The sequence below is a fragment of the Dama dama genome, chromosome 11 (assembly GCF_033118175.1).
Source record: "Dama dama isolate Ldn47 chromosome 11, ASM3311817v1, whole genome shotgun sequence".
NCBI lineage: Eukaryota > Metazoa > Chordata > Mammalia > Artiodactyla > Cervidae > Dama > Dama dama.
In genome coordinates, this window is record NC_083691.1 from 76,193,683 (window position 1) to 76,337,861 (window position 144,179).

Here is a 144,179-nt window from a genome sequence, read left to right on the forward strand (position 1 = left end):
TGTGTGGTGTAAGTGGGGATAGGATATAGTCTGATTCTAGGCAAGTCCTCCATTCTTAGGATCTTGGTTCCTCTCCACATTTATCTTTTTCACCTGAGACTCTCAGGTCTCTCGTGTAGCCCTAGGCAGCCATGTCTCTTTCTACAGCACCCCTTGCTTCCAGTAACCTCAAATTGGCTTCAGCTCTCCAGGAAGGTGGAGCTGCTACTCTTTGGGGTATTACCTTGTTGGTAATAACAAACTAATGATAGTTCATCTTGTTCTGGAACTTTCCACTTAGAAACTGTTTCTCAATAATAAAATTGCTGCCAATGTCAGAGTCACCATGTTGAGCACTTTACATGCCATAAATAAAAGACACACTAAGACAAAAAGTGGCATTGATGAGGAAAGGCAAGGCTTATAATATATAAAGAGCTCTTACAAATCAATATAAGCTAAGTGTTCCAAAAGACAAAGTAGATGGACTTAAAACTTAGCAATTTGCAAAAGAGTAAATACACAAATCTCATGACTCCTCTCCACAGGCCAGTCTCCCTTTTATGGATGAGGAAACTGAGGCCAGGAGAGGTTAAATCAAGTACACAACTAATGGTCCAGAGCAGGACTATGAACCCATAAGGGTTCAGAACCCTAGCGAAGATTATTAGTATTCTCATTTTATAGATGAGAAAGCTAAAGGGCTGTCTGTGTATGTCTGAATCCACATTAATTAAAGGTGTGATTGCCTGCTTTTGATATCCGCTTAGCTAACTTGCTTGCTGACTGAAGAAATGATGGGTATAGGAATCTAGGAACTGGAATCAGGGTTTAGAGTATGTGAGGGTTGAGGGTGCCTGGGCAGGCTAATGTTAAAATGGTCAATTAACAGTGTGGGTCCTGCCTTGCCAGGTCACCCAGCTGCTGGCTGGCCGAGCCAAGCCTCTGACCCAAGGCATCTGAACGTAGAGCTGATGCTGTCCATGCTGCGCCCTGTGACCCAGCCTTCCACCGGCTCTGGTCTCTGCTCACGGCCACAGCTGCACCCACATACGGCACGGAAGACCAAGTGAAAGCTAAGTACAGCCTGATTTTTGCAGCCTGCTGAGCTGTGGTTGATACCTAACCTGGAGAAATCATTGATTCTTTGACTCAGAAATTAGCATGTAAGTTCAGAAACCTGATAGCTAAAAACAGTCTCTAGTCAACCTAGTAAGTTTTCCTTGTTTCTGTTCATAATCCAAAGTGACCTGGCTGGCTGGCTGGTATTGGGGCTGAGACCAGGGCCCCATCTTTATGTAATACATGTTTGCTACCAGTTGCTGAGGGAGCCTTCCTGTCTGTATTGTTAATATGATAGAGGCCTTTGGTTTCCAGTATCATCTCTTTGGAATTTGTCTCAGACCCTGTGCAAATGAACATAATCCCTGGCAGGAAAGGCGTTTCAAAGTCCTGGCATCAGGCTTGGGGCCTCTGATTTTCACGTGAGGAATGCCAGATGCTGCTGGTCTTTCATAGGGCCTGGGTTTTACTCTGGAGGCTTTGGGTGTTCTTGCTGGGAAGGAGGAAGCTGCTGGCTCATGAAGGCTGTCATCCAGGACTTTCCCAAGAGAGAGGATGCAGAACAATTTTCTAAATGTCTCAGGATAACTGGAGACATTTAGGATAACCCACTTTCCAAGTTTTTAATGAGCAGGACACATATTTAGTCTTTTTTTTTTTTTTTTAAAGATATTTATTTATTTGGCTCCATCAAGTCTTAGCTGCAGTGCATGACCTTAGTTGCTCTGTGGCACGTGGGACCTTACTTCCTCGACCAGGGATCAAACACACATCCCCTGCATTGAAAGGCAGATTCGCAACCACTGGGCCGCCAGGGAAGTCCCAACATATCTACTCTTTAAATGATTTGGTGCTGTACTTCCTACACTTTCTCTAACCATACCACATGTAGAACAGAATATTGTTGAACAGAATATTTCTAAGGCAAGTAGACAAGGCTACTTCTAGCCAGAGGAAGCTACTAGTCCAGGGGCTCTGGCTGCCCCAGTACCTGGGGGATTGTGTATCTCAGTCAACCTGTAACCAACCAAGACCTGCCAAAGTGCACCAACCAAGTGGCTGGGAAGCTCTGGTAGGAGTACACAGATTGGGCTCATTGAAGACTGTCAGACTGCCATTCATTTATTTTACATTTGCCCCTTAAACACTACTGATCAACTGTCCTTCATCAGGCACCAGGTCCTGTGGATGGATACTGGGAGGGGCAAAAGCAGATACACGTCATCCCTGGCCTCGTGGAACTGATGAAGACGTGGAGCATACAGGTAAGTGGTCTGTCACTGACTAGCTAAGTGACCTTGGACAAGTCACTTAACCTCTTTGAACTTCACTTTCTTCACCGGTCCAATGAGAATGAGAAGCATGTACCTTGTGGGATTATTGTGAGGATGGAACAAGATCATATTTATTAAACAGCCTTACTGAATGACCAGCTAGCAGGGAGTACTTAATAAGTGGGGATGCACTTGCTACAAGGTGAAAGGTTGGTATAGGATTATTAGATTATTATTCCCCATCTCGTACTCTATACTGCCTGATGATATTTTACAGTGGTTTTCCCAAGGAAGGGAAGTTGAATAGCATCATTTGGGTGGGGTGGGAAAAGGGAGGAGTGTTAAGTGTTAGTAGCTCAGTTGTGTGTGACTCTTTGCAACCCTATGGACTGTAGCCCACCAGGCTCCTCTGTCCATGAGATTCCAGGCAAGAAAAGAAGAGAGGGATATTGCTAAATGTACTGATCATCTTTTCCCCTTCCTAGAAAATTGTGGGGAAAGTAGACTGCTGCTGACACCTAGAAGGTATTGGTCCAAGGTCTCTGAGCTAGACTGGGCCTGCAGAATGTATAATTTTCTTAACTTCCCAGGTGGTTTGGATGCAGAGCAACTTTGAGAAACACTGGTATGGTTGACACTCTAGAAGGGTGATTTTCCTGTCTCTACCCTATCGTCTCGGGTCACAAGGGTACACAGTCATAGGTCCTCTGCCAGTCATGTGGGAGGTACTAACTGACCCCAGACCCAGTCAATAGGATAAGGGGGTACGCATCTGGCTGAAATCTGGACAATCAGAATTCCTTACCCACGAATCTGGAATAAGGACCAAGAGATTTCGTTCTTGGCTAACACTTTCAAATAAAGAAGAAATACAAATTTTGGACCAGCACGGAGGCTTCTCCCCACTATGTGGACTGAGTTAGCTGAGAGATAGTGGAGTCACTGGGAGAGAAAAAAAGGAATAACCCCTGGGTTCCCCATGGATCTTCATTTTCTGATTCCAGTCTGCTCCTTAGGTTTAATTGCTCTTGCCCTCAGGTTCTGTGAACCTATGCTTGTATATTTAACGTAAGGTGGTTTCTGTTTCTTGCAACCAAAATAGTTCTCTTTAATAAAAGAACTATTAATAAAAGGGGGACTTATTTATTTTGCTATGAAGAAAGGAGAGGATTTGGAGAATTTGAAGAGGGTCTGAGCCAGGGGTATAGAATTTATTTAGTCAAATTTAGGGTATGTCTTATGTCATCTCACTTCATGGCATAGTCTCAACCTTAGGGCTTCCTTGGTGGCTCAGATGGTAAGGAATCTGCCTGCAATGCAAGAGACCCAAGTTCAATCCCTGGGTCAGGAAGATCCCCTGAAGAAGGAAATGGCTACCCACTCCAATATTCTTGCCTGGAGATTTCCATGGACAGAGGAGCCAGATGGGCTACTGTCCATGAGGTCACAAAGAGTCGGACATGACTGAGTGACTAACACACACACAGAGTCTTAACCTTGAACCAGAAGCGTTTACCATCTGCACCTTCAGTTCAATTCAGTCGGTCAGTCATGTCCGACTCTTTGCAACCCCATGGACTGTGGCACGCCAGGCCTCCCTGTTTATTGCCAACTCCCAGAATTTACTCAAGCTCATGTCCATTGAGTTGGTGATGCCATCCAACCATTTCATCCTCTGTTGACCCCTTCTCCTCTTGCCCTCAATCTTTCCCAGAATCGGGGTCTTTTCCAGTGAGTCAGTTCTGTGCCTCAGGTGGCCAAAGTATTGGAGTTTTAGCTTCAGCATCCAATGAATATTGGATGCTTCCAATATTCCATTCAGCTTCCAATGAATATTCAGGACTGATTTCCTTTAGGATGGACTGGTTGGATCTCCTTGCAGTTCAAGGGACTCTCAAGAGTCTTCTCCAACACCACAGTTCAAAAGCATCAATTCTTCAGTGCTCAGCCTTCTTTATAGTCCAACTCTCACATCCATATATGACCACTGGAAAAACCATAACTGACTAGACGAACCTTGTATCTGCTCCTTATACCTGAGAAATTGAATATTCTCTCAGTTTCATCTGGTCCTGCAACCTGGAGCATTAATGATGACGATGATTTCCATTTGTATATTTGCCTTATAGTTTACAAAGCCTAGGTCACCTTTGTAGGATACCACAAACACAGTTGTTTAATTTGTTGATTCTATGCATTGACTGTTCTGAGCTATGGGTCACATGCTATTTAAAACTTTATTTTAGTTCACAGAGGGCTCCTGCTAGAAACTTTATAAGCAGTACATTTCTCCTGTGTGGTGATATCACTAAAGAAAATGGTTTAAGTTAGGAAAGTAGGTTGTTCCAATTGGCAGTGGAGGAAGAAGCAATGGATGATGGGGGTAGGAAGTGGGCTTACATACCTGGAAATCATTAAGAACAAAAGTGATATGATCAAGACATATGCTTATCTTATCAGGCTGAAGCCCTGACTTTTGGGTCCTTTTCCAGCCTTGGGTTTTTATGTTACTAAATATGTTATTAATATGTGAAGTCATCAGGTGAGAACACAGAGTCAGTGCCTATCTCTGTGACCAGTTTACACTTCAGTGGCCTGATTTGGGTTCCTATTCTCAATGAAGCTGTTTCCTCATCTGTAAAATGGGGTTGATCATATTTCTGGTGTATTAGTTAAGGTCCTCCAGAGAAACAGAACCAACAGAAATATCTGTATTTCTGAAAGAAGGGAGAGGAGAGAGAGACTGACTTTACAGAATTGGTCCATGTGATTGTAGAGGCTTGGCAAGTCCAAAATCTGCAGGGTAGGCTGGCAGGCTGAAAACTCAGGGAAGAGTTGCTGCCTGAGTCCAGATATGGTCAGCTGGAAGAATCCTTCTTGCTCAGGGATGGTCAGACTTTGTTCTATATTCAGGCCTTTAACTGATTGGATGAGGCCCACCACATTATGGAGAGTAATCTGCTCACTCCAAGTTGACTGATTCAAATATTAATCTCATCCAATTAACTACCTTCACAGAAACATCCAGAATAATGTTTGATCAAATAGCTGGTCACTATAGCCCAGCCAAGTTAATTTGAAAATAAACCCTTGTCACATCTGGTCGCATGGGACAGGACAGAAGGTTTAACTGTGAGAAGTGTTTTATGAGTGACAAATTGCTCTATACTGCCAAGAGAGAGGGAAGCTCTATGGGTTCTGCCCTCCACCCCAAGTGAGAGTGTCCTGGCACGCAGAGGGTTAAGGGGCCCCTGCCTCTGCTGTTCTTCCACCTGCTGTCTGAACTGTCACTATCCCCTCCCTGACCCTCAGGTGAGGAGGGACTGAAATGGGGGCTGAAGTCGTCTGACATCTGATACTTCCTTCCTGCCTGGATTAGAGTCATATTGTCAATATCATGCCAGTGTTTACCAAATTAACAAATGGACTTCAAGTTAAACACTGAACAATTTGTGAGATGGATTTTTAAAAAATGTGACTGGGCTCAGGGGATCACTCACAGGTGATGGGCTGTTTGCCTTATTTGGACTTCTGGCCTTTAACATCATGTCGTTTTAAATTGCTTTTCATGGAAAACGGCCTCCCTGCCATTCTTTAGCCTCTGCAGAGAGCCTCCGGCCAGGCATTTCTGTGCACAGCTGGAGCCTTGCCTTGCTGTGGGGCAAGCTTCTTTCTTCTGGGCCCAACAGAGACAAATATCCTCTGGTCAGTTGGTCCAGAATGGAAAATTAAGTGTGTTGAAACACTTCACTCCCCACCAGGAATTTGTAGCAGTAGAGCAGGACGGAGCAGGGCTTTTAGCCAGTCATTACTGTCTGCTAGTAGCAACAAAGAAATCAGAGGTTTCTCTGTGAAGTGGGCATGACACCAGGGTCCAGACTGGGTGTTCCTTGTGCTTCTAGATGCTGGCATCCTGTCCACAGCAAAATACCCAGCAACGTGACTGCATCCTCTCCTGTCACTTGAGAGGCATCCCCTGAGGGGTGCACTGACTTAAGTGCCTCTCAACGATGGGAGACACCTTGACCCCCACGAGACAGGCTGCTCGGAGAAAGGGGCCTTTGGGTAGACAAAGTGATGAGTGTCTTTTGTAGATTTTCATCTCGTAGCCTATTAATTTTTAAATGCTATTTATTTTGGAAAGACATGAAAAGAAAAGAAAGAGGTGGATTTCAGCACCTTTCCCGTGTGCTGTTCTGCCGTTGTTTCTGTAAGGCAGCAAAGCAACCATTTAAAAAGTGAAAGACTTAGGTCAATTATTTTTCTTTCCTTAGATTACTGGACAGCAAAGAGCTAGTTTAACTGAATTGACCAGTTGTTTGATGAATCAATCAATCAGCAAATATTTGTTCTGTGAGGTCTGTGAGCAAGGCACTCACTGTTTGATTAAATTGTTTGATGAAACAGAACAAATAGACCTGTCTTCTAGGTCTCTTGTAGACACAGTCTAGCTGTGTGCAGCTAATTACCCTACCACCTCTAATTACAGATACACGCTCAAACTGAACTCTTTTCCTTGAACCAAAAGTTAATCCTGGAAATCTGGTAATGCAATTACTGTGCTTGTTTCAACAAGTGGGAGAGCGGGGGAAGGAGGGAGGGAGGGCGAGAGAGAATATGAATATACCCCATTTATGCAGCCCCACAATGAGAGAGAGTTACAAAAAGACTTTTATATCCAAGGAAAAATGAAGGTTTGTAATTGTGTATGATTTGGTGTCCAAGATTGGGCTTGGAAAAAAAGCCGGAATCAACTTTCCTAAGTGACATTTAATGCACTCCCATGGGTTTTGATTTCTCATTAGCTTAGTTTTTAATTGATGTCACAACTCAAAGTCAGGACCGTATTTCAAGAAGGAGGAAAGAATGAAAACACTTGGGAAACACACGAAATGACCAAAAAAACTCTAAACCACAACAGTGAAAAAAACATGTCTTTCTTCTAAACATTGTCTTAGTGTGAAGCAAACTGATCTGTCAGATATGCTTGTCACATCCACATATTTTATAATCCAATATGTTCAGGCAAGAATTTTGGCACAACCTGCCAACAGCAATCTTGAACTTTTCTTGACACTCTAAAGAGCACATAGGGAGGGGAAGGGGGGCAGATTTGGGGGCGGCCTTAACCCTTTTATTCAGCATCTAGGAGCCTTGTGGAGTAAGCATCACCCAAGAACAGCCTCAGGGGAAAACCCACCATGTGCATAGTTGATGACCCAACCTGAGTTCCAACAGCGGCTATTGCTATAGCCCCACCTGTGGCCTCCCTGCCTGTCAGTCACAGAGGGCTTTAAAGCTAACCCCCACTCAGGGATGATCTCTCCTGGACTGCCGTCCAATTCAGTTCAATTCATGGAAGCCCAGAGTGCACAGGACTGGGATGATCTAATCCGGTGGTTCTCAGTTTTGGCTGCAACTTGGAATCATCTGGAATGATTTGTGTGTGTGTGCTCAGTCATATCCTACTCTTTGCAACCCCATGGACTGCAGCCCAACAGGCTCCTCTGTCCATGGAATCTTCCAGGCAAGAATACTGGAGCAGGTTGCCATTTCTTATTTCAGGGGATCTTCCCAATGCAGGGATCTAACTTGCATCTCCCGAGTCTCCTGTACTACAGGTAGATTCTTTACCACTGAACCACCAGGGGATGCTTTTAAAAAGGACAAAAGTTGATGTTTGTTCCCACCCAACACAATTCAAGCAAAAGCCCTGGGCTAGGTCCTGGCTAGTGAGACTTTTTCTAAGTCCCCAGGTGACTGTAATGTGATGCCAGGATTGGGAACCACAGTCCAATCTTTCAGTTTATGGAGGCCCCCAGTCAGGGGTGACTGCCAGTTGTCCAGGCCAGGACTCACATCCAGGCATAGGTCAGTTTGGTGGCTTGATGGTTTTGAACACCAGCAGAGGCTCAGTCCTGCCCTGGACTCCGTGGGGTTGCAAGAGGAAACTGAAGCCTGCTCCATGCCCTCAAGGAGTGTACAGCCTGGGTGGGGCAGCAGAACTTGATGAAGCAGTCAAATGAAATGGTAGGGCAATGCTCACTCAAGGGTGGACCTTCCTATCGCCCAATGCCAAGTCCAGACTAAAGTGTCCTGGAAGAGATACTAACAACACTGGTTGGATTGGAGGGAAGCACTATTGAAGTCAGGAGGCCATAGGCAGAGCTCAGGGCTGGGACATGTGGCCAGGGAAGGGGAGGAGGGGGCACTTTCCAGGGGCAGAGGTTGGAATGAATGATGTGCAGGTCATGTGCTTTAATGGCCTTTGCTGGAGAGAGCCCAGGTCTCGAGAGAAGCTTGAGAGGGAATTCAGGGCAGAGAGGCAGGCACTGCCAACAGGAGAAATCCAAAGAAGCTAAGTTTAAGGGTGACTGCCTTCCCCATATGGGGAGACATCACTGAAAGTTAAAACTAGATGGTAGAAGGGACTTAGCATGTAGTTGTCTGATGGGAACCCTGTTCTGGTCAGTTGGGAGCCGCGCTGTACCAAGAGTTGAATATTTTGAAATCCCCCATGCATCACATCCTTGGCATCATGGTGCCAGTTTCTTTGGGAGCGTTACTTTGAGCCAAGTATTTTGGGGAATTCTCTGGACTGTTTAGGGTGGGGTGGGAGACATTTAGAGACAAATGGGTAAAGAGAGGCTTCCTGTCAGTACTAATAAAAGCTCCATGTTCTCAAATATCAAGCCCATGTCCCCACTGTGGCAGCTGATGGGCCATGAGATTGGTGGGGTCTCTCCTCCCTCACGTACACCTTCTCACTGAGGCTCCTCTCCTCTTGTCTCCTCTTCTGCTGGACCTCTTGCCTGGTTGTCTGCTTCCTCTCTTGACTCAGCGGATTAAGCCTGCCTTTGCTGTGCTTTTTGTAAGAATAATCCCAGAAGGCCTTTTTTTAAAGGGAGGGAAGGTGGGGTATGGGCACTAGATGTCCTTATCCTTCAGAGCTCTGTTGCTGAGACCCTGTAGGAGCCCACAGGCAGACAGGCATTCCCCTTAGGCACTCTATTCAGCCACACTGCTTCCTTTCATATCACACATTTGTCACTTGACGATCGTCTTCTCCATTTACTTTGTCAGCAAGTGCGGCTACTAAGCAGCCACTCCCATTCTACAGATGTTGGCCTGTGCGTGCTTTGGAAAGCCTCTGGGGTCCTTGCTGCGTAAGCCCACTCTAAGGGCTTCCTTCCAGAAGCCGTCTGGATTTCATTTTGCCTGACTTGATTCTGATAGTGAAGCCAGCTCGAAATTCCCACCTACCAAAAGTGAAGGAGACTAACCTAAGGATACCCTGGCCATCTTGGATTTGTCTCTGTAAGATAGGGTTTCTCTTTATTGGATTGTGTTTCTCGTACTTTAGCCCCAGGAATGCAAAGCTGAAAGAGACCTTTGAGATCACTCGATCTAGTCCCTTCGTTTTAAAGCCTGTGTGGATGAATGGCTAAGAAAAGAAGGTCTGGTGTCATACTATATATATACATACACACACACACACACATATAGATATACATATATGTTAGTCGCTCTTTTATATCTGACTCTGTGTATTGACTGGGTTTAAATCTTGGTCCTACCACTTTGAAGTTGCTTGACCTTGGATGTGTCACTTAACCTCTTTGGACAGGTATAACAGTCTTTGTGTCATTGGTTGGTGACCATAGTTAAAGGAGATCATTCACATAAAGTGCTTAGAATAGAGCTTGGCATATAAATACAGTTTTATTATTATTGCTGTAAATGAAGAACTTGAGACAGACATATTCTGTAGACTTGCAGGACAGTGGATACTGGGAACTATTTTGTAATTTGTCATGTTAGTTAAGTGGTTCTTAAACTTTTCACCAAAGAATAGTTAATATCAGAGAAGAGTGGAAACGTAAATCCAAGTAATCCAGGGGCTTAACCCCATCCCATAAGAATCTTAGACTTTTGTGTTATCTGTAAAAATGTATGTAAAATTTGCATTGTATTTCTTAATGTTTGTGTTTGTTCCAATATAGAAACAGTGGTTTCCCCTATAAGCTCCTTATCTTTATGAAAATCAACTCTCCTAAATATGTGTTGCTTATTTATTGTACAGCGAGCATATCTGAGTGTGGAACTCTAGTTTGAGGGTCATGAAATTAGTATATGGAGTATCTTAAGCAGCCAATGACCGTTTTCATGAAAGGTGAGACTTCAGATGTCTTGCAGAAACCAGGAGGGAGAAAGTTACACAGAAGGAGCACCTCCTCCCTGGGAAGGAGGCAGGGTCAGCCATAGGAGATGATGATAACTTCATCCCTGAAAGCTGGCAGCTTTTTGTTCTGGGTAGACCCAGAGGCCCCTCTGTGTGATTCTCTGGGCTCCAGACTGGGGGCTCTAGTCCCACCATGCCCCGGGGAGGCCACAATCTGAAAGACGTAGCGTGACTTGCTGCCTTGAGGCAAGCTATGTGCTGAAACGGAGGCGAGACAGACTGTCAGCGTGGAAACCATGCGGTGACAGCTTCCTTCACCCTCCAGACCTGTCAACTCACAGGGGAACTGACAGGCCTGGACTAATAAGGTAAACAAAGGCTTTAGAGCACGGAGAAGGAATGCCGAAATTCTTTCTTTAATGTTTCCCTATTCATAACATGTCAGAGACTTAACGCCTGGCCCAGTGGAGGCAGCAGTTCCTGGCTTTTAAGATCTCCCAAGGGTAGTGTAGGGCGAGATCGGAAGCCCAGAGGCTGAGTGCAGAGTCAGAGCACCTGACCGCTTCCTTGGGAAGTCCTAAAGTAGCTTGTCTGAAAATAAAGTCTCAACTGTAGCCTGCTGGCTGAGGCCCAGTCACAGCCGTCACAGCCATCACAGCCATTGCCTGACTTTCTCTCTCCCCATTCCAAAGTTCTTCCTGCTCACTTACCTTTCTCATTCCAGAAGCTCAGTTACACTTCTCTTAGACACTGCCAGGGAAAACCACCCCAGCTTTGCCTTCTCAGAGCTCTAGCCAGTGTGCACCCTCCCATTTCATTCTAGAAAAGCCACCAGCTATTCTGGATCACCCACTCCCCTCCCCCCAGTCCCCCTGCCTCACATTAGGTGTTTCTGTCTCCTGGACCCCTTTCCTATCCACCCACTCACACTCCCCCTTACACATCAGAATCTGTTCGCAGGGCTGGGGTGGCAGTAATACAGTATTTTTGTACCATTACTTAAAAAGACAAATGGCCTGTTAGGCTTTTAGGATGTAATTTAAAAGCCATTTGTCTAGTGGTAATAACTGGAAATGGACTTCCGCTATAGGCCAGGATGACTTCCTCCCAGAGCACAGGATTGGCTAATGGTGACCACTTGGCCGTGGCTGTTTTCAGATGTACCTACTGCTTCCACTAGAAGGTTTGGGGAGGGGGGAAATGGTATTTTGAGGGGACTGTGAGCTCATGGAGGCCTTTGGAGAAAGGCCAATGCTGCTGCTCTTGTTCATGTGCTGAGAGGACCAGGAATAAAAATAAGTTCACAAGGGTGGAGATCGTGATGGTTTTAACAGCCAAATCTCACCCACTGGAACCCTTGAAACTTGAAAAGTTTGGGCTTCATCTTTGTTCTGTCTTTAAGAATCAGCAGGTGAATTTGAATTGTCTAGCTTTGGTGTACCTCAGAAGTGACATTTCTCAGACAACTGTGGCTTTTTCCTGCAGAGAGCAGTTTTATTTTAACCATTCATGACAGTTTTCAAGAATATATTACCTGTGCCTCTTCTTCAACAGAATTGTTGCAGAGATGTTAAGTGTTCATTGATGACTCAGGACCATTATTTTGAATGTCAATTTTAAAGATGTTGTCTTCTTTTTGCTATTCTTTTATTCATAATATGTTATTTTATAATTACATCACTTCATCCATCTTGTCATTTAATATACATTTACTCTTTATTTAGTGGGGAAAGATGATGGAAACATCCCAAGTAACAGAATAAATGATGATGTCTTAACTCTATGGATTACTCTGTGATCTTTGAAAAGGATGTAGAAGACTATTGACATGAAAATTAAAATATTGGAAAGAATTTTTCTGTATCACTAAGTTATACAGATGCACATGTTCAAGCTAGATTTAGAAAAGACAGACGAACTAGGGATCAAATTGCCAATATCCACTGGATCATACAAAAAGCAAGAAAATTCCAGGAAAAAACATCTACTTCTGCTTTATTGGTTATGCCAAAGCCTTTGACTGTGTGTATCACAACAAACTGGAAAATTCTTCAAGAGATGGGAATGCCTCCTGAGAAAACTGTATGCAGTTTAAGAAGCAACAGTTAGAATCGGACATGGAACAGCAAACTGATTACAAATTGGGAAAGGAGTATGTCAAAGCTGTACTTGACGTACACCCTGCTTATTTAACTTGTATGCAGAGTACTTGATTGTCACCCTGCTTATTTAACTTGTATGCAGAGTACATCATGCAAAATGCTGGGCTAGATGAAGCACAAGATGGAATCAAGATTGCTGGGAGAATTATCAAAAACCTCAGATATGCAGAAGACACCACCCTTGTGGCAGAAAGCAAAGAAGAACTAAAGAGCCTCTTGATGAAAGTGAAAGAGGAGAGTGAAAAAGCTGGCTTAAAACTCAACATTCAGAAAACTAAGATCGCGGTATCTGATACCATCACTTCATGGCAAATAGATGGGGAAACAATGGAAACAGAGATTTTATTTTCTGGGGCTCCAAAATCACTGCAGATGGTGACTGCAGCCATGAAATTAAAAGGCACTTGCTCCTTGGAAGAAAAGGACCAACCTAGATAGCATATTAAAAAGCAGAGATATTACTTTGCCAACAAAGGTCCATCTAGTAAAAATTATGATTTTTCCAGTAGTCATGTATAGATGTGAGAGTTAGACTATAAAGAAAGTTGAGCACTGAAGAATTGATGCTTTTGAACTGTGGTGTTGGAGAAGACTCTTGAGAGTCCCTTGGACTGCAAGGAGATCCAACCAGTCCATCCTAAAGGAAATCAATCCTGAATATTCATTGAAAGAACTGATGCTGAAGCTGAAACTCCAGTACTTTGGCCACCTGATGTGGAAGAGCTGACTCATTTGAAAAGACCCTAATGCTGGGAAAGACTGAAGGCAGGAGGAGAAGGGGGCAACAGAGGATGAGATGGTTGGACGGCATCAGCAACTCGATGGACATGAGTTTGAGCAAGCTCTGGGAGTTGGTGATGGACAGGGAGGCCTGGCATGCTGCAGTCCATGGGGTCACAAAGAGTCGGACATGACTGAGCGACTGGTCTAAACTGACTGAAGTGATGCAGTGGGCCACTAAACATTATATATGTCAGGGTGACCCCTATGCCTGGGAATCCTGTTGGGTTCTAATTCCAGACAGTTCAAATCAATGCATGAAGATGCCAAAGTACTCAGCCTTAGAGAAAAGTTCTGTGTGTTCAGTTAAAGGATTCCAGACAAAGCAAGCAACATCTACTGATCACCTATCATGTGTCAAACTCTATTTCAGTTGTTTTCGTGTTATCATCACTCTGGTAATGAAGCTCTGTGATTACCTTTGTTTTCATAGACAAGGAAGCTAAGGCTAAGAGATATTGTGTGGCTTGCTCAGATTCACACAGTTGAAAGAGAGTGGGGCAAGGATTTGGATATAAATATTGATATAATTGACTCTAAGTCTGCTGTACTTGCTACTACACTGCACCAATTATCTATTGCTTCAGTAATGCTGCATGATGCATGACAGGCAACCACAAAACCACAGTGGCATGCAACAGTAAGTGCATATTGTTCACCCCTCTGGGGTCAGCTGGGAGTCAGCCAGGCACTTCTGCTGTTCTTGGCTGGGCTCAGCCACATGTCTTGTGGTTGACTGGCTATTGGCTGATCTAGGCTGGCCTTGTCTGGGGCAAATGGGGTGACTCGGCTCTGCTCCACATGTCTTTCATCCTTCAGCAGGCTAGCCCAGGCATGTCCTCGTGGCAGTGACACAGGTGGAACAGAGCAAAAGGAATCATACAGCCCCTTGAATCATACAGGCTGAGAATAGCACACAGTCATTTCTATTGGCCAAACCAAGTCACATGATCCAGTTCAGCATCAAGAGTGAGAAATATACTCCTCCTCTTTTATGGAAGAACTACAAAGTTATGTTGTAAAGGGTGTGGATACAGGGAAGGGTGAAAATTGACGCATTGAAGGCCAGCTTCATCTGGGGGGTAGAGAGGAGGAAGACAGATATCTGTTGAACCAAAATAACATTATTCCATAATATGTTATTAGAAGATTGTCCCATCCCTAGATAAATTTGAGAGATGCTGAATAAATCAAAATGAAGATTTATCTACTGCAATACCTCTTGGTGCCTTCAATATTTCAGCGTGCATTGTGATACTATATGGGGAGAGTATTCAATATTTCCCAAACTAATTTTTTATACAGCCTACCTATTAACATCTCTTAGGAGAAATGTTCTGAGAAACCCCAATTTTGAAAATAGCAGACTAATGACTCTTGAAAGTGAAAGTGAAAGTCGCTCAGTCATGTCCAACTCTTTGCAACCCCATGGACTACACAGTCCATGGAATTCTCTAGGCCAGAATACTGGAGTGGGGAGCCATTCCCTTCTCCAGGGGATCTTCCCAACCCACAGATCAAACCCAGGTCTCCCACATTGCAGGTGGATTCTTTACCAGCTGAGCCACGAGGGAAGCCCAATGACTCTTAGGGTGATTTTTAACACCAAGTCCCACTATTCGATGCTATCCTATAACACGGGGACACACTCTGGGACTATTAAGAGAAGGAGAGAGGTGCTTTTGTTGTGTATCTCCCAATCCCTACATTGAATGAATGCATCTTCATGACCCAGAAAGCAGACACACAGAAAACTGTGTCCACTGCATTTCTTTGGCTCTCAGTGCTTCTTGCTCCTGGGCTCTGGTGCTGAGGTGCCATATCTGGGCAAGAGGCTGAAGGACATGCGTCCTCTAAGCGTACAAAGCATGGGCTTGGTGAAGTAGAAAGCTTTCTGTTCCTCAGCTATTCTTTCCACTTCCCAGGGAGTATCGTAATAGTTCTGTCCTGAGATTCCTGCAAGTATTTCCTTCAGGTAACTGCTGTGGTATATTAAAAAAACAAAAAACAAAAAAACTCCAGGAGCAAAGGTAGCTCAATTAAAAGCACAGTTGTCACACAATTTAGGAACATGTGCTTGAGTATAGTTAAGCATGTGAGTATAAAGGATGATTCTTCTCTACTTGGTAAAATGGGACTAACAAAATTGCTACTTGTTGAACTTTTTTAACCTCCTTCAGAGCCCTCTGTGTGCATGAAAATACCAATGTAACATAAAAAGAAAACAAGTCTGTAAAGCAGACTTTTTCACATGAAAAATGGTGTGATTTTTCTAACCTGGTTTTCCTTGCTGTGCTGAGTAATGCCCTCCTTGCCCTCAGCTGAGCTCTGAGGCCTGGGCTCTGCCTGGTACTGCTTCTGGCTCACCCTGCCAGCTTGCCCAGGAGGACTTTTTGGCCAGAGAATTACACCACTTCTGTTCCCCTCTGCTTGACACCCAGGCAGCTGGAGGACTGATTCCTTGACTCCACTCCTGCCCTCCACCTCCTCCTTTGGAACTGCATCCATTGATCTCTGACTTGGACCCTGCTATTTGGAAGTACCAGCCTCCCTGTGTGCTAGGAGGTCTGGCAAGGAGTGGAGTGGGGGCCTGTAACCATTGCTTCAGACAGACTCTTCCTTTCCTCCAGGGTCTTAACAAAAATGATTGGAGTTGACCTGGCAGGGCTGGAAATGACCCACCATCCCCCTCTTCCAGTGATCTCCATGCACGGGCACAGTGCTTATTGTTCTGGGGTTCACACCCACTGCACATATGATCATGTGTGAACTCGGGCTCTTTGGAACTGTGTTCATTTACATAACACATTTCTCAGGTGCCCATAAGTTATGCATGAGTCTGTGTTAATCATCTGAAATCTCATTTGAACACAATACTTTTTTTCTTACTCTGCAGGTTTCCCTCTCTCTCCCACTCAAGCTCATGCAGTGCTTCAGAAGCAGTTGGGTCTCTTCTGACACTGTGGGGGAGGTGCTCAGAAGCCCAGGTGGAGTGGGGCATCTCACCCGAGGCAACTTGATGGGCTGGCAGAGGATCTGTAAGGGCCAGGAGTCCCTGCCGCACAAACCCTTCCTCCCTCCTCATCCTCCTTTCTCCAGGCTTGTTGGCCTGTCTCTGTCAAGCCATTCCGAACTAGCCCTGGGCTCATGCTTCTGGGAGCCTTTCCCAGAATTCCACTAGGCAAGGCCTCTGTATTGACTAATGTCCAGTGATTATTTCCTCTTGCCAGAATTCTCCAGAGCTGAGAATGGATTTTTCTCAGCCACCGGAAGGTGTGAGCTGAAGCGCTACAGAGGACAGAATTTTAAGTAGTTCTCATCAGGGTTTGCCCCTACGGGAATTCATTCCTCTCCTCTGCCTGGCTCCATCCTGCTCCCCGTGTGTCCTGACCTGAGCAAAAGCCAGGTTCAGTTCCCACAGGTGCACAGACCCCACTCTCCCAAATGAGAGAGATGAGAAAAGTGATGAGAGCTGATATCCCTGCTTCCCAAAACAGGAAGCAGGCGGGATAGATTGACTTGATATGGAGCTATCAGACTGCAACTTGCTCACACTGGGACTTTTATCACTGCCACTCATCAGCATCCGGCAAGCTCATGAATAATGTATTTCCCAGTGATTTCCTTCCTTATTTGCTAGCTCGAGGCAATATTGATTTTTTTAAAAGTCTACATAGCTGAGGTGTTGTGGTAACATTTATTTAAAACAATTGGGAGACAGAACACACATATATTTTTATCTACATATGTGTTAGTGTCTGTTGTCAGTGGATAATGATGTTCGCTTAAGAGGCCACTGTTGGTTATTCAGCAAGTTTTTCCAATCAAAGACTGGTTCAGACTGGAACCCTGAGGCAGGTTGATGGTGTGGTGGTGGTGGACCAGGAAGACAAGGCAGAGTGGACTGGGATGAGGGTGAGGTGGAGTCACAGGTGTGGAAACTGAGCCATGGAATTAGCAGTAAGGTGGGTTTCCCTGGTGGCTCAGACAATAAAGAATCTGCCTGCAATGCAGGAGACCAGGGTTCGATCCCTGGGTTGGGAAGATCCCCTGGAGAAGGGAATGGCCACCCATTCCAGTATTCTTGCTTGGAGAATTCCATGGACTTAGGAGCCTGGTGGGCTACAGTCCATGGGGTTGCAAAGAATTAGACACAACTGAGCGACACAACTAGACACAATTAGACACAACTAGCACACAACACACACACACACACACACACACACACATTCCCTTGTTATTCACCCTCCCTCCACCCTCCCTCCACCCTTTCTTCTCTCTGCATCCCTGTCCTGGATGCGAAACCTCTCCTGGCTGCACCAGTTTCCATATCAAAGGGGCAAATGTGATGGTGACTTATGGGCGATGCTCCTGCAAAGGGGCCAAGAAAGGAAAACAATCTAAAGTGCTAACTAGCATTGGTGACCACGAGGCTGATCTTGGAGAAAGAAGAGGTCCAGTGGGACTGGGGAGGCAGCAATTCCCCTGGGTGGCGCTGTCCTTCTAAAACGTGCCGGTGGGTAACTGGCATCCTTACCTGTGAAAGGCACCTGGCTCAGTGCCTCTGTGTACTTTGTTTATGACTCTCAGCAACTAACAGAGAGGAGTGCATACCTGGGATTACTGCGCTGATGGCAGGCCTGACGCCCCCAGCCCTGCTCACCCACCCACCACCTCGGGCGAGCCAGAGGCATGCTTCGAATTTGACAGGCTGTCCTGGCCTCCTACTTAATTATGTTGTCACACAAGCTTTCAGGGATTCCAAGAAGCGAGCCCTCTTCAGGGAAATTTAATTCTCCTCCCAAGCCATTCACTTAGCCCTCCCCTCACCTCTCTGGTTTTTCTCTCAAAAGTTCAGCAAGTGCTGGACACCAGCTTGGTGTTGAAAGAGGGTCTAATAGGAGGAGGAGGTGACTGGAGTAATCCTCCTTCACACCCTCTGTACCTGGCACTCAAGGCTCAGGCTTCATCTCCTGGGGTGGGTTTAATGGCGGAAGTGGAGAAGCCACAGTCCCTGAAGTTCTGGAGAGAATCCCCGAGAGGCTGTGGAGGGTCAGAGAGGTGGAAGAGGAGAGCATGGTACTGCTGGCCGGCTGAGGCTCCAGTCTCTCCTGCCCTCTGACTCACTACTCCTACAAGCTACTGATTAGAACCCCGAATTCTCACCCATATGGCCCCCTACTGTTTTGAAGGAATTTCACATACAGTGTACTGTGTGAACTTCCCCCATATACTGGAGTTGGTTGCCATTCCCTTCTCCAGGGGATCTTCTTCACCCAGGGATCCAACCCAGGTCTCTTCCATAGCAGACAGATTCTTGACCGTCTGAGCCCCCAGGGAAGCTCCTATAGTCTAGGTTGTGCCCTTAAACCCCCCATTCAGTTGTCTTAATTAGGCTTATCTAGTTGGAGCCCTCTCATCTTTCCTTCCACCTCAACCTTGTGAAAAAGAGAAGGTACCAACACTCTGCCTCAACTTCATAACTTACAGTCCCCCCTCCCACATTGACTGGAGCTGCCTTCTTTAAGGTGACCATCAATGTCCAGGTCTAATCTTAGGGCCCTTTCTGAGTCCTCACTTGCTCTGGTGCATTTTTTTCCTATTACCAATTTCCAATGCCCTTCCACTTCCTCCCAGCACACCTCACACCTCCTCCAGGTTCAACCCCCACCTACTGCCAGTGTACTCACCTACTCTCAATGCACCCCCAGTCCACGCCTACCTGCTTCCAGTATACTAACCTCCTCTCAGGGTACTTCCAGACCACTCCCAGCTGCTCCCAGTGTGCCCTCATGTTATAAGCTGGTAACATGTTCAACCCAAAGAAATAGGTCTGCAGGCATCAGTGCAGATACTATTTGGGGTCAGTCAACAGTGCTAGTGATTTCTCACATCTTTCCATTTGAATAACTACCAACTTGGCCCACATTCAGGAGGTGGCCCAAGGTCCCTATAACTAGTCACCCCGCAGTGATGCTCACCCACTTCCATCTCTTTGGTCCCAGGTGGTCCTGAAGGCCTAAGCGCTCTGCATTTTGGAATTCTGATTCCCCCATTTGCTGAGCAGCATGTGGAACTGAGAGTTCATGTGGGTGAAATGGAAATCACCCTCCTCCCCCCATCTTGTTGAGTCAGAAGCCTGAAGCTGGACCCCCTCTCAGCTTGGCTCTTTACTTCTACTCGCCTAACAAGGAAGTGGCTGAAAGGAGGGCTCGTTTCCTCTGCAGGGCGTGGAGAGAGGGAGCATGCACAGCCGACTCTCGTTTATTTGAAATTGCTCCATGGCGCAAGGCCCGCTAATCGATCATTTCTCTGCAAATGTCAATGAGAGAAATGTGAGTTCCGTATTTATAAAGCCAGAAAAATGGGGGCTTTCCCCCCACCTCCCAGGTGTGTATTTATGCACTGATGAATGACCCCAAAGTGGGTTTGTTATAGAAAATGTTCGTGCCAAAGACAAGAACCTTGCATCTGGAAACACAGTCTGACAATTAGGCCTCTGAGCCCGGAGGCCAGCATTCAGGCTCCGCGCTTGTTTCCTGGCTGTGACGATCACATCCTTATTGCTGGGGTGAATGCAGGATTTTTGGAATTTGGATCCTGTTGGTTTCTACAGCACCGTCCCCTGAGGTTGCTTTGTGTTCTGTTTCAGTTTTGTTTGTTTGTCTGGTTTTTGGCGCTGGGGTTGGAGCTGTAAAAATCTTGGAATCTAATCAGATTCTGTGCAGGAGAACAAAACTGTAACCCCAGTCTTATCACGAGAGGAGAGCTCTGAGGAATAAGGAATTAAGACCCTTTGAAGTAGTTAGATGGGGAGTTCCATGCAGACTTGGGGTGCCCTGATTGGATACGCATTTCCCAGGAGTCTGCACACCCCAGCTCCACCTTGGGGAACAGCACATCTATACCAAGACATGATCCTTGACCCCAATTCCTGCCCCCCACCTCCAGTCTTCTAAACAAGGGCACCCTTTGTTTTAAGAAGGAGACTGAAATAGGAATCACACTTCCAAAATAGCATTTACAAAAAGGGACAGAAGTGAATCGTTAGTACTGGTTAAGTTGAAAACGATGTGTCCTGCCTGGACTCCCAGAGATCTTTCTCCCTGGGTGAGATCTGAGCTGAGTAACGTGTGACCAATCTGAGCCTGTGTTTTATGCACTTTGGGGGAAAAAATCAGCTGCTGTGAAAGGGTTAAAAATTTGAGAGCCTCAAGCGACAGGCACATCCAGTTTCAGTCGGGAAGAAAGACAAGTGTTTTGTTAGTAACTGGATATGGCTGGAGCTGGGTTTTGGCCTCCCGTCCCTCTGCAGGTTGAGCCTGGGCATGGCCCAGTTCTTGTAGTTATTCGGAGGTGGAATTGAGGCAGAGGCTCTGGAAGGCAGGGCCTGGGATGTGCTACCCACCACATCCATGACGCAGGGGGAAACAAAGCCTAGGGAGGGCTGTGGACCTGATCCAGGCCATCCTTAATAGGGGCACAGCAAAGACAAGAATGGAAAAGTCTTGGCACAATCCCAGTGTCCTTTGTGGAAAGACCTGGATTATTTTAGCCCATGGATTCAGGCAGGGCTAGTTCAGCCTCTTCTTGGTGGCGATATCTCCCATTCATCTTCCCCCCTCCCCCCACCCCCACCATCCAGATCCCTTATCTGTGAATTAAGGTTCAAAATAGCTCTTTGGCTGGGTTTTTGTATTAAAATGAGATGGTGCATGTAAAGACCAGAGGCTAACGTGCTCAAAAAATGTTTGTTCTTGGGCTACCAGAAATTCTCCCAGGCTTGGGATCGTGCACGTAGACAGAACAGCCTCTTCAGAATCAGTAAGGATGCAGATAAAGCCTCTGAAAACCAAATATCCTTGTTAAAGTTTGGCATACTCCCAGCCCCATCATGGAGGGACCCCATGTCAACCTAAAAGGCAAATAGGATGGGGAGAATAAAAGGGGGCTTTTCTGAGCAAAGAGGGACTCACCCTGAGAAGCAGCGCCAAGTTAACGATGCCTGAAGAAGGCCTGTGAAGTTAGAGAGGCCTGGAGATGAGAAGGCCAGAGGAAATAATGCTTTTCTTGTCTCAGCTGCGGGGGCAGGAGGAGAGCAACAGCTGGCAGGCATATGCAGCCTGTTAGGGGCACGCTCCCATCAGCAGAAGGAAATCCTGCCCAGCACTGCAGGGCTTCAGCGGCCACTAGGGAGCAGGCCGGCTGGGGGTCTCAGGGAGGCTCTGTGTCCCCCCTAGGCTGCCTGTGCAGAGGCCTCTCTCCCCAGCCCCCCTAGGGCCTTCCGCCTTTGCAGAACTTGTCAGATCCAGTGATGCTATCAACAGAAAGTCCAAGGAAGCCTGGGGTTTATTTTGTATCTACTTCAAAACGCCTATGAATCCCCCAACCCCCCACCTCTGGCTGTGCCTGAATGGGCGACTTTGGTCCACTCTGTAGCCTGGAATCCTTCTCCTCAGCCAGGCTAGACAGTGAGTGGCCTTCTTCTTCCTCCATCTTTTCCTTGGTTTTCCTTTATTGGCCAGGAGATCAGACTCCTAAGAAAGGGACCAGGACTGCCTGCCATTCCCACCTTGGACCCTCAGCCTCTGAGCTGTTGGACCATGTGACAAGATGCCCGGTATTAGCATCTGCTAATTAATTGGAAAACCCTGCTCCCTGTTGGCCTGTAGCTTTTACAGACCTGAATTAAACGAAGTGTTTATGTGACAGATATGTGGGAGGGATTTCAGATATAATCACCATCAATCTGGCTGCAGCCAAAATAAATTCTGTGAAAAGTAAAACAAACTATTGCACAGACAAAGTAGGCCTTAGGGGTCTCCGGCAATAATCTGTGTTTTCTTATTTAGCCGCGTCTAATATTTCTGCTCTCTTTGGTGAAGATAGGATCTCTGCACACAGGGCATTCTTGCTGCAGCTACAGGGGTGGACACACACTCTCTCCCACTGAGTGGAGGGAGATGGGAAGGGATGTTGCATATTTACATTTAAATTCTTAGTTCAAATAAATCTGCTCTCGGCTGGGCACAGGGTTGGGTGAGGGATGCGAAATGGGGTGGAGGGCATGCTGCCACCTCTGCTCCTTCAACCGGCCTGGCTCAGGGCAAGGGTAGAAAAATCAGAGGCCACCGCTCCTTCCAGAGAGGGGCCCTTAGTAAACCTGTGAGCTATACAAGCTGCCTGAGCTCTCTGTCTCCATCAGTTATTTCAGCACTCCTGTGAGGAAAGAGAGTGAGGAAATTGAAGCTCTGACATGGTAACATCTTGCCCAACTCTAAAAATAGTGATGTTGGCATTGACCTTGACTTTGAAAGCCTGTGCTCTCTCTCTCTACAAGATCTGGGCAAATAAAAAGCTGGTCCTCTCTGTTGTTGTTCAGTTGCTAAGTCATGTCCAATTCTTTGTGACCCCATGAACTGTAGCACACCAGGCTTCCCTGGCCTTCACCATCTCCCAGAGTTTGCTCAAACTTGTGTCCATTGAGTCAGTGATGCCATCCAAACATCTCATCCTTTGTCACCCCCTTCTCCTCCTGCCTTCAATCTTTTCCAGGATCAGGGTCTTTTCCAATGAGTTTGCTCTTCACGTCAGATGGCAGACGTATTGGAGTTTCAGCTCCATCATCAGTCCTTCCAATGATTATTCAGAGTTGATTTCCTTTATGATTGACTTGTTTGATCTTCTTGCTGTTCAAAGGACTCTCAAGAGTCTTCTCCAGCACCGCATTTGGAAAGCATCCATTCTGTGGTCCTCTCTGAGATGTAGCCTTATGCATCAGGGTCAACCCTGCTTGGCTCTGCCCTGCCTCCCTGCCTCTCTTGCAGCTAGGGCTGCTCCATACCCCTCCCCAGTTCTCCCCTTTTGGCTCCATTCGACCCCAGTTGCCAGTCAGGCCTGGGGTGAGGTAGGCGATGCCGAAGTCTGCAGACCAGCAGTTGCCCATCCTGCCTGAACACAGCACAGCCTTCTTCCTGTCTCTTCTAGGTCTTGCTCAGGTGACCAGCCTAGGACCCTAGCAAATGCCCCAGCAAAGGCTCTGTATAGGTGTCGGGGTGCTTGAAGCCAGCTCCCTCGCTCGTCCGTGCCTGGGTCTGGCATACCTGGAAATGTCCCAACCTGTAGTCAGTGCTGGCCTGGGCCTGGGTCTGGCATTGAGCCCAATGCCTGCCCATCTGCTGTGAATCCCTGTCTTGATTTGTGTGTTCCAATGTCAGTGGATCTGTTGCCACATTCTGTCCCCCTTCCTCAAATTCTAGAACTGCTCTCTGTAGCCCTTTTGGTGCTATTCTGACTGATTCTGAGATGTGAGAGCCCCTCTGAAAATCTACCATGAAGAATGTGTTTTCCTGCTTGTTTGTTTGTTTTCCATATGCTCCTCTATTCTTTTTTGCAAGAACCCCACCTGAGGTCAAAAGGCCCATACTCAGTGGGATAAGTTTCTAGATCAGTGATTCAGGCCACGACTGCTTGCTCCCTGACCACGCTGCAGTATCAAAGAGTCAATTATACCTCAGTTATGCTTATGTACTCTTGGATAGACCAGAGAAAAAAAGCTTCTCTATTATGCTTGTCACTTTGCAAGTCCATGCATTCAGAAATATTTATTGAGTCTACTGTGTGCCTCACACTGTTTCATGCCCTTAGGATACACATTAGTGAATTAAAAATCCTTGCCCTCCTGGAGTTTATATTCTAGTAGGTATAAGCAGATGACAAATGATAAACAATAAGAAATGTGTACAATAGTGCCAATGAATAAAACAAAACAAGTTAAGAGTGACTAAATGTACTGGAGTCGGAGCGTTCATGTTCAAATAGGTGTTTGGGACAAGCCTTATAGAGAAGGTGATGTTTGAACATAGACCCGAGGAAGGTGAGGAAGTTAGCCATGAGGGTATCTGGGGAAGGGTGTTCTAGGCTGAGGGACCAGCCATTGTGAAGGCCCTGAGGCCAGACTATGTCTGGCATGTGTAAAGACCAGCAAGAAGGCCAAAGTGGCCACAGTGAAGTGACCAATGGGAGAAGTAGAAGGAGATGAGATCAGAGAGATAACAGGCACTAGATTATGTAGGAGCTTGCAGGTACTGTAGTAACTTTGTATTTTTTTATTCCTACTCAAATAAGTTCATAAAGGCCAGTCTCTCTCATTAGTCAAGCTGGAGTTCCAAGATATTCAACAAACGTTTCTTGAATATATATGTCAATCCTGAGGCTTGATGAGTAAGGCATTCTCTGTCTTCAGAAAGTTCAGTTTTTTAAAAAGATTGTATTTATTTTTGGTTGTGCTGGGTCTTCATTGCTGCACGGGCTTTTCTCAAGTTGCTGAGAGCAGGGTCTACTCTCTACTTGCGGTATGCAGGCTTCTCATTGCTGTAGCTTCTCTTGCTGTGGAGCGTGGGCTCTAGGGCTCAAAGGCTTCAGCAGTTGGGGCATCTGGACTCAATAGTTGCAGCTCCCAGGCTCTAGAGCACAGGCTCAATAGTTGTGGCACATGGGCTTAGCTGTTCCAAGGCATGTGGGATCTTCCTGGATCAGGAATCAGACCCATAGCTCCTGCATTGATAGGTGGACTCTTTACCACTGAGCTAGCAAGAAAGCCCCAGGAAGTTCAAGTTTGAATCCCAGTGGTTGTGACAGCTTGGTGCAGAGGAAAGAGCCCTGAACTGGGGTGTTCTGGGTTCTAATCCTGCCTTTCCATTTAACCAAACCTCAGCTCTCTGTCACTGGAGACAATGACCTATGCCATGGTCACTTCCTAGGTGCTATGGCAATCAAATGCATTCAAATGCATAAAGGAATGTAAAGACTCTTTAAAAACCAAGGAGCCCCGCATAAACAGGAGCGATGATCAGAGGGTCAGGTTAGCATGGTCATTGCCCCATGTCCCTTTTCTTGGGCCCAGTAGACTCAATCTGTGTTATAACCTTTGCAGTGCACAGTACTGCTCTCTCCCTGACCTCACTGGCACTCATTTCACCTGGTGAGAACCACCACTGTCGTTCATTCAAGTTGATGCAAATCTCCAGCATGAAAAACACATCCTGGGGTATCTACTTTGCAAAGGAAATTTACCCATTCCTTCTCTATTTCATGCTTCCCTGATCAGATAAAGCTGCATTTGGTGCTAACTTTTAAGTCAAGTATGCACAACTCCAACCAACAATAACAAAAACAGGCCCACAGGTTGCCGATCACGGTGAGCTTTTCAAAATGCATTCAGACAGTGTGAGGATATTAATAGGGAGACACGTATCTCATTTCAGCCTACAAAGCAGATCCCACAGTGGGACATGGAAGTGCTGGGCGCTTCAAGGTTAGCTTGAACTGAAGAGAGGAACTTGGCTGGGATACAGACACGCCTGAGGCTGTGTCCCAGACGCTGTGCTCCTAGCTCTAATGGCACAATCTGTCAACTCAGCTCTGTTTTGAGTGGAACTGGACACTCAGTGATGGCCAAAAACAGCAGTTGACTAAAATAATGAAGCTACGTGTAGACAGTGATGGAGGCAGAGGAAGATATGTCTGGACGGGCCCTTTGGAAATCATCTTGAACACTCTTCCTTTCCTTTACAGGTGAAGACACCAAGATCTGCAGGTCACATTGTGACTGACGAGACTCTAATGCCACTTTCACTGTGAGTGGGTGCATTCACCTCCACTAGAGTCTTAGCGTGCTACATGTCATTAGCACTCTCTTTTATGTGACAGTAGCTCTCTGGACCCAGGTCATCTGAACAGACCCTTGGAGGTTCTGGGGTCCAGTGACAGATGTGGACTGTGTTGGTCACAATGGAAAGGGTATTGAATAAGGAATCCAAAGACCTGGTCTGGTCTGAGGCCTGGCTTTGGGTGAATGTACTGGGTGACACTTATTTCTTCAACTGTTTTTTCAACTGCAAAACATGAAGTTAAGAGAATGTGTGTTGATTCTGAAAATGAAAAGATGCATGTAGATTTTTATGGCCATTATTTCCCACCTCTCTTGGTCAGATTCCAACATGTCATTTGGGAGGACATGGTTCTGAATTAGGGGTGAGGCTCTAAACAGGGGATGTGGGGAAGCTGGCTCCTCCCAAATGGCCCTGGCCTTCGCAGTCACAATACACAGGGCTCATCATCATCAACACCACCCCCTTCCCTACCCTCATCTCCTTACCACACCCCAGCTCCACAGCCTGAACAGCTTTCTCCTCAGTCCTCAAAGTTGTCCTCAAGTTTGTAAGTGTCGCTTCTTCACCTGGGGAAGCCCCTCTATCCTTTAAAATGTTAGCATCACTACCTCCAGAGGACCACCCCCAACTCCCCCAGACCAATTAGTTGCTATCTTCTCTGTGTGATGGTGAAAGGAACAAATCACAGAGCCAGACCATGTGTGCTGAAGTTCCAGCTCCACCACCTCCTAGGGGCTTGTAAAATGGGGATAATAAGAGAATCTAGATTATAGGGTTATTCTGAGGAGTCAATGGATCAGTATATGTTAAAGCATTTAGAACAGTGCTTGGTTCATGGTAAGTGCTTCATATTTTCCATTGTTGTTAGAATACTCAATAGATTGCTTGCAATGTAAGGGATTATATGTCTCCCTCCTCCACTCCAACTATTAGAGCCAGAACAGAGTCCTGTTTTCTGTTTTCTGTGTTTAACACCATGTCAAGAACATAGTAAGTGTCCAATGAACACTTGTTAAGCAAGTGATTGGGCATAGCCTGTGTGGTTCTGTCTATGAAACTATTTACGTATTTTTTCCAGTAAACTTCATGGGACAAGCAGTCTGTGTCAACTATATCTCCATGACTTTCTAATGAATTGTCTTGTGGTTTAAAAAATACCCCAAGTCTCAATTTTGTTTAAATAACAATGAAGTTTGTCTTGGAATTTTAACTAGTAAAACTACAATGTAGAAGCAAGTAAACTCAATTGGTTAATCACTCTTTCTGCTCAGGGTTGTGGTCCCAAGCCACACTGTTCTTGACATGAGTTCAAGAACGGAGCCCAGAGCTGGGGTGTATCTGAAGATTAATTAAAATAAAAGGAGATCTCCTGCAAAGTCTTTGGGATCATATGGTGGGAAGGGGTTCAAAGGACTTCAGTAAGTGAATGCGCATGCATGCTCATGTATGACCCCAAGGACTGTAGCCCGCCAGCCTCCTCTGTCCATGGGATTTTCCAGTCAAGAATACTGGAGTGGGTTACCATTCCCAAACCAAGGATCGAACCTACTTCTCCTGCATCTCCGATATGGGCCAATAGATTCTTTCCCACTGAGCCACCTGGGAAGCCCCAGTAAGTAAACAGTCCCCGAAAGGAGACAGATGATATGCAGCAAAAGGTCAGAGTGGGGTTGGGTTGAATTTCTTAAAAGTAGATTTTAATCCACTGGCTCCACTCCCTACTCTTAGTCTAATTGCTGAGTGTGATATCCTGACACTGATGTCTGAGAGACTGTCTACCTACAAACTGGAATTTGGTGTATTCTTAAATGGGCTACCCTTGTGGCTCAGCTGGTAAAGAATATGCCTGCAATGCAAGAGACCCTGGTTCCTTGATATTCTTAAATACCACAAAATAAATCCTTCCAAGGGATTTTCAGGTTAATATTCAACCACATTATCCCTTTCTGATGGTCACTGTTAAAAATAATAATGTAATAAATGACCATGTTTGACAATATTTAGATATTAGCTAAAACAGTGATGTAAATATGTGAGTTTGTGACTATGTTAATAGTATGCATGTGCTGTGGTTATATTACTATTTAAACAATTTAAATTATAGGTGGATAATCAGGAATATAAACATACTCGCTTCACCTACTTTATAATATAGGTTTCAGACACACAATAGGACCCATTTAATGAGCTGAGTAAGGAGTATGGTAAATTGTCTGCAAAGATGCTGCCAAAAATTCCTCCCACCCCTGGATACAAATGTTGTGCCTCCCATCACGAGGCTGAGTGTATTTCTCCCCGCCTTGAACCTGGCCTGGCTTTGTGACTTGCTTTGGCCGACAGAATCCTGCAGAAACAATACTATTCCAGTTCTGAGCCTTCTAAAAGGCTTTTAAGAGGCCTGATAGCTTCCACTTTCACTCTCTTAGAGCCTTGAGCCACCATGTAAGAACATCTGACAACCCTGCTGGAGAGGGGGGCCCAGCCAATCTCCCGCCATTCCAACCTCCCCAACCAAGGTCCTAGACGTGCTGTGGGAAACCATCTTGGCTCCTCCAGTCCCAGTCAAGTCCTCCCCCTTAGCACCATTCAGAAAAGCAATAAGCTGTCTCCCAAAAACCTTGTTCAAATTAATTGCCATGAGCACATGGTTGTTACTTTGAGCCACTTCCATCTGAAATGGTCTGTTACACAGCAATAACATACCTGAAACAAGAGCTAACACAGATCTACTTCCCTGTCTGAGATCTCTCCCTGACTGATCTCCTTGAATTAGAACAGGCTGGGAAGACTTGAGTGTCTCTCTCTCTCCATCGCTCATGACAGACACTGCTGGTTGATACAACATTTTCCCGTCCAGCCCAGATATTGCCTTCAACCTCACCTAAGAGCTCGGGATGACAACTATTAAGCCATTATGTAGGGCTTTGAATTGAAATGATTTGCCCTTCGAGGATAGGTTATGTTTCCAAGGCCTCTGTCCTTGAAAGGAAAAGGAGAGTGGTATATCCTAGTGAGCCGTTAGCACCTTCCAGAATCATGGAATGTTAAAGATGATAGCACTTTGGAGACTATCTAACATGGTGATTGTGAATGTGGGCTGCATGTTACTTGGGCTGCTTTAAAAATTTAACTGATGTCTGGGTCTCACCCACAAGGTTCTGATTCAGTGGGGCCTTAGTATTTTAAAAGATGCATATATTTTGGAAGTGAAGAAATGTGACTTCACAAATTGAGGCCAAAAGCTGGCTGAGCCCTGAGGATATCAGGGGCAGACAGTCAAGGACTCAGAGTGCCAAAAGGGGAGCAGTTTCCTAAAGGGGAAACAAGGGTTCACGTGAGGGAAAAGGCGGGAAGGGAAGGCACTCAGGAGAGCCAGCTCCCAGTTGAAAGACAGACAGCCTTTCCTTTCTGTCAGGAAAAGCTGGCAAGTAACCTGTGAGGACAGGTTGTGATATATAGCTCCAGATGTGAGTAGAAGGTATGGTCCTTGTTTTGAGGTTTTTCCTGTGGAGAATTTCTTAAATCTCAGACCTGATTGTCAAAAAGAACTGAGACAAAGTATGAAGAGCATGAGAGATGTGTTTGACACAATAGGGTCAGAAAAGTTCAAGGCGCCTTCTCTCTTGGCAAGTTTGGCAGGAATGCTAAGATACAAAGTGGGGACTGGAAACCTCATGACAGTAAAATTTTAAGGCTTCATTTTTTTGGTAAAATATGACTTACTGTCATGTATATGAGTGGGTAGCTTTGATGCAAATATATATCAACTCTTTTCTGAAATCTGAAGAGATTTTCTGCATATAAATAAAACCACAAGTGTGATAAAATTGCTTTTGATCACCTCACATGAAAGGTGTTAAGAATTTTCAAGCTGTTGTGTAATTAAAGTGCTATGGGGGAAAAAAATCTTACTTGAATATCTCTCCTCATACTGTATCTGAAAAGGCATTTCTAGAGAAAAGCATACTCACCCACTTTGGTGTTGTTTTGACCCTAGCTCTGTAGTCTGAAGAAAATTTACAGCTCTCAGTGACATCAGGAAAATTGTCTTGTAGTTGAAAACACTACAAACCATGAATGACACTGGAATTTGCAAAAAATGAACCAAGTTTCTTCTCTTAGCCTCAGCCAGCACAGAGGACCTAAAAAGAGATAATTTTTATCAGGAAAGGAGTAGCCTGGAAAATTTTCTTTTCCTGGGTCTATTTCTGGATCTTCTGTCTGTACGGTCATAGTGAGGAATACTCTCTGCCTGACTTGTTCTTTCTACAGTCTTTAAAATCACCTTTTGTACTTGCTGTATATGCTAATCACAGCTTTTATTCTACAATCATGGGTTTAAAATGGGAGAGAAATCATTACTCAAGTGAATACGCCCATCAGCTCACACACAGAGTATCACAATACCTGCCTCATTGGTCATCCTGGCTCCATCCTACCTATTACAACCTATCCCTTGCTCTCTCAGGATGTAATAGTCAAAATCTTATTCCTGTATATGCCACTGCTCCACTCAGAATATTTAAGGCACTCCATTTGCTTACATAAGAAAGTTCAAACCCTTCAAGACCCTCTACAATCTGGTCCAATGTTGTCTCTGGCACTCACCTCGCTTGACACTTTGGATCCAGCCTTGCTGTTTTACTTGCTTCTCTCCCTGTTTCTGGCACCTTGACTCCACCCTGCCAGAAAAGTCTTCCTCCCTCTGGTACAATTCCTCTAAGGACCAGCTCACTTCCACCTCCACTGGGAAGCTTTTCCCAGTTCCTCTGTCCAACTCTCTTGAACTTTAGTGGGGATTATTTGATAATTAGCATATCCTGACTTATATTTTTATTTATTTTTCATGTGTGTGCCTTATTTTCCTTTCTAGATGGTAAGATTTCATTCATTTATTCAAGAAATATTATTGTGGACTAACCATATTTGAGGCCCAGGGATCCCTGCAAGAATGCTGCAGTGAATAAGACAGACATTCACCAACATCACAATATTTCATTTCCAATAGTTTTATATTACATTTTGATATTGTGATAGGCAATGGCCAGGCTTGACCTGCTCAGCTCCTCCCAGTGGATAAAGAATATGCCTGCCTGAAATTTTGAGAAAGGAGTTCTAAAAGAGAGCCCATGCTTTTCTACATTTTTGCAGTAGTTCCTCAAAGAATGGGCTTTAGGATGAGTAATGATAATAACCAGGCATCACACATGGCCTGTTGTATTATCTTAGGTCAACCAAACATGTTTGATGCCTAGTTATTATCATTTAATCTGTGTTTAGTGCAGCAATATGGCATTATAGCAATATAGCAAGAAATTGAACCTGATAATAGGTCTGGATAATGTGGCTTACCAACATTATCCAGTGGTTTTGCAAAACCATTCTGGAGTTTTGAGATTTGTGGCTGCAGAATCTAGGAACTCCAGAAAACACTGATTAGGATTTCTCAGTACCTGGCAGTGACCCCCAGCAGGCTGACAATGGCCAGCACTCAGGTCTGTGTCTTGGTGTGGAATTAAGGTAAATCCAAGAAGCTCTGCTTCCCAAGCTCCCCGGTGTGATACAGTCTCTTATCCTTTAAGGTCAGTTGCATTGACATGCAATGTGTGTACTTTCTTTCTTCTTACTCATCTTCAAGCTCAGCTTCTATTGGACTACTTCAGAAATTTATAACAGCATTCTCCCTCTTTTAGAACTCCTTTTTCAAATTTGCCTGGAATATTCTTTCACATTTTCTCTTCTAGAAGAATTTTAAAGTCAGTTTGTGAGTTCTTTGAAAAATCCCACTAGGAATTTGATTGTGATTTCACTAAATTTATGTATTAATAAGAGGGGAATGACTGTCTTTATGAGACCAAGTCTTTCCAACCAGATACATGAACACTTTCTCCATTTATTTGGGATTTCTTTTATATCCTTTAGTAAAATTTTATCACTTTTTCCTTTATATCTCAAACATTTTTAGTTTATTGTTAGTGGTCTTGTGGCTTTTATGAATAAGATCTTTCTGGTCATGACATTTTGTCATAGTTATTGTGGAACAGAGGCAAGCTGTGTTTGCATATGTTAATACAGTACTTGGCCTCCTAACTGAACTATGAATTGTGATAGTTTACTTCGAACTCTCAGGTTTTCATGTTGTCTGCAAATACTGACAGTTTTGTTTTTTCCTTTTAAATCCTTATGTATTATTTTCCTTGTCATTTAATTGGCTAGGACTTCTAGGTCAATATGAAATAGTTGTGAGCATCTATATGTCAAATATCAATAAAAATAATTCTGTTTTATCACTAAAATGATATTTGCCCTAGGCTCTGGTTGACATTCTTTTTCAAGAAAAGAAAATCTTCTGTTTCCAAGTTGCTAAGAGTTTCTTGGAAATGAGTGTTAAATCTTATGAAATAATTTTTCTGCTTCTGTTGAGATAATCGTATAGTTTGTCTCTTCTCATCTATTAAGTGAATAATATTTTGAAATGTTGGACCAACATTGCACTTGAGGGTTTAAATACTATTTGATTCTTCCCAATTGTGGTGATAATGCTTGTAATTCACTTATAAATACTTACATAAAAAGGCAGTCTTTGGTTTGCCTGAGCACTGACTGCTTTAAAGGTCTCCTCTACTCCATTATTCTATCATTTTTGACTCTAGTGATTGAGTGTGTGGTTATCCTTTTTTTTTTTTTACAAGGTTTTACTGCAGATTATTTAGGGAAAGCTAAGGATATTTGAGGCTTCCCAGGTGGCGCTAGTAGTAAAGAACCCACCTGCCAGTGAAGGAGACCTAAGAGACTAGGATTTGATCCCAGGGTCGGGAAGATCCCCTGGAGAAGGACATGGCAACCTTCTCCAGTAGTCTTGCCTGAGGAATCCTATGGACAGAGGAGCCTGATGGGCTATAGTCCATAGGGTGAAAAAGAGTCAGATGTGACTGAAGAGACTTAGCTCGTACACACAAGGATATTTGGAACATATTCTTAACCTATAAAATTTGGCATCATTGAGGACAACCAGGGCAAACCAACTGGTGATTAGGGCCTGTCAGAAAAAAATAACATTATATTTGAAATGGGCTGAGGGGTTGATAAAGGGATGACCCATGGCCCCTGATAGCATTGTATGTGTTTCATCTTCATGTAATAAAACACAGAAAAGTACAAACAATTATATAAGGATAGAAATGAGACACTCAATCCAAAATCCAGGACTCTAACAGGAAGCTAATGCTCTTTTGGTTTCCATGGCAACCAGAGGTAGATTAACCATGATGATGTTAATAAAATTTAAGCTTCAAGGTCTCGAACTTAAAAGGGCCCCTTCCAAGGCTCTGCTCCTAATTTTGTTTTTGTAATTTTGTATTATTTTCCCTAAGGACAGATCCAAACTTGTGTTAAGCCTCAGACCCCACAAAAAACTGGGGTCCATCCCTAATTATAATCCCAGACATAGCTTTGCATACCAGTCACCCAGCCGAGACCCAGGCCTCTGAAAGCCCTTCCTGGCAACCCTGATAATTCTCTCAGTTTAGCAATTAGAGTGGATGGCAGATTAAATTACCCTGTTGCTTCCCAGCTGGGCTAGGAGAACTGTGGCCTGACATAGAAGCCAGTGGGTGTCCCATGGAACGAGGGCTCAGCTATCTCACACTTTTCTCTCTGTGGGGGCACGTGATCAAATTCATTATTAACGCTGGGCTGATCTGGTTACCTTGATTGACACTAAGTGATTTCAGCCTGGGCTATATTTGTCTTCATGGGGAAAATGACTGCTGCAGAGCTGAAAGGTTATTTCCCTCTTCACATACATTTGGGCCTGTCACTGCAGAGTTACGCACCCTGACATCAAAATCAGACCCAGGGGCTTTGGAAGACAGCAAATGACATCACGGGCAAAAAATGGTGTCAGCTTCATTTTGCTTTTTCTTTCTCTTTCTAAACTCTGACAGAGAAGTAGTTTGTCTAGAATTTGCAAGGCTTTCAGGTGAACAGAAGGAAGAATTAGAGGTGGCTGTACTTATTCCTCACACACAAATGCATAGTTTCCAGGACATGTTTCTCTGTCCTCCTGGCCCCTCTCTGTTACTATTAAGCTTACTTTAAAATGTTAGGGCTTTGGCATCTAATTAATAAGACTGATAAACCATTAATCTGCTACTGATACAAATTTAACCTCATCGTAAAATAAACTATTCCTTAAGACAACACTTACTTTTGTTTGTAGAACCAAAAAGGAAGATATTATCTATAAGAAACTCCATCCTAACTCTGATATCCCTTCCCAGGGTGCTAAGCATATAAGACCAATCTATGAATGACCTAGTTTTATGTTTACCGTGTTATGCCATGTGAATTCTAAATGCATGTAAGAAGCACATCAAACCCAGTAACAGATAAAACTCAGATACTTATAGCCCATAAACTTCAACAAGTAAATGTAAATTAGATTGAATGGGAAATTTTAACCTATACATATTAAATAGAGTTACAGTGGCATAAATTGAACTTTTACCTTACCTCATAGGATTCAGTTATTTTGGATGAGGTAAAAGATAAGTAGTCTTTTTCATGGATAGATCCTCTGGAATTGGGAATAAAGGAAGAAAGTATAAAAAAAGAAAAAAGAAACTCCAACTTTTATCACTGCTCTTGTCACAGTACATGCAACTGATTTTTTATTGTTGCTATAGAAAGACGGGACCTCTTACAGGGTCCACAACAGGTGGGTTTGGAGCAGGGAAGTGATGAGGCTCATTGCAACAACTGCCCACCTATAGAAATTATAGTTCTTATACCAGACTGAGTTGATGATCCAGGGTGGAGCTCGGGGGTGGGAAGGCAGAACTACTGTTTAGCTGTGAATCACAAAGTCATAACTACCAAACGTGCTCCTCCCCTCTTGGATCTCTGCCTCATCTCCAGGGGTGATGACAATAAGATGGGCTGGATTCCCATTAGACTGAGAAATAGGAGGGAGTGTCCACTGACCTAAGGAAAATATCTCATGAAAAGATGGTTTCTTTTATATTGGGAGGCATATAAAAATGCGTGTAAACAAGCATTTTTTATTTGAACATTATGTTTTATTGGTACAGAGCATGTGTTTTCTTACCCTAGTGACTAATGCCTTTTTAAAATGAGATTTTGAAATGCCATTCTGCTTATGTCATGAGATAAAGAGTTTTTGGAACATTGTTCTGGTGTGAACCCCTGTAATAAGAACTGATTAACAACAAGACAACTTGAGGTGCCAAAGATATCTTATGCAGAGCCCTCTATTAAGTGAAAAGTTTGGGGATCTTTTTTAATGTTATCCACATGGTTTTTGTCCAAGAAACCTCTCTAACTGAACCTCAAAAGTCATCAGTTTGCCAATATTAGTGTGTAAAAATATTTATTTGCATGTAGATCTCCTGTAGGAGAGTGATTTATTCAAAATAACTAGTTAAAAAAAATTATCTATGAGAAATAGAAGAGGAAAAAAATCCAGAAACAAAGGTTAATAAATACACTGAAAGTTTATTTTTCTTGCTCCCAAAGAAAAAGATAATCTCAACTCTGTCTTTGGAAAATGAAAGTGAAGGTTGCTTACCTGTGTCCAACTCTTTGTGACCCCATGGACTATACAGTCCATGGAATTCTCCAGGTAGGAATACTGGAGTGGGTAGCCTTTCCCTTCTCCAGGGGATCTTCCCAACCCAGGGATCGAACCCAGATCTCCCACATTGCAGGAGGATTCTTTACTAGCGGATTCTTTACCAGCTGAGCCACAAGGGAAGTCTGTCTTAGGAGTTCTTGGTTATGGCCCATGATTGTGATGTGCTTGTGCAGGAATTTCATTTTAAACTGCAAATGAACTTCTAGGTGTTGGCTGTCTTGATGATGATGATGATGATAAGTATCAGACTTATGGGAAATATACTTGGTCACGTAAGCAATAGAAAATGCCAGGGGCAAAGTAAACAAAGATACTTTGAACAAAAAGAAACACTGAAATAATATATGTTGTTGAAAAACAAGTATTTTCCCAGGTTAGTAATTTTCTTGCACCGTGAAGAATGCACAGATGAGTCCCTGGTCACAGTCACCTGCAGTCACAGGGGTCAACCTTCTTAGGCTCCACTGGGCCCCAGAACCTGGCCTCTTGTGCAGGTGTATGGTTAAATCCAGCATCATCATTCACTCAACAAACATTTACTGAGCTACTTTTCCCCCAGGGTATGTAGGTCTTGCCCACCGTTCCACAGCAACCACAATTAAGGACTCATTGTTTACATCAAGGTACTGATCCAGAGATTCGTGGATAGATTTCCAAGAGTAGGTGAATACCCTGAAACTTTGTGCCAAACAGAGGGTACGTGATTCTGTGCACTTCTGTAAAGAGTACCCAGAACTTTCATTAGCTTCTCAGAACTTTAGAAACCACCTACTGGATGTGAACTGAATGTTGTCCCTCTACTCAACTGGGCCCCATAGGAATCTTGGCCCTAGAGTCCCTCCCGGGGCTCCACACAGAGAAAAGATGATGACTAAGGGTGTGCTCAGCATTCCCTGGGAGCCCATGTCCTGAGCGCTGAGCAGTATTTTCTGGACCTCCTTCCAAAACCACCATTTCCTGGAGCCTAACCCAGTCACAGGCTGGTCTGCATTCAGCTAAAGATAAACCATCTTCCAACTACCTGGAACTAAGCCACACTCAGGAGATCAGGGTTTGATCCCTGGGTTGGGAAGGTCCTCTGGAGGAGGAAATGGCAATCCACTCCAGTTTTCTTGGCCTGGGAAGTCCCATGGACAGAGGAGCCTGGTGGGCTGCAGTCCATGGGGTTGCAAGAGTTGCACATGACCTAGTGACTAAACCACCACCAAGCCGCTCTCTGGGCCAAAGTGATGAACAAGCCCTGAGCCTGGTCAGGAAGGTGATCAGGAAGGTGGTGCCCTGGGCTGTGCTTGGCTTCTGCTCTCCTGTTGGGACAGAAACACCTGGTGGCAGAACTGTATCTCCCACCCTCGTTGATGCACCTTGCTTGGTGCCTGGCACCCAGGAAGTGCTCAGCTCATGGTTATAGCGTTGAAGTGAACAGAGACTGATAATTCTAGCCCTGGACTGGGAGGGGAAACCAGACCATATAAGAAATCATAGTGCAAGGTAGAAAGGGATACATCTAAGGAGCGAATTGCAAGTTGGTGACTCAAGGGCAGCAGTGCAGAGGATGACAGGCAATCTTCAGTTCAAAGCCTGGGTGAGTTATTGGGAACAGAGAAAAACCTTTCCAGAGGAAGAGACTTAAGAATGGTCAACACTGGGGATACGTGAATAAAATGCATATGAAGGAGGGACTTTGCTTAGGCAAGAGGACAGGGCAGGAAGATGTGGGGCAAACAGCTTGGTTAGCCTGGAGCCAAGAGTGCCTGGAAGGGAGGGGCCAAATTGTGTAGAAAAGTTGGTAGGTGCCCGCTGCTTTGCATCCTCCTCTCCTTCAACTAACCCTCTTGGCCAGTCCACTGAGCTTCAGCAGGGCACAGATCCTACGGGTTTCCTAACAAAGACCCCAGGCCAGGGCGACCCAACAAGGCTCAGAACTGTGCTAGACTGTGCTTTTTACAACTAAAACCTCATGGGTTTCAGTGGAAGGGGCTCCTGCCTGTTGTTCTTGGAGCTCTCTGCAGGCAGGGAGCAGATCTATAATTACTGAGGCAGTTGATACTCTTTCCCAGGGGATCACATTTCAGCTTATAGTGTCGTCATCTGTAATCCTCGTTCATCTCTGTTAATGAAATGAAGCAGGGCCATATTATTGGATTTGAGATAGGATTGTTTTCTTCTGTTTTTCTCTCCACCCAATCCAACCCTCTCATTTCTTTCCTCCAAATTTCAGCTAATCTGTCCCTAGCTGATCTCTGGCATTGTCAATGTTTTAACTCCTCACCACAGAGAGAACATTCCAAGAGGCAATTAATAATGGAGTTGTTGCTTAGACTCAACTCTCCTTTAAAAACTAGTACAAATATCTCACTTCCTCCAGGCAGCCTTCCCAGACTGCCTTTTCCAAAGAGTTTGATTCTTTTATGAAACCCTTGCTATTACATAGATAGTTATCGTTATTGGTCCTAAAGTTACATTGTGACTATTTAAGGCCCTGGACTCCTTAAATCATCAACTATATTGAATTATGAGCATAAAGAAAAAAAAATAAGAGCATGAAGTCCCTCTTTTAGGCTGAGAACAAGGCAACAGCGATTCTGATGTCCTCTCTCCACCTCTGTGTAGAGACTGTCTCATTCTCCATCAGCCTGGGTGCCTCAGTCCTCTTCTCTCTCTCTCCAGGGTGCTTTCCCAGGGCTTTCTGGGAGGAAGGGTGAGCTGAACGGTGGATGTTGGGTGGGCAGTATGCAGCCCAGGCCCCTCAGCCCACTTCCCCAGGGAAGCCAAGCATCACTGATTAGGGTAGAGAGCAGTGGAGGGATTTGTGCCCTGAAAGTCCAGGGGACCCTTTATTTATGTGAGCAGGGCCTGTTGCTATCCTCAGCTCAGAGGGCATAACCCCTAAGGTGGCCTGCGGGATGTGCTTCTGCTTGACTCTTGGAGAGTGGTGGGTTCAGGGCAGCACTGGAGAGCTATGACGCGGACAGTGCAGTCTGAGGCACACCACCCGCACTGTGCTAGGCCCTCTGTGTCCGTGCTGCCCTGTCCTAGGAGGGAGCAAGTATGCCTGATAAGGGGAAAGCTTGAATCAAGGCTGATAGCTAGATATTTTCATCACAGGTTTAAACAGTAACTGCAAAAAGGTGCACTTTCTGGCATATTGAAAATATGAGTTATAAAACTATAGCACTACTCTTTTTAAATGTATCCAAATAAATATAAATACTATAGCAGTTTGATATTCACCATCATGTGTTTTAAAAGTACATGAACAAGCTTTTTTTTTTTACCATCAGAAATCTTATATTGTTCCTACTTGTTTTTGAATCTGCTTTTTCATTCCATTTCTCCTATAGAATTTTATTCTAATATCTTTTTATGCTTATCAGACTCTCTGCAATAAACATGTATGTATATATTAAAGTTAGCATTAAAAATCTCCTGTGACTGTAACCTCTAAATGTTAAAAAAAAAAACTTTTCTAGATTGTGCATTAATATAATTTTATTATGCAACTGATCAAAATACCATCAATAGAATACAAATTTTAGTAAATATTTTAGAAAAATACAATGTTATTGTAAATGTATCTCTTCATGATATGGGAAGGCTTTCCTTTTTTTTGCTCCTCTATCCATGGATATGTGTTATTTATTGTTGGAATAAAACAGTGTTTAGCTTCAGTTCTATTCCTAATTTCCTTTCTTATACATGTTTGCTGAGAAGATGTGTTCACAAAAATATGGTAGGAAGAGAATTTTGTTACATTAATAACAATTTTTTGAACCCTTTCCCAGTTATATACCAAAATCACATGGTGACCTATGATCAAAAATTATTTTTAATGATCTATGTGCGTGTACGCTCAGTCGTGTCTGAATCCTTGCGACCCCATGGACTGTAGCCCACCAGACTCCTCTGTCCGTGGGATTTTTCCAAGCAAGAATACTGGAGTAGGTTGCCATTTCCTCCTCCAGCGGATCATCCCAAACCAGAGATTGAACCCAAGTCTCCTGAGTCTCCTGCATTGCAGGTGGATTCTTTACTGCTGAGCCATCAGGGAAGCCCCTATCAGCTGACAGTTCAAATGGGCCCTCTGTCAGTTTAGCTGAATGTAAAGAATGGAGAATCAACTAATTGGGAAAACTTATTTTGAATAAATGTCATTGCACTTATCCATTTTCTCAGTTTCTAGAAGTATATCAGAAGTCTCTGCTTAGACTTGTGTGTGTGTGCTCAGTTGTGTCCAATTCTTTGTGAACCCATGGACTCCTCTGTCCATGGCATTTTCCAGGCAAGAATACTGGAACAGGTTGCCGTTTTTTCTACTGCAGGGGATCTTCTCAACCCAGGGATCGAATCTGTGTCTCTTGCATCTCTTGCATTGGCAGGCAGATTCTTTACTGTTGAGTCACCTGGGATGCCCTTTACTTAGACCTATGGAATGACTATTAATTATATCTTGAACTAACTTTTTTATTTTATTTATTTTTGGTTGTGCTAGGTCTTCTTCGCTATGCACAGTCTTCCTCTAGTTGCAGTGAGCAGGCTTCTCCTGCGGTGGCTTCTCTCGCTGCACAGCACAGGCTGAAGGCACACAGGCTTCAGTAGTGGCAGCATGTGGGCCCAGTAGTTGTGGCACGTGGACTTAGTTGCTCAGAGGCATGTGGAATCTTCCTGAACCAGGGGTCAAACCCACGTCCCCTGCATTGGCAGGTGGATGCTTAAACACTGGTCCACCAGGGAGGTCCTATCCTGCACTTTAAGTAAGGGTGTGAATACCAGGAGGCCACCATCTAGTCAAAGCTATGGTTTTTCCAGTAGTCATGTATGGATGTGAGAGTTGGACCATAAAAAAGGCTGAGTGCCAAAGACCTGATGCTTTTGAACTGTGGTGTTGGTGAAGATTCTTGAGAGTTCCTTGGACTACAAGGAGATCCAACCAGTCCATCCTAAAGGAAATCAGTCCTGAATATTCATTGGAGGGACTGATGCTGAAGCTGAAGCTCCAATACTTTGGCCACCTGATGCTAAGAGCTGACTCATTAGAAATGACCCTGATGCTGGGAAAGATTTAAGGCAGCAGGAGAAGGGGACAACAGAGGACAAGTGATTGAATGGCATTCCTGACTCAATGGACATGAATCTGAGCAAGCTCCATGAGATGGTGAGGGACAGGGAGGCCTGGCATGCTGCAGTCCATGGGGTTGCAAAGAGCTGGACACGCCTGAGCGACTGAACAACAACAACCAGGAAACAAGGAGCACAATGGGAGTTGTCTCCAAAGCTGCCACTGTGGCTGGCACTTCATGGTTGCTCGGTCCTAGTGCTGAGTCCTGGCTGCTTTCTGGGCTAAGAGGGGAAGTCTCACTCCATATCCTTGGGCAGAAATAATACAAGTAAAGTGTCTGCCTGCAATGCGGGAGACCTGGGTTCAATCCCTGGGTTGAGAAGATCTCCTGGAGAAGGAAATGGCAACCCACTCCAGTATTCTTGCCTGGGGAATCCCATGGATGGAGGAGCCTGGTGGGCTACAGTCCATGGGGCCGCAAAGAGTCAGATACGACTGAGTGACTTCACTTTCATTTTGAAACTAAAACATACATAAAGATGTTCAGTACTGTGTTATTGATAGTGACCAAAAATTAGAAACAGCACAGCACGAAGGCCTAGAATGCATCCTTGTAGTGAGCACCTTCCCCCACCCTCAACCCGGGCTCAGCGCAGTCAATTCAGGCTGTGAGCTCAGAGAGGGCAAAGTGTACAGAGCAGAGACTTAGCATCCACTGTCCACTTCTTTCCTCCTACACCTTCCTGATTCTTTGCACCCAAGAAGGTACAAAGCTGGATATGAAGGCAAGTGAAACCAGAAACAGGAGCCTGCAGGGCTGGGGGAACATGGAATGACTGAACTAATGGGGGGACAAAGGACAGGTTCTTTAGAAGTGACTTCCTGGGGGAAATGAGAGGTTGGTGGTCACATGGCACTGTTTCAGGTATTCGACATAACCTTATAGGGTCTAATGCACAGCGTAGTGATGATAGTAACACTGTACTCTGTACTTGAGACGAGCTAAGAGGACAGATACAGATACTAAGTACTCACCACACACACACACACACACAGAAAAAGAAAAGAAAATGTGAGGTGATGGATACCTGCACTGGCTTTAATGTAGTAGTTATTTCACAATTATACACATATCAAACCATCAGTTGTACATGTTAAATATATAAGCTTTTTATTTGTTAGTTATACCTCAGTAAACCTAAGGGAGAAAATGACCTGCTATCAGATTAAAAGGGAAGGGAACTAGCTACTTTCTCTTGTGTATGCTTCCTCTCTCTCTCACTTACACACACACACACACACCCCCCACAGATTGTTTTACCAGTTTTTAAAACTATCAGTAAACATGCTTGAATCCAGTACTAAGAATTTAAAAATACTGAATAGCCACGTGTAACATGAAGACGGTTTAATTCTTTGACTTCCTTCTACCCTTTCCCATGCACAGCTTCTGTGTATGGGTTGTGTGACTTGAAATATGGGGGACCAGAGTATTATTACTATTAAATTATGAACAATTTACAGCATTTACAGAATACTTCTTTTAAGTATTCTTTCTTTCAAAAATCAACTGAAGTTTACATTACATACTTTGAAATGATATTGACTAATTATTTAAATTCAATTGTATGATTAAATCTCTTTGTCTTTCATCCCTGCATTCTGAGAGAGATTCTTGAGTCTCAGGAAAAATTGTAAATGACTGAAATGGGCAAAAGGACGTGGGGAGTCATTTCAGTGGAATGTGAGGTATTGTATAGAGGACTCATCAAGGTTATTGGATCCTAAGGTCCTGAGTTTTCCATTATTTCTTTTTTCTAAGCTATATTACAACCCTAATATGAAGAAAACTGACAGTAATGTAAATGATTCTTACCCATGCAAAATGGGGAAAGGCAAGAAGGAGGTCTGAGGACCTATGGGAGGAAGGGTTCTCAAAAAGAGTCCTCACAGAATCCTACTTTTTCTCAAACAGCTACTTTTTTGAGGACTGGCCCCAGGCCTAGTGGAATTCTTAGTTTTTCTCCAGCATCTTGATTGCCACTCTTCAATGATTCACTGTGTCTCAGTGTAGCTTAAGCATTTGCTAAGGTGTCCAAGAAGAAAAAAAAATGGTTTCTGGAATTTTGATCTTTTAATCACTGCTCCAGACTGGTTCTGGGAACTGAGAGATACCATCTGCAAAATGCTTTTGGAGGAAATGGGGTGGGAAGAGGGGTGGGTGGGGTTGTCAGAGAGGAGAATATATCCCCAGGTCCATTAGAGCAGTCTAGTCCGCCGTCCCTCTAAGTTGAGCAGCCACTTTCAGGAGAAAACCACTTTGTGGTGTCTTCACCAAGCCTAGATATTTTAACTTCATTTCCAGGTCCATCCTTGTCATTCCTTTCTTGATTTATTTTGGCTGCTGGAACAGGAAAATCTGTTCCCTTCTCAAACAAACAGCATTGAAAAGGATAGGCTAAGAGAAAGTTGTCACTTAGAGCCTCATCTCTAAGCTTCTGAGAGAGAAACTTCTTCCTCCACTCCTAGGCTCTGGCTTGGGCCCCTTGTAGCCTGGGGAGTTGGGGGAAGAAGGAAGAGGGACTTTACTCTCACAGATACATGCTGGTGTCAAGTTCCACCTTCTCTGTGAAGTCCTCCCTGGCCACCAGCCCACTGTCCTTTCTCTGTTCCCTCCAAACTTATACCTCACTCACTTTTCAAAACATTTTTACATTTAATTTGGGATTCAGGTGAGTTACATGAATCATACTATTCTACTGTATGGAATTCTTATTTTTCCAGCTAAAAACTCCTTAATAGCAAGGGACACTATTCTGACTTCCCTTTCGGTCAGCACATCCTTTGTGTGGGGCCGAATTCATGGTAAGCATTTAGCAATTACTTGGACTGACCTGAACTGAAACCATTGCCTAGTCATAGGCAATAATACAACATGATTTACATCTCCAAGGGTAGATGAAGAATGCTTGGGAGTGGTTGAACTCAGAGCTCCTCTAATGATCTGCAATAATAACATAGGGAATTATACTAGTCCCCAGAGAGTTGCCTTGAAAACTCCCATACCTGGGCCTAGTACTGGGGCATCGTCCCACCCCCTGTTTTCAATGTACTTTATGTCAATCCACTCACAGAACCTTCATCGGGCTTGGCCATCCTGAGCTAGTATGTTTCTTCCCCAGTTCCTTTATCATTCTCTCTCTTCATGTGAAACCTTCCTCATCACTCTCTGTCATTCCCATCTCCTTCTCCTGTGACTTCCCCAGATTTTATAGAAAACACGTCCTAACTAAGCATCTTCTTCCCCTTCCTGACTGGGGAGAGAAGAAATTTTTCTTTTCTTCTTGTGCAAATTATTCTTCTCTATTCAAAGTGATAATTACTGAGTTCAGTCCACTATGCACTTGATGTTTCATAGGTGAAGATACTGATGCACTTAATTCCATCTGAGCCTGAGTATAGGCCCTGTGCCTTCCTCTTGGTTCTCTGTTTGAATATCTGCTTCTCTATATCCACCCCAATGAGAATGATCTTCTCGGAATGGATTTCTTGGGACAAAGATGTCCAGTGTATGTTCTCTGTGTCTCTGTCTTCTCTTCTTTGCCCTGAGGAGTTCATCCTCCTCCTGTGGAGTCTCTGTGCACCCCATCTTCTTCCTTTAACTTTGCAAATTAACTCCTAAGAAAGGCTCTAATAGGAACTATGTGCCTGCATGCTAAGTCACTTCAGTCGTGTCCGACTCTGTCCAACCCCATGGACTGTAGCCCACCCGGCTCCTCTGTCCATGGGATACTTCAGGCAAGAATGCTGGAGTGGGTTGCCTTGCTCTCCTACAAGGGATCTTCCTGACCCAGCGCTCAAACCCATGTCTCTTATGTTTCCTGCTTTGGCAGGAGGGTTCTTTACCACTAGCACCACCTGGGAAGCCAAGACCCAAATACATTGCTTACTTCTTCAGTGGCGAGGTAATGGAGGGACAGGACAGATCCAATCAATTGACTAAATTCCAGGGAGCCATACCAGAGATGGGATGCAGGGGAAAGTAAAAGTAGGAACGCTTTAGCGTAAAGGCCTCCCTGGTACCCCAGAAGCTCACATACTTAGCCAAATACTCTTTCAGGTGCCTTGCAAAGCTGAGCTGTCCTAGACCTGTTTTGAATAGGCAGAGCTTCAACCAAGTCTGGGGCATTTGTGTAGTCTTGCAACAGAATCAATCAGAACTTCTAGAGCCTGGGTGCCTCACTTTGCTGATGAGGAAACTGAAGCCCCAACAGAAGTGACAAAATAGTTCATCAATTGATGAGGGCAGGACCAGGCCCTATAGAGCCCTGATTTCTTGATTCTCACTCCAAAGTTTGCCGATTATTTTCATGTCTCCCATTTTCATGACCATGCTCGACTGCTTACTCTTACAATCATTTTTCTAGTTCCACAGAAGAGTCCTGTAGTTATATTTATTGAGGTAGTATTAGATTTAGAAAATAACTGTGTGGAGAATTGACATTTTTACAGTGATGAATCTTCCAATCTAAGATTATACATGCCTTTCCATTTTTCACGTCCCTTTTGTATGTTAAAGTTTTCTTCATACATTTCTTATGCATTTTAAAGGTTGTTCCCAGCTATTTTATATTTTGGCTGCTATTGAAAATACCTATTTTCTTCCACTGTAACTTCTAACTGGTTGACATTTTTGTGCACAATATAAAAGCTATTGTTTACCATACATTAACTTTGTAACTGGCTTCTCTTTTGGGTTCTTGAAACCAATTCCAGTGTGTATGTCTCTGTATATGTGGGATGCTTCCCCACATACCACCAAGCAATTCTCAGATACCAGCACAGTGTCAGAGAATTCAACCTAGTACTGACTACCTAGAAAGTGAAAGTCACTCAGTCGTGTCCTACTCTGTGCTACCCCATGGACTGTACAGTTCATGGAATTCTCCAGGCCAGAATACTGGAGTGGGTTCCCTTCTCCAGGGGATCTTCCCAACCCAGGAATCGAAACCAGGTCGTCCTGCATTGCAGGCGGATTCCTTACCAGCTGAGCCACAAGGGAAGCCTGATACTACCTGGAGACAGCATCAAATTCTACAGGTTGAGGGGTCAGTCTTATAAGGCTTCTCCCCACCCCCAACCTCAAATGCCAGTGCAAGCCCAGGATGTTACCTGTGCTCCTGTCTTAATGGCTACAGATTGGAGGTTTCCATGAACTTTTCTCCGGGCTCAGACACTAGTTGCAAGTTTAGGTTGTCACCTGTGCTTCCAACTGACTGGGTATAGATTGGAGGCTTCCATAACCTCCTCCTCAGGGTTGATTAGTTTGTTAGAGCGGTTCATAGACTCCAAGGAACATTTTACTTATTAGATGACAAGTTTATGATTAAAAAAAAAAATGTAACTCAGGAACACCTGGATGGAAGAGCATAGGACGAGATCTAGGGAAAGGGGGCACAGTTTCCATGCTCTCTCTGAGCATGCTTGTCCCCCCACATCTCCATGTGTTCATCAACCAGGAAGCTCTGTGCTTTAGTGTTTTTACTGAAGCCTCATTACATAGTTACGATTGATTAGGTTGTTGGCCATTGGCAATGGATTCAGCCTCCAGCCCCTCTCCTCTCCCTGGAGGTCACGTATGGGATGGAAAGTTCCAAACCCTTAATCACAGGGTTGGTTCTCCTGGTAACCAGTCCCCCATCCTTTGGTGAGGCCCATTAGCCACCTCATTAACATAACAAAAGATACTTTTAGGATTCTAATCACTTAGGAAACTCCAAGGGTTTTAGGAGCTCCATACTAGAAATGGAGGCTTCCCAGGTGGCTCAGTGGTAAAGGATCTGCTGCCAAGCAGGAGATATGGTTGATCCCTGGGTTGGGAAAATCCCCTGGAGAAGGAAATGGCAACCCACTCCAGTATTCCTGACTGGGAAATCCCATGGACAGGAGGAGCCTGGTGGGCTACAGTTCATGGGGTCACAAAGAGTCAGAAACTACTTAGTGACTACACAACAACAGTAGTACTAGAAATGAGATGAGGATCAAATATATATTTCTTATTATAAACACACTATTGCAGCTTCATTACTAAATTCTGTTTGCAGCAGTTTCTCAGTTGGTTCTCTTGGGTTTTTAAGACATACAATCATGTCATCTATCAGTTCAGTTCAGTTGCTCAGCCGTGTCCGACTCTTTGAGACTCCAGGGAGTGCAGCACGCCAGGCTTCCTTGTCCATCACCAACTCCCGCAGCCTACTCAAACTCATGTCCATTGCGTCAGTGATGCCATCCAACCATCTCATTCTCTGTCGTCCCCTTCTCCTCCCGCCTTCAATCTTTCCCAGCATCAGGATCTTTTTCAATGAGTCAGTTCTTCACATCAGGTGACCAAAGTATTGGAGTTCCAGCTTCAGTATCAGTCCTTCCAATGAATATTCAGGATTGATTTCCTTTAGGATGAACTGGTTGGATCTCCTTGCAGTCCAAAGGACTCTCAAGAGTCTTCTCCAACACCACAGTTCAAAAACATCAATTCTTCGGTGCTCAGCTTTCTTTATAGTCCAACTCTCACATCCATACATGACTACTGGAAAAACCATAGCTTTAACGAGACAGACCTTTGTCGGCAAAGTATTATCTCTGCTTTTTAATATGCTGTCTAGGTTGGTCATAGCTTTTCTTCCAAGGAGCAAGCATCTTTTAATTTCATGGCTGCAGTCACCATCTGCAGTGACTTTGGAGCCCCCAAAAAATAAAGTCTCTCACTGTTTCCATTGTTTCCCCTTTTTGCCATGAAGTGCTGGGACCAGATGCCATGATCTTAGTTTTCTGAATGTTGAGTTTTAAGCCAACTTTTTCACTCTCCTCTTTCACTTTCATCAAGAGACTCTTTATAAATCATGATAACTTTGTTTCTTATTTTCAAATTTTATACCTCCAACTTCTTTCTGTTGTTTAAGTTTATTGGTTACTCTCTTCAGAGCTTATTAAATAGTAATAAGAATGGACATCCTTGTCTTTTTATTTAACTATCTATAATGGAACTGTTTTTATTATTTTCCCTTTAGGCTGGTTATAGATTGGAGGTTCCCACCTATTAAGGGAAGATGCTAACTTTTGGGAAAGATATTTTGTCACACCAAGGAATCCATCTATTTCTCTGTATGATCAAGCTACCCAAGATGGCTGTTCTCTTGCTCTCTCAGTAAATCCCCTGTCCACATAAAAACTTCTACATAAATGTTGATAGCAGCATTATTCACAGTAAAAAGAGGAAGCAACTCAAATGTCCAACAGTGGATGAATCAATAAAATATACTATGTTCATACAATGGAATATTTTTCAGCAATAAAAATAATAAAGTATTGATACATGCTACCATATGGGTGGACCTTTTGCTAAGTGAAAGAAGCCAGTCGCAAAGGACCACATATTTACATGAAATACCTGCAGTAAGCAAATCTATAAAGACAAAAAGTAATTAGTGGTTACCTAATTAGGTCTGGGAGGGTGGAGGAAGGGAATTTGGGAAGGTGATGGGTAAGAGGTATAAATGTTTTTCGGAAGGGTAATGAAAACACACTAAAATTGACTGTCCAGTCCAGTTCAGTCACTCAGTTGTGTCCGACTCTTTGCAACCCCATGAACGCAGTACACCAGGCCTCCCTGTCCATCACCAACTCCCGGAGTCCACCCAAACCCATGTCCATTGTGTCGGTGATGCCATCCAACCCTCTTATCCTCTGTCATCCGCTTCTCCTGCCCTCAATCTTTCCCAGCATCAGGGTCTTTTCAAATGGCTGTGGTGGTGGTATATATACCACTCTGTAATCTAAAAGCCATTGAACTGTGTACTTTAAATGGGTGAATTATATAGTACGTGAATTGTAGTTCAATAAAGCTGTTTAAAATTGTGCATGGGGTAGGTTTTGCATCTAAAGTGCATGTATGTGTTACGAGGAGGGTGATCCTAGAACGGGTGTAATAGGAGAAGTGGTGGAGAAATAGAGGAGTCCCAGCTCACAGAGAGGTGAAGGACACTACATGTCCAGTTAAGAAAAAAATAGGGCAATGGTTGCACATAGACGTCTTAGGCACAGTGCCCTGGCCAATTGATAGTAGCTACTTGCTTTGCTGCTCTGAGGAGTCTGAATCTCAGGAGCTTCAGGAGCAAAGATGCTACAACTGACTATCAATATCTGTCTGCATAATAATGTTAGCTTACCTAGTGGTTCAGCAGTAAAAAAATCTGCCTGCAATGCAAGAGATGCAGGTTTGATCCCTGGGTTGGGAAGATCCCCTGGAAAAGGAAATGGCAACCCACTCCAGTATTTTTGCCTGGAAAACCCCATGGGTAGAGAAGCCTGGCAGGTGACAATACATGGAGTCTCAAAAGAGTCCAATACAACTTAGCAACTAAACAACAGAAACAAAAATGTTAGTTATTGAATAGGACTTTTGTGCCAGGCACTGTCCTGAGTACCTTATATGCTTCATCCCATTTGGTTCTCGTCCATATTCTGAGGTAGGCATTATTATTATTTCTGAACACCAAAAAACTAGTGCTTTCAAATTGTTGTGCTGGAGAAGACTCTTTAGAGTCCCTTGGACAGCAAGGAGATCAAATCAGTCAATCCTAAAGGAAATCAACCCTGAATATTCATTGAAAGTACTGGTGCTGAAGCTGAAGCTTTAATACCTGATGCAAAGAGCGGACTCATTGGAAAAGACCCTGATACTGGGAAAGATTGAGGGCAAGAGGAGAAGGGAGCAGCAGAGGGTGAGATGGCTCAAGAGCATCACCAACTCAGTGGACATGAATTTAAGCAAACTCCAGGAGATGGTGGAGGACAGAGGAGCCTCACATGCTGCAGTCCACGGGATCTCAAAGAGTTAGACACAACTTAGCGATTGAACAATAAAAACAACAGTTTATAAAGAAGGAAAATTTAGCCACAACTGGCTCAAGATCATCCATCTGGTTAGTGGCAGAGTCGGGATTTAGGCTCTGGAAGTTTGACACCAGCATCCACTCTGTTACGCCCCACTCCTGAGAGCATGAGAGCCTATGTTTTCAATCTGCCTGCTGACAGGGGTCACTCTTCCTGGACATGATTAAAAGGGAATCTGGGAAGACTCATCTGCTTAAAAATCTTTCCCCACACTGTGCCTGAGGTCTGGAATCCCATGGATCTCACTTCCTGGGTCAGGGTTAGCTGTTCAGGATCCCCTGAGGGGAATTCCAGATTCTCAGCGAACGTCTTCCGGGGATTCACAGCCACCGACCCGTTGGGCACAGGGTCTCGGGGAGCAGAATGCCAGGGAAATGTCTGAGGGGATGCAGGCTGGAGAAAACAAGTTGTGCAACACACGCAACCCCCTCCCCCAACCCCGACAGTCACAACTTTTGGAATCTAGCGCTTCTGCTTGAGCTCCCATATGAGGAGTTCCTAAGGATGCTTTGGGCCTCCATGTAAACTTCCTGGTTCGGCTGATGCCTCGGGAGGCTACCACTAGACAGGAGCATGGTAGCCTGGATCTCGTTGTGCTTGGCTTTCCTGGTGACCTGAATGCACAATGCCATGTGCTTACTGTTTGTTATTTACAAGGCAAAGGAGACCTGCAGCCCCGACTGGGACAAACTTATAACCTCCCAAGGCCTGGCACCCCGTGAAGCTGCCTGCACAAGCCTCTCTGAGGTTCTTCTGCAGATAGTCAGTCATCAGCCAGCTGCCCCTGACCCCGGCAGAACTCCCCATGGGGGTTTGGGAGCTGCTTGCTCAGGGATCACGTTTAGCAGAAATCTGGCTCCCTGTCTTGCTCAGTACAGAATAAACCCTGATGAGCTCTGAGCCACCCCCCTCCCCCACCCTAAATCCAACAAGCTGTGCTACTGTGCTGGGGAGTGGGGAGGGGTGTCCTGGGCAGACATAGGCAGAGGTGGTGGTGTCTGTGGAGGGCCAAGGCAGGAGGGCATTGGTTGGCTACGAAACACGAGGAAAAACGCAACAAATGCAGAGAGAGGTGTGAGAAGAAACAAATGTGAGTTTTGTGGAACCTGGCCAACACAGGAGGGATTGAGTGGCTTCATACCCTGGTTCATCTCAAGTTGTTCCTAGCCTGTTCAGGTTTCTATCTTCTTCTCTGAGCTTACTGTCAGCATTACCTGGGTTTACATAGCAGCTCTACCACTTACTACTTGTGAGTCCTTGAGGAATTAATTCTCTGAGCCTTGGCATCCTAGCCTATAAATTAGCTGAAATGGCACCTTAGCCTAGCTCACAGTGTTGTTGTAAGGCTGAACGAGGCAATGCTTAAGGCACCTACTGCCGTAGGGGCATAGTAGGTGCTCAATGAGTGATGTATAGACATCAATAGATATTTTTAAATTTTATTTGCGACATAGAATTTTCACCATCTTAAACATTTTAGGCATACAATTTGATGGCATTAAGTACATTTATGTTTTGCAACAATCATAACTATCAATTTCTAGAACTTTCCATCATCCCAAACAGAAACCCTGTACCAATTAAGCAATAGCTCCCCATACTCCCCTTCCCCTTAGCCCCTGGTAATCTTAATCTATTATCTGTTTCTATGAATTTGTCTAGTCCAGATAATTCAGGTAAATGGGATCATACAATATTTGTCCTTTGGTAACTGGCTTACTTTACTCAGCATAACGTTTTCAAGGTTCATCCACATTGTAGCACATATCAGAATTTTATTCCTCTTTAACACAGAATAATATTCCATTGTATAAATATACCACATTTTGTTTATCCATTCATCTGTAGATGGACAGGTGTGTTGTTTCCGCCTTTTGGCTATTGTGCCTGTGGTATATATTATAGTCATGCATTAAAAAGAAGTCATTTAGGTAATCAGAGCATGGACCCTGGGGCCACACCGCCTGAACCCATCCTTTTATTATCACCCATGAGTCTTATCCTCTTTGTGCACGAATTTTCTCTCTGTGAAATGGGGAGACTAGGCCTTTCTCAGGGATCCTGTGAGAAGGAAATGACTCAGCACATGTAAAGTAGATGCAGTTGTTTCTAGCATCTGGTCATCATTCAGGAAGTTTAGCTGTTGGGAGTGGAAGCCTTTACCGACACCCCATGTATGAGACCCTTCTAGATGGATTGGTATTTTCTCACCTCTGGAAACTGGTGGTTGATATTAGAAAACTGCAAAATTCCCACGTGCTTGAAGTGAGTAGGTGACTTTGGAGATCACCTACTCAAACTTCCTCATTTTACCAATGGGGAAACTAAGGCCCAGAAAAGATGGGGACAAGACCAGAGTAACAAAGACAGAGCTAGAACCAGACACCTGCTCCCAGGAACCTTGGCCTTGACTTCACACCTAGCTTCACCAGCTTCTGTCCCCACGCTAGGTCCCTGTCTATGGATATCTCCCTTCTCCTAGTTCACACCAAGTGACCCAGAAACTTAAGGGATCACCTCCCCTTCTATCTGAGCTCAGTCACAAAGCCAGGTGTTTGCTGCATTCTGAGTACCACCTGCCCTTTCTCTTATCCACTTCTGCTTGGTTAGGGGGTGGAGACAAAGGGAGGGAGAGAGAGTATCAAAAATGTTTTACTTGAGAGGGTCCTTTTCAGTGAGAGATGGAGTGGACAGGGAGGAACCCAGGCCTGTCTGGCCCAGGGATGATACTGGTTTGGTTGTTTTTGGATTAGGTACCTGCACTCAGTCAGCGCATCTTTTCTTCAGCTGTTTGTGTTTTCTTTGTTCATTTTGTTGATTTTCTTAGGGGCTATTTTCAGAGGGTTCCAGCCTGCCTGAATCCTGCAAAGGGGGACAGTGGAGGTACAGCCCACACCTGGGTAGAACAAGTCAGACCAGGTGACTTGGTGGCCATGAGAACAAAAGAGCATTGCCTGTGAGGACAAAAACCCAAGAGGGAAAGGGACCAGATGCTAAACAGTTCCCTCCCCTGGATGGGCTTCTCTTGGAGCAATTTGATGAAAGAATTCTGTTTGTTTGTTTATTCTAAGGTAAAATCCCCCTTTTTTGAGGAATTAATCTAACATAAGGAAGCTGTGCCAACCAGAGTATGGTGGGGAGAGCTCATAGCTCCTGCTTGCAGTCTATTTGGGAAGGAATGATCAGGAAGGAAGGACTATCACAGCTGATGTCATAGGGCAGCTTCAGGGAAGAGAGGGGCAAGGGCACAGTAGGAGGGGCCACTTCCTGAATGCAGATGTAGGAGAGGGTATGGAGGGGATGGCAGATTTTGTAAACCTGGTGTTCATGACTCCAGGGTAATTCTCTGCCTCGTCCCTCTCTACCATTTTCTTCTCCTCCCCTCTTAGTTTTCCTAGTGTGCTAGTCATCACTGCAGAAAAGATTTCTTCAAATGCAGGTGGCATGGACTGGACAATTATTACCCTGCCCCTTCCTTATCTCCCATAGGGTACTCCAGATAGATTCACCTGGGTTTAAGTCTTGGAGGCACGAGTGGGTTCTAACTGAGGCGATGTGGTTGAGTCTGAGCGTTGGGCTGGGAGAAGCCTTGCGGGACAGGAGGTGGCTCAACTCTGTAATCCAGGCTGCCAGTGAAAACAAATACCCAAAGATGGGGCAAAAGGAGGAAGGAAAGGATCCTGCCCTGGGTGCAGCAGCTGAAAGTGAGAAGCTGATAATAGTGAGGAGGCCTGAAATGTACCCCATGGTAATAGAGCCATCTGGCACAAACCTGCTGGAAAAGGAGGCCACATCCGGGCACATTGTGCAAACGTGGGGTGCAGCCTTCCAAGTCAATAGTACAGTCCTAGTGGCCCCCTGGACCTGGAGGCTGGAAGGGCCTCTGATATGCAGGCCAGAGTGAGGAGGAGAACATCCAAGGCCATCTCTTTTTGACCCTGGTGTGAGAGAGGCTCAGCTTTTCCCCAAAGTCCTGGGGAGCTGCATTCTAGACTTTATTAGCTCAGATGGCAGGTTTGAGAGCTTTGTGGGCTCCTGAATGCATGGTGGTACCATCCAACCTTATAGTACTTATAGCTGGGCACTGTTCTGAGAGATTTTGTCTAAGTCACTTCACTGAGTATTCATAAGCCCTACAAAATAGGAGTTAGCTCCATTTTACAGATGGGGAAACTGAGGCATGGAAAGTGGGACAGAGCTGGGACTCAAACCCAGCAGTTCTGCTCCAGAGGACCCCTCACTGCTGGGCAGCACTGCTCTGTCACTCCACAGCTTAAGCCATAATAGAGATTTGGCCTTGATTGTCCACCAAGAAATCAAATGTTTTAGAGATGTGGCCTGTGGGTGTTTAGTTGGTGCAGGTGATGACATGCCATCAGAATTGACTGTCACCCAATATAGAGCAGGGTGATCGTTTTCTGGAGTTACCTGGAGATTTCCTGTGGGGCAGAGGACCATGTTGGCCTGATCATTCGTTCTTGCCATGGTATTGGCATCTAGGGAGCCCCCACCACTTATTAAAGAGGATTGAGGAGAACTGGAGAGCCTTTTCAGTCCCATGCCTCCCCAGACCTCCTCCTCCTTGCCAAGCACTAGCTGGTGTCCCTGGGGGCCCTTTGACCTGGGAATCAAGTTAAGCAATGCTCTCTGTGAGCCTTGCCCAGTGCTCAGCTTGGATTGCATTGGCATCAAGTCCCTGGCCAGGTCCCAGAGAGATATCTTGGGCATGGGACAGAGTTACCTCTGGGTATACAGAAGCTTACACTGTAGGTAATGGCAAAAGCTTTGGATGAAATGTCTAAACTAGCTTACCACCCTTTTGGTATTTCTCTTATTTTATGGATTTGTTTCCTTCACCTGTTAAGGATATGGTCTGCTTTAATCCCTGGTCCCTGAGGAATGAAAAGCCAGATAAGTTTTTTGTTTTGTTTGTTTAAAGTTTGTACTCCTGTCTCCTGTGCTGGGCTTAACTGCTCTTGTCACTGGGTCTCTAGCCAACAGGCCCAGACAGGCAGACTGGAGCTTCTAGTGATGCTTAGATCAAGATGCAATCACATTCTGATTTCAAAATATATTACAGAGCTACAGTAATCAAAACAGTATGGTACTTGCCTAAAGGTAGATATGGAAGAGAACAGAAAACTCAGAAATAAATCCTTGCATGTACAGTCAATTTATCTTCAGCAAAGTTTCCAAGAATATGCACTGGGAAAAGTATTATTATTAATAGCACTTACTAGACTTTTGACCAATGAAATGTACAAGAGAAGAAATATCATTCAATTCTTGATCAATCAACATCTATTAAACAATTATATAGAAAGAAGTATCCTTGGAGGCTTCCCTGGTGGCTCATTGATAAATAATCCTCTTGCCAATGCAGGAAATGCAGGTTCTCCCTCTGTCCAGGAGGATCCCACATGCTGTGGAGCAATTAAGGTTGTATGCCGCAACTACTGAGCCTGTGCTCTAGAGCCTGGAAACCACACCTACTGTGCCCTTGTGCCACAACTACTGAAGCCTGCACACTCTAGAGCCTGTACTCTGCAACAAGAGAAGCTGCCACAATGAAAAACCTGCACACAGCAACTGGAGAGTAGCCCTCACTTTCCAGAATGAAAGAAAAGTCTTCACAGCAACAAAAACACAACACAGCCAAAAATAAATACATAAAAATTTTTAAAAATTTAATAAATAAAGAAGTATCCTCATTTCCTTCCCTGTAGAAGTTAAGGAACTCTGAAAGGAAGACATACACACACGGGAAGTTCAATATCAGCAATAGAAATGTAACCATGCAACACAAGAAGGCAGTATTAAATGAAGGACTTGGGAACAGTTTGCACATCAAGCAGTTCATAGCATAGCTGATATAGCAAAGTGTATTCCTAACAAAGGGATCACAGCAAAATACATTGCCAGCATGACTGGCACTATGAAGAATTAGGTCAGGAGTTCAGAGAAGAGAACTGGCTGTATTTGTTGGGAATGGGTTTTGAAAGTGATGTGTCTGTAGTGGATATTTGCAGAGATTTGACTCCCCTGTGTCCATTCTCCTTTATTTTTGAAACTACTCTGATTTCTTTCTGAGAAGCACTCCTCCCCCTCCATCAGCCCAGGAACTGTAGGTAGGGTTACAGGTGTGAGCATCTACTTTCTTACTCTTTCCCCCAATAATAAGATTGGTCCGGGATGAATCTGTGATGCCAGCCAAGGAGCACATGCAGTGTCTGCTGGGGCTATTAAGAGAGAGGAAATTTCTCTTTCTCACTGGACTTGAACCTGGAGTTCACTTTCGAATGCAAACCTCTTTCCACCACAAACGTAGAGTCTGTCTAAGAGTGGTGCCAATATGGAGGCAGCAAAATCAAGAGATGACACCAGGTACTAGTGACTTCATACAAGCCCCTAAATCAAGCCATGCCTAAAGACACACCTATCCCCTGAACTTTCCATCTGTGCAGTCAATACATTTTCTTTCTACTTATATGAACTTGGGTTGATTTTCTTGGAACAGAAATCATATAGTTACAACGAAGGCCTTAAACTAGATTTGAGTGGATGGAGATGAATGAAGAGGGCAACCCAGGCAGTTGTTGCCATATGAACCAGGGTGGACAAGAGTAAGGGAGTAGTATCCATGGGCCTGTGTGGAAACCTACTGGGAAAGAGGGTCTTAGTGGACAGCATGCAAAATACCCTGCAAGAGAGCATGAGTTTTCACTTCTCTGGGTGCATTTATCTATGTGGACAAATCCAGTGGGATTACTGGGAAGTGTAATGTGTAATGGAAGGACAGAGATAAAGAAAAAGGAAGCTCTAAAAATAATGGAATAACAACACAAATGTTCACTGAACACTTTTACTACATGCTAGGCACTATGCTAAGCATTTCCCCCCATTTAATCCTTTCAACAGCTAAGAGTATTATTATTATTTCTCCATTTTATAGATGAAGAAACTGAGGCACAAAGAATTTGCCCCAAATGACCCACTCAACAAGCGTCAGAGGTGGAATTTCAACCTGCAAACCTAAGCTGACTAGATCCTGCGTACTTTACCTGCCCTCTTCTGCTTCAACAGATGTGGCCTCTGCCTTGGCGCAACCAGGGGACAGCATGGTGTTGAGGGATGGAAAGGCTGCAGCTGTTGCCAAAAGGGGCCATGAGAGAACGCAGAATTCAAATCGTTTTTTCCCAGGGCTGCTCCTGACTTGACAGTTTGTTCATAGGCCCTCAGTTTTTAAAACGTCTGTGGCTGAACAAATGCTCAAACTCTGGCTCCCCTGCCCTCAATTAGCAGCAGTCCTTGGGACCAGCAGGTGACTCCAGATAACTGCTCCCGGTCAGGTCTGACAAGGTCTTGGACCTGCTGGAGACGTGTAGAGGGGAGCAATCTTCTGAACAAGCTCCCCCGCTGGCCCCATCTCTCCTCCTCCCTGTCTCTTTCCGGCTCTGTATCTCCTTCCCTTCGATTGCCTCAGGAAAAGGAAAGAAGAAATGTTTTCTAAAAAAAAGTTTAATGAAACCAAACGCTTGTATTTCCATCTATTGACTTTGGATTTGTGCTTCTCCGGCCCAGCCATTTGGGACAAGTCTTTAACCACCTCTCTTCGCCCGACGGTCTAATGCAAACAGGCCATAGAAAAATAAACTTTCCCCCCAAATATTATCTTAGGCCTCATTTTATCATGCTTCCTTGAGCTGTCTCTGGGAAAGGGAAGAAAAAGGAATGTGGGTTTTAGTTTGGGCAGGGCTGGAGAGGGCTCCACCCCGCGCCCCCCCCCCCCCATTATCCCCAACATGGTGTGTTTCCCAGAGCACTCACTATCCATCCCGTTCCCATGAGGCCTCACTCAGGTCCATCTCTTCTCCAGTTCTTGTTCATTCACCTGTGATATGGGCTCCTAACACCTGTCTATAAGATTGCTGTAAGACAGGGGTCCCCAAACTGCAGGATCTAATGCCTGATGATCTGAGGTGGAGCTGATGTAATGATAATAGAAATAAAGTACACAATAAATGTAATGCACTTGAATTATCCAAAACCACCTGCACCCCCCAGTCCCCTGTCCATGGAAAAATTGTCTTCCACAAAACCAGTCTTTGGTGCCAAAAAGGTTGGGGACTGCTGCTTTAAGAGAGGTGGCAAACACAAGTACCTTTGGGACTCAGAAAACAGGGAAAGTATAAAACAAGGGGGAGGAGATGATGGGCTCTGCTTTAACTAGAAAGAAAGTGCCCCTTACCCAAATGGTCTTATTCAGCTTAAAAAAAACAAACCAAAAAGCCTAAAAAGCAAAAACATGCAAGCCAAAACAAAACATGGTCTGGGTTTGGGCTTCGGGCTATCTATTTTCAATTGCTCAGGGATTGTGACAGAATATTTAAAAGATGTGGCTTAAAATCCATATACCTCTAGGATGGGTAATTGTAACAATTTATCTTCTAAGTGGGAGAAAGGAGGACCTTTCCTCCTTGCAAGTGGGCTCTGATGGGGTAGAGAGATTGGGAGAAAGACTATGGACATGCAAAGCTGGGGGGAATTCTTAGGGGACCAAAAGCATAGTGAGAGAAAGCTGAGCCGATGGAGACCATCTTGGCCTTTATGATACATTTGTGAAATTTAGACCTTAGCAAATTATTTGGATGTGACAGAGCTTTGATCTCTGGAGGAAAAAAATCAAGCATTTACTGGCTTTCCTGTTTGAACTGTACCAGGAATAACCACATAGTAGGAGAAAGAAATTTCTGGATTAGAATTTCACCATTATGGAAACCCAGATAAATGAATCAATTTAGGCTGAATCTTGGAATCAAACATCAGTGGCTATTCATAATACAAAAAAATATTTTGTAGATGACTACATACATTTTGGTGAACAAACACACCACCAGCAATGAAGTCATCTTGCCAAAAATAATCAAATGCAAATTTGACTGATATATAGATCCAACTGGCAATTAGAAGAACTACAAGAGTCAGAGAAACACATAAGATAACACCAAGGGGACACAAGTCAAAAAATCTGCATTGTGGGAAAGTATGCAAATGATCCTCTTTTTCACCTTCACATTTTACTTTATTTGGAAACAGTACACATTCTTTATTTTAATATTTAAATATTGTGGTACTGTAGTGCATGCTAAGTCACTTCAGTCATGCCCAACTCTGTGACCCCTATGGACTGTAGTCTGCCAGGCTCCTGTGTCTATGGGATTCTTTAGGCAAGAATACTGGAGTGGGTTCCCATGCCCTCCTCCAGGGGATCTTCCCAATCCATGGATTGAACCCACATCTCTTAGGTCTCCTGCATTGGCAGGTGGATTCTTTACCACTGGCACCACCTGGGAAGCCCTGTGGTACTGTAGTAGAGACACACAACTATAACAAACATTTAGAAGTTAAATATAAGAAAATCAGCAAAACTGCTGCTAAGTCACGTCAGTTGTGTCCGACTCTGTGCGACCCCACAGATGGCAGCCCACCAGGCTCCTCTGTCCCTGGGATTCTCCAGGCAAGAATACTGGAGTGGGTTGCCATTTCCTTCCCCAAATCAACAAAGCCCTATGTAGAAACTCATATGCACACTTCAAATGATTCTGAGGTCTGGACATTCATACTCATCAGATTTATTGCCCCCTGAAAACAGGTGAACCTTGTCCAGAGATCATCCACAGGGGATATGATAGGACTAGTTTTCATTATAGAATATCCCCCATGGTGTGATCCAGATAACCACCACGGTGTGACTCAGATAACCACCATGGTATGATCCCTAAACTAGAGTCAGACACCTTTGGAGTGTGAAGTCAAGTGGGCCTTAGGAAGCATTATTACAAACGAAGATAGTGGAGGTGATGGAATTCCAGTTGAGCTATTTCAAATCCTAAAAGGTGATGCTATGAAAGTGCTGCAGTCAATATGCCAGCAAATTTGGAAAATTCAGCAGTGGCCACAGGACTGGAAAAGGTCCGTTTTCATTCCAATCACAAAGAAAGGCAGTGCCAAAGAATGTTCCAACTACCACACATTTGCACTCATCTCACATGCTAGCAAAATTATGCTCAAAATTCTCCAAGTTAGGCTTCAACTGAGAAGTGAACTAGTGAACTGGACTAGTACATGGACTGAGAACTTCCAGATGTTCAAGCTGGATTTAGAAAAGGCAGAGGAACCAGAGATCAAATTGCCAACATCCACTGGATCATCCAAAAAGCAAGAGAGTTCCAGAAAAACATCTACTTCTGCTTCATTGACCACTCTAAAGCCTTTGACTGTGTGGATCACAACAAACTGTGGAAAATTCTCCAAGAGATGGGAATACCAGACCACCTTACCTGCCTCCTGAGAAATCTGTATGTAGGTCAAGAAGCAACACCTAGAACTGGACATGGAACAATGGACTGGTTCCAAATTGAGAAAGGAATATGTCAAGGCTATATGTTGTCACCTTTCTTATTTATATGCAGAGTACATCATGCAAAATGCCAGGCTAGATAAAGCACAAGCTGGAATCAAGATTGCTAGGAGAAATATCAATAACCTCAGATATGCAGATGACACCATTCTTAAGGCAGAGAGCAAAGAGGAACTAAAGGGCCTCTTTGATAAAGGTGAAACTAAAGGTGAAAGAAGAGAGTGAAAAAGCTGGCTTAAAACTCGAAAAATTAAGATCATCCAGTCCCATAACTTCATGGCAAATAGATGGGGAAACGAAACAGTGACAAACTTTATTTTCTTGGGCTCCAAAATCACTGCAGATGGTGACTGCAGTCTTGAAATTAAAAGATACTTGCTTCTTGTAAGAAAAGCTATGACAAACCTAGACAGCATATTAAAATCAAGAGATATTACTTTGCCGACAGAGGTCCATCTAGTAAAAATTATGGTTTTTCCAATAGTCATGTGGATGTGAGAGTTGGACCATAAAGAAGGCTGAGTGCCAGAGAATTGATGCTTTTGAACTTCGGTGTTGGAGAAAACTCTTGAGAGTCCCTTGGACTGCAAGGAGATCCAACCAGTCTATCCTAAAGGAAATCAATCCTAAATATTCATTAGAAGGACTGATGCTGAAGCTGAAGCTCCAACACTTTGGCCACCTGATAAGAAGAGTTGACTCATTAGAAAAGACCTTGATGCTGGAAATGACTGAAGGCAGAAGGGGATAACAGAGGACAAGATGGGTGGATGGTATCAACAACTCAGTGGACGTGAGTTTGAGCAGCTCCAGAAGATAATGAAGGACAGGAAGCCTGGTGTGCTTTAGTCCATGGGCTCACAGAGTTGGACCTGACTGAGCGACTGAACAACAACATAGTTTTCACTATAGGTGATCCATTTAGAAGTCACCAGTCACTGTGCCTTGCCAGCTCCACTGTAAATATTAAGAAGGAATTTTGCATACTCTTTCCCTTTATAGCGCCTAAGGTCTCTGCCAAATGGAGTAAAGCTGAACCTGCACGTATCTTCTCGGTTAGGCAGCATAAATTAGTGAGGATTAAATTTCCTCCTGTTGGTAAAGATAGATGCTACATCATGATATCACAGATATTGTAGGCAACAAATAAATCCATCATCAGATAAATTTACAAGGGGAAAAGGGTGTACAGCAAATTTGTACATTAAGAGATAAAAAGTATTTTGAAAATAAAACTAAACTACAGTGTTGAGAGATGCATGTATGGTAACGATGCTATGAAGAATGGAAGGAGGTTATTATCATAAAAGGCAGTTAATCTGTAACTGATAGGGGATAGGGTGGGGCCTGTGGGGGGATGGGGCACCCCAGTCAGGAGCTTCTGGGGTAGCTGATAGACTTCTGTTTCTTGATTTAAGTAGAAGTTGCAAGAGTGTTCACCTTTCAATAATTTACTAAACTAAATGTCTATTTTCTGTATTTGTGTATTTTTCACCATATAAAGATTTTTGTTTTCAGTAGATGCCCCTGATTCTTTTTCTACCCCAATTCCGCTTCAATTTGGAGCCTTTTTGACTATTAGATGTCAATTTCTGGGTTCTGAATTCTGCCCAGTTCCCCATCCTCCTTTTCCTAGGTTCTGTCCGAATTATATACTGTATCAGTCAGAACGGGCTATTACGCTGCAGAAATGAACAACCCTAAGATCTCTATGGCTTGAAACAAAAGTTTACATCTTGTTTATGCCGTTGTCTATGACATCTTATCAGGGGTCTCAGGCTAACAGAGCAGTCACCTTCTCAGATCTCCTCAAGGGCTGCGCCAGTACTGACTGGCAAGCAAATGCTTTGGCGTGAAAGTGATATGTGTAATTTCTGCTCACAATTCATTAGCTAGAAATAATCATATGCAGTCACCCAACCACAGGGTGGGTGAAATTTATTGCTAAAAATGTGCTCAGAGATGGGTTGTAAACAACATTCATAAAATGATCCTTCCTTTTCATAGTTCTGATACATACACATTTTAGTTATCATGATTTAGTTAAATAATACCAGTCCCCAACAAAATGTTTCAGATTTGCATCACCACAGTGTAAGACTGTAATTGCATAAAATACAAATTACATTGCCCACTCAAAGACACAGCTCACTTTGTAAAAAATAGATGTTCATCATGATGTGATCACTAGCAGCGCTCCTTTCAAAGTCTGTCTGTGCTTGGTCACCATGCGTGAAGCAACCAAGCCTGTGAGTCACAGATACCGAGCCAGTGCTCTGGAGCCCACGAGCCACAACTGCTGAAGTCCACATGCCCTAGAGTGTATGCTCCGCAACAAGGGAAGCCTCTGCAATGAGAAGCCCACACAGCAATGAAGACCCAGGACAGCCAAAAATAAGTAAATAAATGATGGAAAAAGAGAAGAACGTTTTGCTGTCAATAAAGGCTTACCTCATTATTTTACAATCGGCATGAGTTGACAGATATTAAGCGACTGGGAAAGTTGCTAGCTCAGATAAGAGTGCTGCAGTGAAATTTGCACCCAAATTCTAAGAAAATGAACACATTCCAGAAGAAGTGACACAAAACTTCACCTTCATTCTCAGAGGCATTTCATAGCACTGCAAGAAATACTGCAAGTTGATCCAGATTTAGAAACAAGAGTGAAAATGCACCAAGGCATAGACAAGATGCTTGCTCCACAGCATCAGTTATACAATGAGAAAAAGAAGGCAAGAACTGTTCAAACTACTTTTGGCAAGTTTTTTTATAAAGAAATAAATCACAGTAATTTTCAATGTTTCTAATGTTTTAAATTACAGTGCAGTAAGAATAGCAAGGAGAGATAAGAAAGCCTTCCTCAGTGATCAGTGCAAAGAAATAGAGGGAAATAATAGAATTTCCCTCTAAAGGGAAAGACTAGAGATCTCTTCAAGAAAATTAGAGATACCAAGGGAACATTTCATGCAAAGATGGGCTCAATAAAGGACAGAAAATGTATGGACCTAACAGAAGCAGAAGATATTAAGAGGTGGTAAGAATACAGAGAAGAACTGTACAAAAAAGATCTTCATGACCCAGATAATCACGATGGTGTGATCACTTACCTAGAGCCAGACATCCTGGAATGTGAAGTCAAGTGGGCCTTAGGAAGCATTACTACAAACAAAGCTAGTGGAGGTGATGGAATTCCAGTTGAGCTATTTCAAATCCTAAAAGATGATGCTGTGAAAGTGCTGCAGTCAATATGCCAGCAAATTTGGAAAATTCAGCAGTGGCCACAGGACTGGAAAAGGGCAGTTGTCATTCCAATTCCAAAGAAAGGCAATGCCAAAGAGTGCTCAAACTACCGCACAATTGCACTCATCTCACACGCTAGTATAGTAATGCTCAAAATTCTCCAAGCCAGGCTTCAGCAATATGTGAACCGTGAACTTCCAGATGTTCAAGTTGGTTTTAGAAAAGGCAGGGGAACCAGAGATCAAATTGCCAACATCTGCTGTATCATTGAAAAAGCAAGAGAGTTCCTGAAAAACACCTATTTCTGCTTGATTGATTATGCCAAAGCCTTTGACTGTGTGGATCACAATAAATCCATGGCTGATTCATATCAATGTATGACAAAACCTACTGGAAAAAAAAAATAATAATAATAAAAATTAAAAAAAAATAAAAATAAAAATAAACTGTGGAAAATTCTGAAAGAGATGGGAATACCAGACCACCTGACCTGTCTCCTGAGAAATCTGTATGCAGGTCAAGAAGCAACAGTTAGAACTGACATGGAACGACAGACTGGTTCCAAATCGGGAAAGGGGTACGTCAAGGCTGTACATTGTCACCCTGCTTATTTAACTTATACACAGAGTACATCATGAGAAACACTGGGCTGGATGAAGCACAAGCTGGAATCAAGATTGCCGGGAGAAATATCAATAACCTCAGATATGCAGATGACACCACCCTTATGGCAGACAGTGAAGAGGAACTAAAGAGCCTCTTGATGAAAGTGAAAGAGGAGAGTGAAAAAGTTGGCTTAAAACTCGACATTCAGAAAACTAAGATCATGGCATCTGGTCTCATCACTTCATGGCAAATAGATGGGAAAACAATGGAAACAGTGACAGATTTTTGGGGGGACTCCAAAATCACTGCAGATGGTGACTGCAGCCATGAAATTAAAAGACACTTACTCCTTAGAAGAAAAATTGTGACCAACCTAGACAGCATATTAAAAAAGAGACATTACTTTGCCAACAAAGGTCTGTCTAGTCAAAGCTTTGATTTTTCCAGTAGTCATGCATGGATGTGAGAGCTGGACTATAAAGAAAGTTGAGCACTGAAGAATTGATGCTTTTGAATTATAGTGTTGGAGAAGACTCTTGAGAGTCCCTTGGACTGCAAGGAGATCCAACCAGTCCATCCTAAAGGAGATCAGTCCTGAATATTCATTGGAAGGACTGATACTGAAGCTGAAACTCCAATACTTTGGCCACCTGATGCGAAGCACTGACTCATTTGAAAAGACCCTGATGCTGGGAAAGATTGGAGGCAGGAGGAGAAGGGGACGACAGAGGATGAGACGGTTGGATGGCATCACCAACTCAATGGACATGAGTCTGAGTAAACTCCAGGAGTTGGTGATGGACAGGGAAGCCTGGTATACTGCAGTCCATGAGGTCGCAGAGTCAGACATGACTGAGTGACTGAACTAAACTGGACTGAGGCACAATCACATTTATTGTGCACTTTATTTCTATTATTATTACATCAGCTCCATCTCAGATCATCAAGCATTAGATCTCAGAGGCTGGGAACTCCTGCTCCATACCAACCCAGTCCTTGGATGTGGCTGTCTCTGAAGGTTCTCCTGGGTTGAGGGCAGGTTTCTAGAGAAGGGCTGATAGTGGCAGCACTCTTGGCAGTACTGAGGAAGGGTTAGGGAAAGTATCACAGCATCTGCCTACTGTAGGGAGAAGAGAACTTGAATAAAAATATTATAAAGATATATGCTTTAATTATTAGTCACAGCCTGCCAAGGAAAGATTCTATTGCATCTGCTTTGAAGAAGAGGTGAAATTAATGTAAGTAGCATACCAAACACTTATCTGCAAAAAAGAGGAACTATTCTCTCAAATTAATTTTTAAAAGCACCCATTTTCTTGGTACTTCTTAGAAAACTTTTTCTCTACGGTGAATGTCTATGGGTAATATTTGTATTTCAGATAGTTACATAGGACTTACTGATGTTCCGAGCATAGTGTGATACACTGTTGAAATGTTAGCCATTAAATTATTCTAACAGATCTATAACATAGGCATTACAGACAAGGAAACAGAGATCTAAGATCCAGCAAATGGTGGCACCAGGATTTGGACCCAAGTATCACATCTCTGGGCTTCCCAGATGATGGTAGTGGTAAAGAACCCACTGCCAATGCAGGAGACCCAAGAGACAGGGGTTCAATCCCTGGGTTGGAAAGATCTCCTGGAGGAGGGCATGGCAACCCACTCCAGTATTCTTGCCTGGAGAATCCCTTGGACATTGGAGCCTGGCGGACTAAAGTCCATAGGGTTGCAAAGAGTTGGACAGGACTGAAGCGACTTAGCATGCACACACACACATCATATCTCCAGAGGCTGTGCTTGTAGCCATTATGTTATGCTGGCTCTTGAATCCATTTTTTAAAAAAAAAAAAACATTTATCTATCTGGCTGCTCTGGGTCTTAGTTGCAACTCACAGGATCTTTGATCTTCATTGTGACATGCAAGATCTTTTAGTTGTGGCATTCAAACTCTTAGTTTGCAGCATGTGGGATCTAGTTCCCTGACCAAGGATGGAAAACAGTCCCCCTGCATTGGGAGCATGAAGTCTTAGCCACTGGACCACCAGGGAATTTCCCATTGTTTAATTTAGTAGACACTATATCACTGCAAATTAATTTAACAAGTATTTATTGAGCTCCTACTGGTTGCCCATGTCTAATCTTTGAAGAAAATAAAAATCTCTTCTCTAGGGTGATACAAAGAAGTAAAATAATAGCTATAGTAATATTTAATACTCACTGAATTTTTACTATATGCCAAGCACTGTCCTAACAGCTTTCCAAGCATCACATTCTGTAACTATGCTAAAAATTTAGTGCCTGCCCAGAAGGAGATTCTGATTAATAAGAAGGTGAGATAGAAAACAGTTACATAACTATATGTAAGAAATGAATGATTAGGAACCTTAACATGCCCGACAGGCTGTCACTAGGTGAAGTGGTTAGAGAGGGACCGGTAGGGTTCAGGTCTAGGGGACTTAAATCCTGGAAAGATTATAAGGTATCCCCCTGAATGAGTGATAGTTGCTCAGTCATGTCTGACTATTTTCGACCCCATAAACTGTAGCCCGCCAGGCTTCTCTGTCCATGGAATTCTCCAGGCAAGAATACTGGAGTGGGTTGCCATCTCCTTCTCCAAGGGTGTCCCTCTGAAGGTAATTAAATATAAGTACAACAATAAGCAACAAAATAAGAGTAAAGAAATACAAGAAAAGTTATGTTTTTCCCATGAAGATTATTTCAGTACTTTTGAAAGAAATTTTCTAGTAACAAATTCTTTACCAACAATGCTCTTAATTGTCCATGCTTTGCCGGTGCTAAATTTGGTGTGGTTGGCAGTTTGGGCAATCCAGTTCTAGAGAAAGAGGAGTTTAATGTGGATCTGTAGAGCCAGCAATGTTGAAGAATGGATGGGACTAAGAAAAGAGAGAAAGAAGGAAAGGCTGTGCCTGGCTGGAGGGGCAGAGAATAGGGAGCCCTGGCCTTTCTGGAGCATGTGTTATATGCAGGGGAACAATTGGGCCAGGAGGATAGTTCAGGTCCATATTTTAAAGACCTTAAAGTCCTAGTCAAGGGTGTGTAATATATCCCATATGTTACGGGACTCTGTGGGAAACTGATGTAATTTTGTTCCTGTCATTGTTTTTCCTCCCCTAGATCTGAATGGCCAAGGAACTCAAAACCCTCTTGAGCAGAAGTCCCAAGTAGTGGGTACCTAGGATCCATGGTGATCCCAGTGGCCTTTGCCTATGCTGTTCTTTGACTCTCTGTAGCCCCCGTTTATCACCTGGGCCTTTCTCATTGCCCAGTTGCCCCTCTGAAGGGACCTCCCCAGCTCAAGGTTCTGGGCAGCTGCCCAGAGTTGGGGCTGACAGGAAGGGGCCCTAGGCCCCCCTCTGTCCTGCTACCCAGCAGTCCCCTGCTCTTGCCAAGAGGGGCCCATCGGGTAGAAACACGCCAGCCATCTTGGTTTCATCTTTCCCTCATTCCACCAAATGGTTAAAACACTTTATTCTACAAACACACAGCAAACAAATCCCATCTTGCAGCTGTTCTGACCTGAAGCTTGCCACAAGGCAGAAGAATGGCAAGAAGCATGGGGATGATTTTCAGTTCAGTTCAGTTCAGTCGCTCAGTTGTGTCTGACTCTTTGCAACCCCATAGACTGCAGCACACCAAGCTCTCTGTCCATCACCCACTCCTGGTGCTTTTACTGTGGTGCAGTTGAAGAAAAGGCCCAGGGTCTGGCTGTAGCATCAGATAGTAGAGACAGCCCCGAATTTTAAAGACCTAAGACAGCAATGTTATTTCACCAGCTCTCTTTCTCCTAGTGACAATGGCATCATAATTGCAGCTCAGGGCCGGTACCTCGCACAGTTTTCCACTTCGACAAGCAGTTTCAGCTGTCATCTTAAATGGCTATCTATTAAGAATTTTCAAATTATTGGTGGTTGCTTCCTTTTTCTGAAGAAAAAATTCAAATATTGTTTTTCTACCTTCATTCTACGCATTCAGGTCAAAGCCACTGTCTTCTCTCTTTGGTAGAAGGAAATATCCCAACCTGGCTGAACTCAGGATGGAAATGTTTGTGGAACTTTTGGTCAGTGCTTGTAAGAGGAACATGGGGCTGGAGAAACTCTGAAAACCCAGATGAGCTGGGTTCTGACCACCTGAAGGCCTGGTCCTGTGTACTTGTCCAGACGGCAAATTTTCCCCTCTGGCCTTGGTTTACCCTTTCTGGATTCACAATATGTTCCTGTCCCTCAGGCCTTGGCCCAACCCTTTCCACAAAGCCTTCCACAAGTCCCGCCAGGCCACAGTGACCTGTCTCTGCTTACACAACAGTTAGATTGGGTACAGCATAGTCCAGGATTTGGCTACATGATCTTACTGCTTAGCCATGAGCCTACTTTCCTTAAAAAGATGGAAAGCGTGATGAAGGCAAAGTCTATGTTTTCTCAGCAGTGGACTGAGTAGAAAGTGTAGGTGAATGAAATATAATTGTGTCAGTTCAAAGATGGCTCAGTCAAGGCCTTTCCTGAGTGCCAAGCTATTATTAGTAAGATGGAAATTTAAATAGCAGAATTCTTCCAGAGAAAGTGTGAAGGCAAGCAGCACATGCTTTGATCTGTCTCATGGAAAGAAGGAAAGTTGTGGCTGGAGGAGACACTTCAAGGCATTCAATAGAATCAACTTTTTTTCTCCAAGAGATTTATAATTTTGAACCAGATTCAGACCACTTGGAGAGAGAGAAGGGAGGCTGGATTATTTCTCCCCAGTCACCAAAGAAAACTAGCATGGCCTCTAAATATATGTGTCCAAATGTGTTTGAAGGTCACCATCCTATGAGCCTGCCCTGGCACTCACACCTCGTCATCTTGTCTGGTAGCTGTAATACAAACATAGTATAGTCTTAATCCCTCTTTTTAAAATGAATGAATGCAGAGGACGAATTGAAATGAACTAATCGAGGCTTTCCTCCCAGGAAGAAAATTATTTTGTTGAATTCTCTCTTCCCTGAAAGGGAAGCAAGAAGCTGTTTCTGGTGTTTATGTTCTCTATTCTTGATCATCTTGATAGTCCATGGACAGTATGAGTACCACTTGGAAGCTTGTTAGGAATGCAGAATCTTGGGCCCTACCCCAGACCTACTAGATTAGAGTCTGAACTTTAAAGAGATTTATATGCATTGCTCCATAGAACACAGAGGAAATAATCTAATGGCCTAAGCCTGGAGTTTGGAACTAAATCCCTACTGTGAATAATGGTATCTAAAAACCATCTCTTGAGCAATATCTTTATTGAAACCTAGGTTTCCCAAGTGGTGCTAGTGGTAAAGAAACTGCCTGCCAATGCAGGAGACAGGAGACATGGGTTTGATCCCTGGATGGGGAAGTTCCCCTGGAGAAGGAAATAGCAATCCACTCCAGTGTTCTTGCCTGGAAAATCCCATGGACAGAGGAGCCCGGTGAGCTACAGTCCATAGAATCATAAAGAGTCAGATACAACTGATTGACTGAGCGTACACACATACCCATATGCCTAGTCCTGAGTTAGGCACTGCAGGAAAGAAAGAGGTAGGGCAGATCCAGTGAGTGAGGGCCCACACTGGGATTTCAGCCCCAAACTCTCCCACCCCTCTCTGTAGAAGCCCTGACTGAGGGGTGGACTCTTGCAAAATAGAATTCTCTGCAGCACAGCCTCTAGGATGACACCAGTCACATAGATGGCCTTTGTCTTTAAAGCAATGACAAGTCATTAAGACTGAGCTACCAAATCCTCAGGGAGGACAGCCTGGCCCTAACCTCCATCATAACATTTTTCCTTTTGCAATGAAGCATTGCCAGGTTTGCTGAAAGCTCATTCAATGTTAAAGCTCAAGCACTCATGCCTCCCCAGGTTCAGGGTGGAGGCTGGGGGGCTGGGGCTGCAGTCCTGGCCTATTAGCCAGAGATTCAGCTGTGCTATTGAGGTCCATGCTCCCTGTGTTGTATCTTGTGAACAGAGTGATTCAGAATGCTATGTGCCAAAATGTAGATTCTGGAATCAGACTACCCTGAGTTATTTCCAGGCTCTGCCATTTGCTAGCTTTGTGACCTGGTGCAAGTCTCAATTTTCCAGGTATTAATAAAGTGATATTTATTTTATTTCTTGTTTAATTTGGATGAAGTCTAATTTCTCTTTTTTTGTGATTTTTTTCATGTTGTATCTAATAAATCTTTCCCAAGGTCATAAAAATTTTCTTCTGTTTCCTTTTAGATGTTGTAGAATCGAAAGTTTTATATTTAGATCTTTTATTCATTTTTAGTTCTGAATACTCTACAAGATATAGAGAGTACAGAAAGTTTCTTCTTTTACCTTTCTTTTTCTTCATGACATATGGATATGTAGTTGTTCCAGTATCAAAAAGATCATCTTTCTCCTTTGAATTGCCTTTGCACATTTGTGAAAAATCAGACGATGTATTTCTGGGTCTATTTTTGAACTCTCTTCTCTGTTCTATTGATCTCTATGTCTGTCCTTTAGCCAATACCACACTGTCTTGATTTCAGTAGCTTTATGGCAAGCCTTGAAACCAGGTAGTAGACTAAAGACTTTGTTACTCTTTATAAAAATAACTTGGCAATTCTAGGTCAGTTCTAGTTCCACATAAAATTTTATAATTGGCTTGTTAATTGCTACAAAAAGGGATGCTGGAATCTTGCATTGAATTTACAGATACATTTGGAAAGAACTGACTTTTTTAAATAATTAATTAATTTTTAATTTATTTTTTTAATTGAAGAATAATTGCTTTACAGAATTTTGTTGTTTTCTATCAAACCTCAACATGAATCAGCCATAGGTATACATATATCCCCTCCCTTTTGAACCTCCCTCCAATCTCCCTCCCCGTCCCAACCCTCTAGGTTGATACAGAGCCCCTGTTTGAGTTTCCTGAGACATACAGCAAATTCCCCTTGGCTATCTATTTTACATATGGTAATATAAGTTTCCATGTTACTCTTTTCATGCATCTCACCCTCTCCTCCCCTCTCCCCATGTCCATAAGTCTATTCTCTATGTCTGTTTCTCCACTGCTACCCTTTAAGTAATTTCTTCAGTACCATTTTTCTAGATTCTATATATATGCATTAGAATACGATATTTATCTTTCTCTTTCTGACTCACTTCACTGTTTATAATAGGTTCTAGGTTCATCCACCTCATCAGAACTGACTCAAAGGCATTCCTTTTTATAGCTGAGCATATTCCATTGTGTATATGTACCACAAATTCTTTATCCATTCATCTATTGATGGGCATCTAGGTTGCTTCCATGTTCTAGCTATTGTAAATAGTGCTTCAATGAACAATGGGATACATGTGTCTCTTTCAATTTTGGTTTCCTCAGGGTAAATGCCTAGGAGTGGGACTGCTGAGTCATATGGTGGTTTTATTGCTAGTTTTTTAAGGAATCTCCATACCATCTTCCATAGTGGCTGTTATCAATTTACATTCCCACCAAAAGTGCAAGAGCATTCCCTTTTCTCTACACCCTCTCCAGCATTTATTGTTTGTAGACTTTTTGATGATGGCCATTCTGACCGGTGTGAGGTGATATCTCATTGTCATTTTGATTTGCATCTCTATAATAATGAGCAATGTTGAGCATCTTTTCATGTGTTTGTTAGCCAGCTGTATGTCTTTGGAGAAATGTCTCTTTAGGTCTTTTTCCCACTTTTTGATTGGGTTGTTTGTTTTCCTGGTATTGAGTTGTATGAGCTGCTTGTATATTTTGGAAATTAATCCTTTGTCAGTTGTTTCATTTGCTATTATTTTCTCCCGTTGCAAGGGTTGTCTTTTCACCTTGCTTATACTTTGCTTTGCTGTGCAAAATCTTTTAAGTTTAATCAGGTCCCACTTGTTTACTTTTGTTTTTATTTCCGTTACTCTAGGAGGTGGGTCATAGAGGATCTTGCTTTGATTTACGTCATCTAGTGTTCTGCCTATGTTTTCCTCTAAGAGTTTTATAGTTTCTGATCTTACATCTAGGTTTTTAACCCATTTTGAGTTTATCTTTGTGTATGGTGTTAGGAAGTGTTCTAATTTCATTCTTTTACATGTAGCTGTCTAGTTTTTCCAGCACCATTTATTGAAGAGGCTGTCTTTGCCCTTATTGTACATTCTTGCCTCCTTTGTTAAAAATAAGTTACCCATAGGCAAGGGTTTATTTCTGGGCTTTCTGTCTTGTTCCACTGGTCTATATTTCTGTTTTTGTGCCAGTCCCATACTGTCTTGATGACTATACCTTTGTAGTATAGTCTGAAGTCAAGAAGGTTGATTCCTTCAGCCCCATTCTTCTTTCTACTACTTTCTACTAGTACTTTCGACTACTTTGGATATTCGAGGTCTTTTGTGTTTCCATACACATTGTGAAATTTTTTGTTCTAGTTCTGTGAAAAACTGTCATTGATAATTTGATAGGGGTAGAATTAAATCTTTAGATTGTGTTTAGTAGCATAGTCATTTTCACAATATTGATTCTTCCTACCCAGAAACATGGAATATCTCTCCATCTGTTTATGTCATCTTTGATTTCTTTCATTAGTATCTTATAATTTTATGTGTACAGTTCTTTTGTCTCCTTAGGTAAGTTTATTCCTAGATATTTAATTCTTTTTGTTGTAATGGTGAATAGGATTAATTCCTTAATTTCTCTTTCTGATTTTTCACTGTTAGTATATAAAAATGCAAATGATTTCTGTGTATTGGTTTTACATCCTACAACTTTGCTAAATTCACTGATTAGCTTTAGTAATTTTCTGATATTATCTTTAGGGTTTTCTGTGTACAGTATCATGTCATCTGCAAACAGTGAGAGCTTAAACTTCTTCTTTTCTGATCTGGATTCCTTTTATTTCTTTTTCTTTTCTGATTGCTGTAGTGAGGACTTCCAGAACTATGTTAAATAATAATGGGGAAAGTAGACACCCTTGTCTTGTTCTTAATCTTAGGGCAAATGTTTTCAGTTTCTCACCATTGAGAATAATGTTTGCTGTAGGCTTATCATATATGGCCTTCACTATGTTGAGATCAGTCAGTTCAGTCACTCAGTCATGTCCGACTCTTTGTGACCCCATGAATTGCAGCACGCCAGGCCTCCCTGTCCATCACCAACTCCTGGAGTTTACTCAAACTCATGTCCATTGAGTCAGTGATGCCATCCAGCCATCTCATCCTTTGTTGTCTCTTCTCCTCCTGCCCCCAATCCCTCCCAGCATCAGGGTCTTTTCAAATGAGTCAACTCTTCTCATGAAGTGGTCAAAGTATTGGAGTTTCAGCTTCAGTATCAGTCCTTCCAATGAATGTTCAGGACTGATCTCCTTTAGGATGGACTGGTTGGATCTCCTTGCAGTACAAGGGACTCTCAAGAGTCTTCTCCAACACCACAGTTCAAAAGCATCAATTTTTTGGTGTTCAGATTTCTTCACAGTCCAACTCTCACATCCATACATGACCACTGGAAAAACCATAGCCTTGACTAGATGGACCTTTGTTGGCAAAGTAATGTCTCTGCTTTTTAATATGCTATCTAGGTTGGTCATAACTTTCCTTCCAAGGAGTAAGTGTCTTTTAATTTCATGGCTGCAATCACTGTCTGCAGTGATTTCGGAGCCCAAAAAAACAAAGTCTGACACTGCTTCCACTGTTTCCCATCTATTTGCCATGAAGTGATGGGACCAGATGCCATGATCTTAGTTTTCTGAATGTTGAGCTTTAAGCCAACTTTTTCACTCTCCTCTTTCACTTTCATCAAGAGGCTCTTTAGTTCCTCTTCACTGTCTGCCATAAGGGTGGTGTCATCTGCATATCTGAGGTTATTGATATTTCTCCTGGCAATCTTGATTCCAGCTTGTGCTTCATCCAGCCCAGCATTTCTCATGATGTACTCTGCATATAAGTTAAATAAGTAGGGTGACAATATACAGCCTTGACGTACTCCTTTTCCTATTTGGAACCAGTCTGTTGTTCCATGTCCAGTTCTAACTGTTGCTTCCTGACCTGCATACAGGTTTCTCAAGAGGTGGGTCAGGTGGTCTGGTATTCCCATCTCTTTCAGAATTTTCCACAGTTTATTGTGATCCACACAGTCAAAGGCTTTGGCATAGTCAATCAAGCAGAAATAGATGTTTTTCTGGAACTCTCTTGCTTTTTCAATGATCCAGCAGATGTTGGCAATTTGATCTCTGGTTCCTCTGCCTCTTCTAAAACCAGCTTGAACATCTGGAAGTTCACGGTTCACATATTGCTGAAGCCTGGCTTGGAGAATTTTGAGCATTACTTTACTAGCGTGTGAGATGAGTGCAATTGTGCGGTAGTTTGAGCATTCTTTGGGAATGCCTTGCCTTTGTTTTCTGAATCTGGTCCTGAAAGTGAAAGTTGTTCAGTCGTATCCGACTCTTTTGTGACCCCATGGACTATACAGTCCATGGCATTCTCCAGGCCAGAATACTGGAGTGGGTAGCCTTTCCCTTCTCCAGGGGATTTTCCCAACCCAGGGATTGAACCCAGGTCTCCTGCATTGTAGCCAGATTCTTTACCAGCTGAGCCACAAGCAAAGCCCTATGTAGAGATAGGTTCCTTCTATGCCCATTTTTTGAAGAGTTTTAATCATAAATGGGTGATTGATTTTTTCAAAGGCTTTTTTTTGCATCTATTGAGATTATCATATGGTTTTTATCTTTCAATGTGTTAATATGGTGTATCACATTGATTGATTTGTGTATATTGAAGAATCCTTGCATCCCTGGATTAACCCCAACTTGATTGTGGTGTATGAAATTTTTGCTGAATTCTGTTTGCTAAAATTTTGTTGAGGATTTTTGCATCTATGTTCATCAGCGATATTGGCCTGTAGTTTTCTTTTTTGTGTTGTCTTTGTCTGGTTTTGGTATCAGGATGATGGTGGCCTCATAGAATGAGATTGGAAGTGTTCTAAATTTTGATAGAATTCTCCTGTGAAGTCATCTGGTCCTGGGCTTTTGTTTTGGGGGAGATTTTTTTTTTATCACAGCTTCAATTTCAGTGCTTGTAATTGAGTTGTTCATAATTTCTATTTCTTCCAATTTCAGTCTTGGAAGATTGAATAAGAATCTATCCATTCCTTCCAGGTTATCCATTTTATTGCCATATAATTGTTCATAATAGTCTCTTATTATCCTTTGTATTTCTGCATTGTCTGTTGTAACCTCTCCTTTTTTATTTCTAATTTTGTTGATTTGATTCTTCTCTGTTTTTTTTGTTGATGAGTCTGGCTAAAGGTTTGTCAACTTTGTTTATCTTCTCAAAGAACCAGCTTTTAGTTTTATTAATCTTTACTATTATTTCTTTCATTTCTTTTTCATTTATTTCTGCTCAGATCTTTATGATTTCTTTCCTTCTACTAATTTGGGGGGGGGGGGGGGCGGGTGTTGTTCTTCTTTTTCCAGTTGTTTTAGGTGTAAAGTTAGGTTGTCTATTTGATTTTTTTCTTGTTTCTTGAGGTAGGATTGTATTGCTATAAACTTCCCTCTTAGAACTGCTTTTGCTGCATCCCATGGGTTTTGAGTTGTCATGTTTTCATTGTCATTTGTTTCTAGAAATTTTTTTATTTCCGTTTTGATTTCTTCAGTAACCTGCTGGTTATTTGGAAACATATTTTTTAATCTCCATGTGTTTGTGTTTGTTACATTTATTTCCCTTGTAATTGATATCTTGTCTCATAGCATTGTGGTCAGAGAAGATGCTTGATTTCAATTTTCTTAAATTTACTGAGGTTTGATTTATGACCCAAGATGTGGTCTATTCTGGAGAATGTTCCATGTGCACTTGAGAAGAAGGTGTATTCTTCTGCGTTTGGATGGAATGCCCTAAAGACATCAATGAGAGCCATCTCATCTAACCTATCATTTAAGACTTGTGTTTCTGTATTAATTTTCTGTTTTGATGACCTGTCCATTGGTGTGAGTGGGGTGTTAAAGTCTGCTACTATTATTGTGCTGCTGTCAATTTCTCCTTTTATGTCTGTTAGTGTTTGTTTTATGTATTGAGGTGCTCCTATGTTGGTTGCATAGATGTTTACAATTGTTATGTCTTCCTCTTGGATTGATTCCTCAATCATTATGTAGTGTCCTTCCTTATCTCTTGTAATCTTTATTTTAAGGTCTATTTTGTCTGATATGAGGATTGCTACTCCAGCTTTCTTTTGCTTCCTATTTGCATGGAATATATTTTTCCATCCTCTCACTTTCAGTCTATATGTGTCTTTAGGTCTGAAGTGGGTTCCTTGCAGACAACATATATATGGGTCTTACTTTTGTATTCATTCAGCCAGTCTGTGTCTTTTGGTTGGAGCATTTAATCCATTTACATTTAAAGTATTTATTAGTATATATGTTCCTATTGCCATTTTCTTATTTATTTGGGGTTGATTTTGTACATCGTTTTTTCTTCTCTTGTATTTCTTGACTATATAAGTCCCTTTAACATTTGTTGTAAAGCTGATTTGGTGGTACTGAATTCTCTTAACTTTTGTTGTCTGAAAAGCTTTTTATTTTTCCATCAATTTTGAATGAGATCCTTGCCAGGTACAGTAGTCTTGGTTGTAGATTTTTCCCTTTCAGTACTTTATATATATTCTGCTATTCCCTTCCGGCCTGCAGAGTTTCTGCTGAAAGATCAGCTGTTTAATGTATGGGGTTTCCCTTGTATGTTACTTGTTGCTTTTCCTTTTCTGCTTTTAATATTCTTTCTTTGTGTTTAGTCTTTGTTAGGCGAACGTGATAACCACTACACTACAGAAACCCCGTTTAGTCTTTGTTAGTTTGATTAGTATGTGTCTTGGCATGTTTCTTCTTGGGTATATCCTGTATGGGACTCTTTGCATCTCTTGGACTTGATTGACTCTTTCATTTTTCATGTTGGGGAAATTTTCAACTATAAACTCTTCAAAATATTTCTCATACCCTTTCTTTTTCTCTTCTTCTTCTAGGACCCCTATAATTCAAATGTAAGTGTGTTTGATATTGTCCCAGAGGTCTCTGAGACTATCCTCAGTTCTTTTCATTCTTTTTAGTTTATTCTGCTCTTCAGAACTTATTTCCACCATTTTATCTTCCAGCTCACTGATTTGTTCTTCTCCTTCAGATATTCTGTTATTGATTCCTTCCAGAGTTTTTTTAATTTCCGTAATTGTGTTGTTTGTCTCTGTATGTTTATTCTTTAATTCTTCTAGGTCTTTGTTAATTGATTCTTGCATTTTCTCCATTTTGTTTTCAAGGTTTTTGATCATCTTTACTATCATTATTCTGAATTCTTTTTCAGGTAGTTTGCCTGAAGTTTCTCTTCATTTATTTGGACTTCTGTGTTTCTAATTTGTTCATTCATCTGTGTAGTATTTCTCTGCCTTTTCTTTACTTTTTTTTTTTTTAACTTACTGTGTTTGAGGTCTCCTTTTGCAGCCTTCAAGGTTGATTTCTTTCTTCCTTTTGGTTTCTGTCCTCCTAAGGTTGGTTCAGTGGTTTGTGTAAGCTTCGTATAGGATGAGATTTGTGCTGAGTTTTTTGTTTGTTTTTCCCCTGATGGGCAAGGCTGAGTGAGGTGGTAATCCTGTCTGGTGATGACTGGGTTTGTATTTTTATTTTCCTGTTGTTTAGATGAGGCATCCTGCACAGGGTGCTACTGGTGATTGGGTGAAGCCGGGTCTTGTATTCAGATGGTTTCCTTTGTGTGAGTTCTCACTATCTGATACTCCCTAGGGCTAGTTCTCTGGTAGTCTAGGGTCTTGGAGTCAGTGTTCCCACTCCAAAGGCTCAGGGCTTGACCTCTCCCTAGGATGCCCTCCAACACTGTGCTGCTCTCTGGACCTGCTGTGGGGGCAGCTCAGATTCTAATCTGGTCCTCCTCCTGTGTGTTCTTGCCTCCAGTCTCCACAGCTATCAGAACTAGTGGGTTTTTTGGTGGGAGCTCCCAATGTCCTTTTATATATTCCATAGACACAGAGTCTGCCTGGATTTAACCTGCAGCTTGTACAGCTGGTGGGACGGTTTCGGGTCTTCTTCCTAAGCCACACTGCCCCTGGGTTTCAATTGTGGTTTTATTTCCACCTCTGCATGTGGGTCATCCACCAGGATTGCTCCTGAGTCTGTCCTGGAGGACCTGGGTTTGCCCCCAGGTGTGGAGATGGTACAGCTGCTTGGGTCGCAGGGGTTCTGGCAGAACCAGGTACTCAGGGGAGTTGGTGGCTAGGGCTCTAGAAGGGCATGGCAACCAGTAATGGCCCAGTATGCTCCAGTATTCTTGCCTGGAGAACCCCCCGACAGAGAAATCGGGCAGGCCACCATCTACAGGGTCACAAAGAGTCAGACACGACCAAAGTGACCCTGTGCACATAGATGCAAGACTTTTTTTTGCCTGTGGCAGCTCTGCCCCAGTGAGAGTTGAGCGTGAGGGTGGTGCAGCTGCTTGGCTTGCAGGGACCCTGGCGGTGCCAAATGTGCAGGGACATGGACTGCCTACACCACAGGAGTTATGGCGTTATCAGAGGTTTTTTAGAGCCTCTTGTAGCTGGCCATCAGAAGGCGTCTTTGGCCAGTCTTTCTCCATAGCTCCTCCCATTCAGGCACTTAGCGGGTTCCCTTGCCTGGGATCCTTCTCTGTTGTTTGGCACATCAGGTACATAGAGCCCCACCCCCCACCCCCAGTCCCCGGCTGGGATCCTACTCTGTAGATCTGTGCTTCAGGCACTTAAAGGGGCACCCTGGGTGGAGTCCCACTCTGTAGTTCAGTGCGGCAGGCATTTTGATCGCCAGCCTCTCTGTTGTTCAGCTGATGATGGCATGTGGGGTGAGAGAGGCTATGGTGATGGCTCCCCCCTACATGTGACTCAGCAGTATTGCCTTGCTTGCATAGCTGCCCAGCTTTTCTCCACAGGCATTTTCCATCACAGTCCCCTCCCTCACATCCTCTCAATCTGACTCTCCTCAGTCAATAGCAGCCCTCACCCTGGGATTGCTCCACAATTCCTAAACTCCAGCTCCCAGAAACTGCGCCTTCCAGGGAACCTGCGTCCCTATCTGGGGTATGTAAGCCTGTGGCAAGGACTGTCTGATTCTCATTCCATTTAGGCTGCCACAGATCAGCTGCTTCACTCTCAGCCTTAAATATTTCTCCTCTGACTCAGACAATTGCCCTGATGTGGGGATCAGACCCCTGTTTCAGTTCCCCTACCCACTGAGGACAGGTCCAGTCCTACTAACACTCCTGCTTTTCCCCCTAGTTCCTTTGTTTACCAAGTTTTGTGTGGTTCTATATATTCTTTTCTACTGGTCAGGTCCTCCTGTCCTCTCTCAGCTGCTGTTCTGCATGCACTTCTGTGTCTGAAGGTGTATTCCTGATGTATCCATGAAGAGAGATGTACTCCATGTCCACCTACTCCTCTGCCATCTTGTTCCAGAACTGACTTTTTTATAACAAGGAATGAGTTCTTCTAATTCATGAACAAAATATATTTCTCCATATATTTATGTTTTAATTTTCTCAGAAATATTCTATAATTTTCAGTGTATAGGCCTTGTATATCTTTTGTTAGATTTATTTCTAAGCATTTTGGTCACTCTTGTAAATTAATTCTTTTCTATTTCATTTTCGAATTGTTTGCTGCAAGTATATAAAAATAAAATTAATTTTTTCATATTAACTTTATAACATGCAACATTGTTAAATTCATTTATAGTTCTAATAATAGTTTTGTAGATTCTTTATAACTTCCTACCTAAGAAATCACATCATCTACAAATAGAAATAGCTTTTTCTTGCTTTCTGATCTTTAAACCTTTTACTTCTTTTTCTTGGCTTCTTGCAATGGCTAACACCACCAGTATGATGTTGGACAGAAGTCATGAAAGTGGACATACTTGCCTTGTTCTCAGACTTACTGGGAAAGTGTTCAGTACTTCATCTTTATACCCTTGATCATACTGAAGAACTTCCTTTCTATTCCTAGGTTGCTGAGAATTTTTATAATAAATGCATGCTAAATTTTGTCAACTGCTTTCTGTGCATGTATCAAAGAGGTCATATGATTTTTCTTCTCTGTTAATGTGGTAAGTTATACTGATTAATTTTTGAATATTAAATCAACTTTGCCTTCATGGGATAAACCCTCATGAAAGTGAAAGTTGCTCAGTCATGTCCAACTCTTTGCAACCCCCTGGACCATACAGTCCATGGAATTCTCCAGCCAAAACACTGGAGTGGGTAGCCTTTCCCTTCTCCAGAGGATCTTCCCAACCCAGGGATGGAACCGAGGTCTCCTGCATTGCAGGCAGATTTTTTACCAACTGAGCCACAAAGGAAATCCAAGAATAATGGAATGGATAGCCTATCCCTTCTCTAGTGGATCTTCCAGACCCAGGAATCAGTGTCTCCTACATTGCAGGCAGTTTCTTTACCAACTGAGCTATCAGGAAAGCCCCAAACCCTCATGGTCATATATTATCCTTTTTTAGGTGTTGTTGGGTTTAATCTGCTAAGATTTCATTAAGAATTTTTACGTCTAGTCCATTAAGGGATATTAGCCCCTTTATATATGTATTTGACAGGTTTTAGTATTAAAATTTTGCAGACATCATGAAACAAGTTGAGAAGTATACCCCATTCTTCTCTATTTTCTGAAAGAGTTTGTATAAGTTTGATGTTTTTTCTTCTTGGAATGTTTGATAGAATTTACCAGTGAAATCACCTGTGCCTAGAATTTAGATTTTCTGTTTCATGTAGTATAAATGCTAGAGATTTATAGTTTTAAACAATTTTTCTATTTCATCTATATTGTATAAATTATTGATATAAAGTCCTTTATAACAAACATTCCCATATTCTCTTTTGGGCTTCCCTTGTGGCTCAGATGGTAAAGAATCCACCTTCAATGCAGAAGACCTGGGTAAGAGTTGGACATGACTGAGTGACTTTAACCCATATTCTCTTTTTATTATTTTCATGTCAGTAAGAACTGTCTTGATAATCCCTTTTCATTTCTGATATTGATAATTTGTGCTCTCTTTTTCTTGAACAGTCTAATAAAATACTTTGTTCTTTAGAAAGAAACAAGTTTGGGGGTTAATAATTATCTTTATTGTGTGTCTAATTCTTACCACATTCATTTCTGCTCTCATCTTTATTGTTTGTTCTACAGTCCTCCCTTGGTATCCACAGGGTATCAGTTGTAGGACCCCCTCAGATACCAAAATTCATTGATGCTCAAGTCCCTTATAGTAAAATGGCCTAGTATATTTGGCTCACCATATCCTTGGGTTCCATATCCATGGATTTGGACTTTGGTTTACTTTGGGTTCGACTGGAATCTTAAGTCACTGATTTTAGATCATTTTTCTTTTCTAATATAAGCATTTATGCCATAAAATTCCCTCTAAGCACCCTTTTAGCTACATCTCACAAGTTTTATTGTATTTTTGCTATCACTTCATTTCTGATATTTTCTTGTTTCTCTCTGATTTCTTCTCTCACCCATGGGTTGTTGAGAAATGTGTATTTAATTTCCCAATATTTGGATTTTTTTCTAGGTATCTTATTTTTATTGATACCTAATTTAATTACATTGTGATTAGAGGATACACACTACTATTATTTCAATCTTTTATTTTATTAGGACTTGCTTTTTAGCCCAGGATATGGCCTCTCTTGGTAAACTTGTACAGCTGAAAATAATGTCCTTCACTTCTTGGGTGTGGTGTTAAATAAATATCAATAAGTTGTCCTGAATCTTATATCTTTACTGAACTTTTTGTCTGGTGGTTCTATCAGAAAGAGGTGTTAAACTATCCTGCTATAATTGTAAATTTTTTAATTTTTTTCTTCTGCCATATATATAATAATATAATGTTATATATTTTATTTATATAATGTATAATTATTATATTATAATACACAATATGTTATGATTATAATAAATATTCTATTGTATAATATACTGTTATATATAATAGTTTATAATATATATTATATAAATAATGTGTACTTAGTCATTCAGTCATGTCTGACTCTTTTTGACCCCATGGACTGTAACCTGCCAGGCTCCTCTGTCCTTGGGATTTTCCTAACAAAAATACTGGAATGGGTTGCCATTTTCTCCTCCAGGGGATCTTCCTGACCCAGGGATTGAACATGCATCTCTTATGTCTCTTGCATACATATACATATACATATATATATATATATATATATATATATATATCAAGATCTGATTATCAAGATCAAGACAATTAACATACATATCATCTCACATAGTTAACATGAGTTTTTTGTGGTGAGAATGCTTAAGACCTATTCTAAGACACTTTCAAGTACTTAATACCATATTACCTATAGTCACCATGCTGTAAATCAGCTCCTCAGAATTTATTCTTCTTATAGCTGAAAATTTGTACCCTTTGACTTACATTATCCCATTTCTCCCTTCTCCCACAGATCCTAGAAATCAGGATTCTGCTCTCTGTTTCTATGAAATCAGCTTTTCTTTTTTGTAAGATTCCACATATAAGTGATACCATACAGTATTTGTCTTTGTCTGGCTTATTTCACTTAGCATAAGCCCTCCAGACTCATCCATGTGTACCAAATGGCCTTCCTTTTTATGACTGAATGATATTCCATTGCATATGTGTGTGTATATACATATGTATATATGTATATTTTCTTTATCCATTTACACTGCTCAGAAGGCTACTGTGGAGGAAAGCTCATTTAACTTTCCCTAATTCTTGCTTCTAAGCCACAGGATGGTTTTGAAGAACTTGTTTGCTCCATCTGCTTTGCCAAGTCAACACCTAGGAGAGGAAACCTCTTCTGTTTCCTAGGAATTTACTTCTTGCTCCCAAAGACAACAAGAATAAAAGAAATCATTCTTGAGTAATCCATTGACTTGCTTTCATTTTTAAAACCATCGCTGTTTCTAAAGCTAGGATACAGTTTTGGAACTCCCCTGCCTGCAGCCCAGGCCAGGAAACATCACTTAATTAGAAATTGCACCTTTAACAAGAGCTGAAAGCCAGCAGAAACACCTCCATCCATCCCAAGCACCGAAGAGGGAGAGACATAAGCAGAAGAATGTGGTGTTGGCATGAGCTTTTACTGAGTGAAATGAAATGTTCATAAAGTCTATAGCATGTATTCCTAATGGCAGTTCTTTCAGTAACTGTGCATTAGCCAATCACCCCTCTCTTCCCATCATCCCCCTTTTTCTCCTGTTCTTTCTTACACGCAGTCATGGAATATAGGCATCTCCTTGGCTGGGTCAAAATGGGCCATCACCTTCTTGACCCCACCAGTGAATGTTTGTAGTGTTTTGCTATTTTCTCTGCTGGGTGCACATGTGATAACAGGATGGAGGTCCACTCTATTCTGGGGCTTCCTTGATTTACAGGCCTCAAATTAGATTCCAATTCTCTTAGAATATTAAAATAGGACAAACACCTGCCCCTCCCAACTCCCTTATCCTGTATGCTTCTGCCCCTTTTCCTCCCTCCCAAACAAGTGATTATCTAAATCTATTGGTAAAAGTGGTGAGTTTCTCTATTTCTGAATGTTTTTCTTGCCTCAGGCTCCCTGGGTATTTGGCATGGAGAGCGCATGTCAGGAGCAGAGCAGACCACCTAGGTCTCAGCCTGAGACCCAGAAATTGCCCATCAAGCCAATTTCCAAGATGCCAGGACAGCGTGGCTGCTCAGGTTTTGCTCCTGGAAGGTTTCAGCACGGTTTGGACAATCACAGCCCATTCCCCTACCCCCCACCCCCACCCAGAGAGGGTCACAGCGGTCCTGCAGGAGGCAAAGGAGGCATGGAGGCCCTTCTGAAAAGGGCCAGGATGTCCTCCTTAGGTCTCACCCTGCAAAACAATGATACATGTAAACCCACTGCTATCTCAGTGTCACAGGTCCGCCGCTACTGTGGGTAAGTTTGGTTCCAAGAACTCAAACTGAAATTTCAGTCCCAGAGCCCCCTCTGTGGGATCTACATCCTGCTTCCCACTTCCTGCCAAACAAATGATGCCTCCCTGAAATTTTAGATTCACATTCTCACTAGAGAAAGTTAAAAAAAAAAAAAACAGAAACCTTTGCGTTCCAGATTCCTCCTTTGAGTGGACTGCAGGAGATGTCTGTAAGAAATTGTGGGTAGATATCTCAGACAGGGGGAGGAAAAAAAAGCACTTTAAATTGACAAATCAGTCCAAACCGCTAAGGTTATAACTCGTTTTTCCCCTTTCCAGCAGAATAGTAAAACAGACGCGTTATTGGCAGCTCATTAGTGCTAAGAGAAGCCGTCTCCAGCATGACATCAGCCTACGGCTTGACCCAAATCTATTATTTCACCAGAGAGCCTTACGCTGCCGGCTTTCCAACCGCCCAGAAGACGCACATGGGGGAGAGGGGAAGAAGACATAAATAAGACACAGATTGGAGACTTTTTGATGTGTTTAGCACATTTTTGTGACTTCCTTTAATACCACAGACCGCGCGTTCTTCCACCATTAGGAGAACAAAAGACAAGCCTAAGATGGGGGGGGTAGGGGTTGGAGAGGGGAGGAGGGAGACCCCATTCAATAAAAAGTCTTGTTTGCCTAATTAACATTTTTAATTCAAACGCCCGAAAGGGGAGGCAAAAATGGGAAGAGAAGAATGCATACCACAGCTGAGTAACTTCAGATATAAAAAGTCCCTTCATTAAATCAGTTGTTTTTTAATTCATAATTGAACTTAAATAAAGAGCGACCTATAGGCAGCTGTTTCTAATATCGAGTCCCCACCGCACATGAAAGACGCATTTATTCCTGCGGCAGCCTCCCTACCCTTGGGTGTTATCAGCTGAACATGTTTTGAACCTACCTAATGCATTTGAGGTAGCTTGGGTTTATTTTTCTTTCAATAAAATAAATGGTTTTGTAATTAAATTTCTGCACTGCCTGTGCTTAATGGTTACATTGACAAGTGCTAATGTATGGCAAGAGAATGAGTTTGAAATGAAACATGCTGTTTTCAAATCTGCAAGCAATTTTGCAGTGGGGCAATCAAACCCCTCGTGCCAGCGAAACATTTTCATTAATCGGCTCCCGCGCCCCTGCCCACTCGGCCGGCCGCGGGAGGACACTCTCGCTCCTTCTCTGCCCACCCCTGCTCCCACCCTCGCCTTTTTCTCGAACACACGCGCACTCACATACACACGCGCACCCACACGCACACACACACACAAATATCATGAAGCGAGCCGTTGTTTGAAACCATTTTGCGGTCTCTGGCAGGCAAGCCGGTGGAAATTCGCTGACTTTACACCGTGAAATGTTACAGCTGTCTCCTCCGAAGGGACTGGCTGCCTCAACGTTTCAATCCCTGGCAGCCGGTCAACAAGAAAATCTGTCCCTCTGTTTTCCTTTTTTTTTTTTTTTAACTTTTTCCCCTTAGCTAAATTTATTTTTGAATAAATCTTCTCATAGAAAATAGTGGACTCAGTCGGTGCAAACCACTTCAAGCCACGGCAGAGGCGGCCTTCCAACCTTGGCTCTTGTAGGGAAACGGGTGGCTCCGTTTCCACCCGCTGCGTGGGGACAGAAGTCTTCGGCACAGTCAGATCTGGGCAGGGACAGGCGTGGACTCACGACCTGAGTGAGGCGCTGTCTCTCCCCTGGACGGCCTGGGTCTCATCTGACCACTAGAGGGATGGCTTCCCAGGGCAGTGGCTGCTCTGGAGCCTCCCAGGCCCCTTCATCCAATGCCAGCAAGGATGTGTGAGGCCCACCGCCATGTGGAGCATGGGCAGAGGCGGGGGCGGGGAGAGGCAGTGTCTCAGCGGCTACCCACAAGGTGTGCAGTTCGGCATCTTGGCATCTTCCCTCCAGGCTGGGGGAGAGGAGCCAGGGGCTGCCTGTAGGGAGGCTGACTCACCTTTGGGGCTGGCCAGAATTGCAAGCTGTCCTACCCCAGCCTGGCTTCCGCGGGCCACGTGCTGGGACATCTGTGTTCAGGGCATCTGTGTGGTCCCTGCCTCCCTGAGTTTACTGAGGTGGGAAATAGAGGAGATGGTTGCTTGAAGATTTCAGGAGCAGGAGGATGGATCTTAGCGTCTCAAAACTCCCCTGCCCTTTTCCAAATGTGCCAATTTGCACCTTTAAAAGGGGGTGAGCCTTTCATAGAAGAGGCTTGACTATAGAGGTTTTGGAGGGAAGGAAACATAGGGACTGAGATCTCCACTACAATGTCAATGATGGGCAAGGTAAAGCCCATCCTGAGAAGGTGAAAGAAAAAGCACCCAAGTTTACCAGAATCTGAATAGCAGGAGGGGAACTCTTGGAAGGAGTGAGGGCAAAGAAGTGGGGTGACTGATGTCATAGCCAGAAGACACCTTCATGGTGGCTCTGTGAAGAAGTAAATAGTCCCTTGATTAAACGACTGCTAGAGGAGAAGGCAATGGCACCCCACTCCAGTACTCTTGCCTGGAAAATCCCATGGACAGAGGAGCCTGGTAGGCTGCAGTCCGTGGGGTCGCTAAGAGTAGGGCACGACTGAGCGACTTCACTTTCACTTTTCCCTTTCATGCATTGGAGAAGGAAATGGCAACCCACTCCAGTATTCTTGCCTGGAGAATCCCAGGGACAGAGGAGCCTGGTGGGCTGCCGTCTATAGGGTTGCACAGAGTTGGACACGACTGAAGTGACTTAGCGGCAGCGGCAGCAGACTTAAGAAGGCTGAGTGCCGAAGAATTGATGCTTTCAAACTGTGGTGTTGGAGAAGACTCTTGAGAGTCCCTTGGACAGCAAGGAGATCAAACCAGTCAATCCTAAAGGAAATCAACCCTGAATATTCTTTTTGGAAGGACTGATGCTGAAGCTGAATCTCTACTACTTTGGCCACCTGATGCAAAGAATCGACTCACTGGAAAAGACCCTGATGCTGGGAAAGATTGAGGGCAAGAGGAGAAGGTGGCAACAGAGGATGAGATGGTTGGATGGCATCAGACTCAATGGACATGAGTTTGAGCAAACTCAGGGAGATGGTGAAGGACAGGGAAGTCTGGCATGCTGCAGTTCATGGATCACAAAGAGTCGGATATGACTTAGTGACTAAAGAGATTTAAGGTAACCCAGGGTAAAGGGGCAGAGGAGAGGCCCATGCCCCAGATGGAAGAATGGAGATGCAGTGAGGAAGTGAAGCTGGAGGGCTGCTCCTTTGGTCCTTGACTGAGTCTGAGCTGAGATTCTGGTGAACCCAAGGTATAAATACTGTGAGAATGCTGTCATCTATCACTCAAGTGATTGCACTTGTTTCACCACACAACAGTGGGACACTTGACTCATGCCTTCACTTGTTCATTCAGCAAAGATTAAGTTCTCACCATGTCTCAGCTATGTTGCTAGGCCTGCCAAGTGCTATAATGGAAATACAAAACAAAATGCTACATGACTTCAGGGGAGGAAGCAGTGAGCTATGCCAAGAGGAAGAAGAGAAAGCCTCATGGAGGTGACTAGGCTGAAAAGGTGGGTAGGACTTCAAAAGGAGAGAATGATATTCCAGGGCAAGGAACCAGCATAAGTATGAAAGATTAAATGTGTAATATGGAGGTGTGAAAGTAAAAGTTGTATCTAGAGAATGACAAGTGGTCTCAAATGAAAGGAAAATAAGGTGTCTGTGGGATGTGAGGAGGGGAGTGTTGGTGGTGTGGGAAGAGTGGTGGGAAATGGAATTGAAGATGAGCTGGGGCCATGGCTATATTGAGAGCCCTGATCAGCAGGCTACAGAAGCCATGCTTTATTTTGTAAACCACAGGCACTCTTAAATATGTTGGAGCCCTGCGGGGGTGAGTGGGTGAGGCAGTGGTGATGTGGCCCCACTGTGTGTTTGTTATAGACCTTGTGAGTCCTAAAAGAGAGCAGGCTGAGCAAGGAAGACAGTGGAGGCAAGGGGGCCAGAAATTGAAAGTGAAGTCGTTCAGTCGTGTCCCACTCATTGGGCCCCATGGACTGTAGCCTACCAGGCTCCTCCATCCATGGGATTTTCCAGGCAAGAGTACTGGAGTGGGTTGCCATTTCCTTCTCCAGGGGATCTTCCAGACCCCGGGATTGAACCCAGGTCTCCTGAATTGTAGGCAGACGCTTCACTGTCTGAGCCACAAGGGAAGTCCAAATGAAGACATGTCAGAAGTGGGGCCAGAGGCTATTTCAATAGCCCAGGTCAGGGGGGAGGAGGGCTGCGAGGCACCAGGAATGATGCTGGAGAGAGGGAATGGGTGCTGGGGACCGGGCAGAGGTCAACCAATGAGACATGGTGGAAACAAGGGAGGCACCAGCAAGTAGTTTGCTGTTTTCAGGGTGCCTGGAAAGATGTTCATGGCCATGACAGAGACAGGGAACTCTGAGAGAAGTGATTTGGGGAGGGGGGAAGAGAGAGAGAGAAAAAAGCATATGTTCCAACTAGATATATGGAGTTGGAATTCTTGGCAGTGACTTTCATGAGACAATATCCAAGGGACAGCAGAGGGAGAAATGGACCTAAATAGGAGAGGAACTTCCACACTGAGAGGAGCCAATGCAACAGACCAGAGGGGACAGCAGGGGGAGTAGGAGTTGAGCCAAGAGGAAAAGGGAGGAGAGTTTTGAGAGGAGTTGGAACACTTTTCTGATGCTTCAAGGAGGCCCCAGAAAGGGAGATGCTGAGCTGGTTGGGTTCAGCAATAAAGAAGACAAGCATTAGTTATCTCTGGGAGGACAGTCTTAAGTAAAAGGGTGGTGGGAAGCAGAGGCAGCAAGAGTGGAGGCAAAGAGGTTTCACAGTGATGGTGTGAAAGGAAAGCTTTTTTGGAGGGTAATAGGCCCTTGAACAATATTTAATGGGGAATTAGTAAGGAGGGAGAGATTGAAAAGATATCAGAGAGGGGACTCTTATAGAGCATGATTAGGGGGCAGCAGAAAGAGGTTGAGGGATTGACCTTGGAAAGCAACAAGGAGGAGGCGTGAGGGGCCAGAGATAAAGGCAAGGGTGGGGGTGAGAGTACTGGCAGCCTGTCGAGGAAGGAACAAATGACATACATTCATGTGCTGAAACTAAGGCTAGGGATGGAGGTGATGTAAGAGTGAGATAACTTGGAAATTGAAGGCAGGAGTGGGGTGGAAAGTCAAATGGTATGAACAATAGGACATGAGCAGCACTGAGAAGAAAACTGAAGATGGAAACCTGGCCAGGTCCAGTGTGCCTGGCCATATGTATGTTCCAACCATCCCCAGCAATCTCGGAGGAGGAGCAGAAGCAGAGAACAAACAATGGGGACACTCTAGCTAAGGAGAGCACCCCAGCTGCGGTGGGAAGCCAGAAGCAAGGGCCTTAGGGGCCAACCAGGGAGAATTTGACAGCAGGAAGCCTTTTGGTTGACATGGGTGCGCTTCACCTCCAGAACCGGTATAATAGCCTTGTCTCGGGCTGCAGTCTGAAGAGCAAATTTGGAAAAATGTTAAGTCAAAAATGCATGCCACTGCCAGAGAGAATTGTAAACCAGAGGTTTGGAAAATTAAATTCAGTGCTGCCTCTCCTTCCCCTTGGCTCACCTGTGCTGTGTGATCCAAGCAGACCACTGCAGCTTTTTATGTCGTTGCTCCGCCACACCTACCTCTAGGACACATTCTGTTTACTTACTAGCTTCCTGGGAAAAAAGGTATGATCTAAATAAAGGAAACTTCACAAAAAAACAAGGTTTGATTTACAAAATTCTGTAGTTCTTTCCCTCTTGTTGAAACAGTAAAACAAAAACAAACAGGCAAAACCTGTTTTGCAGAAACATCATTGGTCTTCTGACTTGTTCCTGACGTTCAGTGGGGTTGTCTAAGCTAAACAGATACTGAACAAATTCTATCCAGTTCAGTCTGGGAACACAAACCCTGGTGGAGCCCTGGCCAGGTCATCACCCCCATGTGGAAGAAGGATCCTGCCTCTGTCAGGGAAGCATCTGGCCTTGACCAGAGTGCAGAAAGCATTGGAAGAGATGAGGCTTGCTGTCCAGGGTCAGAAGGCCACAAGCAGGGGACAAGTCCAGAGGAGGGGACACAAGGCACTTTGGTGTCATCTATCATGACTAACTGACAAAGTGCAGTAACTCTATGGGATCCGCTCTGCTCTCTAGCTTTCAGGCATCTCCAAGTCCCCTCCCAAAGCAGTAAGGAGACTTTTGAAGCCACTCTTGGCCACCTGTTGACTTTAAGCTTAGGCACTGTCCCATTAGCAGGCCAGAGGGAGACAAAGTCAGAGCCCAAGAAAGACCTCCCGGTATCAGTACCCAGGTTCTGTCTGACCTAGAATCTCATGACTGCTAAAACACCCAGGCATGGTTTGATGTGGGGACCATCAGGAGGCTCCTTCATAGCCTTGAAAGGCAGAGCATCCAGTGTTCATGATATGTCCCAGTTCTCCAGTGCACTCTCTGTATTTTCCATCGGAGCCACATCTAGAAAGAAGGAATTTCAGAAGCTGACTTCCACTGTCTAAAGTGTGCACATCATTCTCTTCCAAAGGATCCACCTTTCCAGCTTGAATTTGATTACCAAAGAAGAAGTAAATGATCACGGTTGGAATGTAGGATGTATTAAACCCTTTGCCAAGTGCCCATTTTGGCTAAATTGTTTCAGAGCCTACTGGTTACTTGGGGCTTCCCAGGCGGCACTGGTGGTAAAGAACTCGCCTGCCAATGCAGGAAACATAAGAGATGCTGCTATGATCCCTGGGTTGTAAAGATCCCCTGGAGGAGGGCATGGCAACCCCCTGCAGTATTCTTGTCTGGAGAATCCCATGGAGTCTGGTGAGCTAAAGTCCACAGGGTCGTAAAGAGTCAGACACAATGGAAGCAACTTAGCACACACGCATACCAGTTACTTAGGAAGCATCATGCCCATTTTACAGCTGAGGAGCGGGGTTGGAATCATATCTGTATTAAAAAACCTAAGCTTGTTCTCCAGATTTCCTCTTTCTGCCAAGTCCCCTATACCACTGTGTGCTGCCTCACAGCAACCTCTATCTCCCCAAATTAAAGAGTCCTCTTATGCTGATGTTCCCCACATCGGTTTCTGTGTGGAAAGGACTAGATGTCTAAATGTGATGGCTGGAAACCAATGAATCGTTCATCCAGTTATTCACTGATACCTATGATATACTCAACAAGTGAACAGACAGAGCCCATCTGCAGAAACCCAGATACCTGCTTTGGATGAGGAAAAAGAGGTCCACTTGCCTCATTTTCCTTACAACCAGGCCCCAGGGGCACAAACTGTCATTTCAAGATGCAGAACAAACTTCATGAAATAATTCTTACAACCTGGTGAGCTCCAAGGGGCACCATCCTGTATTAGCCTTCTTTGGACCTTCTTCCAAGGTGGCGAATGTGCCATTGGGAGGGATTGAATGTACCTTGATCTGCTTCCATGATGTTTCTGCTTGAACCTGGAGGAAGCCGGCTGGCACTGGAGGAGAAAAATGGGAGTGTTCTCATGATAAAAAGCAAGTTAGGTCAGCATGCTGGGGCAGCTCATGCTTTATGTAGCAGAACTGATTGAGCTTCATGATTCACCCTCCCCTTGGCCTTCAGCCCTTGTTAACACTTCCAGGAAGGAAGCTGTCCAGAGAAAGGAGGGGAGAGAGGGAGGGAATCCAGGACGATTCCCACCATGAGAAGGTGCCGGCCTGGGACAGGGGAGGGCGGAACCCACAGGCTGGCTGTGAGAGGGGCAGGGAAGGCTGGGTGCTTTGAGGCCAAAGTGCTCATTATGCGAACTTTCTTAATGACCGTAAGTCCTGAGGGAGGCATGTGAGCAAAGCCTGGCGCCAGCCATGCTTGCACGGAGCCTCCCGTCCAGATGGCAAATGTGTAGGGAGCGAGGGAGGAGAGAGAAGAGACCGCGTGGCTGCTGAAGGTGACTGATGGCCTTGGGACGGCTGATCTGGCTCCTGTGGGGTCAGGTTTTACTGGAACGAGACACAAAGATTAGTGACTTTCATTTAAGAAAGAACCCCGGTCCCCAGTTTCGGGAACAAAGTTTCTTTGTGGTTCTTTGAGAGTTTCATTTGTATTCTCCAGGCCTTGCTCATTTACCTTCTTCGCTCTTTCCTCATGTCCAAGTCCTGCTTGGCCAGCTCCAGTCTCCATGAAAGCCTCTTCATGAAGTCATCCCTGATGGTCTGACCTGGGCCTCCCTCTCTTGATCTGCTAACGTGCCCAGAGGCAGAAATCATGTTGGCTTGAGATTCTCCATGTGTTCAAGGTGATAGCTTGTCTTCTCGGAGCCTTGGCGTTACTTCAAGATAATGCGGGAACAAATGTATAAGACAGTCTATGAAAACATTTCATGAAGTAAAATATAAAATTGGCTGAAACGTTTAAGTCAAAACTGAGACGTGAAAGGAACTTCACAAAAGTAGAGGGCCACTTTGAGCCATACCCAGCTGGAAACGTGCCCACCTTCCTTTCCACTGGGGGACTTGGGCAGGCAAGTTGGAGAAGCAGGTGGTGACATGTGGGGAGACATGGAGAGGTTCCTTTCTCTTCGTAGAGACTGGAGGCAATGGGGAGAGGAAACCTTGCTGAATAACAGCAAATGAACATGGTCTCATCAAACAGCAATTCAAAAATAACAGAAAATACTGTGTACCACACATCACCTACATGTCAGGCACTGTACTAGTAGCATCACACATGTCATTTCAATCAACCCTCATACCAGTCAATGAGGTAGATATTACTCACTTTACAGCTGCTGAAAGCAAGCTACTATAAGGTCAAGTAACTTACCCCAAGTCAGAAAGTTAAGTGAGATGAAGGCTGAGAATACAGTCTAGGTCTGCTGAACTCTTACTTCCTATGCTATGCCACCTTGGGTGCATTAAGGAAGAGACCTGCAGCCTGTGGGATTCCCAGGGGGCGCAGTGGTAAAAGAACCACCTGCCAATGCAGGGGATGCAAGAGATGCAGGTTTGATCCCTGGGTCAGAAAGATCCCCTGGAAAAAGGAAATAACAACCCACTCCAGTATTTCTTGCCTGGGAAATTCCATGGACAGAAGAGCCTGGTGGGTTTCAGCCCATGGGGTCAAAAGAACTGGACACAGCTGAGCAACTGAGCATGCACAGATGCAGCCTGTGTCTCCACAACTCATCATGAGCCCTCCTTAATGTTCTGTGATTCTCATGTTGACCCCAAGTATTGACCTTCCCTGTTGCAGGTACATACCCTGGCTGCCAACGGGGAACTGAGTTTGTCATACTGGTGCCTCCCCATGCTGGGGCTCCCAGCCCAGGTGTTAGGGAACCCTACTCCCTGCACCAACATCTGGGAGGTCTCACACAGCCCCAGCTTGACTCATCTAACCAGAGATAAAGTGGCTGCTTTGGTCCAGACTTACCAAGTTTGGAAGTCACCACATCAGATGTAAGAGGCCATAAGCAAGAGATACGGATCAGTTAAGAGGGCAGCCAGGGGACGGCTGATGGTTCATCTCTGCACATGGAGAGATTTCTCAGGGTGAGAAATCAAACCCCTTTACTGGTACAGCTCATCTCCAAGACCTTTTCCATCCAGTAAATGTCCAGTTTGATAGTTTTCATTGTAGCTGCAGTGAGAAATCCTGGTTATTTTTAGTAACACTCATACAGCCATCACATTAATTTATTCCTAAGCATTTGATGATGTGTGTGACCCAGGAAAATGTATGACTGCTGAGGGAGGGTCTTCACTGTCTCCCCTCTTTCAACCTTCCCTTTCCTTGGCTCATCCCTATGGCGGAAGTGGGTTTTAACATATCGTCTGTCCAGATGCACCCCATCTCCCAAAAGGCCCTTTCGACTTTAATATTCCAGGGAATTGCCAGATCTGTCAAGTTCTTATGTTTTCCTTGGCAGGGACCACACCACTCCATTGAAATGGTTTGTGAGCCATCAGGCCTCAGTGCCACTTCTCCAGGCGGTGCCAGCGTAGCCACTGGTACTTTCCTGACACCCTTCCCAGGCTCTGTAGGCTCTGGCGCACCCCATGCCCCACCTCTTCCAAGTCCATGGGCTTCCTGGAGCATCAGCAGACTTGAGCATCTCCCAGACCAGGGGCCCAGGAACATCATTAACTTTTATGCTTTATTTTCATCACTTCTACCCATCTCTCCTGGCACCTCTTGCCCTCACTGAGCGCTCCTAGCTGCCTCTTCTGGTGGTCTTTCAGATCAGAGGAGAAAGTTCATTCATCCACTCAACCAGAATTTGTTCAGAGCATCTCTAAAACTGAGTTCATTGTCATAAGCTCTTAATGAACTGAGCAGTGAACAAAACAGATGAAACACTCCTTGCCTTCATGGTACTGACATCCTAACTCATCTTATTAATTTGTTAAATGAAGTTGTTAGGAATTTAATATGCTCCTCCTCTCAGGATACCTGCCTCTAAAAAGAAGAATCTGTAGAGGTATAGTTTAACCCCCAAAGAAACAAAGTACCGATGGTGGAATACGCAGTTCACGTGGGAGCCATATTTATGACTCTTCGATCCTCCGGAACAGGGCTTGGCAAGTTATAGCCCTTCCATGGCCCGCCAGTCAGTTTATGTGGTTCATTAGCTAAGAATGGTGTGTACCTTTTTAAGTGGTTGCAAAAAAAATTAATAGAAGAGCATATTTTGTGACATGGGAACATTCTGTAACATTCACCTTTCAGAGTCCAAAAGTTCTCCTGGAGCATACCTGTTCATTCACACATTGTCCCTGGGTGCTGCAGGAGCAGTCAAGTAGTTTCCAAGTGGCCCGCAAAGCCTAAAACATATACTACCCAGCCCTTTCCAGGAAATGTACTGAGCACTGCTCTAGAATCATATGATGGGGACAGCTGTGTGTCTCCCATGTGCATGGAGCTGGCCAGGTAGGCCAGCAGGAATGTCTCTTTCTCAATCTGTCTATGGAAGAGGCTCCCAGAGTGGACTTAATGTTGGAGGCTAAGAACCCGTGGCTGACATTTGTTTCTCTTCAGCACGCAGGGAGACAAGGCCCTCCCAAGAAGTGTCCAGCAAATGCAAGATTCCTTCTTGGCAGAATCTTCAATGCTATTTGCCAAGCTCAGGAGCAGACCTTCACCTTGGGAGGTTCTGGGCTCCTTTTATGAGGTGGAGGAAGGGAGGTTCATCCATGCTCTCAACTCTGCAAGGTCAAATAAAATTTATGCCTGTGGAAGGAATAACAGTCAGAGGGAATGGGTTCAAATCCCTGCTCTCCCACAAATTGATTGTGTGGTTCGGGGCAGAGTGTTTTACCTAGAGAAAGTCTCCCTTGTCTCACCTGTGACAGGGCCAGCCTTGCCAGTTCTAAAGGCTGTTAACAGAAATAAGTGCACCCACATATGTGAAGGAGCTTGGTAAACCAGATGTGTTAGTCACTCAGTTGTGTCCAACCCAGGGATTGAACCCTGGTCTCCTGCATTGTAGGCAGATTATCTCATGGCTTAGCTAACAGGGAAACCTCGTAAACTGGATGGCAGCATGTATTCCATCATCTTTCCTCTTTCCTGGGTGGGGGGCAGCACTAGCTGAAATCTCACCATTCTTGTTTGTCAGTGGAGACTCACTCAGAGTCAAGGTGAGATAGACCTAGAACGATGTTCCCTTTGATCTCAGTCAGGGTCCACCTGTCCTGAGGCCTCACCTCTCCTCTCAGTTTCCACCTAATCTCTGCAGTCAGTTTTGGGGATTCTTGACCTCGTAGGCTTCACATAGCCAAATAAGGACAATAACAACATACCTGTGGTTCTTCCTGCCAGATCACATCTCTGAGTTTGAAGGATACCACAGCTGCCCTCCATCCAACCCAACCCTGTACAATGTATGATGGGACCATCAGTCCCCTGGACCAGTTTGCTTATTTCTCCCCCAGTCTGTAGCCCTCTCAAGTAGCAAGTATATTTCCCACTATGTGTTCCTGATTATCCTAAGATCAACAACTATCTATTTCAGGTAGTTGAGGGTTAGGGAAAGGGTGAAATGTGCAGAAAGGCATGGTTTTTAAAATGAAAATCTTTCTCCTTCACTGGACTATAAACATCTAGGGGGCAGGCAGAGGCTACTTCTATCCTGAGGCTCTCTCTGGTGTCATCAGCATCTACTTGATGCCTGGCACATGGTAGAGGCTCAATAAAGTTTCTTTGAGTGGATGAATGAATGAGTGAATTAATAAATGGTACCTTAGGATTTAGTCACCAGGCTCCATGGCTCAGAGGTAAAGAATCTGCCTGCCAAGCAGAAGATGTGGGTTCAGTCCCTGTGTCAGGTAGATCCCCTGGAGAAGGAAATGGCAATGCATTCCACTATTCTTGCCTGGAAACCCCTATGGACAGAAGAATGGGAAGAATGCAAATTTAATACAGGGCTTGTCAGTTGGTAAAGAATCCGCCTGCAATGCAGGAGACCCTGGTTCAATTCCTGGGTAGGGAAGATCTGCTGAAAGGATAGGCTACCTACTCCACTGTTTGGGGGCTTCCCTGGTAGCTCAGCTGGTAAAGAATCCACCTGCAATGAGGGAGACCTGGGTTCGATCCCTGGATTAGGAAGATTCCCTGGAGAAGGGAAAGGCTGCCCACTCCAATATTCTGGTCTGGAGAAATCCATGGACTGTATAGGCCATTGGGTTGCAAAGAATCGGACACAACTGAGCAACTTGAATTCCTTCCTAGGATTTAGCAACCTCATGCCATTCTACTGATAACTTTTAGGGAAAAAAAAAATCTCCTCTGTGAGAAATGCAGCATTTACACCTAATAGGCACCAAATACACGTCAGTAGATGGTGACAACAATGAACATGAGGTTGAAAAAAAGTTAGCCTCCCAAATCTCAGAGCCAAATAAACAGAATAATGTGAATAAGGTTGAAGTTTAATACTACTTAAAAAAAAAACAAAAAACTATTTCATTTGCCAGAGGGCTAGATCTCCCACTTCATATTTTGTTCAAGGATTTAGCTGCCCTAAGATAATCGTAACTTGGAACTTGGACATGTGACCTGGGAAGTTTGGGGTGGCTGTTTCATTGGTTACATCTCCTGAGAAAAATTCTCAGACTAGGAAAAAATACTCTGACAGTGACATGCAAAGGCTGGGACTTATAACTACCATCCTCAGTGTTTAGGGGAAAGGAGTTTTAATGACGGGCCAAAGAACAGATGTCAAATCCCCAGCCATCCTTCTGCCATTTGCTGTTTGTTATGAGTCACCCTGGAGCCCGTCCATCCCGGCACCAATTTTCATGGGAAGCATTGATGTGTGACCAGAAGTGTGCGCTGATGGATGGATTCACGCGAGGATAGCCGGAAGACTGGGCCTCAGGCTTCTGTTGGCTCTGGCCTTCCTTGCTTCTTCGGTCACTTTGCTCCCCTTCCCCCACATCCCTCCTCCATCCCCTTTGTCCTTCCCTCCAAGCTGGATTTTCACAGTGAATGTGATCTCTCATTTCAGTTCCTGCAGCCCTGGCTCGTCAAATACAGAAGGGCTGCAGAAACACCTCTGCTTAGGACACGTGTGTGTGGTCCACGCCAGCCATCAGCGGCAAGAGTTCTAGGAAGGGAGAGGGCCATCTCCTGGACAGCAGTGGGAAAAGGTGAGTGGCTTTCTAGGTCTTTTCACTTGGCACCCTTGGAGAGAACCCTGTAGCCATCCTGACTTGCCCACTCACTTCAAAGTTTTCTAGGGCTCTCTCCAGGTTTTCTGACTGGTTTAGCCATTTCTTCTAGCAGACCTGACCTGTCACCTCCATTACTATTCTGAACTAAACATGGACAATCCCTCTTCCCCTTTATGTAAACCTATACAATGCTGGGATTTTTGTATAAGGAACTCTGCTAGAATCGAAGGAAAACCCAGACATTTGGTATGGGGTTTTCTAAGCCTGGTGGACTTCATTAGCCAAAATCCCTGGTGCTTCCCCTGTTCTTATTTAACTTGGTTCCTAGACCAGCCACACAGAGCCCTAACTTGCTGGGCACATTAAGCTTTAGTAGATACAGCCAGTTTGCAAAGTGGCTATCCCATTTTGCACTCCCATCAGCAGTGTAGGAGAGTTCTATTGCTCAAGATACCATCCATCTTGGTTGTCGCCAGTCTTTTTTATTTCAGTCATTTGGGTGGATGTATATTAGTATCAAATTGTGGTTTTAATTTGAGTTTCCCTGAAGAATAACCTTTCCTTATGCTTCTTGGCCATTCAGTTGTTTTTTTTTTTTTTTTTTTCCCTAGACTGCATCTTCTGTACACTTTTAACTGTATACAGCCTTTGGTCAGACGTATCTACTGTAGAAATCTTGTTCCAGTCTGTCGCTTGCCTCTGCACTCTCTTCATGCTCATCTGCCCCAGTGAAATCTTCTTGTAACATAAAACCACAGTCAGGGGACTGAGTCCACAGTATAGCCAGCTGCTTTTACTTGACTGCATTTCCAAATCACTTTTCAGAAAGTCAATAATATTTATAATTTAGCACCACAGAAGGTGCCCTTGTGCCCCCTCTCAATCAATACCCCCTGCAAAAGTAAATTCTACCCCAACCTCTAGCACATAGATGTGTTTTCCCCATGCTTTTCCTTCATGTAGATGGAATCTCACGGTGTGTACTCTTTGGTGTCTGGCTTCTTTCACTGTACGTTATGTCGGTGAGGTTTATCGACTTTGTGGATCACAAGAGTTCAATCTTTTTCATTGCTGTATGATATTCCATTGCATAAATAGACTGCAATTTGTGTTGTGTCCACATTAGTGCTATAATGAATAATGTTATATATATCTATATAACTTTATATTTCTATTTATAAACATGGAAAATATGTTAAGCTATATTCTTGTACATCAATTGCTGAGCAAATGCAATCTTAGGCCTCTACCTAGGAATTGCTGGGCCTTAGGGTATGAACTGATGTTTTGTTTCAGTAACTCCTGCCTGTTTTTTAAAGTGGTAGTACCACTTTTTACCAGTTCCCACCTACAGTGTAAGAATTTTAGTCACTCCACATCCTCTCCAGTGCTTGATATTGTCAATGTTTCGTTTTTAAATTTGGGCCCTTCTGTAATGTGTGTGTTTCACTGAAGTTTTAATTTGCTTTTTCCTGATGACTAATAACCTTGAGCACCTTATCATATGCTTGTTGGCCATTTGGATATCCTCTTTAACCAAGTGCCTATTGAGTCTTTTGTTCATTCATAAACTTTGGTTTGTATTTTTCTTATTGATTCATAAGAATTCTTTACATATTCTCAGATATGAATCCTTTTGCAGATATACATGTTGTGAATATTTTTCTCAGTCTGCGGTCTGCCTTTTCATTCTCTTAACAATGTCTTTTGATGAATGGAAGTTCTTGAGTGGCGTTCATGATATCAATCTCTTTCCCTAACTTTAGGAAGACCCTCTGCTTTGGGTCTCTGTGCTCTCGGTTCCTAGGCTGCAGGCTGTCCTGTCCTGACTTGTAGATCCATCCCTTCTGCTCTTCTGGCTTGCTACAGAGTCCTTAGATGGAGTCCGCGTTTCTGACTCATGCCTGGACTTGTCTCCTCTGTGGCCACAGATCTTAGAGGCCGGAACTGTCATCCTCCTGGGAGACTCCCTGCCTGCCATCAGCATCCAACAATCCTTCCCTGAGTCCCTCTGTGTTTCACATTCTAGCCTGAGCCCCACCCTAGGCTCATTCCCCAAGCAGAGGTGAGTCGCTCACCTTATCAAATCCTTCCTGGCTCTTGTTATGCCTTCCCTCCCCACCCCACTTTGACAGGTGATCTCTGACACTACCCTCTGTGACTTTTTGGGAAGGGAACACTTCTCAAGATCTCCATTCTACTGGATTACAATATAAAGTTACTTTTCACCTCAGGACCAAGTCTGATATCACAGGCTCAGTGTTTAAACTCCAAAGTTGGGCCCAGCATAATCCAATCAAAATAGATTCAAATGGCTATGAACACTGCATATGTCCAAAGTACTGTATTATTAGAACCATTCCTCTTCCTCCTTCACGGGGCCCTTCACTTGGAAGGGGAGTGATAGGAAATGCAATCAAATAAAAGCAGAAGTTCATAAACTTGGATGTGAAAAAAATTACATCTTCATTTCTACAAACTAGCTTTTCATTATGCACAAAGGCAATAAACTACAGCATTGGCTGTCCCTGTGATTTGGTCAGCAATAGAAATCACAGATCCCTTCATATCACATTATAATTGTTGATAAGTTTGAACTATTATTCACACTTATCCCTATTTCAATATTATATAATTTATTAGACCCACCACAAGATTTTGCATTTAATGGGTTAAATAAGAAAGCAAATATAATACTAGCTCATAAATTTGTTTCTTTAAAATATTCTGATAACTTGATTTCAGTATCATTTGGGCATTTAAGAACATTTTTTCTGAGGCGCCTATAGGTCTTTACAAAACTGCCCAAAAGGTCCCAGGGACAAAAGAGATTTAAATACTCCAGTTGATAAGAGACAGTCTTAAATCCATAGCAACTTAAAGTCACACAATGACCTCTGCTGATGAATCAGCAGCTGTGCTTCTGGGTCAAGTAGCGCTGTAAGTCTGCTCCATTTCTGCCAGCATGTTCCTTTGGCATGGAGTAGGGATGAGAGGACCTCAAGGGGCCCAGGCATGTGGCTCCAGTTTTCTTCGGATTCTGGCATTCCAGCGATTCTGAAAGAACAGGGCATTTCTTCTGCAGGTCAGAGGAAATGGGTAGCTCTCCAGCTAAATAGATTTCATGCTTGACTTCAGGGGAATAGCCCAAATGATGATCTGTTTGGGAGAGTAAATTAAAGAGGTAAGCGGGCATGCTGGTTTTATTTGGTTTAACTTTGGCTGGTATAGTTGCTCCCCTAAGCATTTCAGAGAAAGAATATAAGTTGTCAGACCTCATTTCCCAGCATCACTATCTCCCTCATCCCCCAGTTCAAATTCTGGCCAGATCCTGCATCTCAGAAGGCACTGACCTTGGATTAGCTTGAAGAGAAGACCTTAACAGGATTTCCTTTCTCTCCAGGCCAATGAAGACATAACTATCTCTTTTCTCACAGCTCTAAATACTGAGTCTTGATTTCACTCACTTCACCCATCTCTATTTCTCCTAATCGCTATCCTTACTTGCATTTCTTGGACCAAAATGCTCATGATGAAGATTTGTCTGCCTTTCATTAGAAGCAATGCTTCTGAGTTCTCATTTTGATGTTGAATAAAACATAAAATAGAAGATAACATCAGGTATGAGACCAATTCCTTGGCTCATGCCATCCACAAAGAACTAGAGAGGGCCTAGGTCCTAAAGACTGGGGACATATACATCATGTTAGCCTATTTCTCTTTGATTCTCCCACCCCTGTCCTTCCCTCCACTTACCCAATGCATCCTAATCTTCCATTTCATCATACAAGCCACTGGAACAGGGAGCTAAGACAGCTGTGAGTCAGGTGGGATACCTTGTCTTCCTCTGTAAAGAATGGGGTTGACATGGCTACAGCCACCTCCTCCTCCCCATCAAAGTCACTTATTTTGAATGTCTGAATATGTTATTTTCCAAAAAAAAAAAAAAAAGACTGTAGCAGTTTGTGTGGATGGCATTCTTCCAAGGTGCTTCAAGTTCTCTATAAAAAGCTCAGCTGTCATTTGTTGTTATCAGGCCCACTAGCCAAATTGTTGAAGTGCCCAAGTTTTATTAGCTCTGTTTTGCAATAGTCCATCTTACTATGGAGACAAATGGGGGAACTCTGCCTTCATGCTGGCTTTGTTTTATAGTTCTTAAATGTGTAACATGACTGAATGATTTTGAGCTGTCTCCAGCTTGTAGTGATGGGTGTCGGTTTCTTGAACACTACTCAGAAATCTGTGACTCTGAGTGGTAATGTTCTGAAGGCAAGCTGACTTTACCACTAATCAGTGTGTGACCTTGGGTAGGTCCTTTAATGTTTTTGATCCCCAATTTATTCATCTGTAAAAGGATGAGCTCTAAGGTCATTTCAGCTCTTTCATTTTATTATTCTAATAAATGCATCACAAAAAAGGTCATGAAAACATCCCAATTATAGCAATCAAGAAAAATAACTGTGATTCTGTTTTATATAGTGTTCAAGATTCCTTTTTGACTTTTGAGGCTCTTGATGACTCAATATGTGTACCCCCGAAACGCTACTAGATCCCTGTAAGCTATTTTTAAAAATTGATTTGGGGCCAGTATTGAAATTGTGGGTCTTATTATCTGAGTCTCAGATTCTGAGTTATAAGAAGGTCTATTCAAAATGGTATGTTTTTCTTGCAGCAATTGTTATGTGGTCAAATTTTATGATGTTTTAACATTCACTGCCATTCATTATCTAAACACTCTTCTATAACCCAGTGAGCGTGTAAGGTTAATAAGTAGAATGGAATTCATTCTGGGTTGATTTCATCTGCTGATTCTAGTGGAAGGCCTCTTATATCTGTCCTTCTTTCTCAACATGGCTAAGCCAAAGACACTTGGAAAAGCTCAGACCCTGCTCATGACTTTAAATCTCTGTTAACTTTTAGGAAGGAAGAAATGTTACTTTCTCTTCATCTCCAAGTGAATGTGTGAAGACATTTCACATGAAGAGAAATTTGTTCATTGGCAATATATTTTTTGACCAATTAAAATATTCACCATATTGCTTACTTTTCAAACACAGAATTTGCCTACCTGTGTAATGCTCATAAGTAACCATGTTTTAAGGTTATGTTACATTTACTTGTTTTATAATGTTTCAAGAATGAATAAAGGGAAAAGAGGGCTTCAGAGGACCCAATGGTATTTCACACTTCAAGTGCATCTCAGGCAACAGGAAGGCCTGTCCAGGCTAGTGCTAAATGCTACCTTTAGCCCAGGTAAGATTATAGAATGCCACAAATGGTTTCTTAGAAGGCTATGTCCTTTTAATCTAGTCATTCCCCTATTGAACAAGGCTGTCTCTTTCCTACCTCCCCATTTCTGGCTTCTCCACCACCACTCCCTCCTAAGTACACATGAAAACTTGTACTTGGACTACATTTTCCAAAACATATACTTAGAGTTTCATTTACGGATTGCTTTGCTGCACTCCAAATGGCCCAGCATTTTGTCGATGAAAGAGCGTAAATCATTCCTTAACGTGAGATACAGTAGGATGTGATGTTTAGAGAAAGGAAAATATGCTTCCTTATAGAAGCACCAGGCACTACACCATCTGGCTTGGAGGGAAAAATTTCAGTCACTCATCCTGATGTTTTGTCTACATAGTACCAAACATCTGGAACCTGGGTGACAGACTAAATTTTTCATTTCACATCCAGATGTTTTTGCATTATGCCAAAACAACCTTAAAAACTCAGCTATGTCTTTAAGAATTCAAATAGTACAAGCATAAAAGTTGTACTAATTTCATTTAGGTTTTGAGATAGAAAAGATGAATTAAAAAAAAGCCAACTTTTGGCTGGTTTTTTTATGCAATATGCTAGCTTAAGAAAAAAGCCACACATTTTGCAACTATATGATTAAAAAAATTATGAAGAAATATTCCCAGAAATACTGTCACTAAAAATACAATGATCTGGAATGTTGTTCCAAAGTTGAAATGCTCTGGTTTTGCAAATTCGGATAAGACTTCTACAGTTAAAAGATAAGAAATCATTCTCCAAAATAGTTGCTTAACAGCTTAAGAAGTTCGTTTCCTTCTGAGCAACTCTCTGTGAAAACATCTATTCCTTGCACACAAAGGTGAAAGCAGGACCGATGGGTTCCTGCCTTTTCCAAGGTTCCAACAGGATTTGCAAGGAGACTTTGAATCATTTAAAGATGCTTTTTTTGAGAAGTGCTTTTCATGATTCAAAATGAAAAATCAGATTGTATCCACTGGAGCCACCTTGAACATCTGTCACAAGAACATAAGCAGAAAGGAATGTTTAAACATTCTGCAACAAAACTGTTTGAAATACATATATATATATATATTGGGTTGTTTGGAGAATTGCATGTCTTGTCCTCTTGTATTCAATGGAGTTGGATCTCATGCTTGTTAAAAAAACATGTTCAGAACAGATTTCTTGTATTAGAAGACACAGCACTTAATCTAGTTCTCAACTGCCAACAGGCTTTGTGGGCACTTCTATGCCATGAAAATTCCAATATATTTTTCATTATCTCCACAAGGCCTAGAGAGTGTGTGTGTAACACAGCAGTGTTACTGAACTGGCTTGGTGCAGGGTCTTTGCTGACTCAGCATATGGTTTCTCATTTCCAGATTACTAAAACAACTTTCCTCTGGGGTAGAGCTTCACAGAAAGCAAGGGGAATAGAAATACAGAGGGGCCTTATTTTCACCCGTAATTATACCAAGTCCAGAGGCAAATGCAAAATCAGACTGAACTCTCCCAGGTTTATAGAATAAAAACTGCTTCTCTCTGACCCTGAGCCTGTGAGAATCGCAGTAAGTTGCAACCCAGGTCTACTTTTCACCAACGAATTTGCCCCAGGCCTCTTACCCTTAGGGTGTGGACTCGCGGGCAAGGTTGGGTGCCTTTCTAAAGCTTGCGTACAGTATTTTAAGTAAGGCAGGTCAATCTCTTTTTATGCACTTGCACCAACAAACATTTCTTGAGTTGTGCAGTGAGTAAACTGCAAATTTCAGACACGGCCACATTTGCAGGGTCTGGAGTGAAGTGGGGTCGCTGCACTTGCCCACCCTCTCTGCCTGATTCAGTGGTTGGAACCTTCAGAGATTTACCATTGTGTGCCCGCGGGCCACAACCTATATGCTAAATGGCAATGGCCAGTTTCCATACAAATCGAACAGGCTCGAAGTTCAGTTCTCTGTTCCCTGACACACTCAGCTATCACGTTGGTGGGAATCGCTGGGCTTCAAGCTGACTCTCAGAACGGGATCAAGAAGAATATTGTGAACATCAAGTCTCCCCCAAACGCCCCTCCCCCCGCTTGCCTTTGGCCTCCCGCAAGACTGGCCTGCTAATCAATGCAAATGTCGTAGGCGGCCAGGCCCGCAATTGGCATTCCAGAAAGCAAGGACCACCAGCCGAGCTTTAAATAAGTGCAGATGTGACAGGCAAGAGACCCAAGGATGGCCGCCTCTCCACCCCGCATAGGCCGATGCACACGGCTTCAGCCGTGTGCGCTGCGGGGAGTGTGTCCAGAGGAAAGGGGTGCCCCGAAAACAACCGCAAAGGGAATGGAGCCCCCGGGTTTAAGGGCATCGCTGGGATGGTGTGTGCCCCGTAGCCCGTTATTTCCTTGGCTTCACTGCTTCTTCCCTAAAGTGGCTAGAGGATAACCCACCCTCGCAAAAGCCGCTCAAGGGCCCAAATGCCCGGCCTTACTCGGGAAACCGCGATCCTGGGTGGCCGGGGAGGCCTCGCTCTTCCACCGCAGAGCGGGGGCGCGAAGCATGCACTTAGGGCCTGACCCGCTGGCGACACCCGGGATCCGGGATCTTCACCCCTGCTTACCACGCTCCCCCCCGCCCCCCAAATCCTGCGCAATACATAGTCCTGGTCCCGACCCCAGCGCGATGCAAGCGACGTCCTGGCCTGCTGGCCGCGGTGTGCGGTTCCGAGACTGCGGGCGGAGCAGAGGCAGAAGTCAAGCTCAGATCGGTCCCCAGGCTGGGGTCAGGATTGAGCGGCACTTCCCTGGGGCGGGATGTGGCGTGGGAGCTCGGAGCGCGTGCGAGCCGGAGGCGCCGGGCAGCCGGGTTTCCGCAAACCGCTCGGATCTAAAGGGTTTCGGGGGAAACGGAGTGAGGAGAAGGGAAAACAATTTAAAAAAAAAAAAAAAAAAAAAACGAGCGTCGCGCCTTCTTTGGTGTTTAGTCCGCCCTGAGCCCGATTTCGTATTTATTCACAACCATCCCCCCACTGTCTGGGTGGCTTCACTAGAGCCGCCCGGTCTCCGGGCTCCTAGCCCGCGCGGCCATCCTTGCCCTAGGGTCTTGCTCTCCGATCCAAGCCCTGCGGCTCCGAACAAATCCCCGTTCGCCTTTCCCTGCCCGTCTCCGTGGGTTCAATCCCGTGGCCGAGGAGGTGGCAAGGCCGGGGCTGCAGACCATTTGGTGGCAGCCCACCTCCGCTACCCGACGAGGCGCCCAGGCCGGGCCCCCACCAACCCCCGCCCCAAAGTCACCTAGCCCCGAGCCTTCCGGTCTCTCCCGGCCCTTAGCGCGACAGCCCCCGCGCCCCGCCGCTGAGGCTGCGGCTCCCCTCGGAAACCTGCAGGTCCGGAGGGGCGGGCCGCCGGGTGCAGGGCCTCCACCGAGCGGCCTTGCTGCCTAGCCAGTCGCCCCGGCCCTCCCGTCGGCCTCCAGCGGATCCGAGATGTTTCGGCGCCTGCTCTCCGCCCCGTGCCTTGGCGCCTTCGGATATCCCTCGGCCGCCGGGCGTGCTCGGCGGGACTCCACACAGAAACCGCCTGCCGAGCCCCGGGGCAGCGAGCGTTACCCGCGCCGCCCGCCGGCCCCGGCGTCCCGCCCTCCCGGCTGGGCGCAGCTCCGAGGGCTCCAGGGGGAAACCGCAATTACCCGCGGACACCCCACCCTCCGCGTTCCGGCTGCGCAGCGCCGAGCGCCACGTGCGCCGAGCGGACGCCGCCCCGGGCCTGGGTCCCCGCTGCCCCCGGCGCCGGAAAGAGCCTCCGTGCCTCCGCCCCGGGCGCGCGCAGCCGCCGCCTCCAGCCCGCCGCGCCCCTGCCGCCGCCCGCCGGCACCTGCACCCGCCTCTCCCGCTTGCCTTCCATCCGTGCGTAGAAATACCACCAACTTTAAAAAAAAAAAAATTTTTTTTTTTTTTTTCAGAGAGGTGCACGAAAAAGACGAGGGAGATTCGACCATCCGAGGGTCAAGACACAGAAATTCGAACTGGCCCAGAGCGACCTTACTTGGCGCAGAGAATCATTTACCGAGCGAGCGAGGGTGTGCGGATACGGGCGCTACTCTTAAAAGACAGAGTGATGAACAGCTGCACCTGAAGTCGAAAAACGATCCAAACTTTGATTCCTTTCTGTGGACTTGTTCGAACTGAAAGGCCACTTGTAAGCAAAAAACAACAACTTGAATTTGCTGATGGAGGTCCTGTTAAAAGAGGCCAACAGGAGTACGAGACACATGGCGATTAAATCGCTACGTGATGCGACTATTATATTTTTCCGAGACGTTCTAAAGAATTTTCCTATTACTTTTTTTAAGGTGCGGAATTTAGCTAAACAACTACTATAGCTAACATTCTAAGATAACGCGGTTACTTTCCTAATATAAAAATCCATAGGTTCCGATTGTGTAACATAAACAACAGAACAAAATCAGGCTAGACAACTAAGTCCCCTTATGTAAATACCTAATTCCATCATTCAAAGATAATTGGTTTGTATAGTAAATCTAAATCACAGGGCCAAGCTTAGCTGCCCTTTCCTGAAAAATATTTCAACTTTCCTGCAGCCTCAAAGAAGACATACTGCAATGTCAGTATTTTGTTCTTTAGAGGGAATAAATTGTCCTTCTCAGCCACCTCAGTTGCTCAGGAATGAGATGTGCTAAGCATTCATATGAGATTTTGGAAGATGGTGCAGGTGTGGGCTGACTTAAATTACTTGCTTTTGTGCTTTTCTAAAAGGTCAAAAAGGATCTGGTTTAGCGAAGGCAGAGAGAATAAGACTTTTCAACATGAGTGAAAATGCCCATGTGCCCAGCCTCAGATGGAAGAAATAACACAAACCTGATAAAGTATTTAGCTGATGCCTCCTGAAAAATGATGTACCTATCAGCATGCAGGTCATCAATCAAAAATTATTTAATATTTGCATTCAATTAACCAAATGACTCCACCAGCTCGACACTTTTCACAAATCAGCAATTAGTAAAATACTTGGTAAAATCTTCCACACGCTGTCACTCATTTAATGGTAAATTATTGAACAGTATTTTAACTTGTAAGAATATTTAGTAGTTTGAGAATTTGTGATGTGGTTGTGGAGTGCAAGAATTCACACATTTTCTAAACTATAGAAAATACTAACAGAATTACTTGAAGTTTTTTTTTTTTAATAATTTTGAAACAAAGACTAAATGGAGGAAACTAATCTGAACTGTTCCATTATCTAAAGACATAAATGAGTTGAGTATATGGTATCTTGAACAATTTTCTATATAAAATAGGTTAAAAAACTCTCCGCTTAATTAAACATAAAATAGGCTATATTAAGAGAAATTATTTTTGTCTTATGTAACTAGAATTCCTTGCATACCAACATAAGAAACTAACAGCTATGTTGGCTATATTCCCTAAGTATCAGTAATTTAAATTCCCTGAATATAATTAACCTCATTAAGTTGACTCATAGGACATAAGAGCTACTGGGGAAACTCTTTATATACAATTATGCAGATCAGTGGTAGTTTTTAAGTCACTAATAACTAGACACATAAATTTTCTGGGTTGAAGGAAAGACTATAAATCTATCTTATATAATTTTCTAGTCATCTTTTAATATGAGATAAATTATAGCATATAAACATCCTTGGGATCTATTTTATTTTAAGGAAATAATTTTCTTTGCTGTCAGAGATGCCCATGAGGGCAAATTTTGATTATATATTTTGAGAGCTGTCAAATTTGATGATTCAACACATAACTTCAAACCATTTCTCAGAAGGGTTCTCAGACTATTAATAGTATTTTGCTTCAGAGAAATGCATTTAAAAATACAAAATTAGTGGCATTAATATTGAATTTTTGTGTCTGTACAAAGATATGGAAATATGTGCAAGTAAAAACTAAAGACTAAGGTCGAGAAAAAGGACATTAAAAATCACACTTGGCAGAAAAATAATCTATTTTACCAAGAATTCTTGCAGTATTTTCTGTCTCAAGGTTGGCCCTCTACAGTGTCAAAACCGCTCAGAGATCTGCTCAGCAACCTCACACAGTTGCCGCTGTGCACATGTGTTTTATGTGTGTGCATTTCAATCTCCTCTCTCTTTTGCAGGGCAAAGAAATAAGGGAAGAATGAAAATCTTGAGCTACTCTGACATCCAATAAGGACTTATAGTTTATTAATCGGAGAATTTAGCTTAGCTCCTCCACTATTCATCTGAAATTAATTAAGTGTGTAGAATTACAAGGTGGGTGTATCTGAGACAGCAGGCCCTGCTCGGACTAATCAAAAGGGCACATGTTGAATGAGCACAATTTAGTTAAGGTTAATCCAGTGAAGATGATACCTCCCTGGTCTTAATTACTCTAGGTGATAGATTGTGGAATGGCAAAGTAGGAAGGAAGGGAAATTTGGTCCTACTGAATACCAGAATTTTCTAATTTAATTTAGCTTGCTCTGTTTTCACAGAAGCAAACAGTTGCTATTCAGACAGCAGGACCACACTCTCTGGATTAAATTGGGTAAAAGAAAAAAATAATTGTATGTCGATTTTTAAGAAAAAAGTGGAAAACAAATATGGATGTTTCAAAGGTGTTGATCATAATGTGCCTTTCATTACCAACAACTCAATTTAGAATTTTATCAGTAGATTCTTTGTGATTTCCGCTAGGAGTTGTTTGCTCTTTTAAACTTTCTTCTGAGTACTGAGGCTAGTCAATGTGCTGAAATAGAGAAGTGTCTATACCTACAAGACTACATTAATGAAATGAATGTATGTGTATTATTAAAAAATAATGTAGTTTAAAATATAAATAAGTGGACAACAAACCACCATGGATGAACTGCACAAACATAGAGTAAAAAAGCAGACGTAGGAATACATCCAAGAATCCATTTATAGAAAGCTCAAAAACAGATAGCACAAATCTAGTATGACAAGTCAGGATGGTGATTTCTGTTTGCAACAGGAAAACAGGAGGTGCCTCTAGGGGTCCTGGTGATGTTCTGTTTCTTATGCTGGGTGCTAGTTATACAGGTGTGTCCACTTTATGAAAATTTATCAAATGAATTTGTGAACTTGAGATTGGTGCATTTTTCTGTACATCTGTTTTATTTCAATAAAACATTGTCTTCACAAAATTAAAATAAAAGGAAAAAAGACTAAGAAATAAGGGAATGGGATTGTGAGACAATACATTTTTAAAAGACAGAAGGGTGAAGGCTGCAGATATAGTTCTGGAAGAGAAAAAATACATTAAAATATCTAGCAAAATATTAGTAGTAAGATTTTAATGTGTTCACTTTCCCATCTTAATATCTGCACACCCATATAAACACTTAAATCTTGCCTCAGGATCCAGACTTCACCCAAATCAGGATCTTCCTTGTTTCTTTTGCATGTGTTCAAAGTCTGATTATGGTGTTTAAGAATCTTATTCTTTGTTGCTGCTTAAGATGCAGCCCACCCCCTGCCCCCAAAAGCTCATTTTCTCCTTGCACATGCATTTAAAAAAATCATCGGATGATTTCCTTGTTTTCAGTTTTGTGATATATTTTCTGCTCAAGAAGGGGTATCTGTTTCTGATTTATTAGCATTTGATCCCCTAGTTTCCTGCCATTGATCAAGCCTAATACTTAGCTCAGCTGATGAGTTTTATATGAAAACTGATATTTCAGGAAGACGGAAGGTTGAACCCATTTTTAATATTTTCCCCGTCATCTCTTTTAGAGTGTGACATACACGAGAGACACCTAGCAAAGCCCCGAACCATATTTATTTTTCATTACATCTCCTTGGTATAAAACCTTCTGGAAATAAAACACGGATTTATCGAGAGAGGAGATGTTTGTCCTGTGTCATCCACATCCTGTCGATTGTATATACATTTACACCCTCTCGCCAAAACATGCCTTCACCCCACTGCTGACCGGCTGTCCGCCATTCAATCTCCAGTGAAGTCACGGTGAATAAGGTCAACTCCTTGGAAACATCTGTATTTGATCAGTTTGCACAAAACAGGGGTCTTGCTGATGCTGGACTTCCCTGAAGTCCGATACAACAATAGCTGATTCACCACTGCTGCCCGAGCCTCCCTCAGGAAACCTTTTTTTTCTCTCCCCTCTCTGAGACTATACAATGTTCAGACTAAATCCTACTCACATGAGCCCAGGGGCATCCAGCACAGCTCCTCGCCTTCCGAGGTGGCATCTCACTGAGGGAGACTTTCTCTTCTCCAGCTGGGAAGATATTCTAGTTATCACTAAAGCAAGGGCAATACATGGCCCTTTCTCCTGAATCCTGGGAAAGAGTAACAGATGGAATCAGATCAGAAAGTCATCGACATGTTGACAGCCTGTCAACCATTCTAGACCCTGATCCGGTCGGCTCAGTGCTCCCAAGTGCACAGTAGTGGATTAGCATTAACCTGTGTGTATGTGTGCATCTTTTCTTTTTTCTTCCTGATTGTATTTTCAGCGTTGTATCATCAATATGTTATTCCAACAAAAAAATCTAAAGGACACTCTAGAGCATCTTTTTCTTTAAAGCAAAAAACAACTTTGAGGATAGTCTGATAGTCCCAAGATAGTATTTTGATAGCCAGAATATACACTTTGATCACCTTAATAGTATGACAATTTAAATGCAAAAGGAACATTGACAAAAAGTCTAGCATAAACTTTTAAACATCAACCTGAAGACTGCATGAAGGGAACTTCATTAAAATTAGGGGCAGTGTTAAATTCATTCTACTGAAAGGGAATTTTAGAGAATCCCCATTCAAGTGTTTACAAACTTTGCTCACCACATTTTAAAAATACACGGGTCTGACTGTCGTTCATTTCCAGAGAGGGTAGAGCAAGAAGCTGACAAGGTTAGTCAGTTATGTTTTCACTGATGGGCTTCTGAGCATACCATACAGGGGGCAAGAGACCCACTAGATAGTCCCCTTCTTTGGGAGTTAAAACACGTGAAAATGCAAATAACAGAAAAAGCAAGAAGTCTCAGGTGGCCAATAAGGGATATAGCCGCTAACGTGCAGATTTTCCATCCTTTCCTGATGGTAAGCACATCAAAACTGTTCTTGGTTTAAGGCTTGTTTGTGGTCCCATCTCAGATCTGCACGCTGTTGTCTCTGGCAGTCCATCCTCAGCTGCACTGGGGTCAGACAGACCTGTATTATCATCCCAGCACTTCTGGGCAACCTTCTGAACTGCTCCAGGCCTTACTTCCTCACCTGTAAACAGCAGTACTACCTCATGGGACAGGATGTTCACTGAGACAATGTGCTTAAAGCAGTGCCTGGGTCTCACACTATCCTCAGCGAGTCAGCTCTTGCTGGCAATCATATTCCTGCCATTTCCCATTCCTCCCACATCAGCCAGTTATGTTGTGTTTAGTATCAACTGACTCCATTCAGAGAAAAGGGAATTGTTTTGAAATAATTCAGTAAGCTGCTTTTTAAAATGCTCACTGCTTGCAAGTCTACTGGCTCTTCCAAACACAACCCGATTTAACAAGGATGGGAAAGCAGGGTGATTCACTTCACCGTGTTTTCCGCTAATTGCTGAATAACACACTATACAAATAAAGGAACAGCTTTTTCCACCACAGAATGATTAACTTTTTAAAGCTCTTGCAGTAGGTATAGAAACACTTCTTGGCACCAAGGCCAACGTATGGTCCCAAATGTCAGTGTTCCAGAAAACATGACCCTCGTACACAGTTTTCACAGGCTTTATGCAAATGACTCGAATACTTTTTCTCACCTCAGTCTGGTCCCACAAGTTGGCAGTCTTGTAACTCTGCTTCTGCATCACTTGATGGCTGAAGGACCCTGCCACCTTCTTTCTCCTTCGACCTCCCTTCTCAGGCAGGGTCTCCAACCAGGGCTTCTCTTCTTCCACATTTTCTGGATCTGCCCCTGGTTCTTCAAGATCCTGTGCATCTACCGAACTGCCTCTGAATAAACCTATTTTGCAACTGCCAGTTCTCAGTGGTTCTGGTTCAGTTCCATTTTACCTCAGATGTTTGGTAAATTTGGGTTACCAAAACCATAGAGCTGCATTGTCAGTGTTGCATGTTTCACTGAACTACAAAACCTTAGGCAAGTCACTTACCCTGAGTTCCAGGTTCCTATCCTGGGCTCCACTTCTGAGGTCCAGTTAGCTCACACCACCAGTGTTCTTGGATTCTAAGTGGCAAAATGCATGTGACATACAACAGGACCTGTGCGCCTTCATGGGAGGGTGTGACCAGCTGGAGTTAGAGCAGTCCTGCAATGGAGCTGATGGGCCAGGTGGGTTGGGTTCAATTGGAAGAGAAAAAGGGAAAGAGCAGTCTAAAGAATGGGAAAAACGTGAGCAAAGTTCTGGCGGCAAGATTTAGGTAGTCCCAATCAAAGTAGCTTCCCTGCTGGCTCAGAGGGTAAAGCATCTACCTGCAATGCGGGAGACCTAGATTCGATCCCTGGGTTGGGAAGATCCCCTGGAGGAGGAAATGGCAACCCACTCCAGTATTCTTGCCTGGAAAATCCCACGGATGGAGAAGCCTGGTGCAGGCTGCAGTTCATGGGGTCATAAAGAGTCGGACACAACTGAGTGACTTCACTTCAATCAAAGTAGAAGAATTGATGCTTTTGAATTGTGATGCTGAAGAAGACTCCTGGGTCCCTTGAACAGCAAGGAGATCAAACCAGTCAGTCCTAAGGGAAATCAACCCTGAACAGTCATTGGAAGGATTGATGCTGAAGCTGAAGCTCCAATACTTCAGACACTTGATGTAAAAAGCCAACTCATTGGAAAAGACCCTGATGCTGGGAAAGAATGAAGGCAAAAGGAGAAGGGGGCAGCAGAGGATGGGATGGTTAGATACCATTACCGGCTCAATGGACATGAATTGGAACAAACTCCAGGAGACAGAATAGGACAGAGGAGCCTGGTGTTCTGCAGTCCACGGGGTCACAAAGAGTTGGATGAGACATAGAGACTGAAAAACAACAATCGAAGTAGAATGCAAAATAAAAATATTCAAGAGAAAACTCCTAATAGTGGCAATTACCCTCAGGAGGAATAAGCACATTTACTAATAGTGAGCTTTGGGCATGTCTATCCTAGCAGCTCTGCTGTTTCCTAAACAGTTTTCCTACTTGGCAATAGTTTATGAAATTTCCTTTGAGGATATAAGTTCAAATCCAGACACACCTATGCTAAGGTATGTCTAATCTCTTTATCTGCTCTGTGCGCAGAGGTTGGAGGGGAAGAGTGCCATCTACCAGACCCAGAGGTTTATGAGCACTGTAACTCTGCCACCTTTCTTCTTCTTGCCCATCCCCTGCCCTTCTGCTTCAGTTTTCTATTACTGTGACCAAGCTCTCCAAAACATGATGGTTTAAGATGACAATTTATTATTTCTCATTACACCTTGTTTTCCCAGGTGGCGTTAGTGGTAAGGAATCTGCCTGCCAATTCAGGAGATGCAAGATACTCTTGCATCAGGTCGGGAAGATCACCTGGAGTAGGAAATGGCAACCCATTCCAGTACTCCCGCCTGGATAATTCCATGGACAGAGAAGCCTGGTGGGCTACAGTCCTTGGGGTTGCAAAAAGTCAGACACAATTGAGTGACTAACACTTTCCTTTCATGACTCTGCGATTTAGCTGGATTCAGCCAGGTAGTTCTGCTCCATGTAATATCAACTGGGGTCACTCACATAGCTGCTGGCAGATCATGGTAGGCTTCATGCATAGGTCTGGTACCTTGGTGCTTTTCCTTGTGGCCGTTGCTCCCAGCAGGGTGGTTTTAGGATGGCCAAACTTCTCATGTGGTCGCTGGCTTCCCAGAGGAAGGAAGCAGAATCTGCCTTAAGAAGACTTGCGTTTGGAAGTGCCAGAATACCATCTCCATGGCCTCCCATTGTTCAAAGTAAGTCTTGAGGCCAGCCCAGAGGAAGTAAACCTCTTAATGGGAGGAGAACCATGTACAGAGGAAGGCTTGATGGTAGTTATCTTTGAGGGCTACCTGCTCGTCTCCTCCCTACTGCGTGGTTTGCAAGCGAACTGCTGGAGAGATTGGAACAATAGCAGCCTGCAAACAGACCTTAGAGCCGACAACCGTCCCCATAGTAGGTGTTTGCAGTTCCCATCCGTGAGCCACTGCAGTGATACTGGCAGCTCTGCTCATTTTGACTCTTCATCACACACCTTTGCTTACTGCTCTGTTTCTCAAATGTGAGTCTTTATTCTCCCCTCTAATTAAGCCAAGAGCTCCCAGGGGTAGGGACCGCCTGTTCTTCTCTCATATGCATTACTCTGAGTCAGGCTAAAAGGTTCTGAAGGAAGCTGACCTTGTGTCAAATGTCATGCCTTCATATTTCTGGAGCACTCGCTGCAAGCCTGGAGTTAGAGTAGTGAACAAAGTCCCAAGACTCATGGAGCTTACATCATTATTGAATAATAACAGCCATGATGACAATCATAACTGCTGTGGATTGAACACCTGTTCTCTCACCTGTTGCCTTATATATATGTGTGTGTGTGTCCTTAACCCTCCCAACAATTCTATGAAGGGAAATTCTTGTTCCCTTTTACAGACAGAGAAACAAAGGCTTTAAAAATGTTATATAACATCCCCAGGTCGTAATGTATCAGTGACAGAGCAGGATCCAAAGCTGAGGTTTTGTGGCTCTAACGTGGAGCCCCACACTCTCTTCTATCACTAGTTAGCCATGCAGGATGCTAACTCCCTATGTATAGTTTTCAGCTATCCAAGAACATTGTGACATTACCAAAACAGAAACACTAGACAGACAAGTGTGTGCAAGCACGTGTGTGTGTGTGCGTGCGCTCCCGCACCTGTGTAAGAGAAGGCAGTTGATACTGAGAAACCTATGAACGCTGATGTTGTAAAGCAGTGGTTCTTAATGCAGTTCATAAGTTGAAACTATTTTCATAACACTATGAAGACATTATTTGCTGTTTTATTCATTCTTATTCTCTGACAAGTGTATATCAGAGTTTATCACAGACTATATGACATCACAACAGACTGGAGGCAGAAATACATGTGAGATTCAAACCAACTTTAAAAAGATTTTCAAAAATGGAACATAATGCTGAGTTTCTCACTAGGTTTCTGGTTGTTGTTTCTGAATCTGTAGTTATTTTTCATAGAAGTATTATTTATGTTAACGTATAGTAGGTATTTTTAGTACTGTGGGGGTGGAAGTTAAGTTATAAACCTCTGGCTCCATAGGAGAAGCTAAAGGTGGAAGTCTTCTCCTGAGTTTTAGTGAGTGTTTTCACAGTTCTAAAGGAGGTAGAATAAGATGCTCTGGGGGCTGAGAGGAAAGAGCCCCTTGGGACCATGAATACCCCAATGGAAGCCAGAGTCAAATAGGATGGTGAATTCTCTTCCCAAGCCTGTAGCCCAGAAGCCCCAGCAGAGGTTCAAAGGGTGAGGCAGGCTTTGCCCACGGCAGGTCATGCTATGGAGACTGAAACTCCCATTAGCACTGGAGAACCAACGCTTTAGAAAACACAGCCCAGGACGACGAGTGGACATCTGAGGACATAGGGTCAGGGCTGGTTTCCAAATACCCAACATCTACGCACATATTTGCTTCAGAAAAGAAAGTGAGCAAAGCAACATCTGCTCATTAGCTTGCTCTTTCAGAAGCAGTGAACATCATGCCCCCAGGACCCACTCCCCAGTTCACACCCAGATCTCTGAATGATGACCTGGAGATGGAGACTTGTGAGCTAGATTCTGCAAAGAAGGAGATATACCAGCGGGTCAGTGTTGAACTTCCTGTCTCCATCCCCAGCATCCTGCACTTGGGGTAGACAGTCCGACTGAGCAACTTGATCAGACTCAACCAAGCCACACATTTCGTTCTTTCTAGAACTTTTTTGTTCTGGTTGTGAAGATGCCAACGAAGGTGTGAACAAAGCATCAATATGAGAGGCTGAGTCTACACAGCCTTTCTGCCTCACCGTCTGACCTTCAATTAGAGGAACAGAAGATGACCACAAACAGGCAGTTCCAAGCAGAGTACAGGAAACCAGCCCCAGGCTTACCGGTGAGGTTTGCTGAAGAGCTGTCAAGTTACCAAACAGCTCATCCCTGAAGGGAGGATTTCTGGCCCCAGAATGAACTGGAATAGGAGGTGTCCAGGGGACGGATTAGACCCTGAGCCTCAACAAGAATCTGCTTCCTGTATGAGACTGGTGCATAGTTCTCTTTCCTCTCCCCATCGGAAGCACCTTTCTTTACCACTCTCCTGTCCTATTCTTTGCTTGCCTCCTTGTCTTCCCATCCTTCTGCTCTCCAGCACCATTTCCTCCTCATACACCCTCCCCTTCTAAGCTTTGGGTCTGGGTTCCATAGACATGACTTTGCCCTGCTGGAGACCCCAAAAAGCAGAAGGTGCTGCTGAGTCCATCTCCTAATATAGAAGACAGAAGAGGAAGAGGGAAGAAAAGGGAAGGCAGAATCAGAGTCAGCCAAGTGCCTTCAGTTTCAGAAAATAAGAAGCATGTGAATTTCATCATGTGTAGATTTTCTTTAATTTGATTAGGATAATGATGCTATCTTTATGCAACCCCAACCATAGAGATGCATTATCAGAATATTTAGAGTCATACCAACCACATACTGAGTTATTGACAAAGTTTGTCAACTGCAAGGAGTTTTAAGAGGCTCTTATAACTTCAAAAGTAATGTATCTCTAACAGTAGACTCCCAGGCTTTGAGACAGGCTGGGAAGAAGCACTATTCTAGTCCCTCTCCAGTTACACCAGATGGGCAACCATCTAGTCCAATAATGTAGAAGGGAGCCAGCATCATTGTCATCTGAATGCATTTGCTTGTAAATTAAAGTGACTCCTGGTGAGTTATCTTCTCCAGCTAAGGACCTTATGGATTACATTAATAACTCTTTTTTTTTTTTTTTCAATTGAGCTTTGTTCCAGTACAAGGTAAACTCTTAAACTCCTCAGGCTCCATCTATAAGGATAAGTTGTCTGGGTGACTTGGTTTCAAGAGCACAGGTATAGAGCAGCATTCATTCATTTATTCATGCAACAAATATTTAATAAGAGAGGGGAAGGAAGAAAGACAACAAGAAAAGGAGAATCAAGACTTTCTAGGGGACTAGGGGAGGAGTGTTACCAGCTTCACAGTTAGAAATGAAGCTCACAGCCAACAGGACCAGTTTTATAACCTCAACCAGAGTCTCTGAGAGAGGGCTCTCTGCCTAGAGGGGAGAACGAGGAGGGGAGCCTGCGGGCCCCACAGTGTCAGCCTGTCATTCAGAATGGTACTTCCAGTAATGTCTACTCTCCCTGGCTTTGCCTTTTAGAATTTGGCAGAAGAGAGCCCTCAGAAGCTCTTTGCCTGAGCACAGATCATTTCTCTCTTGAGCAGGTCAAGTGGGAGCCGTCTGCTCTGAGGTCTGCTTGGAAGAGAGTCAGAAGGGCCCTCCCACCAGCCTCATTCTGATGCTGGCTTACCATCTAGCAGAAGTGCCGGCTCCTAAAACACAAGTCCCACTAGGATAAGTAACAAGTTACGAACCTCTGGCAGGGCAGTGGTGAGAAAGCAGTAGCTCCTAAAGGAAAGGGTATGGGGTATTAGGGATCAGAAGACTTAGATTCAAATCCTATCCCTTCTTAGTTTCCTGATCTGGGGTAGGTCTCTTGACTTGTCTGAAAGATAGATATTTATTTCCATCATCCAGAGAGAAGGTCATAGGCTAATGTGAGAGTTGAGAGAGTATTTGTTGGTATGTTTTTCAGATATAGAACACAATAACTTCCATATTTATTACTCACTTTTATCAGATCTTTTTGTGAGTGACAGCTCACTGGAAGGAAGTTTGGCAAAGGCCTGAGGAAGTGGAGCTAGATGATGGGAGGGAGAGAGCTCCAGAGGGAGATAGGGTCTAAGGCAGGCTCGCCTGGAAGGCGACTAGGACCTGCCAGGCACAGAAGGTCACAGGGAAATAGGGGAGAGGTCTTGAAAGAAGAAATGTGTGCAGAAGGAAAGCAACAAAGATGCCCAAATCAAACAGCCAATTCTCGGGTTCAGCTTCCATTGCTGAAACACAGACCCCAGAAGTGACACATGGAGCCCGGGCTTGCTCTATGGGGGCCAGGGCCAATTCAGGGAAGGGATACAGACCTCTCTAGCTTCTAATCTAGGGTGACTTCTGCAGAAAAGCTTGGGGTTTCCCCACTGCTGTTCTCCAGGCTGGGATGAGTCTCCTCCTTGTGACTTGCCTTGGGCTAGAGAACTTTCCAGGCCCTACCTCAGAGCCAGAGGGCAGCGGACAGTAGGTGCTCAGCTGAAGGCATTTAAAACAAGTGCATTGCTCCCTGGGGACACACAGGCAGGGGGGGGAAATGGGCCACAGGACCTGATCTTTAGCGCACACCTGATTAGGAAACTACTTCCAATAGAGACCAGTCTTCCGATTCTAAAACCTTGGGCATCCTGGCTTATCTGAACTTGAGAGGAACTCAGGGTTTTACCCAGAGACACACATCAGGTTGCATGGCAAGAGGGAGGACTCATGAAAATCACTTCAAATAAAGTGTAGACTGCTTCTTACAGCAGGGGAGCTCCGTAGGCCCCAACTATGCTAATGCAGCCTTGAGGTTTGAGGGGCAAATCCCCCCAACACCAGCAAGGCCACAGTAACCACTCTCAGAGCTTGCTCCTGGGGCCACAAGGCTCTTACCACATTGTAAACTATACATTTGCAAATCTCACAGCTAATCCACAGTACAGCCTGCGTGCAATCTAATATGGGTCTGAGAGCCCCGGAGGCACCCTCGTGGCACAGGCAGACCCTGTCTTAAGCCTCACACTGAAAAGTACAACTGGTTAGCCAGACTGCAAAATATGTAACTTGAAGTCCCCTTGCCATGAGAACCCGTCTCTGGAATTTCCTGGCTTCGGGAGGAGTGGCATTCGATTTCTAACCTTTGCTTTGTGTTGGTGGAGCACTTGCATTTTATTCCTGGGGTCGTTCCTGTGTTTGGTAGGGAGGCAAGGGGGCAGGGGCAAAGGAATGAAAGAATCTCAGTTGAAAAATGAGGAGCCTGAGGCTGCTGGGAGCACTCTGTGGAGCCCTGTCTGGGCCCGGTGCGATGGGCCTGCAGCAAAGCAATGCAGAGGCCATGGAAGGGCTCCTGCGGCCCCCTCCTCACACATGCATTGCTTCAAGTTTTCCCACAGCTCGATAATTGGGGCGAAGTAAGAACAGCTGTCATATCAGGGCAAGAACGCTGGACTTGGGGGGCTCAGAAAATCTCATTTCCAGCCCTGCTTTTGCCACTTGCTCACTGTGAAACCTTCAGCAAATCTCTCTGCCTCTCTGAGTTTCAACCTCCTCCTTTGTCAGTGGGGCTAACAGTACCTCCCAGAGAATTATGAGGCTTAAATGGAGTAAATGGGGCTTCCATGGTGGTCCAGTGATTAAGAATCGGCCTTGCAAAGCAAGGGACACCAGTTTGACCCCTGGTCCAGGAAGATCCCACATGCCTGCCAACAAGGAAGCATGTATCCCACAACTACTGAGCCCTTGCACCCTAGAGCCTATGCTCTGCAACAAAAGCGATGAGAAGCCTGCACACCACAATTAGAGGGTGGTCCCTGCTTGCTGCAACTAGAGAAAGTCCTCGCACAGCAACAAAGAACCAGTGCAGCCCCCAAAACATTTTTTGATAAATAAATGGGGGAAGGGCCTCCAGAAGCCTGTATAGGGAGTTCTCTGGAGTGTCTGGGTTCAGAAATGTTTTGTGCAACCTCGCACAGGAACGTATATAATAGCAGCTGCTGTGTGCTGTTTAACACCTTGCTTGGCCTTGAAGGTGACACCTGGGAGAGCAAGAAAAGCCCCCATGAACACAGCATCCAGGGCTGAAGGCAAGCCACCCACGCCCTCAGAAGGTGGCTAATGTAACAAGGCATCTTTTGCTAAGAATCCAGGAATGTTGAAAAGAACTCAGAGGAGAGAAGCATGGGCATTAACTAATGGATGAGACATTCTTTTAGAGGACTTAAGAATGCTTCATCTTGTTCTCTTCAGCATCCTTCATCTTGGTCTCTTTAGCATTCTGGGAATATTTCTTGCAGCAACATGTCCAACTCTTTGGGACCCCATGGACTGTAGCAAGCCAGGTTTATCTGTCCATGGAATTCTCTAGGCAAGAATACTGGAGTGGATTGTCATTTCCTTCTCCAAGGGATCTTCCCGACCCAGGAATTGAACCTGGGTCTCCCGCCATTGCAGGCAGATTCTTTACTATCTGAGCCACAAGGGAAGCCCTCTAAAAGTCCGGTCAAATGCACCCAAGTTCAAAGAGTCGTAGGATCCACAATGTTGCTCTGCCTAAACAATTCAAGATTAAATTGGCTTCAAGGAAATTTAGTGTCGTTGTTGTTGTTGTTCAGTCACTCAGTCTTGTCCAACTCTTTGTGACCCCACAGGCTGCAAAACACCAGGGTTCCCTGTCCGTCACCACCTCCTGGAGCTTGCTCAAGCTCATCTCCATTGAGTCAGTGATGCCATCCAACCATCTGGTCCTCTGTCGTCCCCGTCTCCTCCTGCCTTCAATCTTTCACAGCATCAGGGTCTTTTCTAAGGAGTTGGCTCTTTGCATCAGGCTCTTCGCATCAGTTAGTGTCTTTACTCAGTTAAAATTTTGTCCATGTCCCCAGTCTCTAGGCCCTAACATCAGGCAGAGTGGGACAAGTTATCGCCTGTGGATGCACAGTCCCTAGAATTTTATCCTTCTGGAGGTGCTTCATTTTTTAAAAATTATCTAATGTCATCATATGATTCAATTTCTTGGCTCCTGCCTGAAAAAAGCCTGGGATCTCCTCTGAGGGAATTCCTTGTTGATAGCTGAGGCCTTCAGACTGGGACTGAGCCACACGTCCTGTCTCCCCTGTAGCCCTGGGGTTCAAGCTGCAGCCACCAGGGAGGATTTGAGTTACGACTTAAAGAGCGCAGATGACATTTTAAAAATATCCGAGCATTTCTGTTGTTGCCTGAAAAGGCTCTCCAGGCATTTCCCTGTGTGGATATTACACGACAAGGGGCCCCATCCAGACTGAGCGATTTCTGAAGGTCACACTAAAGCTGGAGGTTTAGATGAAGCCACATTAACAGCGAGGGGGGCTCCTGGTGTGCCTACAAGCTGAAATTATTGCTGGGAAGAGCTAGGTTATTGGCTATTCAAGTAAAACCAGGAATATACATAAAGAGAGACAGACTGACAGAGGCATAAGTCTGTGAGAAAATACAGCAACATTTTTACAGCACCATCTTTGTGAAAGCAATATGGTGAGTGATATTGATTTTTTTGACATACTTTGCCATAGTACAAATGCATAATTAGGAAAAAATGATAGAAATTGATCATTAGAAAAAGGCTCAATAACTATTCATTTTAAAATAAAAATATAATGTTTTTTTGAATCTTAACCATTTGAGAAGTTGGTTCTGTATTCTCTTGGGCAAGTTATTTACCCTTTTTAAGTGTTAGTTTTTTCATCTGTAAATCGAAAACAATCATACCACCAACCTCAGAGGGTTGATATGAGCATGAAGTGAAATAAACCAAGTAAAGCTGCTAGAGGAGCATCCAGCCCTTGGTAAATCTCAGCAAATTTTAGTTGTTTATGATCATCCCAGATTTCTTGGAATATAGAATGAGGAACTGGTAGGTAATCCCGCCTAGGGAGAGAAGTTCAAGCCTGCTCAAGTGGGATAAGGGAAGGGTCCAGAGCTCTTTAGCACGGTGGTATTGAGGTCTTTTGTTCTCAAACAGAGCCAAAGCATGCTAACATGAGAAGTAGTCTTCCCACCATGTGAGAGTATGCTAAAGTGCCTTTACATGTTTAAAGAATTGCCTATTTAGGTGTGTTTACTTTTTCTAGTAAGAAAAATAACCATACCTTTCTAGCAGGGAGGCTGAACTAGAATGAGGAAATTCACATGCACTCTAATGAGAGCAGAGCACAATCAGGAGAAAGCCTCTATGAGCATTTGGCCTAAGTTTTGTAAGGAACAAATTACTAAGAAGCAGAGTTTCCTCCCTGTGTTGGGAGGAGGACTTCGTAAAGAAAAAATAGAGGCACCTGACTCAGAAACTTTAAGAAGATGGTGACAGAGACTGTCAGTTGGCACCCAATATCCATCTCTTCTTCTTGCTTTAGTAACAGAGTCCGGAATCTTAACTGGGCAAATGGGTACCCAGAATAAGGACTACATTTCCCAACCTCCCTGGTATGTCTGAACCATGTGACTAGGTTTTGGCCAATAGGATGTAAGCAGAAGTCATGTGTGCAACTTCTGAGTCATGTCCCTAGAAGGAAGGAGTATGGTCTCCTCTTCTCCCCTGACCCCTCTTTTCACTGGCTAGACTGTAGCTGCGAGGACAGGAGAGCTGGAGTGGCTCTTAGATCATAAAAGGTAAGGTGTATGTTGAGGATAGGACAGCAGAGCAGCAAGACAGGAGTCAGCTTCGCACCCAGTAAAAATGTCATAGTAGCCAGGGACTATTAATGCTCAGATTGTTAGAAAGAGAAAAATAAACTCCCATCTTGTTTGAGCCACTGTTATTTTGGATTTTATTATAGGAGCCAGACCTGTGTTTGACTTAATACAGGGAGCAAGAGGAATAAAGACAAGAAACTGGATCTGGAAGAGGAAACTTGGGAGGGCAAGAATGTCCATGGTGGACCTTCCTTTCAGGAGCCTCAATCTGGAAGGGTCACTGTTTCAGAATAAGAAACTGACTGAACCATATTATAAGTATGTGCCCTTACTTTATAATACTCACCAAAAGCTGCTGAACCACAGGAAAGAAATTTGTATGCCTGGAATCTGTTTGGTCTGTTGGGATTTTGCAGGACAAGTTGGTTCAGGGAAATACAAGTCTTTTCTGCCCTTTAGATAAAGCAATATGCCCCAAAGTATAAACCACAAACTAGTGCCAGCCCTCAAACTATTTGTAGTCATCCTCCATGAGATAAGTATAAGAATTCAGGATTAAAAAAAAAAAAAAAAGAATTCAGGGTAAGCACTCAACAAGTTTTATAGTGATTTGATATAGCTGCACCATCTGAACACTTGGTTATTTTTCTAATAATTCACTTTTATTATATTTTGACAAAAATATTATTCTGCAGTGGGCTGGAAATAAAAATACTGATCCTTTACCACAGATGGTTTGAGAAGGTGGAAGAAGAGCTAAAAATGCTTTAAGAAGGTACTCTAGTTACAAAAACTCCTTGATGATTCCAACAAGTTACTGAGGTATGATAGCTGAAAGAGAAACATAAAGAACCCTGCCTCTCTCACCATTTGTCCAGTTCACTGGTAGGTAGAAGGTGAAGCAGAATTCATCATCAAACACCCTCAGCTAGCCAAGCACACTGAGTCCATGCTGAACTGTAATTTTCAGAAAGGTAAAATCATGATCTTTATCCAAATGCAGAATGAACATGTGTCAAGGGTTTTATCTAACTCATTAAATAGAAGAACCAATAAGATGTTAATTTAAAGAACAGGCATACATGTTTAGGTTATCAGAAATTTGAAATGAATTTGCTAGTTAGTTGCAAAACTGGTTAACAGCCTGTAACACAACAAAATGTATTATTTGGGATTGCTGTTTCAGCAGGGTTTAAATAATTGTATTACTACTGGACAACATGTATTTGATTCCTATAGATTAGAATCATTTTCAGCTATAAATTCTCTTCCACTTTACTTGTATCCCTCGAATTGTCAATTAGCCTAATCACTTTAGAGTCAAAGCTACATCTCCTTTTGAGTCAGATAATCCCTAGAGGGTTCACTAGAAAACAGACAGCGCCCGATTCAAAGTAACCCAGGGAAGCACACTCTTGTTCATTTCCAAGAGTGGGACAATTTTTTCTGAAACTTAGAATATACAAAGCAGTAAAAGACAAACAAAGCTTCCTTTTCAAGTAGAGCTCTCATCCCAAGTCTGCAGTAGGATGGAAATTCAGGAGTAGCTCCTCTGCCTGTTCAACCCATCCACCAGCTTCTCAATAGATCGTTGAGGATCCATTTAGGACCAACAAGGACTTTGATCTTGGCTCTTGGTCAAATAGCCATGGGGCCATTCTTCATTCTATTATGAAGAAACCAAATCATTAATGTCTGTAGGCCCTCTCCACATTAACCCTTCTTCCCCTAATCCTTGAGTTCTATGGCTTCTCCCTAGCCTCTGATAAATATTAATCAGTTTGCATTTCTATCTCATTCCATTCTGAGCAGTTTGGCGCCTTTAGCTCCTAGAGGTTACCAAGACACTCTAATCAGCATTTTGCTGAGAGCTCTAATGATCAAATCCCCTGAATTTCATTACCAAATGCACTTTTACTGTGTGTACCAGGTCCCAAGGTGGGGATGGATAGAAACAGTCTATGGAGAGCGGAAACCCTCCATCCCATCACAGTAGGTTTTCACATCCAAAACACCCCTCCATACCCACATAGTCCACCATAGCACAGTCTTTGCCTATGATTTAGGAAGATTTAGCACTCTGGAAAGCCAAGTTGTAATTATTCTCTCTCCAAAAGACAAAGCTGTTTGGGTAGGAGGCACTGGAGCTGATGCAATTAGGCAAGGTAGAAGACAGGGAACAGTTAGAGCCAGATAGACCTGATGGGAATCCAGATTTAGCCTCTGAATCACAAGTTGGAATCAAGATTGCCAGGAGAAATATCAACAACCTCAGATATGCAGATGATACCACTCTAATGGCAGAAAGTGAAGAGGAACTAAAGAGCCTCTTGATGAGGGTAAAAGAGGAGAGTAAAAAAGCTGGCTTGAAACTCAACATTCAAAAAATTGGGATCATGGCATCCGGTCCCATTACTTCATGGCAAGTAGAGGGGGAAAAATTAGAAATAGTGGCAGATTTTATTTTCTTGGGCTCCAAAATCACTGTGGATGGTGACTACAGCCATGAAATAAAAAGATGATTGCTCCTTCAGAGGAAAACTATGACAAACCTAGACAGTGTATTAAAAAATAGAGACATCACTTTGCCAACAAAGTTCCATATAGTCAAAGCTATGGTTTTCCTAGCAGTCACATACAGATGTGAGAGTTGAACCATGACGAAGGCTGAGAAACAAAGAATTGATGCTTTTGAATTGTGGTGCTGGAGAAGATGCTTGAGAGTCCCTTGGACAGCAAGGAGATCAAACCAGTCAATGCTAAAGGAAATCAACCCTGAATATTCACTGGAAGGACTGATGCTGAAGCTGAAGCTCCAATACTTTGGCCACCTAATGCAAAGAGTTGACTCATTGGAAAAGATCCTGATGCTGGGAAAGACTGAAGGCAAAAGAAGAAGAGGATGACAGAATGAGATGGTTAGATGGCATCACCAACTCAATGGACATGATTTTGAGCAAACTCTGGGAGATAGTAGAGGACAGAGGAGCCTGGTGTGCTGTAGTTCGTGGGTTTGCAAAGAGTCAGATATGACTTAGCAACTGAACAATAGCAACAACTCATGTAGTTTCTTGCAAGTCACTTAAAACTTCTTGGGACCTCAGTTTCTTCAAATTATCTATTTGCAAACAGTGTTACAAGGATGAACAAGAGTGAGTGTGAGTGACATGACACACACTGTATGCTTAATAAGTTGTTATAACTATTATCATAAGAAGAGAGAGCTCACTGAGGGCCAGGATAGTCCTGTTAGAAATGGGACCTGAGCTAGGCAGTGAAGATCAGGCATAGAGGACAGATGGAGAAGGAAAATAGGAGGAGGAGAGGCATTCCAGGCAGTGGGCCTTCCATGAGCAAAGGCAGGGAAGCCAGAAAGAACATACTCACTTCAGAGAGTGATGAGGAGATGAATAGGGCCAACACTGGGGCAGAGAGGCCGGAAAGATAAGATAAGGAGCTTGAACTTGAGATATCACAGAAGGGTTCTGTGGAAAGATCTGGAGTATATGCAGGTCTTGTACATCACAGTTGTGTCTGTCTGCCACAACAGAAGTACCGACATCCACAAATACCTTTCTTATCATTCTCACTTCCTCCTAACAGGACAGGGGTCCTATCAAATCCTGATGCTCCCCAGTTGCTGGACCCCCTGCAACTCCTCTAAGGAAATTTAGGTTCTGGTCTTATTTCATGGCATTTCTGGGAAAACATTTGAAGCCCAGTTTATCTTTCAAAAGAGGCTTAGTTCGCCAAACTTTAAAAGTTTCAGTCAGAGCTGCCACCATAATCACTGCTGTGTAACACAAACCTACAAGTACACTCTGTTACCACCTTCAGAACATGCCTAATGGAAGTGGCCTCCAGGAAGATGGAAAGGCCCAAAATTATTATTTCTGACCATCAGATTGCCATTTGTGCTAACATTGGCTAACTCCTCAGCCTCAGATAGAGTTTAAAAAAACATGAAGGCGCCTGTGAGTTACTCTCCAGATGTCAGGTGAAGATTATTAACCTGATGGTAATAAATTCTTAAAGAGGCAAATTGCTTGCATATTTCAAATCAGACATAAGCGGTTAGTGTATGTGATCAGCAGCCTCTATAGCTGAGTTCCCATTTCTGAGAAATATTTTCTTTCCTATTGCTTTCCAAAACAACACCAGAGTATGTGCCTTTCAAAGACCATAATGTCAACTTCCAAGCAGATTCACAAAAGAAAAGGGAGGGAGCCACATTTTATATTTAAGTTTTCTTTGTATCTCTCTTTATGCTGTGAAAACATCTTGTTGAAAACTGACAATATAAACAAATCTTGCAGAAATGTTTGCAGTTTGTATTTAGCTTATACTCTAGTACTTTGCAGGGTTTCCCAGTTGACTCAATAGTAAAGAATCTGCCTGCCAACGCAGAAGACACAGGAGACATGGATTCGATCCCTGAATCAGGAAGATCCCCTGAAGGAGGAAATGGCAACTTCCTCGAATATTCTTGCTGGAAAATTCCACGGACAGAGGAGCCTGATGGACTACAGTCTGAAGGGTCACACAAAGAGTCTGATATGACTGAGGGACTGTGTGCATGCACACACACACACACACACACACACACACACACACACAGTACTTTACATATGAATGTGAGGCACTGGGCAGAAATTCTTAATTTGTACTTGTAAGTGTATTTTTCTTTCTGTCAACTAGATAATTTCACTGAAGGAAAAAAATTTTCTCTTTCTTTTGAATTTCTCATTAGTATCTGATACAGTGTTCTTCATCTACTATGTGTACCATTAACAAGTGAATGCTGTTAGTTGGAAGGGATACATTTGGCAGCTCTTAACAAAGTGAAAAAAAGGTGGCTTAAACAACATGGGAATTTATCAGCTCAAATAGCAAGAAGTTGAACAGGAGTCAGACTGGATATTGCAGAAACTCGGCCATGACATAGGACCCAGACTCTTTCCATTTTTGTGCTCCATCATCTTCCACAGGTGGACTTTCTTAACTTGCCTCATTCCACACCCAAAGGCAGGAATTGCCATTTCTTTTTTGCTCTTCTCTTGAGGAGGGAAATATTTCCCAGAAGCCTCAGGTCAACTTCCCCTTAGGCCCCATTGTCAGGACTGGGTCACATGACCAGGCCTAGGCAGCCATTTTTAACTCTACAGTGGGAGATCATCGCTGTTAACCAGAAAGCAGTAGAAAGTTGATATTGGAGAGGTCACCAAGAGTCTGTTACTTTGTGTGCAAAGAATGTCTCTACTGTGAGGTGAGTGACAACAGTAGGGACAAAAATGACCCGTTAAGTTGTGTGGTGGGGGGATAAGTTGGGAATCATGGATACCATGATTTGAAGAAAATTCCCCCAACCCTTCCAGGCTTGAAAACTTGGAAGTAAAGCCACTATGGAAAGCAGTGGAGTCTCAAGTTGACCCTGTAGCAAGTTCTGTTTACTGAAAATTAGCTAAAACAACTGAAAAAGCCTGCAATCATCTTGGTCACCCTTGAGATACTGACAGCTATAAATATGTGTTCCACTTTCAAGGCTTGACTTCATAAAATCATGAAGCAGTTTGCAGCCAATCTTGCTTGCAAATGAAATGTCTAACAGTAAGTTATTTGAAAAGATACAGAGCAAAGGATCATTTGTTGACATACAGAATAGTGTAATTGTGCCACATATATAGAATGGCTAGCAGTCTGATGAAGCTACCAACTGAAAGAATTAGCCTTCCTCTTCAATGGATGCCTATAATAACCTTAAGTATCTGGACCAACTAAGCCAGAAGGATCTGGATGTTTGAAAGTCTGGAGGAAAGGGTCCTAAATTACCTCTAGTAACTGAAATCAACAGAATATACAATATATAACATTAACATATAATATACAATGTATATAACATAATATATATAGCACTTACATATATATTACATAGATTAAAATAGTAACAATTCAATTTACAACAAATTACTTTCCTCTTATTTCTCCTTTACATCAGTTAGATACATTAGCTTATGCTACTAATCAGTGAAGTTGCTCAGTCATGTCTGACTCTTTGCGATCCCATGGACTGTAGCCTACCAGGCTCCTCCATCCATAGAAGTTTCCAGGCAAGAGTACTGGAGTGGATTGCCATTTCCTTCTCCAGGGGATCTTCCTGATCCAGGGGTCGAACCCAAGTCTCCCGCGTTGGAGGCAGACCCTTTACCATCTGAGTCACCAGGAAAGCCCTATGCCACTAAGATAAAATATGAAACCTTCAATTGTTCTAATAACATAGGTTGATAGGTTTGACATAAAGAAATCATGCCAGAGGAAATGTATTGCCATAATGTAAAGAGAACAGAAGAAGTATCTGTATGAAGCAAAATGACATTATATTTGCTAGGCTCCTGCAGACAGGAGGCTCATCTCCCTGTATTACCTGGCTTTTCTGGGACATCACCCTCAAAAGCAGAGTTTTCTTAGGTGTTACACATGCACAACAGGCTAAATCCTTAGGAAAACCTTGGTCCCTCTGTGGGGAGCTTCACAAAGCTGTTAAGCGTTCATTGCTCTTAAAGTATTTGGAAAAGTCAACATCTGAATTCCAGTCAGCTGGGACTGCCTTGAGGAGCTGAGGAGGAGACGGTTCTCAGGAGGAGCAGATAGATCCTCTTCAGCCCTCCTTCCCGCACTACCTCTAGCCCAACTCCTGATGCCCAACACACTTCGGACAGAGAGAGACGGCCTGGCCTCCCACCTTTTCCTTCCTTCCTCCTTTCATTCTGTGAGAAGTACCTACATAGAGGTCCTCGGGTACAGAGAGGCCAGAGTTGAAAGAGAAGGCCTGGCCACTGTCTTCATCTCAAAGAGCTCAGAGAAAACAGAACCACTCACAAGTCAAATGCGGTGGGCAAAGTGAACCAAGAGTCAGTAGCCGTGGTAAGAGTTGGAAGTTCTTGGTTCTCCCTGGGTTTTCTCCCAAAGGTGACTTCCATCCCACTCTTGACCCAAATTAGAACAATCTCAGCAGGCAAAAGCAGCTGTTTTTGAAGGGTGGAGATCTCCAGAAAAACCACCATGATTCTCTGAATTTAGAGCTCCCCCAGGCAACAGTGGAGTAAATATTGTCATGGAGAGGCTGTGATTCCCCCGAGCACACCCAGGGTAGAATTGCAGGCAGGCCTTAGTCATGCTGCATGACGACGGGGTGAGATAAACACAGAGACTCTGTGTTTAACATTTCCGTCCGTGGGGCTGCTGGGGCCTCTTCTGAGGGCACACAATACGCTAGTCCTGCCAGCATTCCTTTTTTCCCATCCCTGCTCTCAGCCAGGGAGGAAGGAGCCGGACACTATGTACTTCCCCCCTTACCCCCCCATCCCCAGACACTGAGGGCTCGGAGCTGTGGGTGGTGAGTTAATGTGCTGTGCCCAAGCCAGGCAGCACTCCTGGATTCACTGCAGGGAAGGCTTCAAGGACTCGAGGTCTGAGCACTGCAGGGCCCCATCCTTTTTTTTTTTTTTTTTGAGTAAATATATTTATTGATACCCATTTTACATAGTTCAATAAAATAATCTGTGATAGGAAAGCGTTTTTCTTTCGACAACACCATGGTCCATGTAAATACTCAGCAGTCAGGATCACCCCCAGGAAGCACTCCAGGTGCTTACACAGGCCCACACTTGGTTTAATGCCCTGCTGTCACGGTCTTAAAGTTCTCAACAGTTTTTGAACAAGGAGCCTCACATTTTCATTTTGCATGGGGCCTCTCAAATTAGCCAGTCCTACTTGTCACATGGTTCTTAAAGGGGCCCTTCCCTCCCACTGGCTCCAGAAAGGGCAGCTCCCCCATTACCAGCTTTCATTCTCATGGAACCATTAAATCACCCAAGACACACTCCCAGGCAGACTGGGGGAAGTGAGAAACTCTGTCCTGACTGTCAGTTACAGGGAGAAAAATGAGATGGATGCGGGCTCTGGGTGTCCAACCCTCACCCTCCCACCAGGCTCTTCCCAACCCAAGAGCTTCCACTTGGCTTCCCTGAGAGGTCCTGCCTCTCAATCAATCAGCATTTACTCACTGCTTACAGCTGCTGAAGAATCTCTATGTGAGGGGTAAGATGGCATCTTAGCATCAAGGGAAATACTATCCACCTCACTGAACAACAGTTGACAAAATTGTAGGATATGCTGAGTATCAAGGACTAGTGGTAATAAGGAGATCAGAGAAGGAAGAGCTCAGCTTGGGCTGGAATCGCCAGAACTTCATGGACAAGGTCTTACTTTTACCTAATCTCCACTTCTTCCCACAGCCCAACTCCTAACCCTAGCTCACTCTCTCACCAAAACATGCCACTGATAAGTAGGTGGGGAGAGGATCAGGAGACAATCTGAAGGTCCTCCATTCTAGAAAATAAAATAACTGCCACCATGGTCCCTGTTGGTGCAGACAGATGAAGGGAAGCTTCTTCTTATAAATAACTCAGTAGCATCTCATTCAGAGAACAGTTAATACTGGCGAAGAGGAAGTGAGAGCCGATCCCATAAGATGGGTGATGCTTTGAAGCTTCTACTGGACCATGGAGGTCTGCTTCCCAATGATTATTCTGATGCTTACTTATTCATTACCAGCAGCATAAATTTTCTGTATCATGTGACTTAGGATAGAATTCACTTATTTGGATAATGATAAAAATCTGATGTTCTGAAACTTTCTGTTTGAATGTGAATCTTTTTGTTTCTTTTAATTAATTATTTTCTAATTAAAAGAAAAAAAACATTTAGAGAGAAGTCACTATGTACCAGAGACTGAGAAAGGGGCTTAGTATAGGTGATCACTTGTAGACCTACCTCTCATCTATATAAATACATACTATTTGTTATAGACTGAATGTACGTTCCCCCTCAAAGTTCAATGAAGCATAATCCCCAATGTGGATAGTATTAGAAGATGGGATCTTTGGGAGTGATTAGGTCAAATGAGGGTAGAACCCTCATGAATGGAATTGATGCCCTTACAAAAGAGACTCCAGAGGCTGAGCGCCAAAGAATTGATGCACTTGAATTGTGCTGGAGAAGACTCTCGAGAGTCCCTCAGACAGTAAGGAGACCAAACCAATCAATCCTAAGGGAAATCAACCCTGAATATTCTTTGGAAGGAGTGATGCTGAAGCTGAAGCTCCAATAAGTTTGGCCACCTGATGTGAAGATCTGACTCATTGGAAAAGACCCTGATGTGGGGAAAGATTGAGGGCAGGAAGAGAAGGGGGTGACAGAGAATGAAACAGTTGGATGGCATCACTGACTCAATGGACATGAATTTGAGCAAACTCTGGGAGATGGTGAAGGACAGGGAGGCCTGGCGTGCTGCAGCCCATGGGGTCACAGAAAGTCAGACAGAACTTAGCAACTGAACAACAATAAGAGAGCTTTCTTGACCCATTCTGCCATGTGAGAGCACAGCAAAAAAATGGCTATCTGTGAACCAGGAAGCGGGCCCTTGTCAGACACTGAACCTGCTGGCGCTTTGATTCTAGATTTCTCAGCCTCCAGAACCTTGAGAGATAAATGTTTGTTGTTCAGGCCACCCAGTCTATGATATTTTTGTTATAGCAGCCTGAGCTGATTAAGACATTCCTATTATCTTTAATTTGCAAATGAAGAAACTGAGGCATGAAGAGGTTAAGTAACTCACCCTCAGTCCCTCAAATACAATGTTGTATATCCAAGATTTGAACCCTGGCAGTTAGGTGCAAATTATCTACAAGCCTTGCCTCCCCATCTCACACACCTTCTTTTTGCCTGGAGCTGAACATAAAATAAGTAATTGAGATTGACCAGTTCACAAGGGAAATGAGAGAGACTTGGAAATTCAGGACTAATCTGTGCCTTAAGTTTTGCACCCCCTCTACAGACCTTTTTTTTTTGAGTTGGTTGAGGAAGGGGTTGTCTTCAGGTTCTTGAACCCAACCAGAAAGTTTCTATCTCTTCTAATGTCTTCAATTAAATGTGGGATTTGAAGATTCTACCAAATATGGAGTAACTGCATTTTTGAAGATGGTAGCAAGCATTTGCAAATTTCTATAGACTGTGTTGCCTGTGGTTGAAGATCAGTCATCTACTCATTCCAAGTAAAAATTTCTTGTCTAAGACTTGCCAGCTCAGGACATTTCCTCCTCCTGGTTATTATGACCTCTCATTGTCCCAGAGTTTCCTCACCCAGTCCTGTTCTGACCTGATAGGTGAGTAGAAAGGGCAATGAAAGAGTCAGTACAATTTGCTCCTGTGGACTCCTTGGGTCAATATAGTGATAATAAGGACAGCCATCACCTATCATCATTTATCTTTATATGCAGGGAGTTCTCACTTTGCTTGATAGTGAGGTACTATAAAATAACCATATGTGCTGAAACCCTTCAAAGCCATCTTAATAATCATGGGGGAAATGTTAATTGTTCTGTGAACTTTAGAATTTTTGTCAAAACATAACAACTCTCTGCTGCGTCTTAGTCGCTAAGTCGTGTCCAGCTCTTTGCGACACTTTGGACTGACTAGCCCACCAGGCTCCTCTGTCCATACGATTTTTTAGGCAAAAATACTGGAATGGGTTGTCATTTCCTCCTTTAGGGGATCTTCCTGACCCAGGGATCGAACCCAAGTCTCCTGTGTCTCCTGCATTGCAGGCAGATTCTTTACCTGCTAAGCCATCGGGGTAGCCCCTAGAACTCTGTTTATAAACATTTACTGAAATGAAATGAGGTAGTAAAAACCAATATTTACTTAGTACACTGTAACTTAAAACATTAGAAACATTGAGAAATACTGTGTTTTGTCTCTTTTTAAAAAAAATTCTATCGAGAAAAGTTTGAATAGTGCTCACCTTCTTCTCGTTATAGAACGTACGATACAGAGCACGCATCTTTTCTATGCCTTGGCAAACAGTCATATTCCTTTCTCTAAGTCTGGATCAGCTTCCAACACGTTATTATTTGCACTTTCATTGTTGTGGAGTATCTCCGAGATTTCCTTTCATGTGAAATTTTTGTTGGTGTTACTTCCTCTGAGACATCTTCACCCTCTTTATCACAGCCACTCTCCCCATTTATGTGACTAGGTTTGGCTTCATTTGCTCCTCCCACGGCATACAAGAGTCTCTCAAACAGCAGCAGCATCAATATTTCCGTGGTCAGCTATTTCTTCTATGACTCCATTTGTGTTGAATTTGAGTTTCACATCCAACATTATCATTTTTATTTCTTTGCTGCATTTTTATTTTTCTTGGGCAGCTCCCCCTTGTGATCATCACATGGGTTTATCACTGGGACACAAGGAGGCAGCACGGCTACATGCTTTGCTGCCTGTGTGTGTGACCTGAGTAACAAATGTGCAAGGACCAGTCAGCAACAGATTTTGAGAGAAGTGATGCTGTTGGTCTCCAATCTCGATAAGTCTCTGTCATTTACCTAGAGATCTGTGGATCAAGGAGCTAGCAGAGAAGTTTGTTCTTCATGAAATCACTCAGAGCTAAGTGGACGTGATAAATGAAATTGGAACCATGCTGTTGGGACTGGCGTTATTGAACTTAACCACAATAATTGAAACTTATGCTTAGTTGAACTCTGCAAACTGAGCGCTGTCTATCCATCATCTCATTTGGTTCTCACAGAAGCTTTATGAAAAATGAGAGTGAGGCTATTCTTGTACCCATTTGTAGATGAGGAGGAATAGGGAGGCCAACTAACTTGCACCCCCTTGGCCCACAGCTAGGCAGTGATGGAGCGGGGATTGGAACCCCCATCCTCGCGTCGGGGTTGCGCTACTCACCACTGCTCCACAGGACATTGATTTGGAAGGAGGAAGGTAGTTGTGCCTTTCGCGGAGGGCACCTTATCTTACAAAGAGCTTAAGTAGCCTCATTACATTCTTTGTCCTTGGGTTTTAGGGTGTAATTTGAGCTTCCCCAAGCTTCCTAGGTGGCTCAGTGGGTAAAGAATCCATCTGCAATGTGGGAGACACGGGTTTGATCCCTGGGTTGGGAAGATCCCCTGCAGGAGGGCATAGCAACCCACTCCAGTATTCTTGCCTGGAGAATCCCATGGACAGAGGAGCGTGGCGGGCTGCAGTCCATGGGGTTGCAAAGAGTCAGACACGACTGAGCGACTGAGCACACACAGCACAGTGGTTCCAACGCTGCTCCAGGCGCCTGGCTCATCGCCCCCTGAGGCAGGTGAGATGAGGATTACCACGTCCATTTGAAATACCAAGAAATGGAGTCCCAGAGAGCGGAAAACCCTAGTCCAGGCTGCACAGCGGGATGGCAGGGCACCTCTCGTGGTGCTGCACTCTGCTGGCTACAGTAGAAAGTGAACAGGGCTGGCCCTCAAACTGGGGTGACTGGAGGCCGAGAGGACGGCTGGTTGCCATTCTGCCCCCCGTACTCCTCACCCCTCGCCTGACACACTCCTGGGGATCCTTCACCCCATCCCGCTAGAAGGAAAGCCTGTTCTCACTCTCCTGGCCCAACCCAGATAGCAAGGATGTTTCTCATTAATAGGATCAGAAAAGGCATCTCTGAGAATGAAAGGAAATATGGCTCTATTTGCCAAGGTCGCTCCCCTCGAAAGCCCTCCAGAAAGCATACAAAATTGTTAAATTATCAAAACATTAATTAGATGGTTAAATAAGACGGACTCTAATCCTCAAAGCATGCGGGGCAGGCCCCTTGATGCATCTGGTGTGATGGCTCTAGGGTCCAGCTGGCACTTCCTTTCCAGAAAGTTGCAACCTTGGAAGGAACAGCTGAAAAAAAAAAAAAAAAATAGGTGACTGTGTATCCACAGCCTGTGCCCTAGCAGAGTCAAACTTGGACAGGCAGGCCATGAATGCCTCTGACCACCACAGCTTCTACAGGACGGAAGCCTCCCACCCAGCTCCCTGCCCCCACATCCCCCTCCCCAGTGTCTGTACCTTACATCCTGGCATTTGGAACACGTGATTACATCCTGTGACTTCAACTCACAGATTCAAGTGTTTGAGTCTGGTCCCTTGAAATATATTGTAAGCATCTAGAAGGCAGAGACCAGCGAGAATTCACCAAGATTTTTAATGTATTCATTGGGAACCTTGACAAGAAAGATTTTGGTGGAGTGGTGAGGGCAGAAGCCTGACTGGATTGAACTGGAGAGAGAATGGGAACGAGCAGCAGGTACCATCCATTCTTGAGAAAGATGTTTGCCATGGGAGGCAGAGAAATGGTGTAGTAGCTGGATGAGGTTGTAGGGTGAAGAGAGAGTTTTTATAAATACAGGAGATGAAAAGGAATTCCCTAGTGGTCCAGTGGGTTTCCCTGGCGGCTCAGATGGTAAAGAATCTGCCTGCCATTCGGGAGACCTGCGTTTGATCCCTGGGATGGGAAGATCCCTAGAGGAGGGCATGGCCACCACTTCAGTGTTCTTGCCTGGAGAATCCCATGGACGGAGGAGCCTGGCGGTCTACAGTCCACGGGGTCACCAGGAGTCGAACATGACTGAGCGGCTAAGCACACACAGTAGTCCAGTGGTTAGGGCTCAGCGCTGTCACGACTGTGGCCCAGGCTTAATCTCTGGTTGGGGAGTTAAGATCTCACAAGCTGTGCAGTGTGACCAAAAAATAATAATAATAGTAAAATACAGGAGATATAACAACCTGTTAGTATGTTGATGTAAAGGATCTGTAGGAGAAAAAAGTAGCGATGATGTGAGAGAAAGGATTATTACAGAAAGCCCTTGCATAGGCAAAAGGGAGACATTTGATGTACTATTGGAGGGGCTGATTTTGGTTAAGAACAGGGACAGTTCACCCACAGCGCAGAGGGAAGGCAAAGTACGGGACACAGATGCAGGCACATGGGTGGACGTCACAGCCGGAGCACGTGGAGGTCTCTGCTACTTGTGTTTTCACAGAAATGGAGATCAAGGCTCTCCCTGGGTATAGACCATAGGTGGATATCTGAGAAAACTGGAGAGTGACTAAACTAGGAGTCCCGGAGAGAGCTCAGGATCCACCTGAAGTTAGTGTTCATGAATGTGAATGTGAACTTGTGTGTCTCTCTGTAGCCGTAGTGACCTGCACAGGTATAAGCATGGGGGATGCAGACATAGAGCACGGTCATGTGGACATAGTGGAGGATGTGATGAGCTGGGGGATTAGGTTTGACATACATATAACACCATGTGTAAAACAGATAGCTTGTGTAAACCTGCGGTACAGCCCAGGGAGCTCAGCTCAGTGCTCTGTGATGACCGAAACGGGCGGGATATGGGGTGGGGAATGGGAGGGAGACCCAAGAGGGAGGGGATGTATGTATGCATATAGTTTGTTCACATCACTGTACAGCAGTATAAAGCAATGATACTCCAGTATAAAAATAAGAATAATACAAAACATAAATAAAAGGATTGGGCTTTTGCCAAGAATATGATGAAGGGAGAAAGCCGGCCAGGGAGCTGAAAGAAGAAATTATTTTTTTTAATTTAATTATCTTTAATTGGAGGATAACAGCATTACAAATTGTGTTCATTTCTACATGAATCGATCATAGGTATAGTTTGTCCCCTTCCACTTGAACTTCCCTCCCCCCTCCCATCCCCTCCCATCTCTCTAGTTTGTCACAGAGCACCGGATTTGACCTCCCTGCCTCATACAGCAAATTTCCACCGGCTATCTAATTTTACTTATGCATAATGTATGTTTCAGTGCTATTCTCTCAATTCACCCCACGCTCTCCTTCCCCCACTTTGTCCACAAGTCTGTTCTTCTACATCTCTGTCTTCACTGCTGTCTTGTGAATAGGTTCATCAGTACCAGAGAGAAGGAATTATAGTCAGAGAATGTGGGCTATAGAACATCACAGAGATGGGGAAGGAGGGAAGAGCATGAGGGTGATAGACATCTATTCATTTCAGGAAATGACTAATTATTGCTAATAATTGCTAATTATTGAAAGAATGTGATTAATTTTATAAAATAGACAAATTGAAAGTCATGAAAATAAATGTCTTCAGATTATTTCAACTTATATGTTATATAAGAGGGAAATGTATTAACCTTTGTGAACTTAAATAAATAATAACTAAATTTTAAAAAGAGAGAAAGAGAGCATGAGAAGAATTGGAAAAGCAGTGAGAGCAGTAAGTTCTAGGTCCTTCTGGAGTTTAGGCCAAGGTGCACTCATCCCCTTGGCCAAGGAATTTTGGGCAGTACCCAAAATGTACAACTGTATATGGCAACCCCAGGTCAAAAGATGATTGGAACCAAGTACTAGAGGGATATGCTACAAGGCAGCAGGTGATGATCCTAGAAGGGGGATGAAATTGAGATTGGGAGAGGGTGGCAGTCATTAGTAATGGGAGGTTACACGGTGTGAGTGTCTGTGATAGGGTAGAGGACAAGGTATTGGAGATTTGGAGAAGGGGTTGTCAAGGAACTGAGATGTCCGGATGCTGGGAGGAGCCCCTTCATATATGTTGAAATCAGTGAAACTTATAACTTTAGAGTCTGGGAAACAGTGTGGTGAGCTGGGGCTCTATAGATGACTGCAAAAGAGACTCTTGCAGAGTCTGTAGGCTGATGCAGTGCTTCACAGCAGGTGTTTTATTGGAAGGGGAGAAACAGTGATGCCCAAGCAGCACCGAGGACCAGAGAGGACCCGCTACTCCAGCTCCAGACTCCACAGCATGAGGGATGGAGGAAGGAAACAGCCCTCACTGAAGGGTGTGGAGGAAGCAGTGTCGTGAATAGAGGGCCAGCTTGTAGTTAGAGCAAGAGCAAAGAGAGAGCATCAGAGAGCAGCAGAGGATGCAGGGGGTGTTACTCATGATGGACCATGAGGCCCAGAGAGCTTGAGGAATTGAGGGAGTGGGAGACAGGCTAAGATCATGGGCTTCGTGGATCTATCTGGAGGGGAGAGTTAGGGAGTAAAGGATAGTCTGGGAGTCCTGGATGCCTTGGGGTGTTTGACATAAATAGGAGTGAAGAGCAGAAAGTTCTGCAAGGCAGAATATGGTTCTGAGGCTATGAGTGCTGGGGTGGGAGTGTCTTGTAAGAGCACATGGATTGATTGATTGATTCATGTCAATGTATGACAAAACCCACTACAATATTGTAAAGTAATTAGCCTCCAACTAATAAAAATAAATGAAAAAAAAAAAAGAGCACATGGAATCTGGGACCCCTCCTTGCTTCTGCTGATGGAGCTGAGGAGCCTGGGGGCAGTATCTGAGTATGTTATCAGGAAACGCTACCTTCTGATTAATCCAGTTTTGGTGTTCCTTCAATTTCGTGCATCTCTATCTTAATGACAAGCATTATTTACTCTCTCGGACTGACCATAGTAAGTCAGTGATGCCCCTAGAAGGCCAGGCCTTGGGGGGACCAGACTTATGGGATCCATATTCACTCAGCTGCTCTCAACTCATAATTCCAACTGGAATGTCCACCCTGATAGGCCCTCCAAGGCGCTCATCCTCACTCCCTTCTAATGTACTGGCCTGGGGCTGTTCTGTAAACTGTTGAAGCCATCTTCAGCTCACTCTAAACCGGAAGAACTAGATGTATATCAGGAGAAACCAAAACACTGTTTGATTAATCACCACCCAGCAAGCCAGAGAGTGATGGCTGGGCACAAAATGTGGTCGTTATCTAAATTGAGTGCCGGCCTGTCCGTGGAATACCGAACAAATGGACTCCCCTCTATTTATAAACAACTCTGAGGGATGAGCAGCTTGGTTTACGTTGAGAAGGGGCCATCATTCATTTTTATCCATCATACCTGCTTTTAGTGATATTACACACACACCCTGCTTGGGCTGGAAATCTCAACAATCCAAGAGGTTTATGTGCTTTTAACACCAATTTTGAGGGTCTCTGTGTACATTTCATCATATGGGGGTAACAGTAGGCCTGAAACGCAGTGTGCGAGCTGATTTCTTCCTCAGGGTGTCACATAGGGATGATGAAGATGAAATGGGTAAACTACTGTTTGCCCCAAGGTTGTGTTTGTGAACAGCAGGTGATTACAAGAGGTGAGGTGGCATGAGCCACTAGACAGGAAAGGTGGTGGAGTCAAACCAGGTGCTGGAGATTGTCTGTGAAGTGCAGGTAAGCCCAGTGTAGCCCAGGCCCAGAGGGGGCATTTGGCACTCAGCACTTGCTAAATGGATAGAAGGAAAAGGAAGGGAGGGCTGGCTCAAGCAGAATTCCTCCACTTTGGAATGCAAATTAATTTAACATTAGAATAACATTTTCATTTTCTCCAGCTATCCTCAGATATTAATGCTTATGTTTAAAACAGTCCTGAGAAGAGTCCAAGGAATCATTTTTGAGGTGAGGAATCTGAAGTGCAGGGCAGTGGGGTAGCTTGCAAAAATCACCCCGTGTTTACTGTAAGGTCAGAGCCAAGTTGCAGCTTTCAGAGTTCCAGCTTAGAAATCATTCTACTCAGTCCTTAGCGCATCCCTGTTGTACTGAGACACGGGTTCAGTCTCTGGGTCAGGTAGATCCCCTGGAGAAGGAAATGGCAACTGGCTCCAGTATTCTTGCCTGGGAAATCCCATGGACAGAGAAGCCAGGTGGGCTACAGTCCGTGGGGTCGCAGGAGTTGGACACAATTTAGTGATTGATGCTGCTGCTGCTGCTGCTGCTAAGTCGCTTCAGTCGTGTCCGACTCTGTGCGACCCCATAGACGGCAGCCCACCAGGCACCCCCGTCCCTGGGATTCTCCAGGCAAGAACACTGCAGTGGGTTGCCATTTCCTTCTCCAATGCATGAAAGTGAACAGTGAAAGTGAAGTCACTCAGTCATGTCCGACTCTTTGCAACCCCATGGACTGCAGCCTACCAGGCTCCTCCATCCATGGGATTTTCCAGGCAAGAGAACCGGAGTGGGGTGCCATTGCCTCCTCCAACTTAGTGACTACACAGCAACAAAGTGTATTGATATGTTGGGGTCTGTCAAGAGTGTGGAAATCTTTCCACTTCTGCCTAACCAGGGATGATAGAGAGTTTTATGAAGCAATCAGAGACTTGACAGAGAAGCTGCTGAATCCTGATTAGGACAAAATCGGCTGTAGGAGCTGAGAGGGGAAATGACAGGGTAGATGAGGAAGTCCTGGGGTTGTGGGACTGGTGTTCTTACAATAACACTATGCCACAATCATGCAAAGGGAATCACATGTCATTTTACCTTGTCTAGTAGCTGCACTGCAGAAAGTAAAAATAGGGGGATTTGAGGTGTGTGTGTGTGTGGGGGGGGTGGATACATGTATATGTAGAGCTGAGTCCCTTCACCGTACACCTGAAAGTATCACAACCTTGTTAATCAGCCATACTCCAAGACGAAATAAAAATTTCAAAAGAAAAAAAAAATAAAAAGAAACAGGTGAAATTAATTTTAACAATATATTTAGGGACTTCCCTGGCAGTCCAGTGGTTAAGGCTCTGCATTTCCCCTACAGGAGGCACAGGTTCAATGCCTGGTCAGGGAATTAGGATCCCACGTGCTGTGTGGTATGGCCAATAAAATTAAAAGAAAAAAAAAAAAAGTCCTTCCAATTAACTCTGAGAAAAACATAATGTTAAAAATAATAATAATTTATTTAACACACAATAACCCAAATATTGGGTTGGACAAAAATTTGTCTGGGTTTTTCCAACAGATGTTATTGTGGAAAATTCCAACAAATTTTTGGCCAACACTATATTATCAACACATATCCAATATATAATCAATATGCAAAATTATTTGTGAAATGTTTTAAATTCTTTTGTTTTTTAAAGCTTTGAGATCCTCATGTGTAGTTTACTTTTAATTTTTTTAGCAGCTTCCTTGAGGTATAATTGATGTAAAAATATTTAATGTACACAATGAGATGAGTTTGGACATACCCATATACCTGTGAAACCCTAACTACCCATGTATACTTAATTCTCTATTCATTTCTAAATTTTTATTAGAAAAACTAAATCAGTATTTAGATTCCATTAAATATCCAATTGAAAAAGTAGATTCACATATACAGGTTGTTACAGACTTAAAAGTTTTCCAATAACTTAAGTGTTAGTTTTCAAATTTCAATTTCAATGAACTAAATGTAAATATATTTAAAACTCTGTTCTTCAGTCATGCTGGACACATTTCAAGTGCTTAACAGCCTCACATGGCTCCTGGCCACCATGTTAGATAGCTCAACCATAGAGTAATAATGATAGCCACAGTGGCAGAATCTTGGCCTTCTGTAGTTTCAGACTGGGAAGTGCGTTAGGCTTTCTCTTTTCCATCATGCACCATCTGGCACCTTCTTTCCATTTGTTATCCTGCTAATGTGATTGCTTACTGAGAGGACAAGTCCTCAGTCTACCCATTAAGGCACTGGGTAAGTTCAGTAAGTGGGTATGGATTTGTCATCCTACATTCCTGTCTCCTCTGACAAAGAAGTTGACATATGTCATGGCATAAAAATGTCTTCTCAGACCCACAGAAGGATAATAGTCCTTCCACATGAATGTCAACATGTACACAAACCACACAAGCCCCCTACACCAAAACACACACCACGTCCGCACACAATCCTCCACAGCACACACCATATAACACACACACATACACATGCACCCTACACATCACATACAATCCACAACACATACTCACCCACCCATGACACATACACACATATCACACAGACACATACCCCCACCACCACCACATAGAGCACAGTGTTGCTCTTCGAAGGCCTATGACATTACTGAGGAGCAGGAGCTGTTCCTTCTACATTGTTGACCTTCAGAAATTAATTTTTAAATGATAGGGCTTGAGCTCTAAACTAGGAGTTAGGAGACCTGTGATCTATTCCTTGTTCTGCTGCCATTGACCCACGTGTAACCTAGACCAAGCCAATTAGCTCCAGTCTCCTATAAAATGAGAGGCTAGGTCTTTCCCAGCTCTGATATTCTAGTCCAGGGGTTGGCTAACCACTGTTTATGGGTCAGATCTGCTCACACCCATTCATTTACATATTGTCTGTGGTCACTTTCACCTATAGTCACAGAGCAGAAGACTTTGGCAGACCCACAAAACTGAAAATATTTATTCTCCGGCCATTTTTACTTTTTGATTCTGTTCTCATCTATGGTTCCAACTCATTTTAATCCTCTCTACACATTAATTTTGTTTCTTATTAACATAGCAAATATTGACTCAACAGTTAATGGTCACCATTGTCAGGCAAAGTGTTATGAAAATCACTGAAATACAGTGGTGACCAGTACAAACACAGTCATTACCCTCAGGAATTTTAACATGCTTGCTCAAAGTCGAAGTTGCTGATCTCCCATGTTATGAGGACTGCTCTTGTCCCCCAGTAGCCATCTAGGTGTCATTTATGTGTCTACTTGGCTGGACCACGGCGCTCAGATATTTGATCAAACAATATTCTGTTTGTTTCTGTAAGGATGTTTTTGAATAAGATTAGCATTTAAATCAGTGAACTCTGAATAAAGCAGTTTGCCCTCCATAACATTGGTGAGCCTCATCTCATCTGTTGAAGGCCTGAATAGGCAGAAAGACTGGCAGCAAGAAAGACTTCTTCAGCCTGCAGGCCTTCAAACTGGAACTCCAGCCCCAGCTCCTCTGGCTCTCCAGCCTACCCACCCTGAGGA

At 43.8% G+C, this 144,179-nt stretch overlaps 2 long non-coding RNA genes across 2 annotated transcripts; one reads left to right on the forward strand and one right to left on the reverse strand.

Annotated features, from left to right (window-relative positions):
• The first annotated feature begins 1,539 nt into the window (after positions 1-1,539).
• On the forward strand, positions 1,540-57,371 carry LOC133065584 (uncharacterized). The gene is made up of 3 exons (XR_009694913.1): positions 1,540-2,306; positions 26,016-26,077; positions 56,729-57,371. It is a non-coding gene; the product is annotated as an uncharacterized LOC133065584 (long non-coding RNA).
• Positions 57,372-100,267: 42,896 nt separating this feature from the next.
• LOC133064939 (uncharacterized) lies at positions 100,268-105,844 on the reverse strand. Its single transcript, XR_009694777.1, has 3 exons — positions 105,639-105,844; positions 101,479-103,997; positions 100,268-100,881 (listed from the first exon to the last, which is right to left on the reverse strand). It is a non-coding gene; the product is annotated as an uncharacterized LOC133064939 (long non-coding RNA).
• Positions 105,845-144,179: the final 38,335 nt, after the last annotated feature.